General features: G+C 43.7%; 1 protein-coding gene across 1 annotated transcript; it reads left to right on the forward strand.

Moving 5' to 3' along the window:
• Positions 1-31,848: 31,848 nt before the first annotated feature.
• LOC118853395 (MLX interacting protein) lies at positions 31,849-93,172 on the forward strand. Its single transcript, XM_036763445.1, has 17 exons — positions 31,849-32,315; positions 70,724-70,830; positions 71,338-71,423; positions 72,066-72,155; positions 72,710-72,751; positions 73,308-73,479; positions 74,440-74,529; positions 75,120-75,211; positions 76,002-76,638; positions 76,995-77,101; positions 77,328-77,511; positions 86,784-86,908; positions 87,992-88,093; positions 88,206-88,333; positions 88,504-88,627; positions 92,034-92,163; positions 92,363-93,172. Exons 1-17 carry the CDS (start codon positions 31,849-31,851, stop codon positions 92,491-92,493), a joined length of 2,814 nt encoding a protein of 937 aa, XP_036619340.1. The 3' UTR covers positions 92,494-93,172.
• The last annotated feature ends 17,484 nt before the right edge of the window (positions 93,173-110,656 follow it).

The raw sequence follows: 110,656 nt of genomic DNA on the forward strand, positions 1-110,656 counted from the left end.
TGTTAGTCAGTGGTTAATAAACCCCTGTTACACTAAGTGCTGGGGATGAAAAGAAAGGCAGAAGCTACAGTCCCTGCCCTCAGGGAGCCCACAGTCTAAAGAAGACAACAGGCAAAGAACTATGTAAAGACTAGCTATGGTACAGAATAAGTTAGAGATAATAGTGTTACAAACTGGAGATGAATTGGAAATAATGTTACTAATAGGAGATAATCAAAAGAAAGCACTAATCTTTGTTCTGCCTCCTCTAATGCAGTTAGAGACCTTCCCATGTTTTTGTCTTCTTTACTAGACTATAAGCCTGGTGAGGGCAGGAATTGTGACTTTTCTAAATTTTGTATCTCTCCCCAGCGCCTGGTGCAATGCCCTGTACACAGCAGGCATTTAATAAAGAATTGAGTTCAAGTATGGCAAGGATTCATGCATGAGACTTGGTACAAGGGAAGTAACTCAAAGGCATTTGATGAATGAGTATTGAGCACAGACTCAGCCACACATTCCAGCTGCTTCCTGTAGCTTATCTGCCCTAAAATAGAAGCCATTCTTCACTGATCGTGTCTGTCAACAGCCCATTGACCGTGGAAAACCCTCACCACTGTGGGTCCTGACATCCAGCCATCAGGAGCTCGTCACTCCAGGCTCTGCTGTGGCCGGGATCTTCACGTGAACTCCACGGCAGTGACCCAGCACAAGCCCTTGGAATTGCATGTCAGGAAACACGCATTTATTGTTGTTGGTTGTCGAAGAGGGCCATGGCATCAGGAAGATGACGCCATGACCTGGGAGTGAATTGGCTTGAAGCGAGGGAGGGCTAGTACAGTATGGCTGGAGCATGGAGTCTGTGCTACGGGGGTCATCATGCTGGAAGGTCTTAAATGCCAGGTTAAGGAGTTTGCCTTTTTTTCCCCTGAAGTAATAGAAAATCATAAAATCACAGATTTAGAGCTGGAAAGGCACTTAGAAGCTGCTAAGTACAATAGTCCCATTTTCCAGCTGAGGGAAGCTTCACACGGTACCTGCCACATAGTAGGTGTATAATGAAGACTTGTTTCCTACCTCCCCAAAGAGTGTCTGTAAAACAAGTGCTGTTCCCCCTTAAAGTCCTAAGCCAAAAGGGGTAGGAACATTGTCCTAGAATGCCCTAGACCCCCGTATACATGCATTGTATATACCTGTTTGTTGACGCGTTGTCTCTCGGTTTAGACTATGAACTCCTAGAATGTCAGCCAAAAAGAATCAGACACAGGGTAGGCCTACCAGTCAGACTCTATCCTTTTTTGTTTGTTTTTGGTTTTTTGGAGGGCAAGGGCAGGGCCATTAGGGTTAAGTGACTTGCCCAAGGTCACACAGCTAGTAAGTGTGTCAAGTATCTGAGGCCGGATTTAAACTCAGGTCCTCCTGACTCTAGGGCCAGTGTTCTACTCACTGCACCATCTAGCTGCCTACCAGTCAGACTCTTATTACTGGAGATCAGGTAAAGGAAGAGAAATACAAGGTGAACACCCAGATCACATCCTTGGACACTAGGCCTTACTAACCAGCAAAATGAAAGTACGACTCAAAGGCCTGTAGTTTCTCTTGACCTCTGGCTTTTTTTTTTTTTTTAACACTCCCTATACCCCACAGCTAGGTGGCTCAGTGGAAAGAGAGCTTCCTGGAGTCAGGAAGACTTGAGTTCAAATGCAGGCTCAGACATTTACTCTCTCTGTGACCCTGGGCAAGTCACTTCACCCTGTTTGCCTCAGTTTCCTCATCTGTAAAACAAGCTGGAGAAGGAAATGGCAAACCACCCCAGTATGTCTGCCAAGAAGACCCCAAATGGGGTCGGACACGACTGAAAAATGACAGAACAACAGCATTGGTGGTCTTGAAGAGTTCCCCTAGATGACCATTCCTGTTTGTTGTAGAGGGGATTTCTCATTAGGGACAGGGTTGGACCAGATGACCATCATGGTGCAGTGGAAAGAATGCTGAATTTGGAATCAGAAAAAGCAAAAAAGAGAGGAAAGAAACATGCATATATTAATCTCCTACTATGTACCAGGTGCTATGACAAATACAACTAGGATCTCATTTGATCCACAGCAGTCCTGGGAGGTAGGTGTTATTATCATCAACATTTTACAGTTGAGGAGACTAAGGGAGTCAGAGGCTAAGTGACTTGCCCAGGTCACACAGCCAGAAGTGTCTGAGGATGGATTTGAACCCAGTTCTTCCTGTTTCCAGGCCCAGTGCTCTATCCACTGAGGTTGCCTCCCACAGGCCCTGGGTTTGATGCCCGCTTACTTCCTCTATGACGCTAGGCAAGTCCCTTCATTTCTCTGGGCCTCGGTCTCCCCACCTGTGAAATGAGGGGTTTAGAAGAGATCACCTCCAACGTTCTTTCTAGCTCTAAATTGATGATTCCACGTCTCCTGGTCCCCTCCAGATCCAGTGGCAGCCCAAGTCCCAAGCTATTCCTGACTTACAAGGAGCCTCTGGAGGCACTCTTGAGTTCCCTGCTCGGGCTTCTGCCCTCAAATCCCTGAGCTCAGCCCTAGGCTGCTTTGGGCCAGAAGGAGGCTTCTTGGCAGCCAGGATCTGGGTGCCTTTATCTGGGTTTCTCTCTTCCACCAGGTTGTCTGTCGGCGGGTCTGGCTCCAGGCCTAAGAGAGCACTTCTTCCCCAGGCACCGAGCCTAGGGAATTAGTTCACCTGTCACTTTAACTTGGGTGGGTCCAGATTTTAACAGCCTTCTCTTTTTATTCTTCCCCCAAACATACCTCAGGTCTTTATGGGAGGCCCGACTTTTGCCAGACATTGTCTTAAATTCAACCCGTTCATCCCCACCCACTTCAAGGAGAGGGAAGCATTTAATTCATCTCTCCAGGAAAAGAACCATAAACTCCTTGGGGTTGTAAAAACTGCTTCGGTTTCGTCTCTTCAGCTAGAATTCTTTGAGGACGCATTCATTTCGTTTCTGACTTTGCACAATGCCTGGCGCGAAGTAGGCACTTAATGAATCTGCTGCTTAATGAATCTGATCCTTCACCCGCGTCAGAGACCCTGATGAATGCTGTCTGACACCCAACCTTTGCAGGTGAGAGAGGCAGCTTGGCAAAGAGGATAGAACAGAGGCCTTAGAATCAGACAGAGCTGAGTTCAAATTCTGCCTTACATCTTCACTAGCTGTGTGACTACGGCCGAGTCACTTAATTTCTACGGGCCTTAGTTTCTTCTGTAAAAATAAAATAACAACTCCTACTTCACAAGGCAATTTCGAAGATCAAATGAGATAATACAGATAATATTTCTTTAATGCCATACAAATGGAGGCTATGTTTATTGTCATTAATACATATTATACATGTGCAGACACATATATCTGTATGTTGTTGTTCATTCAGTTGTGTCCAGCTCTTCTTGACCCTGTGGACCATACAGTCTGTCTGTGGGGTTTTCTTGGCAAAGACATTGGAGTGGTTTGCCATTTCCTTCTCCAGTGGCTTAAGGCAAAACAAGGGTTAAGTGACTGGCCCAGGGTCACACAGCTCATCATTGACTCTCTCTTAGGCCTTATTTTGCTCATCTGCAAAAACTAGTTGGCTTCAGCTTTAGATCTAAGGTCCCGTGAGCCTTTTGAGTCATGTGGTCTTTCTGGGCCTCAGTTTCTTCACCTATAACACGAAGGGGTTGGACAAGGTGGCCTCTGAGGTCCTTCCAGCTCCAGAGCTATGAACGTAGGCCAGTTGCCCAAGTGGTGATTCCAGGGGTGGAAAAATGGAGGTGACTTCTGACCCAGAATCCTCTGAGGAACTATTGACAGCCAGACTGACTGAGGCAAGACAGCATTATCTTCTTTCTTCTAAGACTGTGATGTTGGTGGGGGAAGAGAGGAACAACAGCCCGACCTCTGCCGACAGCTTCTAGGAGAGCTGATTCCTTTGGGAAGAGGAAATGTATGAATCTAGCCATGAACACAGCTGCCGCTGTTAGGATGACAGATGCTCGATCCTTTATCTAAATGGCCCAGCTCTACCTGAAGCTTTACGACGATAGCCTTTTAATTAGGCTTTCTAGCAATAAGTGTTTACTAAATCATGCCTCGAATTTCTTTGTGAATCACGTGGAATGGAGGAGAAAAGACTGTTAATGGGGAATGAGACACAAGCTCTCCCTTGGCTATACTCGGAAGTTTCCTGGGAATGAGATGGCAGGCAGGTTCAAAGAGATACGTGCCAAAGGCGGGAGGTGTTTATGAAATATTACATGAGAACCATCGGCTTGATGGTCAAAGAATTTGAGCAGCTCTCAGATATATAGATAGATGCAAGAAAACAGGCCCCAAACCCTCAAATCATAATAGACATGCAAATTAAAATAACTGAGACGTCCCTTCATACCAGGTAAATTAACAAAGATGACAATAAATAGGAAATGGTCAATGCGGAATTATTTTTAAGTCAGCAGGAGGTTGTGTTTCTTTTTCTTGGGATCTGAACTGGACCAACTGGGCAGGAATCCAGGAAGCAAATGCAGAGAGGGAAGACTTTCCAGAGATGGGCAAGAGTGCATTTGTCTCTTCTTTTTTTTTTTTCGGCCAAAGAAAAACAAAATTTGTTAAAGATTTGCCATAATGGGTGGTCTTAAGAAATCTCACCATTTGTGATGCTCGTTTTCATAAGCAGGCTAGACTCAGTCTACTGAGCTGGATGCAATCTGGGTGCCTTCATGGAGGCAAGATGGAGCTTATATACAGAAAGACTATAGGAGGCACCGAGGGGGGGGTCAAGTAGTCTGGGGTGACTGGAGGAGGGGTTTAGGGAGGGTCTTGAGGAGGAGTCTAAGGAGGATCTTGATGGCACTGGGGTGACTAGAGATCAAGACTCCAGGAAACAAGAGAAGGGGATTTTTATGGGATCAAGGGTAGGAAGCACTGGACTATAGAAGGCTACTAGGCTAGGTGGAGATCTGGGCCTAGATAATGAAAGGCTTATGGCCTCAGGTGAAGGCCAGATCAAGTGGGAAGATTCAGGGAGAGTTCAGGGGGTTCCCAGAGACTGTACCTCCATCAGAGTGGTATGAAGATCCCCAGAATGGGCCATAGGAGAGAGAGTTCAGTGGGAGGTGACTCAGCAGTGTAGCCTGGAGAGGAATGAAGACATTCTTGTCTTGGGCCTCTTTCTTCACATGGAGGTTCTGGGAAGAGCCAGCAAAGCAGAGGGAGAGGCCCCGGGAGATGAGGCTGCTTCCAGTGTGAGTAGTCCAGGGCTGAAATGAGCCTTCAGGATGAAGAGGTTTTAATGCCGAAGTAGAGGAAGGCCTATGGAGAGGAATCTGGACGAGAGCCCCATGTCACCCAAGTAAATTCCTCAGGCTACGAATATAGTGTTCTTCAGGTGACATAATTTCCTATCTTTTAATTTGTTGTCTAGGAATAAACAATACTCATTGGGAACCAGGAACGTTTTAATTTATAATTTACATTTATTCCTCCTGAATAAATGGGTACATCCCCTGAACAGAGTACAGGAGAAAGTACCTCTCTTTTTTCTTTAAAAAATGATTGCCCTTGCCTGTATAACCTATATCAAACTGCTTGCCTTCTCAGAGATGCGAATGAGGAGGGAGGGAAAGAATTTGGAACTCAAAATTTTAAAAACAAATGTTGAAAATTGTTTTTAGACATAATTAGGGAAAAATAAAATATGAAATAAAATTTTAAAAAGAAAAATAATCAATTATTGCTGTTGAATTTACTGAGTTGTGACTACCAACAAACATTTTACATTCCCGATTCCATTTATAACTGTAACTTGTCCAAAGTTGTAGCAAAGCCGGGGAGAAGGGAAGAGGGGAAGAGACAAGGGTTTAAGGTCTAAGAAGACAATGATGTTACCCATCCTGCACCTTTTTGCTTTGACTCAAACTATCTTGGTAGTTAAACAAAGACGTCTGATGATCTCCAAAAATAAGTATGCAAGAACTTTAGTTATCCGTTAGGGTGAGAGCCTCATCATTTTGACCTTTACAGTTACCAGTGATGACCCTTCGGCAGCAGAAAATGCTTGAAGTTTCAGCATCTCAACTGAATAGGGTCCAGTTCTTTCACTTTAACCTTCCACTGGATACTTTTGTTCCTAGCCATCATTTACAAAAAGGCCTGATAAATCGAATTCACTCTGACATTCTTTGCATCTTAAGTACAGTACCTTAAAATAGAACCATCTTGGATCCTGATGGAGGCATTACAATGTAGACACTAGAAGAAATCCTTGGCTGAAATCCTCAACTGATGAAATTCAATCCACTCTCTGTATTTATGGTTACCTTGTCTTAATGGCATTATATGCAAACCTGTTTTGAACAACCGTTAAGAATTTCCCGGTACCTATGCTTTTATTTTTAAAGCAGTTCACAACGCTAAACTCTGCCATTCTGCCATTGTATAAGCTACAAATGCTTGCTTATTAGCTGAGGGGCAATTTTTAGTACCATGTTTGAAAAATGAATAAAAATCCATATAAAGCAAATATTCAGATAGTTTCCATAGGAACACATCTCTTAGTATGACCCCCATCTCTTAGTCTCTTTCTTAAAACATAGTCTATTCTTAAAACATCTTTCAAAACTCTAGTGGGGCAGGGAGGTGGCATAACGGATAGAGCTCAGTGCCTAGAGTTAGGAAGATCTGAGTTCAAATCTAGTCTCTGACATTTACTAGTTATGTGACCCTTCTGGAGAGAGAAGGTTTAGAGCTATATTTGGAAATTAAAATGATATAAAAGTCAAATAAATTAAGAAAAAAACTTTAAAAAAAAGATTTTAATAGTCATATGAGAGGTGGAATGACCTGGGGCTTGTTAGGACCCTAACTGGGCAGCTAGGTGGCACAGTGGATAGAACACTAGGCCTGGAGTTAGCCCTGAGTTCAAATCTGGCTTCAGACACTTACTAGCTGTGTGACCCTGGGCAAGTCACTTTACCCTGTTTGCCTGAGTTTCCTCATCTGTAAAAGAAGCTGGAGAAGGGAATGGCAAAACCACTCCAGTATGTTTGTCAAGAAAAACCCAAATGGGGTCACGAAGAGTCAGACACGACTGAACAATAACAACACAGCCAGGGATTCTAATTGCAATAGGTTGGGCCAGTGGTAATGGAGGCTTGTTCTAAGCCAGGGATTTGAAACCTGAGGGCCAAGAATTTTTTAAATTTAATCTTTAATTTATGGACTAAAACAAGAATTTCCATAACACAGTATAATAAAAGATGATTGCACATGAAATTGCCATCTATTGTTACTATTCCATAGAATATAATATAATATTAAAGTTATCATGTAAATTTTTTTCTTTTCTTCCTCCTCCCCTCCCCGCTGTAGGGTTGACTACTATTAGACACAAATATATGTGTATATAAACATATATATAAAATCATTGCATACACACTTCTACTTATCGGTTCTTTCTCTGGATGCAGATAGTGTCATCCTTCATATGTCCTTTGTAGCTAATTTGGGTACTTGGTTTTTAAAAATATATTTGATAACAATATTTCAATATAATCCTATGTATTTTATTATTTAATAAATACCTTTATTAAATGCCTTTCTTCAAGAACTTACCCTGAGGAGGGGTCCATAGATGTTTGCCAGACTGACAGAGGAGTCCCTCATACAAGAAAGATTAAAATCTCCTGTTCTGGGGTGATGGTCAGAGAGATCAGATCCCGGGTGCTTATCTATAAACCATCCCTTCACTTTTCCCCCTCTGCTTCAGCTTTCCCTAAAAGGCTCTCTCCTGTTTGCATTCCTTCCTGTGATTTTGCTTCTCTTTCCTACACCAAATGTTGTAAGGGTCTTGGTCTTCTGGAATTACCTCCTCCAACCTCATTCTTCATGGCCCTTCCCACTTTTCCCCTAGGCAGAGAAATCTAGAGCAAGGTAGGACAGTTTGAAGCATTTTACTGTGGCCATTTCCATCTCTTCGCTCTCTCAGTGATACATAGACCCTGGGGTGGGATACTTTGTAAAACGCACAGTGGAAAATGTCTTGGTCTCAGAATCAGATGCAAAGACCTGAGCTGAATCCTGGCTTAGCCCATTACTGCCTTTTTCCTGGGTAAGTCACTTCATGCGTGTTTGGGTTTCCTTCTCTGTAAAGAGCTATAATATCTTTGTTGTACAGGGTGGTTTTTTAGCAAAGTGCTTTGTAAACATTAAGAGTGATGCATCCTCACCTGACAAATATATTGGGGCATCATTTTCTTTAAGCAGGCAGGGTGGTTTAATTAATTTGCTCAATTGACCCCAAAATTAGAGTGTAGGTAGAGTGGGAGGGGCACAGAATTAGCCACTGGAAGAGACCCTTTGGTGAGACTCTGGCTCAAGGGTCTCTGGGCGTCTGTTGCTCACCTGGAAAATGAGGGGCTGGATTTGACGGACTCAGGTCCCTTCCAGCTCTCAATCTGTGATTCTCTGATCCTAAGATCCGGGTTCTATCTGTGTGACTTGATTTCTTAGGCTTCTCGTTTTCTCGTCTGTAAGATGAGAACAGTCATATTAACGCCAGGGGTTGGCATGAGGTTGGAGTGAGACAATGGAGGGCAAGAGCTTTGCAGATTTTTAAAGACTATAAAAGTGTTAGTTGTTCTGCTTGGCCCTGTAGAGAAGTAGAAGCAAGGAAGAACAGTTTGAGAGAGGCACATTCCAGCTTCATGTGAGGAGAAAACTTCCCAAGAGTCCAAGCTGTCCAAGATGTGAAATGGGTGAGTTCCCCATCACTCTGTCTTCCAGCCAAGGCTGAATGACCATATGTCAGGGGTGTTATAGAAGGGCTTCTTGTTCAGGTACAAGTTGGATCACATGGGCTCTGTATATTCCTTCCAACTCTGTATTTTGTGACGTTGTGGCCCCAGATCTACTATTTATTACCTTTGGGGCAAGGGGGAAACAAACATCTCCTGCCTTCTAGGGCATGAGGAGAAACACCATTCCATCATGTCTCCTTCCTGGTCTCCTGCCTTAGGGGGAAGGAGAGTAACACCATTTCTTCAGCTCTCCCAACTTGTCCCTTTACTTGAGCTGCCTCAGGCCCTGAGAAGACTCTATGCTGAGGCCAATTACCCAAGGATGTTGATTACCTGCCTCAACTCATTTCTCAATGGTGAACAAACTCCCACCTGGTAATATCCTCCCCATCCCAGTGATCCTGAACCCTTGGCTGTTATCATACAAACCAGTTCTCCCTCCCTCACTACCCCATCTCTGATTCACATTTCCCTCAATCCAACCCCTTTGATGTCCCACTGTAAAGCTACCCACCCACCCCTTTCACTGTACTCTCTGGAATGCCTGCTCCATAGACAACAAACTTCTTTTTCATCTTAAAACTTTTCCTTTCCCACTCCTTCCTTCTTCTGGCTCTCATAATGACCTGGGGCCCTTCTGATGACACATCCTCTCCGACCTCCCTCTCCAGCACTGGTTGGTTGTACTTTCACTCATTACCCCAACTCACCAATCAAGATGGCAGAGTTGGAATATTCCTTGCTCCCTATTTCCATGTAGGAGGAAAATAGGAACCATAGTTATTTTGCTACATTTTGACAGACTAATCACTCAACCACCAGGTGACCTAACATTAGAAAGTCCTCAACTGATATTGAAGGAGAAATAAAATATAATAAACTATACAAGGACATAGTAATGCAGATAGTCTTGGCCATTGATGTAACAGCTACTAGCTGTCTTTGAATAAGAGACCTTGCAGTTTTGTCTAAAGGGATTTCTTTCACAATTGTAAAAGTACTTGGTTACTTCCTCTTGACTCCTGCCCTTGAGTAGGAAACATTTTCTTAGAATAAATCTTGCCAGCTGTATTCCAAATACTTCCCTTTTCTCCTTTGGCTGATTTTCCTCTTTCTCTACCCTTCTCTCTCCTGTGGGATGCTTTACTTATCTGTCCTAAATTGTCACAAAATTCTGCTGATTGTGTATTCTAAGTAGGACAGAAAGGTTATAAAAATCAAATCTGTACCCTAGGAACTGGCTCTAGTATTCAGTGAGAGGAGTCTCCCTTATAATGTTAATATCTTTGCTTTCCATTTGGCCTCCTATCTTTGACTTACAGTCATCAGACCCTCAATGATGGGTACACCTCTCCCAGGAGATCCCATTCCTCTTGGTCAAGTTGTTGTGAGTGTTCTATCAATCAGCAAGTATTTATCAAGCATCTACTATGTTAGAAAGACCTGAGTTCAAATTTTGACTTAAGACAGTTACTATTTGTGTGACTGGGCAAGTCATTTAACCACTGTATGCCTCAGTTTCCTCCTCTGTAAAATAGGGATAATAATAGCACTTATCTCATAGGAGATCAAATGAGATAATGTCTATAAAGCACTTCCCAAACTCTCTGTATATTATAGATATTAACTCTGTTATTATTACTTCTATTATTATCTATATATTAACTCTATTATTATTACAACTCATAAATTCTAAAGGAACCTTATCCCAACTCTTACTTACAAGTTGGGTTCCCAGAACAACAATAGCTATGTATCCCCTTAGGGTTCTAGGGTTATCCCTGAGGGTTAGGAAATACCTTTCTGATACTAAAGCTCATGAGCCCCCATCAGTGCTCTTCCAACCAAGATCCAGACTTAATTAGCTTTTAGAAAGGGATATTTTCTAAGGCTAAAAACAGTTGGTACAAAAACATTCTCCCAAAATCTGTGGCACACTGTCCCACAAGTACATGTAAATCCAAGGGAAAGTGGGCTCAAGCTTTGAGATCACATGTTGCAAAAGGGTAAGTCAGAGCTCTAGAAATCCTTTTGCTGGGGTCCTTAGGACATTGCACTTAGGTATACTGTGGCTTTTCTGCTGGGCTCTTTGTAGAGCCTTAAATCTGTGTCCTGTCCTCGGCTCCTCATGCAGACGTTGTCTTGGAAACTGCTAGAACGGAGATAGGAGGATGGGGGAGTCCTATGAACTTTGGAAGTTCCCAAAGTCCTCCTTCTTAGAAGGGCAGGGGGTGGAACTGGACTGAGGCCTGAGGCTTTGATCCTGTCCTCTCTTCCTAGGCCCCTAAAGAGATTCCTTCTCAGAGGCTTAGCTAGAACACCCTCCTCTCCACTGCCAAGCACCCTCTGGTTCTAAACTAGCTTCCTCTTTTTATACAGTACACATCTGGTGGTGTCACCAAGATTCCTCAGCCCATCCATACACTCTTCCTATTCAATTCCAAGTGACCTAGACTCTCCCCCTGCCCTCCCCTCTCTTAGTCTAAAGCCTATGATTGATTGAAGGAGATAAGATCTCACCTAGTCAAAGTATCAGGGCTTACTATCACTTACTAAGGAAGTGGGGCGCCTTGCTTCATGTACTTAACCCTTACATTACTTGTATATGCCAGGCACCATGCTAGACACTGGACATGCAAAGACAAAAAACCAGTCAATGATATAGCTCATATTTACATAATGCTGTAAGGTATGCAGGGTGCTCTCAGCAAAACTGTCAGGTAGGTTCTATTTTACAGATGAGGAAACTGAGGCTCAGAGAAGTTGGTAAGAAGACATTGAAGTCTCCCGTTAGGGCTCCTAGGACTGGCACCAATTGGATGAGTCCCTACTCACCAGCTTTCCTGCAGCCTTGGGACTTCTTAGGGTACTTTCAGGGTACTAGGAGCCCTGTCTCCAGGCACTCTGGGGAAATGATAACAGCTAGCGTTTATGTAGCACTTCAAGGTTTCCAGAGCCCAGATCAGGAAATGAAGGCCTAGAAAAGTTAAGAGACTTGCCCAGGGTCACACTAAGTAGGGCGGCCTTCCCGAAGACATGCCTAATAGTCTGCCTACCGCCCCATCTAGTAGCCATAATAACAATTGCAATTTACTTATTTGGAAAGGTTTTGTGAGTGATTTCCTTGGCAGTGGATAAATGCCAATGGGGAAACTCCTGTTCATAATACAGCTGTGCAAATGATCTGTAAATTTTAGTCTTAGAGTAGGGGTAACTCCCAGCTCTTGGAAATCCTCTGGCTGGAGTCCCAGGATGTTCCCTTAGGTGCAATGCACTGTTTCTGTTGGGCTCTTTGTAGAGATTTGAATAGGTTAGCCCTTGAAGGAGCCCTTGGCTCCTTATGCAGAGGTTGTCAAGGAAGCCGCTAGGATGGAGACAGAAGAATGGGAAGGCCTATGAACTTCAGCCTGGGGTCACACGTGCCAGAGACAGGACCCTACGTGCTCTCCCCACTCTGACACCTTGAGCATTTAGTGACATTCGTATAGCCCTTGAAAGTGGGCCAAGGCAGTATGCTCAAATGAGACAATATTTGTAAGGGCTGAGCAGAGTGCCTAACACACAATAGGTACTTAATAATAAATACTTATTCTCTCCCCTTCCTCCTCCATTTGAGCTTCCCCAAAACCCCATAAAACAAGGGTTATTCTCATTGTGGTTTTACAAATAAGGGTCACATTAACCCCAAAGAAGTTGTGACTTCCCCAAGGTCGCACGAACCCAGGTCTTCCAGACACTCTCTGGCACTCTGTCCCACATGTCAGGGAGCCTCTCAAAGAACAGTAACTTGGGAGTCAGGTGACTGACTGGTTCTGGTCTTGACTCTGCTACTCATTCACTGTGTGGCCTTGGGTGGGTCACTTCTCTCTGATCCTCACCTTTCCCATCTTTGAAATAAATGGGCAGGTTGGATTAGATGATCTGTAATGGCTCTTCTAGCTCTGACTTGCTATATAACTGTGGGGAGGCAGTAGCCTATGGCCTCAGTTCTCTTATATGTAAAATGGGAGTAATCACAGTCCTTTAGCACACCAGGAAACTGGACTAGGAGTCCAAAGGTCTGTCTTTGAAGCAGTGGTTGCATAACTGAATGAGTCACTTCACATCTCTGTAGGTTTTAGGATTCGTATCTATAAAATGAAGGGTTTGGCTGAAGATCCACAAGTCATAGTAGTTTTGACTCCAAATCTGGCAACTGATTTTTGCTGGGTGACTTTAAATCGATTTCTTTTCCTCTCTGGGTTTTAGTAGAAACAACCCAAGACTTGATTCCTGGATAAATGCTATACAGATTAAAAAACAAAAACCAGTATCTGACCCAAAGAGGAGAGGAAGAGGAAGAAGGGAGAGGAAACAACTGAGGCACTTCCAGGCCAGGCATTTAATCTGAGCCTCTCCAGAAAGGCAGGAGCTTTCACTTGCCCCATATTACTGCTGGTACTACTGAGGTGCAGAGAGAGATCCTGACTGGATCTAGTTCTTACAAGGAACTGGTGGAAGAGCTGAGAGTAACGCCCAAGTCTCCTGACTGCAGCCTCCTGTCTGGGATGGGGATTATTAGATCAGAGATTTAGGATTAGAGAGGATTTTAACATTAAGCCCTTAAACCCTTACCTATTCACTAGCCTTCTACCTCTTGCTCTGGTACTGTTCTCTCTCTCTCTCTCTCTCTCTCTCTCTCTCTCTCTCTCTCTCTCTCTCTCTCCCCCTCTGTCACTCTTTGTCTCTCTCTCCTCCCTCACTCCTCTCTCTCTCAACCCTCTCCCTCCCTCTCTCTCTGTCTCTCTTCTTCTTTTTCTGTCTCTTCCTCTCCCTTTCTCTCTCTGTTCCTATTTCTTTCTTTGTCTCTATCTCTTTCTGCCCCATCTCTCTCTCTGTCTCTCTGTCCCTCTCTCCTTCCCTCTCCCTCTCTCTTCCTCCTCTTGCTTTCCTTCTCTCTCTCCCCATCTCTCTTCCTTTCCATTTCTCTTTATCCCTATCTCTCTCTTTCTCTGTCCCTATCTCTCTTTCTTTCCTCCTCCTCTCCTTTTCATCTCCTTCTCTCTTCCTCCTCCCCTTTGCCTTCTTCCTCTTCCTCGACTCTTTCTATTTCCTCTCCCCTATCGCTCTCTCTCTTTCTCTGTGTCCCTATCTCTCTCTCCTCCATCTCTCTTCCTATCTCTCTCTCTTCCTCTCTCCTCTCTCTCCTCTCTCTTCTTCCTTTCCCTCTCCCCCTCCCTCTTTCTCCATCTACCCAAGCATCTTCTATTATCTTTCCCTCCTACTAACCCTCCTCATTCAACAATAAAAGGAAAAGGAAACCTTATAACAAACACCGATAGTCCAGCACACCAAATTCCCACACTGACTCCTTCTGCACTGAAGTCCGTCACTTCTCTGGCAGGAGATGGAGGGCCATGTTTCATCTTCACTTCTCTGGACTCGCGGTTTGTCATTGCATCAGTCAGAGTTGTAAAGTCTTTCAAAGTTTTGCTTTCTTTCTTCATAATGTTGTCTTTTTTTACATTATTTTCCTACTTCTGCTCACTTCACTTGCAATCAATTCACAGAAGGTCTTCCCACTTTTCTATAACACCATACATTGCATCATTTTTTATGGCACAATAACATTTTATTCTATTCCTCTACCACAATTTGCTCAGCCATTTCCCTTCAGGTGGGTACCTCCTTAGTTTACAGCTTGGGGCTATGAAAAGAGCAACTATAAATATTTTTATACCTTTTCCTCATTTGTTGATTTTTTGGGGGCACAAGCCTCCTAGTGGCATAGCCAGGTCAAAGGGCACGCAGAGTTGGGCACTGTATTGTAATCAACAGCACTTCTGTGTTTGGAGAGGGGATGTTAACGATTGATTTCCCACATATAGAAAGATAGATAAATCATTTAAGTGCTTACTTGGGCTGGAATCCAGTACCAACAAGCAAGACAGTCTCTACTCAAGGAGTTGGTGTTCTAGTAGGAGAAGGGAAAAGAATCATTTGGCCTGGGCTGCAGGGCTCTGTGCAAAGAATTGGTAATATGAGAAAGAAAGAAAAAAAAAAGAAAGAAAGAAAGAAAGAAGAGAGAGGAAGGAAGGAAGGAAAGGAAGAATCAGATTGGCTAACATGACAAACAGAAAAATGATAAATGTTGGAGAAGATGCAGGAAAACTGGAACACTAATGCATTGTTGGTGGAGTTGTGAACTGATCCAACCATTCTGGAGAGCAATTTGGAACTACAGACAAAAGGCTATAAAATTGTGCATACTCTTTGATCCAGAAATACCACTTCTAGAGCTGTATCCCAAAGAGATCATAAAAAAGGGAAAAGAACCCACATGTACAAAAATATTTAAAGCAGCTCTTTTTGTGGTGGCCAAGAATTAGAAGTTGAGGGGATGCCCATCATTTGGGGAATGGCTGAACAAGTTGTGGTCTATGAATATAATGGAATACTATTGTTCTATAAGAAATGATGAGCAGGCAGATTTCAGAAAAACCTGGAAAGACTTGCATGAATTGATGCTGAGTGAAGTGAGCAGAACCAGGAGAACATTGTACACAGAAATAGCCACGTTGTGTGATGACCAACTTTGATAGACTTAGCTCTTCTCAGCAATACAATGATCTAAGACAATTCCAAAAGACTCATGATGGAAAATACTATCCACATCCAGAGAGAGAACTATGGAGTCTGAATGCAGATTGAAGCAGACTATTTTATCTTATTTTGGTTTTTTCTTTCTTGTGGTTTTTCCCTTTGGTTCTGATTCTTCTTTACAACATGACTAATGTGGAAATATGTTTAATATGATTGTACATGTATAGCCTGTATCAGATTGCAAGCCATCTTGTGAATGTTGAAAACTAAAATTTAATTAATTGATTAAAAGAGAGAGGGAGGGAGGGAGGGAGGAAGGAAGGAAGAGAGAAAGGAAGAAAGAAAGAAACAAAGAAAGAAAGAAAGAAAGAAAGAAAGAAAGAAAGAAAGAAAGAAAAAAAGAAAGAAAGAAAGGAAGAAAGGAAAGAAGGAAGGAAGAGGGAAGGAAGGAAGGAAGGAAGGAAGGAAGGAAGGAAGGAAGGAAGGAAGGAAGGAAGGAAGGAAGAGACAAACTTTCAAAGAGTTTACAATCTAATGAGGGAAGTCAATACAGAAAAGAAACCTGAAGCAGGGTGGGGGGTGGAGGGTGGGGGGCATGTCAAAGGGTAAAGGTGAAGAAGTCAGTCAGAGAAGTCTCAAAGTATTACAGCCAAAAGATAGATGAGGAGATGTCTGAGCTGAGTTCTTTCCTTAGATGGAGTTCCGGAGTTCATGGCCCTGCTCTCCAATCCAAGAGGCAGAGGGCTGTGATGAGGTGGAGGACCAAGGCTGATGAGATTACAGGCTCTGCATTGTCATTTTCAAAGCCAGAAGGACACAAGACATACATCTAAGCTTTGTTTTGAGCAATTTTTATTTTCCTGGAGTTGTCCTCTGAAGTAGGGGCATAATAAACCAGAGAGAATAACAAAAACCTGATCCCCTCTCTTTGGGGTCAGGCCACTTTCCAGAATGAATCTAGGCTCCATGTGAGCCCTGAGCCAGAGGGCCTTGTGGGAAGGCCCTTCGCCCACTGCTGGGGTTCAGGTGATATATCTTTGTATCCCCAGTGCACAGCACAGGCCCTGGCATACAGCAGGCAACACTTAAATGCTTATCGAATCACCTTTGCAACATCTCTCAAATATGCCCCTTTCTCTCCTCTGACACTGTCCCCACCCTAGTGCAGGCCTGTCTTTCACAACTGGATCATCACAATAACCTCTGGTGGGTCTGGTGGCTCAGGGCTCTCCCTACTCTAGTCCAAACTCCATTCAGCCACCAAACCGATTTTCCTAAAACACAGGTCACTCCCCTACTCCATCAACTCCAGGGGCTCCCTATTGCCTCCAGGATCTAATACAAAATGATCAGTTTGGCACTCAAAGCCCTTCCTAACCTGCGCTCTTCCGCCTTTCCAGTCTTCTTACACCTCACTCTCCCATGTGTCCTTTTCAATCCAGTGACACTGGCCATGTGGCTGTTCCACAGAAGACCCTCCATCTCTGGGTGTCTCGCGTGCCAGGAATGCTCTTCCTCCTCTGCTCTGACCACTGACCTCCCCTGCTTCCTTTAAATCCCAACTAGACTCCCACCTCCTCCAGGAAGCCTTTTCCCACCCACCTCAATTCCAGTGCCTTCCCTCTGTTAATCATTTCAGACTTATCCTGTAGATAGCTCACTTTGTATAGATTTGTTTACACTTTGTCTCTCTAATTAAAATGTAAGCTCTTGAAGACAAGGACTGTTTTTTGCCTCTTTTTGTAACCCCAGCATTTCCCACATTGCCTGACACATAGTAGGCACTTAATAAACGTTTATTGAATTGAATTAAGTGAATTAGATTGAACTGAGTGACTTGCCCCCAGTGGATAGAATGCCAGGTCTGGAGTCAGGACTACCTGAGTGCGAATGTGGCCTCAGGTACTTACTAGCTGTGCGATCCTGGGCAAGCCACTTAACCCTGTTTGCCTCAGTTTCCTCATCTGTAAAATGAGCTGGAGATGGAGATGGCAAACCACTGCAGTATCTTTGCCAAGAAAACCCCCAAAAACAGGGTCGGGAAGAGCTGGACACAACAACAACAAATATCCAAAGCCCTATCTGAAGCCTCTCTCTTCACCTCCTACTTGCTCGTTGTCGAGCCGTTTCAGTTGTGTCTGACTCGTCCTGACATCATCTGGGATTTTCCTTGGCAAAGATACTGGAGTGATTTGTCATTTACTTCTCCAGATCATTTTACAGATGTGGAAACTGAAGTAAATGTGACTTGCTCAGGGTCACACAGCTAGTAAGTGTCTGAGACCAGATTTGAACTCAGGTCTTCCTGACTTCAGGGCCAGCACTCTATCCACTGCACCACCTAGCTGCCCCCGTATGTTGTCTTAGCCAGAGATGAAACCTGAAGAAATGGTCGACCTGGGTTCAAATCCCACCTTTGACCTCAAATCCCGCCTATGTGACCTTTGGAAAGTCATTATCACCAACCATCAAGTCATATCATCTGTAAAATGAGGGTGGGGGTTGAACTACGTGTCTTCAGGAGTCCCTTCCAGCTCAAGCCCTATGAGCCTAGGACAAGATGACCTCTCCCGGTCTTCTGGCCAAGGAGCTATGGTCCTGTGAGTTTATGAATAGAGATCCTGTTTGGATTCCCGGCCTAAGAACTAACAATGAGGCCCTGGGAGTAAGGCCACGTGCCTGAAGACCGGCCAGAGTAATTGGGGCTGTAATGTTTTTCAGACAACTTCCCCGAGGTGGCAGCAGCTCTTTAAAGTCACCAGGCTTGTTTATTTGTGAAGGGACCGTGCCAGATGGCTCACACTCCAGAGATGACTTTGAACAGACCCGGGCTTTCAGGACAAAACGTTTCGGGAAGGCCCCTGAAGAGTCTTCCCCCTGACTAAGTGACCGCCTGTCTTTGGTGTTACTTTTATTAGGCCTGGGTAGGCAATGACTCAGTTCTGGGCACACTGAGATGTCCTTGGTAGAGTGATGAAGTCGGGTTTAGAGTTCCATTTCTCTGCCTCTGCTGGGTTCAGTGCAACCTCTTGCCCTCACTCTTAGGCCACCCAGGGCCCTACTCATCCCTAGAACAGTAAAGGGGAGCACAAATGGATAGGGGGTTTGCCCCCAATTTCTAGGGGTTCTTTCACCCCTGAGGCTGGCCCCAGGGACCACAGCCTAGGTGAGACATGCTGCTATTTCCCTTAGACATAGAATTTTTTTTTTTGGAGGCAATCAGGGTTAAGTGACTTGCCCAGGGTCACACAGCTAGTAAGTATCTGAGGTCAGATTTGAACTTAGGTCTTCCTGACTGAGTCTGGAGCCAGTGCTCTACCTACTGCCCTACCTAGCTACCCCCTTGATATAGAAATTGATAATTTTGCCTCTGAAGATTGCCTTCTCCCATACCCTATCCTAGCCCTAGATATCAAGGAAACCACATATCCAGGTACCCTCAGGGGTCCTGGGTCCTGGTTCAGGTTACTGTGATAGCTTTTCCCAAGGAATTTGCACTACTGTTTGGCATAGGGCAGAAAAATTCTGAATAAACCAAGACTTAAGACTTTGAGCTGAAGAACAGGCTGCCTCGGAAGCTATATTAGATCCAGGGTTGGAAGGGTCTCAGAGCCCATAGAGGCCAACAATACCCTCCTTTTACAGATAAGGAACCTGGGAGATGATGTCACTTGCCCAAGGCTACACAGGGAAGGGAAGGAGGAAAGAAACAAGCATGCATGTAGCACCTACTGTGTGCTAGGTACTGTGCTATGTGCTTTTTACAAATATTATCCCATTTGATCTTTATAATAACTTTTCGAGGTAGGTGCTATTATAACCCCCATTTTACAGATGAAGAAACCAAGGCAAACAATCGATAAACATTTATTGAGCACCTACTATGTGCCACACGCTGTTCTAATCACTGCAGATACAAAAAGAGGCAAAAGATGGTTCCTGCCCTCGAGGAGCTTACCATCTAATGAGGAAGACAACATGCAAACAAAAGCAAACTACAGACAGGATAAATAGGAAGTGATTAACAGAGGGAAGGCACAGGAATTAAGAGGGGCTGGGAAGGCTTCCTGTAAAAGTAGGGTTTTTGTTGGGACTTAAAGGAAGCCAGGGAGGGCAGTTGGTTGGTTGGTTGGTTGGCTGTTGTCCTTCCTTCTCAAAGAAGACCAAAATGACATCACTATGCCAGTCAAGTCTCAGTGTGTCCTACTGTGGCTGATCAGACCCATATGAGCTCGGAATGTTCTGCCACAGGTCAGGCACAAATAGTCTGTGTGAACATTCGGGGTGGATACTCTAAATCTGAGTGTCTCATGTTTCTTTTGAAAGCAGAGTGGGGAGAGCATTCTAGACATGAGGGACAGGCAGAGAAAATGCTGGGAGCCAAAAGATGGAGTGTCTTTTTTTTTTCCCCAGAAACATCCAGGAGGCCAATATTGCTGGACCGAAGAGTGTGTATTGTGGAGTAAGGTAAAAGAAGACTAGAAAGGAGAGGGTTGGGTTATGAAGGGCTTTGAAAGCCAAACAGAGCATTTTGTGTTTGATCCTGGAGGCAATAGGATAGCCACTTTGGTGGCTAAATGGAAGACTTGAGTTCAAATTTGGCCTCAGCAACTTACCAGCTGTGTGACCTTGGGCAAGTCACTTAACCTCTGCTTGCCTCAGTTTCGTCATCTGTAAAATGTGGATCATAACAGCAACTACCTCCCAGGGCTGTTGTGAGGATCCAATGAGATAATGATTGTAAAGAGTTTAGCACAGTGCCTGATACCTAGTAAGAGTTGTATTTGTTGTTCAGTCATTTCAGTCGTGTCTGATTCTTTGTGACCCTATTTGGGGTTTTCTTGGCAAAAATTCTGCAGTGGTTTGCCAATTCCTTCTCCAGCTCGTTGTATAGATGAGGAAACTGAGGCCAACAGGGTTAAGTGACTTGCCCAGGATCGCACAGCCAGTAAGTTGCCGAGGACAGATTTGAAATCTGGTCCTCCTGACTCCAGGGCCTGTGCTCTATGTACTGCACCACCGGCCTTAGAAACAGGGCCTATCAGGAAATACAGATTCAGCACCGTATGTCAAATGTTGGAAAGGACTTTTTTGGCCATCAAGCCCGATCCCTTCATTTTGACAGATGGGGAAACTGAGGTCCAACGGGAGTCACTGCAGGGAAGTATCTGGATCAGGAGTTAAATTCGGGTCTTCCTCATTTCAAGTGCACTGTTCTAAGCACTACAACATCCCGATATTGATTGATTGGTTGGTCGACTGATACATACAAAAGATGGAGGGGAAAAAAACCTCAGATCTTATTTTTTTTTTAAAGGGCCAACAGTACAACATCAACAACCACTTACTCGGATGCTGACTTTCCCTTCAATATAAATTTTTTATGAGAATCATTTCCGCACATACTGAGGAGGTCCTCAGTGAAGGTCTAGGTGGAGAATGGGCAGGCTTTTGAAAGCAATATTTCATAATAGGCCATATCTTTACCATCACATGGTTGATGGAAAGATGTACAGAATATAGCATCCCACTAAGCTGATTGTTTGCTAATGATTTAAAAAAAAAAACCCACTTAATTTGGCAGCACAAACCTCTGCCCTAAATGCTGTCTTCCAGCCAGGCATCTTAACATACAAATTATTCATGATTCCTTACAAGCTGTAACAAAATAGAAAGGCTTTTTGGAAGACCCTCTGATCATAAATAACAGGGGAGCCACAAAACAGACCGCCATGTTTATTATCTTTCTCCACTGGATCTTCCTTTAGGCTTCACTGTCTTTCTATGGTCCCACAATTCATTCTCTCCCCTGTCTGTAACCTTGGGAGTATCTTTGACTCTACCCTCTCCCTCAACTTTTATTTCTGGTCAGTCACTAAACTAATCAATTTTATCTGTACAGTATCTCACATCTGTCCCATCCTTCCTTTACTCAGATTTGTAACCTTGGAGCCATCTTTAACCCTTCACTCTCCCTCATCCTCCATGACTAGGTAGTTGGCCTGTTTTGTTGGTTCTGGGCCTGGGGAGTGCTGGAGCCAGACTGAACTGGTTCTTCGGAGTTGGTGGTTAAATTTTCAGTGAGACCATTTACACCTCAGATATCGGGTCTTGATTTATCATTTTATTGATTGTCTATACTTAAGAAAATGATAGAGGATGTAAATTATTTGAAAAAAATAGGCAAAGAAGGAGTCCTACTAAATTCCTTTTGTGATACAAATATGGTGCTGATACCTAAACCAGGGAGAGCAAAAACAGAGAACAATAGACCAATTTTCCTAATGAATATTGATGCAAAAATTTTAAATAAAATACTAGCAAGGAGCAGATACATACACTATGACTGACTCGGTAGGATTTATATTAGGAATGTAGGGCTGGTTCAATATTAGGAAAACTATCAGCATAATTGACTATATCAATAACAAAAACAACAAAATTCCTATGATTATCTCAACAGATGGGGAAAAAGCTTTTTTTCTTTTAAAATAATTAATTAATTTTCAAAAGAATGTATTATCTCTCCTATTACCCCTCCCCCATTGGACAATTAAAATAAAATTAAATGCTCAAAACAAATATTTTAGCCCAGCAAAACAAATTCCCACATTGGCCAGGCCCAAAAATGTATGTAAACTTCTCTTCAGTTTAAGGCTCTAAGCTCTCTGCCAGGTGTTATATTTCCTCTTTAGTTTTCTTGACTCATGTTTTCTCATTGCATTGATCAGAAATCTAAAGATTCAGAAAAAGCTTCTGACAAAATACAACACTCATTCCTGTTAAAAATGCTAGGAAGCATGGGAATAAATGGAGCTTCTCTTAAAATGATAAGTAGTATCTATCTAAAACCAAGAGCAAGAATTATCTGTAATGGGGATAAATTAGAAACCTTCCCAATAACATCAGGAGTGAAGCAAGGCTGTCCATTATTACCACTACTGTTTACTATTGTACTAGAAATGCTAGCTAGAGCAATGAGACAAGAAAAAGAAGTTGAAAGAACAAGAATAGGTAACAAGGAAATAAAACTATTCTTTGAAGAACATGTGATGATATAATTGGAAAACTAGAGAATTGCCTAAAAAACTAGTTGAAATAATGAACAATTTTAGCAAAGTTGCAGGATATAAAATAAACCCACATAAGTCATTAGCATTTCTATATATTACCAATAAAACCCAAAAGGAAGAAATAGAAAATAATTGCAAAAGATATGAAATACTTGGGACTCTACCTACAAAGACAAACACAGGAACTATATGAAAACAATTACAAAACATTTTTCACACAAATGAAGACAGATCTAAACAACTGGAGAAATAGCAATTGCTTATGGGTAGGCCAAGTCAATATAATAAAAATGACAGTTTTACCTAATTTACATATTCAGTACCATACCAATCAAACTACCAAAGTATAATTTTATAAATCTAGAAAAAAGTAATAAAAAAGATTCTGGAAGAACAAAAAGTCATTAACATCAAGGGAATTGATGGCGGGGGGGGGAATGTGAAAGAAGGCAGCCTAGCAGTACCAGATTTCAAACTATATTACAAAGCAGTAATCATCAAAACAATCTAGTACTGGTTAAAGAGTAGTAGATTAGTGGAACAGATCACATATACAATATACAATAGTAAATGACTATAGTAATCTGTTGTTTGATAAACCAAAACCTAAGCTTTGGGACAAGAACTCACTATTTGACAAAAATTGCTGGGAAAACTGGGAAGTGATTTGGCAGAAATTAGGCATAGACCAACATCTCACACCATATACCAAGAAAAGATCAAAATGGGTACATGATTTAGACATAAAAGGTGATATTGTAAGCAAATTAGGGGACCATGGAAATTTTTACCTGTCAGATCTACGTATAAAGGAAGAGTTTGTGACCAAACGAAAGACAGAGAGGATCATGGATGTATGATGGATAATTTTGATATTAAAAAATTTTTGCACAAATAAAACCAATGTAGCCAAAATTAAAACAAAAGCAAAAAATGGGAAAGAATTTTTACAGCAAGTTTCTCTAATAAAGGCTTCATTTCCCAAATATATAGGGATGTGAGTCAAATTTATAAAAATAAGAGCCATTCCCCAATTAAGAAATGGTCAAAGGATATGACCAAGGAGTTTTCAGAAGAAAAAAATCAAAGTTATCTATAGTCATGTGAAAAAATGCTCCAATTTACTGTTGATTAGAGAAGTGAAAATGAAAACAGCTCTGAGGTATTACCTCACACTTATCATATTGACTAACATGACAGAAAAGGAAAATGACAAATGTTGGAGGGGATATGGAAAAGTAAGGATACTAATGCACGGTCAGCAGGGTGGTGAACTGGTCTAACCATTCCAGAGAACAATTTGGAACTATGCCAAAAGGGCTATAAAACTGTGCATACCCTTTGACCCAGCAATACTACCACTGGATCTATATCCCAGAGAGATAAAAAATAAATCAAAATGACCTATATCTGCAAATATGAAGAGTAGCTCCTGTTGTGGTAGCAAAGAATTGGAAATTGAGGGAATGCCCATCAACTGGGGAATGGCTGAACAAGTTGTGGTATATGATTGTAATGGGAATACTATTATGATGTAAGAAACGATGAGGAGGCAGCTAGGTGGTGCAGTGAGTAGAGCATGGGCCCTGGAGTCAGGAGGACCTGAGTTCAAATCTGGCCTCAGACACTTAACACACTAGCTGCGTGACCTTGGGCAAGTCACTTAACCCCAATTGCCCTGCCTTCCCACCTCCAAAAAACAAACAAAAACAAACAAACAAAAATGATGAATAGGTGTACTTCAGAATAACTTGGAAAGAATTATATACACTGAGGAAAAGTGAAGTGTACAGGACCACGAGAACATTGTACACAGTAACAGTGATATTTTATCATGATCAAATGTGAATGACAGGTATTCTCAGCAATACAAATATCCAACACAATCCTGAAGGACTTATGATAAAAAATGGTTATCCACTTCCAGAGAAAGAGAATTAATGGAGTCTGAGCACAGGTTGAAGCATAATTTTTCACACTTTATTTTTCTTGCTTTTTTTTGCAACATGGTTAATATAGAAATATTTGGCATGATTTCACATATATAATTGATATCATATTTCTTGTCTTCTCTGTGAATGGGGAAAAAGTAGGAAGGAGGGAGAAAATTCAGAAGTCAAAATTTTTTAAAAAGAATGTTAAAAATAAATAAAAATTTAAAAAAATAGCCCCCTCCCCCACAAAGAAAGATGGTGATAGGGACATTTTTAATGATATAGATTAAACGTGAAAGTTTGCCATGGCTATGTTTTTGTTTTTGTCCCCTGGAGAACTGGTGGTTAAACATTTACGAGCACATAGGCTGGTTCTACCTTTACAGTCTCTCTCCCACATGTGTGTCCACTTATCTCTGCTCACCTTGATTCATTACTCATCCCTTCTCACCTAATGACGGACTCTTAACAAGTCTTTTTCCTTCTAATCTTTCCCTCCTCCAAACCATTTCCCACATAACTCCCAAATTAACATCTTTAAACTACGAGATTTACCATGTCACAAAAGAGCTCAAAAATCCTTAGTGACTTTATCGCCTCTAGGAGGAGATACAAATTCCTATGGAACTGGAGACAGTGGATGGAGTGCTGGCCTTGGAGTCAGGAAGACATGAGTTCAAATCCAACCTCAGACACTTACTAGCTGGGTGACCCTGGGCAGTTTCCTCAACTGTAAAATGAGGATCATAATAGCACCTACCTCACAGGGCTGTTTCGAGAATCAGGTGAGATTATATTTCTAAAGCACTTAGCACAGTATCTAGGTGCTTAATAAACGCTTCTTTCTTTCTTTACTTCTTATCCCTGGTGCTTCACAAGTGCATCACAGTCTAGCTCCCATCTATCTTTACAGACTGCTTTCTCACATACACTACAGCCATTCCGTTCCCTAACTCTGCCTTTGCACAGGTTAATTACTGCTGCTAAAGGGCCCCTACTCCTGGACTCAACTGAATTGAAGCCAATCACTAGAGCAATATGAAGGGGGACTATTTGAGTGAATTCTAGGAGTTTTAAAATGAGGAGACTTGATCAATTTCTCTCACCTATTTCAATTACTCCATTTAGCCAATCAAAATCTTCTCCAATCAATCAACCATCACTAAGGATTTATTAAGCTCCTACTATATGCCCAGCACTATACTAAGCACTGGAAATAGAAAAACAGATGTAAAACAGTCCCTGACCTCAAGAAGTTTATAGTCTAAAGGGGGGACAACACATGTATATATGTACAAATCTAATACATGTACACTATGTGTATATACATATATAATACATATATGTATATACACATAATCCATACAAAATGAACGTGGGACAGAGAACAAGCCTTTATTAAGCATCGGTTACTCTGTGCCAGCTCTGTGATAATTGCTTTACAAAGATCTCATTTGATCTTCATAGTTCACTAGCAGCTGAGGGGAATCGAGAAATATTTCATCTTAAAGGTGGTATTTGAGCCTTGATCTTGAAGGAAACAAGGGGTTCTGGGAGTATAAAGGAATGTAGATAGGAAATGGGAGTATAACCTGGGCGCCACTTGGGGCCAATCTACTGGAGAAGATGGGAGGGAATGAGAACAAAGATTCATATAGAGGGGACTACCCTTGGTGGGGAGAAGGCCCACTCTTTCATCAGAGAATGAAATAAAGGAAGAAATAAAGGAATTATCAGAGAGCTGGCACAGAGTAACTAATGCTTAATAAAGGCTTATTCTCTGTCCTATATTCATTTTGTATGTTGTGTGTGTATATACATATTTGTATGATATATGTATATGTAGTGTGTACATGTATCAGACATGTACACACACACACACACACACATATATATGTTGTTCCTCCTTTACACTATAAAGGAAGGAAAGTGATGACAAAGGGTTGAGAAGATGAAGACTGGTCCTGTCTCATTTTCCTTTTGATCCTATTTACAATTAATTGATTTTGTTCTATATGTGTTCAAGTCATGGTTTTTTGTCTCTGAACTTAGGTCAGAGGTCAGCTGGCCTGTAATGGGTTTAGTTGAAAAATTCAATTCTTCTTGCCTCAAGGAATTTTGCCAACTTTGGAGAATGTGTGTGAAAGGAAGGGAGATGGGCTTGATATCCTTCAAGGATGTCTGGTTTACTGCCCAAAAGTCTGAGCTGCTATCTCAAATCTGGACTCAAACAATGAACACTTCTAAGTCTCATGAGAGAAGAAGGGGGGTTATTTCTAGCCCCCAACACCAAACTTCCAACCAATCATGTTGTTCCTTCTGCCTCAGCTTTGTAACCAATTATATTACCCTCAGTCCCATGATGTCATTTACCCTGTTGTGTTCTCTGTTCTGTACCCTACAAAACCTATATAAGGGGAATTTTGTATTGCTCGGGATTTTTGGCATTCACAGGTAGCATGCCCATACTAATAAGAGGTATCTGCTTCAGTTTGCCATTTTGTTAAATTCCAATTGTGACAGATTTGTGAAATGAAGACCAAGGAAGAAGAGGGAGCTCTTGGGGAATGGCTTTGATTTTTTTCAATAAGGTGGTAAGCCTAAGGAAGAGGAGAAGATTGGAAGTGGGTGCTGTGAAGAGTGGAATAGAGAATTAGTCAGGGAGGAACAAAAGGGTTGTACCCTGAAAGAAGGTTCTGGATCACTTACAATGATAGTATACTCAGCACGGTTTTGAGATTTCATCTAGCTCAATTCAGCAGTGCATGAGTCAGAGTGGAGGAGCTTCTCAGGGTTCTTGGGGGGAGGCAAGAAGGAGGAAGAGGATGACTGGTCAGAATGATGCCAACATGATATGGAGATAGTTGAAAAGTGGCTCAGAAGCCTGGGAAGTTTATTCATTATAGAGTTAGAGTTCCAGAGGGCACAGTGGAAGGTGCAGGCAGATGGGGAGTAAGACCTTGGTAAAAGGGTTGAGGTGACTGGGGAGGAGACAGTGGTCAGTGGTGGGCTGGGGAGAGTAAGAGAGGATAGGAGTTTGCTGATCTTTGAGGAATGAGTACAGGCAGAGAGTCAACTACCGGCAGAAGCTCTGTTTTTGTTTTTTGTTTTTTTTAATTCTTTTTTCAATAAGTTAATTTACTTATTTTTAGTTTCTGGCATTCACTTCCATAAGTTTTAAATTTTCTCCCCCTCCCTCCCTTCCCCCTCCCCAAGATGGCATGAAATCTGATATAGGCTCTACATATAGTCATGTCGTATAGAAGAATTAGAACGAATGAGAGTAATCATGAGAAAGAAAAATGTAAAACAAAACAAAACAAAAAAAGAATATAGTCTGCTTTGATTTGCATTCAAATTCCATATTTCCTTTTCTGGGTGTGGATGGCATTTTCCATCATGAGTTTTTTGGAATTGTTTTAGGTCATTGCATTGCTGAGAAGGGCCAAGTCTATCAAAATCACTCCGCGAACAATGTGGCTGCTACTGTGTACAATGTTCTCCTGGTTCTGCTCACTTCACTCAGCATCAGTTCATATGTCTCTCTAGGTTTTTCTAAAGTCTGCCTATTCATCATTTCTTATAGCACAATAGTATTCCATTATATTCATATACCACAACTTGTTCAGCCATTCCTCAATTGATGGGTATCTGCTCAATTTCCAATTCTTTCACCACAAAAAGAGCTGCTATAAATATTTTTGTGCATGTAGGTCCTTTTCCCTTTTTTATGATCTCTTTGGGATACAGCCCTAGAAGTGGTATTGCTGGGTCAAAGGGTATGCACATTTTTATAGCCCTTTGGACATAGTTCCAAATTGCTCTCCAGAATAGGTGGATCAGTTCACAACTCCACCAACAATGAATTAGTGTTCCAATTTTTCCACATCTTCTCCAACATTTATCATTTTCCTATTTTGTCATGTTAGCCAATCTGATAGGTGTGATGTGGTAGCTCAGAAAAGTTTTGATTTGCATTTCTCTAATCAATAGCGATTTAGAGCATTTTTTCATATGAGTATAGACAGCTTTAATTTTTTCCTCTGAAAATTGCCTGTTCCTATTCTTTAGCCACTTATCAATTGGGGAATGACTTGTATTCTTGTAAATTTGGCTCAGTTCTCTATATGTTTTAGAAATGAGGCCTTTATCAGAGACATTAGTTGTAAAAATTCTTTTCCAGTTTTCCTGCAGAAGGTCTGTTGACAAAGGCCAATAAGTAGAATGTTCTCTGTCTATTCTCACCTTGCATCTTTCCACTTTTGATGTCTGCGCCCCAGAAAGGCTGCCATGGCCCTCAAGCAGAAGCAGTAGCAGTCCACTGGGTCTGAGTCCAATGGTCTGGCCACTCCAAATAAGTGATCAATGTCCCAACCAGGGAAGTGAAAAAGCAAAATCTCAGGTTTGACTTACACATCCAAATGAGATTTATCAAGAGAGAGTCTGCACAGCCAATAAAAGCCTCAAGAAGGCTAGAGACAGAAGGGGTGATCCAAGATTTCTTTGTTAGGAAGTTCAGTGGGGCTGGTCCCTGGCACCAGTTTGAAGGCTGTATTTTGTCACAATCTTCCCAACAGTCGGACTTACAGTCATAGGTAATTTATTTACCCTGGCCCAGGAGAGAGGAGCTGCTTTTTGGAGGGGGATAGTGATAACATTTCAGTGGTAAGGAAGGTAGTGTGGCTCTGCCTTCATGAAGCCTGGAGAGCAAGATTAATCACTGTGGTGTGTGGGAAACAGCAGAAGACTTTGAGCCTGTGTAGACAGGAGACCTGAGCCCTAGCCCACATCTGCCACTAACTGGTGTGTGACTTTGGGCACACCACTCAACCTCTGGGTCTGAAATTTCTTCATCTGTAGGATGTAAATTCCTAAAGAAGCAGGAACTATCTTACTTTTTTATTTTTAATTTTTTTTAAAAATTCTTATCCTGAAGCATCTATCACAATACCAGGTAGGTAGTAATGATGGGGGTATAGTCTCTGGGAACCCCCTTGAACTCTCCTTGAATCTTCCCACTACATCTGGCTTTTGCCTGAGGCCATAAGCCTTTCCTTATCCCTAGGCCCAAATCTCTACCTAGTTTAGCCCTTCACTATCCAGCTGCTTCCCATCCTTGATCCCATCAAAATCCCGTTCTCTTGTTTCCAGGAGTCTTGATCCCTAGTCACCCCAGTCCCATCAAGATCCTCCTTAGACTTCTCCTCAAGACCCTCCCTAAACCCCTTCTCTAGTCACCCCAGACTACTTGTTGGTGTTTTGGGGTCTCGAGCACCCCTAGAAACACACGGTTCCTTACCCTCAGCATTTTCTTTAACCTCATCAGTAAGGGCTTAATAAAGTTTCTGACCTGGCCAACTCCTGAATGCAAACACCACCTTCTGCCTAATGCCTTTACCAATTCCACTAAAATGTTTCCTTCCCTTTCCAGCTACTTTGTATTTTTTTCAACAAGTAAATGTCAACAAGCACCTACTAGGTGCCCTAGCCAGGTACTATGCTCAATGTCTATTTTTATTCTCTTATTTCCTCTATTTCTATCACCTGTCATTCACCTATATTTCATCTATCTCTGTTTTGTCTCCCTATTTGTATCACTTGCCATCTATCTATAATCTACCTCTGTTCTCTGCACCCTCTGTCTTCCTGTATCTATCAATCTATCTACTTGGTGGGCCACTGGACTGACATGACTCAGGAAGAGAAAGTGAGGCTGGTAACGTTGCACAGCTCTCCTTCACTTAAATCCAATTTACTTGCAAGTCATGGCATCATTTTCCTGATGTCATGGTCCTCTTCAAGAGCCGAAGGACAAACAACCTGTGAGTAGCCTGAGCTGCCCCACTGGGTCCCCAAATGGCCAGTTCCAGTTGGGCAAGTCAGCTTCTCTCCTTCCCCTCCTCTCTCTCTCTCTCTGTCCACATGGAGTATCATGCCCTTACCTGCAAAATGTTGATGACAACATATTTTGGGATTAATGGGCTAAATTTCTTTCTTAAAAATCATGACTTAAACCCAATTCACTCTGGCTCTCGGTTGGCCAACAGTAGGTCCCAGCCCAAGCACCACTCAGAAGGCATTGTTTGGGCCTGGCTGGCTAAGGGGAAATGTAAATAATTGTTTCTGTTTTGGCTAGAAACCCTGAGTGTCTTCCCCTCCCAGACTGATTTTTTTTGTTTGTTTTTTTAAACAAAGGGGGCCATTCCTTGGCTCACTTCTTAATCAGCTTTAATCACAGCCTTCAGTCAAAGAGACATGGGAAAGACTTTAGCTTAAAAAGGCCAAGGTCTCCCACTGCATCCAGGGCCATCTCCAGCCCTTCTGATCAGCTTCTGGCCACTAGACCCAGATGGCTCCATGAGGATGAAGTGAGGCTGGTGACCTTGCACAGCCCTCCTCACTTAAATCCAAAGGCATCAATCACCCTCCTGACGTCATGGTCCTCTTCCAGAAAGAAGGACAAACAACACTCTCTCTACTTATCTATCCATCCATCTCTCATCCCGGACTCCCTATTTCTCTCCAGTCCCTGCTATCCACCCATTCATGAGTCCCCCACCTAGCTCTTACCTCTCTCCCTCTATATCCCTCCATCTCCTCCCCTTCCCCCTCCGTTGGCACGTAACTTTCTGAGCAGGGATTACTTCATTCTTTAGATTAGCACCCCGTGCGCCTAGCACAGCGAGGGGCACAGAGTAGGCGCCTAATAAGTGCTCTCGGAGCCATTGTACGGTGTGCGCTCAGGAGACGTGTCACTTCCCCTCCAGAGCCTGAGCTTCCTCCTCTGCCGAATGTCGGGGTGGGGCCGGACTGGCCATTTATTACATCCCTGGCACCTCGGACATCCCGGGCCGCAGCCGGGCCTCGGGCCTCCAGCCTGGCTTGCCAGCAGTCTGGGGAAAGAAGAGCCTGGGTGCCGCTCCTGGGGTGGGCCTTGCACACAGTAGGCTCTTAAGAAGTGCTCGCACTGGACTGCCTGGCGTGGAGCGCCCATGTCCCGCAGTCCCCGCAGCACAGAAATTGCTCTGGGGCGGGGAGGAGGCGTTGGAGGGGCGGGGACGTCTTGTTCGCCCAGCGAGGGAAGGAGGCCCAGGAGAAGGGGAGGGAAGGAGGTGGGGGGCGGGGCGCCCGAATGTTGTGTTGGTTTGAAAAAAAAGAAAGAAAGAAAAGAAAATTTTCGTCCTCCGTGGCTCTGGGTAAATCGCACACCCGGGGCGCAGGCCTTGCGCCTTTAAGAGCTCGGCCGGGGCCGCTGATTGGCCGCGCCGCGCCGTGACGTAAAAGGAGGCGGGGCTTGATCCGGGCGGTCTGCTTCCCGGCCTCAGGCTCCTCCGGGGGAGCGAGCGGGAGGAGGCGGCGGCTGCTTCGGCGGCTGTTCGAACCTGGCCTCGGCCCGGCTCCGGGCTCCGGCCCCAGCCCCGCACTCGGCCGCAGCCCCGGCCCCGGGGGATGCCCCCGGCAGGCCCGCCCTCATGGCCGCCGACGTCTTCATGTGCTCGCCCCGCCGGCCTCGCGGCGGGACCCGCCCGGTGCTGCTCAAAGCTCCGGCTCCCGACGACGACGACGACGACTCGGACACGGACGAGCCCTCGGCCGCCCCCGCGGGCTCCGGCCACTCGGGCGGCCCGGCCCGGCCGGGCCCCGTCGCCGCCCCCGCCGCCGGCGGGCCGGACGAGGACGAGGACGACGAGGCGGAGGACGACGAGGCAGCGGCCGAGGAGCCCGGGGGGCGACGGCGGGGCCGGCAGCAGATCATCCACAGCGGCCACTTCATGGTGTCGTCCCCGCACCGCGAGCACCCGCCCAAGAAGGGCTATGACTTCGACACGGTCAACAAGCAGACGTGCCAGACGTACAGCTTCGGCAAGACCAGCTCGTGCCACCTGTCCATCGACGCGTCCCTCACCAAGCTCTTCGAGTGCATGACCCTGGCCTACAGGTGGGTGCGGGCGCCGGCCGACCCCTCCCCCCGCGGCGGGCACTGCGGGGCCGCCCCTCCCCCACCCCTCTGCGGGCTCGGTGCGCATCTCCCGGCTGGGGGGCTCTGGGGCATGACACCCCCTCCCAACCCCGTCCCTCCTCTAGAGCCCGCGCCTCGGCCCCCCCACTGCCAGTCCGCTCACCTGCCCACCTACACACACAGACACACCCCTCCTCGCTGGTGGCCCTGAAAGAATGGCCCACTTACACAGTAACTACCGCCCCCCGCCCGCCGGTGAGGAGGACCCCTCGCTCTCATCCACCCTCTCCTCCATCCTCCCCCTCCCCCATACACACAACCAGGTGGGGAAGGACCTGCCTCCTACACACCCACCTTCTCACGTATCAGTCTTGGCGGATGGAGCCCCTTTCTCGGTATCTTATCTCCCTGTCTTTCCAGCTGGTGTCCTCCTCTCCTCCTTGACATCCCCCCCCCTTACAAAGCAGGGTGCTCATTAGTCCATTCACCCCCTCCCAAACAAAAAAGGCACAGTCTCTGTAGCCCATCCCCCCAGCTAGGGCACACATACAGAGGCAGATTGGCCCTGGCCCCGTTCCCCCAAATTGAAAAATCCTAAAGATAAGGATGATCATTTCTTCCCTCTTGGAGACCTACATGTACCTCCTTCTCAGCTGGGGATGATAATAACCACTCACATTTATGTAGCATTTCAAAGTTCACAGTTTCTCTGTATGGTCTGTTTGATCTCAAAACTAACCTGTGAGGTAAGTGCTATAATCCTCATTACAGATAAGGAAACTAGAAGCGCTGAGATATGAAATAGCTAGTAAAGGTCCGAGGCAGTATTTGAACTCTGGTCTTCCAAGCTCCAACACTGTTATTTGCCATGCCACCCAGCTGTCTTGGCACTTAGGAGATGACCCTCCCATAGGGGAAAAGCACAGTTTCTTCCTCCCATGGAGATCAACTACACAGGAGATTGCTGCACTAGTTTCTCCCTCTCCCCTGGAGATCTACCCCCTTCATCCAGCTGGGGAACCTGGGAGGTGATTCCCCCAAACACAGGATGTTCTTTCCTTCTTCTCTACAGATACAGGGTGTCCATACTATCCACACGTTACTAAATATTCTCTTCCCAACCATTCGTTCACTCCTTCCCACCTAAATACCTACCCTTACCCCATGAGAGACTTGGTGGTGATCTCTACATGCATTACATATTGGGGAGGCCCCTGCCCACTCACTCATCTGTCCATTCCTCTCTTTATGGAGACCTATTTCTCTTCCAACCATCCCATCTCTTCCATTCCCCCTCCCATGTGGAAGGTGGGGAACACAATGGGGACTTTACCCTCCTCACCTCCAGCTGGGAACATGATAGCTGACTCTTCCTGCACATACATTCAAGGAGCTCCTCTTCCTACCCATAAATACACTGGAAATGCTCCTTCCTATGGGGAGCCAGAGGGAGACAGGACTGAAGGGATCTGGGCTACCCATTCTGGTTGGAAACACTTCTACCATCCCTCAGCAAGGAAACCCAGGAAATAATACCCTTCGCCCCACAGTAGAATTGCCCTATCTCCCTTCCCTGTCCACTGAGAGTTCTCCCTTCTTTCCTGTGGAGCCAGGGGAAACCAGGCTTAACCTCCTTCCTGCCTTTGAGGGACCTGGAAGAGGGCCCTTCTGCACCTAGTCTGGGAGTTCCCTCAGCCCTCAATCTAGCCTTGGAGATCTGAGAGACCAGGAATGGGAGGAGACCTTGGGAGATATTGCCATCCTTCTCCTCCCTCAGTCCACCAAGGGGAGCTGCCCCTCTCACTTCCCCATGGGCAGTAGGAAGGTTCTCCCCTCCTCCCCTAAGGATCTCTGCAGCCCGGCCTCTGTAGCATGTGGCACGTTGCCAGGCTGCCAAGCAGAGAAGGAGAACCAGGGAGTTGGAGAGCCAGCAGGAACTTGGATAAGTCTCCCTCCATCTCCCTGCTCAGGACACTAGATCTGAAAGAGATAATCGGGTTTCTGATCCTCATGTTACCAACGAGGAAGCTGAGCCTCCCGGAGCTTGTGACTTGCTCATGGCTCAATAAGTGGCAGAAAGCAGGGTTCCCTCCTCTTCTGTAAGAGGAGGATGGATGTGTTTGCAGGGGGTGCTTGTGAAGAAGGGGTTTTGTCAACCTTGAGTACTAGAGAAATGTCTGTTATCATTGTCATGCATAAAACTTAGAGTTAGAATAGACCCCCTAGGGTTTCTTAGCTTTTTTTGTGTGCTGGACCCTTCGGACAGTCTGAAGTCTGGACCCCTTCTCATAATGTTTTTAAATGTATAAAACAAAATATAAGAAATCATAAAGGAAACAAATTATATTGAAAAAAATTGTCAAAATATTTTAAAGATGAATTCACAGACCTTAACATTAAAGAACCCCTGATCTAGGCCTTTTCCCTCAATTTTACTTTGGTGTTGACTAATTAAGTGTAACCCCTCTGGGTCTCAGTTTCTTCTTCTCTGAAATGAAGGGGTTCGATTAGGCTAATTAATTAAGTATTGTGTGTAGTGTGTAGGTGTCGGGAATACTGAGGCAAAAACCAAATACTTCCTGCCCTGAAGGACCTTACAATCTGGGGGATGAGATGGAGGGAAAGGGAGGAGGGGCCGAGGTAATGTATACACGAATAAACATATATACAAAGTATTTTAGGGAGTTGGGAGTCTCAGAAAAGTCCTCTTACTGGAGATAGCTTTGGAGCTTAGCCTGGAAGGAAGGTGAGAGGTCAAAGTTAGGAGGTGTACATTCCAGGCCTGTGCTTGGGATATGGAGAAAGGAGATGGAATGTTGTGTCTGGGGAGTGTGTGTACCTGTCTGGGAGGACAGGCTGGGCCAGGTTGTGAAGGGCTTTAAATGCCAACAAGAGGGATTTGTTGCATGGGAGCCATTGGCATTTTCTTGGGGAGGGCAGTCCTGTCCTTTAGGAAGGTGACAGTTGTGCTGAAGATGGATTGAAGAGAGGCGAACCCAGCTCTGAACTTTGACTTTTATCATAGTAATGCGTCACTTTCCCTTAGCTTACTGAGGGTTTTCCTTGCAGTTCTGTTTTGAGGTGGCTGGTGTAGGTGTGATCGTCTCCATTCTGTAGAGGACTCTGGGCCTGTAGTCAGAGGGCTGAAGGGGTCTAACCGTGGCCACACAGCTGACAACCCTCCAAGCCAGGCCTTTTGGCTATGAGTCCAGTGCTCTTTGCCATTTAGCTGTGTGCTTCAAGTTAACTGGTGCTCCCTGGGCCTGTCAGATGAAGGCATTAGACTAAGTCATCATGCTGCCTCTGATCTTAGAAACCAGCCTCCATCATTTTTGTCGAGAGGAGGAAGCTGAGGGGGAAGGAGGCTTGCTCTAGGGCAAATTCTCCTCACTTGCCATGTCTAAGCCCTGGCTAAGTAGTGAGATGATTCCAGCTGATTCCAGCTCCTCAGCTTCCTTGGCCATAGGCTGTTCCCCACTGGGATCCTGACACCTGCTCCACTCACTTTGGAGACACCCAGGGCATTTGGGGATCTCTTTAGCCCAGCAGGTGGGTTAAGATGTTTAAAGCTGTGAGGGAAAGAGATTGGGCTTCCAGGTTATCACAGCTGGCAGGACCTGCTGGTGACTGATTTGATGTGGAATTTATATCTTCATTGTGGGTAGATGGTGATAGAATGCCATTGACTTCTTATAATTTGGGCTTTCCTACCCTCCTCCAACCCCATTTTGCTCGAGAAATCTTAGGATATTGGAGCAGGAAAAGATCTTAAGGATCAGAGGATTATTTAGAGGTCATCCAGAGAAGGGAAGGAAGACACTTGTCCAAGGGGGACATACTGAGCTGCTGACAATTAGAGACCAGGACTCAGGTCTCCTTACTTCTGGTCCAGTCTTCTGTTCTGTTCTACTTCTGCCAGAAGGCTTACTGGATTTAGACAAAAAGCCCCACCTCTTCCCTGTGGCAGTTACTGGGAACCTTAGATGTGCTTACAGGGAACTGTGGGTACGTGCTTCATGCTAAGGCTGAGCTTTGTGCGTTGGGAGCCACCAGCTGTTGGAGGGGTAGCCTGTCCCTTCTTGGAGCACTGGGAATCTTCGGGCCTGGAGGGATGTTCCACCAGCTTTTAAACACTGGAATGGGGAGCCTTCCAGTTCTGGGGCAGCCATGCCCAACACCATACTTGTAGCCTGATTTCAATGCCAGAAGAATTCCTGAGCCACCTTTCAAGACAAATGCTGAGTCTGGGAAGGGATGGAAGGAATAAAGATCCTTTCCATTCGATCACTGTGCCTGTGTTAAGGATGTGTACCACGTAGCTTCTTCACTTTCTTTGGAAGATCTGCTGGTGCTTAACCCTTCGTGTTTGGAATGAGGATCACTGGTGAGCTGGGCTGGCAGAGGCTGTCTCAGATCTGGTCTGTAAGCAGCATAAGAAAACTCAGCTCAGTCACCTTGACTGGGAGCCTTTCTCCAGGAATAGTGTGTGCTCTAAAGAAAAGAAATTGGAACTTCTTTCTCCTTCTCCTTGGTAAGCTGAGTTGATGCTTCCTAAACAGTTAACTACGAGTTTAGCCTTAATGTATTCAGTCAGATGAAGTTAAAATGTTAGAAACTTGCCTGTGGTTGGCATTGTTCTTCTTTCTGGAAGAAATAATTAAGCTATATGTTCCTCTGAGTTCTGGTAACAACTCCATTTCCTTTAAAAAGAATTTCCTTGGTGACTTATTTGTCACGTGTCTGCCCCTTAGCCCTGACTTCCAACTTCTAAGGCACTGTACTGGCAGTTCCTCCTCTGGTGCTCTGGATTTTCTTATTTTCATCTGTACAGACCTAGGTAGGGGCTTTCTATTTAAAAATAAAAAAAGCAGTGTTGCTGAGGCCCTTTGAACTTGTATGGGGCTGTGGGGGCAGGGGGGGGGGAGGTGGCGGGGAACCAAAGCAACACAGCCCCTCTGGGTTGCAGTATACCTGTCATCATTTGGGGGGAGCCTTTTTTTTTAAGTCACATGTGAAAAGTAACATAGGGAAACTTAATTCCATTATTAGAGACAAGCTCTCATTATTAGATATTATTGAATATTAGCTATATCCATTATTAGAGCAGACACTCTCTGTTCTATCTGTAAAATGAAGGCATTGGATCATAGCCTTAATGTTCCCTGCCAGCTTTACACTTGTGAGCCTGTGATTTACTTTTCTATAAACTTCTGGAAGCATACTGAGGCTTTGCTGATTCAGTAGTGAGAGAAAAGGGCTAAGTTTACCCAAGCTGTTCTACCAGAATAGGGGAAAACCAAAGTTATCCTCTTCCGTGGTGTTTGGTAATCTCAAATATATTTTCTTGAACTGTATTCTTTTCTTAAACTGCTCTTGGAAGCCAGGGTTTAGTGGTGGCAGGCAACCACACACAAACCTAGCAGGCGTGTTGGCCATGCTCTGCTGCTCAAGATGCTCGTATGTATTGCTTCAATAAAGAGGACTATGAGAGATTAGTTGAAATTGATAGTGACTGAAAAGTGGCTTCTTTACATCTAAGATCATTGAATGTGTTCAATGTATGATGCACATTTAATGTCCGTTTGTATTCTTAGAATTTTTTTAAAAACTGTAACTGTTTTTGATACTAGTGTCTATGACAGATAATTCTGCCAAAAAGAAATTTTGAAGAGGCAAAAGTGTTCTCTCATTTGAGTCTTAGTTTTTAACTAATAGGGACCTATTAAAATATCAAGTCCACAGTACAGAAGAAATGCAGATATGAGGATAGACAATTTGAGTTTACTTTAGAAATCTTGTACAGTGGATGGTGTTTCCAAATTTAATAATTGCTCCATGGTTCTGGCAAAATTATAAAGGCATTTGCAAACAAGACGTAGCAAATTTGAAAACAAATTAAAACTTTTAAAAGCAAAAATGTAGAGAGGAAATAGTCCTCCCTTAAATATAACTGACATATAAGTAAAGGGGAAATTTGTTTTTGTGTGTGAAACGTTCTTTCAAGAGTAGCTAGCCATCCAGTATTGTTTAGATTGGAAGAATACTTAGCGATAACCTGTGCTTGTAGTATTGTTACATTCAGAATAAAATTGATTTGCTTTTTTTAATCGGCCTTCTGTTATTTAGTATCATTAATAGTATACATTTTAAAAAATAAAATATATTGTCATTTTAGTCTCAAAGTACAGGTAATTCATGCATTTCTTAGGGCAGTTTTAAGCTTCAATAGCTTCATTATAAGTTGTATTTAAAAACCCATCTAAATAAAATAATAAGAAAAATGAACCCACGAGATGGAGGAGAAAACCCCCAAGGGACTATGAGCAATTGTACCATGTTTGCTAGCCTCTGGATTTTAGGAACTCTACCCCAAAAGCTATATGTGAAATTTATTTTTTAAATCATTTATATTGATACAGTTTTGTGTTTCCCTTAGTCATTTCCAGATATTATCATCCTCCCTTATGCCAAAGACAAACAAAATTGTTAAGCAAAATTTTACCAGAAGGAAGTAAATGAATTTCCTCTTCTCCTTTCCAGGATCAAGATTGGCCATTGCAATTTCTTGGTGTTTGGCCTTGTTACAGTGATTGATGCTGACTTTATTTGTGCTAAAATGAGCCCAGTATATTAAAAAAAGAGAAGTGTGGGTAAAACTTCACATTTGTTTACATACACCTTGGTTTTCTTAACTGTAGAATAAATTCAGCATTTTTATGGACTTGAACAGCAGTGTTCTGCTGTCCTCATTTTAATGGCAAGCCTAATTTAAAAATATTTTCCTGCAGACACTTTACCAATGTTTTATATCAAGAAAAGGGCTTTGCCACTGGAAAAAATGTCAGAGCTCCTTGGCGTCAAGGTTTACTATTATATAGCCCAGGCAAGAAGATTTCAGAAATGGCATCCCCCTACTGCCCGCCCAGCATTTACTTCAGAAATACTTTTTTCTGAAGAAGCTGAGCATAGGTTTTGAAGTAAGTGGGGAGCATTAGGATGACTGCTTTCTTACTTGTCAGTTTCTGTAGTTAGTGGGTAAATTTGTCTTGCCTGTTAAAGATACTCAGCCCAGTTGACTCTGTCTCTGTTTTGCCTTTGCTGGGTTTTGTAGCTACGGATCCCCCTCGTTGTTTCCTTGTGTGAGGCTGGCAGTGGGTTGCACTTCCTTTAACTGGTAATGAGGCCCTTGACTGCAGAATCCGACAGAGGAGTGACCCAAAGACAGTTGGCTGGGCTGTGGCATCTGGCAGAGAAATGAGAATACAGTGGCAGGTTCCTGACCTTAGCTGTTCCATGACAGAGCTGGCTTCCTGAGAATGGCCGACACAGCTAGTGAGGAAGAGGCTTGGCTCCTACGAGAGAATGAAGTTCCGTTGGGATTTGAACCTTGATAACTTCCGATCGAAGATCTCTTTCCTTCTTCAAGGATTTAGGAATCAGTAGTGAATCAGTAGTATTAGAGAGAGAAAGTGCTGATTATAGGGAGGGCTGCCTGGTTTTTCTCTGCACTGATGTTCAGTCTACCTTCAGCTTCCTGTCCCTTGACCTCATTGTTCTCATGTTCCCCCCATCCCCCCAAATTGGTACACTCCGTGCTTTTGGGGCTTGATTTCCTGTTAACTGCTGCTGTTTCTAGATGAGGTTCATGTGTTTATTTGGGGAGGAACTAATTGTAGGAGAATGTTGGCTTTCTGAAAAGTGGCTTTAGCATGCTAGATTTTGTCCATTTGTGAAAAGGCAGAGTCTCTGCCCCGTGCCTAGTACTGATTTCTTAACATTGGTAGGTGAGGTCTGAAGAGTGTATGTGGGTGTGACTTAGCAGTCGCCAAAAGGAAATGGGAAGGAGCAATATCTTACGTTTCATTGTTCAGTGAAACCTTCCTTTTCCTCACCCCAGGGAATAGATGAACTATCTGGTTAGGAGCTCTCTTAAATAAACTAAGTTGGACTCAACTGTAAGAAGCAAGAAGAGAAAAAAAGGAGCCAGTGGCAAGTGGAGCAAATTTCTGCATCTCTGGTCTTTGAATCCAAAGTAGCTCCTAAGCTAATCAATTTCTTTCTCTACATCCCAAGTTCCCCTACATCCCTTTCCCCAACTTAATTTATTGTTCCATTCTGAATGCTAAGCATAGAAGTAACCTTGTAATGGTTACATTGGTGAGTGAGACAGAAAATTAAATAATCTTTTGAAGCGTCAGAAAGTGATTTGCTTGGTCTGAATTCCTGTAGTCAGACAATTGGAACGGGAAAGGAGTTCCTCAGTTTTGGGGAAGGTAATTACTTCAGGTTGGAAGCCCATCATAACTGACCAGCTGTGTAAACCTTGGTCTGTTAATTCTTCATATACTTGGATTTTCCATCTACAAATGGGGCCAAATAATATTTGTCTCACTAAGACTTTTCAACATGATGTCATGTAAGAACTAGATAGGAGGTCAGCAGATAGATGCCAACTTGTCTGCAAAGTAGCAAGCCACTTCAGCCAGCCTCTGTTTTAAAGTTCCCTAATCCTCTATTTTGGATAAGACTGGGTTAAAAGATGTCAAATAGAATCATTATTGGAGGGGGTGTCAACATTTATTGAACTTCAGTAGTAGTTCTATTGGAAAACATTAATCGTGGTTGGTTCTTGCCTTCTTTACACGTAAGTAAAGCTGTGCATGCTTACCACCCGTAAAAATTCCAATAAAATCATGTACAATTTTATTCCCCCCCTTATTTTGAGCATTCTGGTCAAAACTTTTATTGTCTTGTACACTTGATGTGACAGTTAAGGAAGAGAGCTTCATTTCTCTCTATACTTAGAGACAAATCATTTGTAAAGGTTTCCTACTTAACTATGTATTTGAGAAAGGTATAAATCAAGGGAGGAGCGTAGCTTAACCTATTAGGTTTCCATAAGCTCTAATTCTTTAGAAAGCGTGTCTAGGTAGCACATATTAATTGTCAATAACAACAGTAAGAAGTTAGAGACTGTGCCAGATTTAACAGATGGTGTTAAAAAAACTCTGAGTTCTGGAACTGAGCTCCTTCAGATTGTTTAAAGCTATAAGCAAATGACCGTGATGCGTAACAACAGACTGAAGTCACATATGGAGACAGAGTTTAGTGTTTTAATCAGATACAATTTGTAAAAAATTTAATCTGATATACATTGATTAATGTGTAATCACTGTGCAACATAGTAATATAAGTCCTAAACAGATCACATACATGACATCTTACTAATAAATTACATACCGGTTACTTAGAGGCAGGTAGGTGGTGCACTAGATAGTATTGGAGTTGGAGTCAGGAAGACCTGAATTCTATTCTTGCCTCAGACACATTGGCTGTGTGACCTTGGGCAAATCATTTAAACTTTCCTTAACCTCGGTTTCCTTGTCTGTAAAATGGGGATAATAATAGTGCTTGCCTCACAGGGTTGTTGTGAGAATCAAGTGAGATTTCATTTTGTACACACACACACACCCCCACCAGCAACAGTATCACAGACTTTAAGGGATTATATAAATGCTAGCTGTTATTATTAATAATATAATATTAATTATACAATAATTCATCAGTTTTTATGACTTTTGTCAATGAAGGGACAGTTTTCCTTACCTCTGTGAAGATTTTAATATTTTTTCACAAGACTGTGAAAAGACAGGAAGTCAGTTACTTTCCCAACAGTCAGAAGACTGCCCAGACTTGGGGACAGAATTCCCTGGGTGCCTGCCCCTCCCCATGGCTCAGAACTTAGGATGTCCCTTTAACCTGAGAGGCTAAGCCTCTAATCTGACAATCAGTGTTCTATCATCCCTCACTTATTTTCATCTTTGTCTATTGGCAGCTTCTGTACTGCCTCATATGTATCCATGTCTAACCTCCTTGAGAAGGCCATCTACAAGAGGAGTTACCACTTCATCACTCTCCTGTCTACAGTCTGGCTTCTGATGGCATTGTTCAATAGGAATTGCTCCCTTTTCTCAGTACTCATCTTTGTTGATCTCTCTGCAACCTTTGACACCATCAATCTGTCTCGACGGCTGCTTCTCAGTCTCCTTTGTTATATCGTCATCCAGGTCACACTTGATAGCTGATTGTCTCCCCAGGTTCTGTCTTGACCCATTTCTCCTCTCCCTCTATACCTTTTTAGTTGTTGATCTCATCCTGTAAATTCAGTGATCTCCATGCAGATCTATTTATATAATGCTAACCTCTCTCCTGACCTCTCGTCTCATATCTCCAGCTGCCATCTTAAACTCAACATATCCAAACTCATTAACTTTCTCCCTGAACTCTCCTCTCTTTCTGACTTCCTTAATGACTGACTGTTGACTGACAATCCTTAAAACTGATTGGGAGAGAAACACCCAAGTGAAAGAGAGGTTACAGCCCCAGGAGGCAGCCCAGAAAAGAGCAGCTGGAGAGTTCTAAAAGCTGGGCTACCTTAGGGGCTAGGACCTCTTGGTCAGGTTGTGAAAGAAATGGGTAGCACTCCTCTGTTAAATAGAGAAGAACTGTCAGGTGGCCATCTCTTTCAGTGGGAAGATTTCTCATAGAAATCCAAATTATGTACCCATTTAAAAAAATATCACTGAGATCCAGAATCCTAACCCTGCTTTTTCATTGCTGCTATTCCTCATTCATGTGCTTAACAGCAAAGGTTAGAATTACAGAAACCCCGGGCTGCTTACTTAAATTGACTAAAAAGGGCTGTTAGAGAGACAGATGTTATTTAATTCAGTAATTATTTATTGAGTTTCTGTTGCAAGCAAAGATCAGCTTTCTCTCCCTCTCACTTCTCTCTCCCCTACCTTGAGAAAGAAAGAAAAATAAAACCTCTGTTACAAGCATCTGTAGTCAAGCAAAACAAAATTTCTCACTGGACATGTCTAAAAATAAAATGTCTCAATCTGCACTTTGAGCACTCTCTGTGGAGACGTGAGCAGCATGTTTCATCCTGAGTCCACAGGAATTGTGTCTGGTCATCATGCTGGTGAGAGTTCCCAAATTTTCTTTTCGTTTTTAAAATGTGTTTTGCTTTGATCAGCCAAGATTCACCTTCTCATCTTCCAGTACGAGCCTCCACACCCCACTCACCATGTACTCAAGAAAAACAAAATCCATTACAAACATGTATGGTCAATCAAAACAAATTTCCATGTTGGAAATTTCCTAAAAAAAAGATGTCTTGTTCTGCATTCAGAGTCTTTCATCTCTATCAGAAGGTGGATAGCATGTTTCATCATTAATCCTCTGGAATCCTAGTTGGTCATTACACTTAAAAAGAGTTCAACGTAATAGTCTTCTATCACATTTATATATCATAACTTATTCATTCATCCCTCAGTTTATGGGTGCCTCCTCAGATTCCCATTTTTTTGCCACCTCAAAAGGCTCTAAATATTTTTGTATATCCTTAGAATTTTGCTTAGGACTAGATTTATCACTATCTTAGTCTACCCTCCCTCTAATCCTCCATTTCCCCTTTCCCTCCTATATCACAGTTGAGTGAAATATATTTCTGTACCCACCTCTCTATGTATATATTCTTTCTTCTTTTGACCAGTTCAGATGAGAGAATGGTTCAAGTTATCAGCTGCTCCCTCCCACCCCCTCCTTATTTATGTAGATGTCTACTTGTGCACCCTTATAATGTGAGACAATTTTCCCTAACCTTCCTTTCTCGGCCCTTCCCTGCCTCCCCATTGTGTTCCCCTTCCCTTTTCTTTCCATTCTTAAGATCAACATATAACAGAACCACTCCCAAGCCTTGTCTAATAGAACTCCCTCTGTGAACCCTGATGACAACAGGTATTAGAGGAGAATGTAAGCAGTTTGTCCTTATTTAGTTCTCTTTCCTTGTTCATTCGTCTTTATCTTTTTGTATTTCTCTTCATGCCTGTGTTTATAGTTCAGTTTCTTTGCAGCTCCAGTCTTTTTAGCAGGAATGCTTGTTGTTGTTTGGTGATGTCCGACTCTTTGTGACCCCATCTGAGGTTTCCTTGGCAAAGTTACTGGAGTGGTTTACCATTTCCTTCTCCAGCTCATTTTACAGGTAAGGAAACTGAGGCAATCATAGTTAAGTGACCTGCCCAGGGTCCCACACCTAGTGTATGAGACTGGATTTGAACTGAGGTCCTCCTGACTCCAGGTCCAGTACTCTATCCCCTATGCCACCTAGCTGTCCTCAGGAATACTTAGAAGTCTTCTATTTCATTAAAGATCCAATTTTTTTTTTTTGCCTCACAGGATTATACTCAGTTTTGTTGAGTAAGTTATTCTTGGTTGTAAGCCCAGATCCTTGGCCTAGTGAAATAACATATTCCAAGCTCTTTACTCCTTATATGGTGGCTGCTAAATCTTGTGTGATTCTGACTGATTTCTTGGTACTTAAAATCTTTTTCTCTATCTGCTTACAATATTTTTTTTTTGACCTGGAATCTCTGGATTTTGGCTATGATCTTCCTAGGAGTTTTCGTGGCCGGGGCGGGGGGAGGGGGTCCTTTCAGGACATGATTTTTTGGATCCTATTTCCACTCTGCTCTCTGGTTCTAAGAGATCTAGGCAATTTTCTTTTACGATTTCTTGAAATATGATGGTTAAACTTTTTTTTTGTCATGGCATTCAGATATTCCACTGAGTCTTAAATTCCCCTCAATCTGTTTTTCCAGGTTAGTTTTTGCTATCAACTATCTTATATTTTCTTCTATTTTTTCAGCCTTTTGACTTTCTTTTAATATTTCTTACTGCCCCATGGGATCACTGGCTTCTAATTGGTTCATTCACATTTTCGGGGAATTTATTGCTTGGAAAGGTTTTGTGTTTTTCAGTTTTTCAGTTTTCAGTTTTTCAGTTCTTCCATAGTTTTCATTTCTTTTCCAGCTTTTCCCTCTAGCATTCTCATTCCATTTATACAAACATTTTTCACTCTTAACTCTTGCCTCATCACAGCCATGAATTCCAGTTGAGTTTGTACCCAAGTTGCATGTTCTTCTGAGGCATTTTTTATGCCTGCTTCAGAGCCATTCTCTTCTGGGTTTGTTTTTGAGCATCTCTGTCACCATGATAGCTCATTATGGTGGAATTCTTTTTAATTTGTTTTGCCCGTTTTTCCAGCCTACCTCCTGACTTCAGACTTGATGTTAGGGCTGGGTTCTGTAGCACTTCTGAAAGAAAGATCTGGGCTGTTTCCATGGCTGCTTTTTTGGAGTGTTAAAATAGTGTTATTCCAGGAATTCAGTGACAGGCTGGGGACCTGCAAGCTCCCTAATCAGTCTGATTCAGAGCAAAGTCTGGTTGCTTTCCCCCAGTGTGAGTTCTGCGAGTTCCTAATCTGGGTTTGGGTCTGGTTTGGTTCCTTACCTGGGTTAGAGGCTCAGAGCAGCAGAACTGTAGACTTCCTTTGGTCTGTGATTCCTGCCCTTGTTATTCCTCTGCAGGCTGGGTTATATGTTGGAAGTAAGATGTCACTTTGTACTTGAAGTCTGGACCACACTGCTGCTGCTGGCTTCTTAATTTTTTTCTTTTCTCTGTACACAGCCCATGGCCTCCATACCTGGAAGCTACTGACACATGTAGGTACCCTTCTCATTCCACTCTGGATCTGTGACTTGACAAAGCTTCCAGTTGCCACCTGTCCCCATCACAGTGTCCTGTGTGAGTGTGGAGGTGGGGTGGGGAGGGTGCCCTATGAGACCTTCTCTTGCCCTGTTGCCTAGACTCTCCCTGGGTGCTGCATTGCTCTGTGTGTAGCGTGCTTCTGGCCTGTCTCTAATGTCTTGAGACCTCCCTCTGGACAAAGGACTCACTATGACTTTTTCTGGATTTCTCCATCAGAATTCCTACAAAGCCTGGTTATCAGAACCTCTAGCTTGTTTTTGGCGATGTCTTTACATCGTGTTGTGGTAGGGGGCAGGTAGAGCCAAGGATACTCATCTTTAGAAATCATGGTCTCCTTCAGGGGCTCCTCCATGGTACACTGGCAGATGGCTCTTGATTGCTTATGTGCTCAGCTGCTTGCTTTCTGGCTGATAGCTTTCTGTTTGCTTGTCTCTGGGAGTTGTCGCTGGCTGGCTTCCTGGCACAAGGTTGTGTATAGAGTGTTGACGTGATTGCCAGAAGTTGGATAAAGTGTATGAGACAGGTGTAGTATGAAAAGAAATAGTGTAGGAGAGCTTTATTCTCAGGACTTCCCTTAACATAGAATTTCTTATTTCCTGCCAATGTGCAGTTTCTAAACACTCCATCTGAATAGAACCCAAGGAGTGATAACTTTCACTTGGGAGGCCAGCATAGAATCAATCCCTCCAGGGGTGGGGAACCTGCGGCCTCAAGGCCACATGTATCTAGGTCTTTGGGTGTGGCCTTTTGACTGAGTCCAAATTTTACAGAACAAATACTTTTATTAAGGGGATGTGTTCTGTGAAGTTTGGATTCGGTCAAAGAGCCACACTTGAGGACCTAGAGGGCCACATGTAGCCTTGAGGCCACAGATTCCCCCACCCCTGCCCTAGACCTATAAGGGAGCCAGAGTGAGACCTTTCAGAATAATATAGGTCATTGTTGTTCCAAAGGAGACGAGGGAGGTAGTTGGAAAGGCCAACAGCTCAAGCTGACTTCTTTTTGGCAGAAGTCAGTGGAATTGTGGCCTTAAGGAAACATGCCCTGTGAACTGGAGCTCCTGGATGGGCCAGTTTGAGTGCTTTCTCCTTGTGGAGGAGTCAGTTCTGGTTCTCTGACTGAGAAGCAACAGGTCACCTTCTGTGTCACATGGGTGTTTGCTTCAGGGCTGGGTCATGTGTGTCTTGTCTTTTTTTAAATGGATCTCCCAAAGTCACGGGTATATGAGGGGGAGAAATTGGGGGAAGGAGGGCAGAGTTTTCAGATAGGCCTTACTGTGCTGTTGTAACTTTCTCACAAAGGAATCTTTGTTTTGGGACAAAGTGCCGCTTAGGTTGGGTTGGTTTGGCTTTAATCACTCTGGTGCTCTAAAACTGGCTCCTTTAATCTCAGACACTGTTCCTGGAGGTGAGATGGAAAGAGGACTGCTAGTTCCAGGAAAGGGAAAAAAATGCTTACCATTTCCCTTCTTCTCTGTCTTATCTAGCTCAGAGTATGCAGCTCTCCCACCAGTTGAGTGGCCGGCCCAGGTTCATTCTGGACCCTGGCTGGTATGTGGTTATCTTCCTCCCTGATGAGTGCCCGGCGGGTTTTGGATCTCTACTAATCACGCCATTTGCTCATGGCTTCAGTCTCTCTTGGCTCGTGTCTGTCCTGTACTCGAGACCACCTGTTCTGGCACTGGTTCATTTTCTGTCGTCAGTGACAAGGCCGTCACAGCTGAATTCTCCTTGCTGACCTTTCTGGCTTGGTGTCTGCTCTTCTCATATCCATAGTGCTTTATGCTAAGTCCACTTAGTAAGGAGAGAAATAGGCCTTTCTCTGGCATGGCCACTAAGTAACATGAGACTACAAGCAGGGACTGGGGAGACAGATGGTCTGTTTCTTTCTGACGCTGACATTATTTTACCTCACTGTCTCCTTAGGTTTACATTTGTTCCAGGCCTGTTAAATTAGTCAGATCCAACTCTTGTCTTTTCAGCATTGTAGACATAGGGGTGAGCACAATAACCATGTTGCAGGGGCAGAGGATACTTATCCAGGGGGCCCTCCCTCAAATGCAGGAAATTAGTTTCTCTCCAGTTGAGGTTATTAACTGCAAAGGTAATGTTCTAATGAGAAGCCTAGAGGCTGAAAAAATGCTGAGCATGAAATGTTTTTGAAAAAGCATAATTAGTCTCTAGCCCTAGACAGCTAAATTAAAGTGTTTATTCTAGAAGCTGGAGTTGGAAGGGCCTTGAAGAGAGATAAAGCGTAGTTTGCGTGGGTTATTTTGTTCATCAAACAGAAAATGATCTCATGGAGTATTTAGCTACTTACATGGTAAAATTTGAGGAACACCAAAAGGCTTATTTTCCTAGTAAGTAAAATATATTCTTGCTTGTGGTTTGGCTTATTGAGGGCTAGAATTATCTGGGAGTGATAAAATTAAGCCAGTTAATAGACAAAAACATTTTAATAGAATTAATTTATCAGATTAACTGGCCAGTCACCTAGGAGGTTGAGGAAGACGTGAGATAGACAAGGTTTAGCAAATAGGATTCAGGGAGAGTCTTGCAGCATGGATCACTATGTGAAAAAGACTGAGGAGGAGATACAATGGTGGGAGCCCCAGAACAACTAGTGTAACTTAAGGTAGCTGGGAGAAGGAAGATGAAGGGAGATAGTTAGCAGAGACAGACTTTGCCTGCTTCAGGCCGTTGGACCAAGGGCTGGCCGCCTTCTGCACACTGGGCAATAAAAGGAAGAGATACTATAAAAGACCTTTAGAAAGGCCTTGTGTACTTTTCAACTTTCAGATTCTGTGGCCAATAAAAAGTGGTCTCTGAACACCATTTACCTTCCCACTGACAGTAACCATTTATTTGCCACAGAAGCTGAAGGAAGAATGTACTGGGAACAGCCGTATCATATCATTGTCCCAAATGGCATTTAGAGGCCAATCCTAGGTTGCTTCTCTCACATCAACAAATTAAGCTACTAAAGTCCGTATCTGAAGGAAGGTCGGAGACCATTGTTTGAATGCTCACAGCTCAAGTTTTCAGAGTTTAAAGACTACGTTAATTTTTATGAAGCCCCTATTATCAGCAAGTTAGACAAGTGTAGCCCTCCTCTGGGACAAGAGACATGTAGAATGGGGATAGACAGCTATGGTCTGGGTGTGTGTGAGGGGTCATCTCTTCTTACTGGCAAGAGAGAGCAGGAATAAGACAGAGAGAGGTCTGTGTGGTGCCTGCTCCTTATGTTCCCTCAATCAGGAAGACTTCTTTGTGGAGGTGAAATGTCATAGAGACTTGGAAAGGAATGTGGAAATTGTTTGCTTGTTGACTGATTAAAAAAAAAATGAGCTCTTCCTAGAAGGCTGTTTTAAGGCCTCTATGGTTTTCCTCCCTTTCTGTTTGGGCCTTAGAGTGGAACTAATCAGACTGTCTCCTTTAAAAAGACGACAAGTCCAGTAATGTTGAAGATGTTTTCTGTGTTTCATTGACCAGGGTTAAAAAAGAAGGGAAGAAAATCCATCCACGTGGGGTGGTTTGAGGTAAAACAACACCTGTTGTGAGACTTGTCCTGACCCTGCCCTGGGGTGGGAAGGGGGAACATAGAGAGAGTGGCCCATATGCCTTCCTTTGCAAGGCTAAGCCAGAGGATGTGTGTGTTTGTGCTGACTGGTATCATGCCAGGACATTATCTAGGATGTCAGTGATATCTGAAGAGAGGGGGAGGGGAGACAACAAGCCACTAGTGGTCTCCAGAGACAGGAAGTGGCACCTGAGAGTGAGTTCCCTGATGCCCCTCTGTGTTTTGCAAGACCTTGAAGAGCCATTAGACAGAAGCAGCCCTGGACTGTTCCCCTTTCAAATCTTGTACCTGTGCAGGCTGCTTAGCCTGATCCTTCCCTTGACCCCTGTGTCATGTGAATCCCCAGACTGGTTCTTGGATGTGGGCACAGGCCCCATTTCATTTTGCTGGTGTTGAACTTAGATGACCCCTCCCCCGCTTTTTTTTCTTCTTTTCTCCCTTGGCCTTTCCCTTTGCCTTTCCTCAAACTAAACAAGGTTACCGGAAAATTTATGTAGCAAGGTCTCTTTCCCTTCTAATTTAGTATTCCTTCCAATTCCCTTCAAATCTTTGGATTGAAAAGTTCACCTCGGTCAAGATTGGGATACAAAGTAGTGCCAGAAGAATACTAAATTGGTTAGCCCCTTTTAATTCCATTTCCTCTCCAAAAACTTCTCTTTGCTAACTGGTAGCTATCCCACAGGTAAAAGGAAAGTAGCCGGAAAAGCTGGAACTTTGATCAGTGAAACTGTTGATCTGACTCCTTCTCCCTCCTAAGCACATGACTATCTTGGGTCCATTTGTAGTGATAGGAAGGAGCTGCAGTCAGGAACGGTGTTCTCCTGGCAAAAGCCTCTCCTGGTTATGTTCCCAGGCCTTCACCTCATGGGGCAGAAGAGGTGAGGAAGCTAAAGATCTTTAAGCAATCACATCCTCTCCCTACCCCCCACCCCCCCATTTGTCCTGCAGCCTATCATCGGTTGAGGAATTTTTTTCTTCCCTCTCTTCTGGCACCACTTCAGCCCCTCCCTCACTCAAATCAAAGTCAACTGCAAGTCATGTCATCATTTCCCTGATGTCGTGGTCCTCTTCAAGAATGAAGGACAAACACCCCCACTCCAGCAGTGCCAGGGCTGCCCTCTTCCTTCCCTGGGCTTGTCACTTCCCGTCTGCTCCCTGCTTCTCCCTTTTTCGCTTCAGGTGGTATCAAGACAGTCCCTGTTGTTTTCCATTTCTTCCTTCACGCTAAGGTTCCACTCTCTAGCCTAAGTGGTGCTTGATAAGGGTAATTGATGTGAAGTATGCCTGAGTGCCTGTGTATGAAGGGGAAGCTTTTCCTGTGTGCAGCCTTGCTGCAGGAGAGTGTTCCTGGGATTGGAGGGTGCTGGTACTGCTGTGCTTGTGCCACACCCTAAATCTGAAACAACCATCAGGTGTTCTGCCCTGCAGAGAGCCTTGCATGCTTGGAAAGTGAAGGAGAAAGAATTCTTGAAAGATGGGTGCTGTCGCCGGTATTTGTGGGTTTCTGCTGATCCTTGGCATATATTTAAAGAACCAGGTCATTATTTGCTGAATTGGATGTTAATAGAGCCAGGGCCCAAGGGCTTTCGGGACCCCAACCCATTTCTTCCATTTCTTTCCTCTCACTTGACCTGTGGTATGAGCTTGTGTGTGTGTGAGGTCCAGAAGTTCTTCCTTGTGTCTTGCCCCTGAACAGCTCATCTGTAAACCTCTGAGGAGACCCAGAAGAAATCATCAGCATCCCATTCTGTGTGCTTGGGGGAGGGCAGAGGAAAGTAAATGAAGTAGGTGGTCTTTTTTGCAGTTGCTGGCATTTAACAGGGGCATTCGGAAGGCACACTTGAACTCCAAAAACCAGCAAGCCAGATATCTTTCTGATTAGAAATGCTGCTGTTGTACTTGAAGTTAGGTCTTTATTGGGTAGTACACCATGTCTCCATATGCAAATGGTGACCTGGTCTGAGATTCTGTTGATAAGGGGGACTGGATCTGATTTCCCCAGCACAATTTAGGGCTTTGACATCAGAGGAGGCAGGTCTTTCTCCACCCCCAAGCCAGGAGAGACTAGCAGACCTCAGACTAATCCCTGGTCTGTGCTGTTGCTTGGGGAGCCCCAGACTCTTAAGCTGTCTAGATACAAAATCACTTGAACTGATTTTGTATTTCACAGTGGACTCTTCCCATTGCCCCACACGTATTTACATGCCTTTTGTCTTTCAAAGATCAAAAATAATTCATAGAACTCTTACCTTTTACCCCTAAATAGAGGTGATTGACTGTTTCTTTAGAGTTTATCCTCCTGTAGGGTGGTGATTATCTGTTTCCTGTGAATACCTTGTTCAGGGATGGGAAACCTTTGACCTTGAGGCCACACATGTGGCCCTCCAGGTCCTTGAGTGCAGCCCTTTGATTGAATCCAAACTTCCCAGAACAAATCCCCTTAATAAAAGGATATGTTCCGTAAAACTCAAACTCAGTCAAAGGGCTGCCGGTTCCCCACCCCTGGCCCTAGATCAATATATTAAGAATAAAGCCTTTTCACGACGTTGTACTGTTGAGAAAATAAACATGTATTATTTCCTATCACGGTTTTTTGTCACCCAGCTTTCCTTCTAAATTTTCTCTACCTTTGACTTTTCTTCTTTTTTTAAACCAATTGTTTTGGAAAGGCCCTGAGCTGGTTGTGAAAGAGCAAGATTAGATGCCTTGACTTTATTTTTATAGAACTGCAGTAACTTACGCTCTGCTTGCCCATGTATGAAGCTGTAGACACATGCAACTTTCCAGAAAGTGCTCTTGATTCGGGGCTAATAGTGTCATGCAGGAAAGCCTGAGGCTAAAGCTGTGGATGTGATGAGCAAACACAAATTACTTCTCTTTGAGTTATAGCTGTATTTTTGAAAGCTTGATTTCATGTGTATAGAATGGCTCTTTTTGTTGCTTTAACTTCTCCTAACCCTTAGTAAGCGTATGAAAATGAAGCATACATGGTGGTGTCTGCAGATCAGCTGCTTCCCTAGGGGAAAGAATTTGAGTTTTTTTTTTTTAAGTAGAGACCGGACTATCTGAGATTAACTGGTTTGTTTTAGGTTTAATGGGCTAGTTTTATCCCCAGGTTTTCTTACTCTCCCCCCCACCCCCACCCCTTGAAACTTCTCTATTGAAGTGTTCATTAAGAATGAGCCTCTTCTCAGAGTGGAAAGAGGAACTTAATGATTGAGGAGACTTGCAGAAGCAAATGTATGATTGTGGTGCTGGTGCAAGAGAAGTTCAATTGATATGCTGGGGACACAGGGCTTTTCTCTGTAGAGATCGAGTTTGTCATGGGGATTGTACCCTCCTATGCTTTCCTTTTTTTAGGCAGGGGAGGGACATTGGGAGGTGACTAAGAGTAATTTCCAGTAATATCTCCCCTGAGATGGTGATTGCTTGCTCTCTTTTATAAAGAGTATGATTCCTTCTGGAAAACAGGTAACTAGAAACTTCAGTTTGGTGTCCAGGATGGCTATGGGTGAATTATTATAGGTCTCACTGCCCAGTACCCTCTTGTCCCCTTAGGACCTATGCTGGAATTATTCTTTCTATGATGAGTATGTAAGCTATGAGTATATAGCTTCTGTTGTTCAGACAGTACAAACTCCTCGTTTAATGGTTGGCAGATCTGGCGGTTGGAAGTTTATTAGATCTAGCTGCTAACACATCTGCCCTGGGTAAGTTGCACTTACAGTCTCCTTAGTACTTCTTCCTCTGGGAAAAGGATAGGTGTCCGGTGAAAACAAGGATAGTCCCTAAGAAAAATTCTGACATTTAGAAAATGGTTCCGCTCCAGACAATATGACCCGTTATGTACATTGTGCAGTTCTGTGAAAATATCTGAACACTGAACACCACCCACGTGAAAGTTGCTTGCTGCAGAAGGGTCAGTGATGGGCAAAATCAGTTCTTAATCCCATGTGCTTGCACTTTTAGAGGACTTATATGTAAACACTGTTCTAAGAATTTGGGGGGGGATACAGAGGAAGGACCCCTTGTTCCAGCCCTCAAGGCGCTTAAAAAGTTTTTGTGGAGATGACTACCACCTAAGAAATGATCATGTGCTATTTTATGGTATTTTCTGATTCAGTAGGCATTTACTAAATGCCTAATGTGGGCAGGGTACTCTACTAGACCTTGGGGTACCAAGACAAAAATGAAACAACCTCTGTCCTCCAGATATTTATTCTATTCTGCTGGGGGAGGAGAATTGGGGGATTGCTATGTACAGATATAGGTGGTTCAGGGTATAAGGAGTTAAAGGGAAGGGACTGGCAATGGAGAGATGAAAAGATGTTAGGGATTTTTTAGGGAGAAAACACTAAATGCTGGTAGCATCAGGGAAAGTTACTCTGTTTCAGAGGAGGTAGGTAGCCCTTGAGCTGAGCATTGAAGAAAGCGAAAGAATATGAAAGAGGTGAGGAGGGAGTGTCTTCTAGGCACAGGGATGATGAGACATGGCATGTTTTCCAGGACCTAGACTTTAGAGTGAATGTGGAGTTAATGAGGCAGCTAGGTAATGTGTGCGTTAGAGCCCTGGACTTGGAGTCAGGAAGGCTTGAGTTCAAATGTTGCCTCAGGCACTTAACTAGCTATGTTACCCAAAAAAGACAGATTAGAGGGGTGAGAAATTCTAGATTTTGGGGTGATATGTGCCCCTCCCTACCTTTCCAGTCTTCTTATACCTTACTCCCCACCATGAACTCTTCCATCCAGCGAGAAGTAGGATTCAGCGTGGCCTGATGTACTTAGGCAAGGTCTCTTAGAGAAGGCTGGGCTTAAAAATTCTGAAAATTAAGACATTAATAAAATTGAAAGCAAAAAAATTTGAACTGCTAAATGTAGCAGGTTTTTTGTAGAGGAAAAAACATCTTATTTTTTAAAAGAGAAGAAAACCTAATTGTAATAAAAATGAAAAAAAGAAAGCACAACTTTTAAAGAGAAAATAAAAGAAATTGTCAGAAACTGTTTTACCCAATTATATGCTAACAATAATATTTACAAAAATATAAAGTGCTCAGATTAACACAAGAAGAAATATGTTATTTAAATAGCCCACCATCAACAAAACAAATTGGATGACCTACAAATGACTTCCCAAGGAAAGAAGTTCAGGAGCAGATAGACCGCCGGGAGGAGGTACAGTGGGCTGAGCGTAGGGCTTGGATTCAGGAAGTTCTAAAGTAACATCCCAACGCAGGCTGGGATCCTGAGATCCTGGGATCTCTGCCTCAGTTCCCTCATCTGTAAAATGAGGATGAGAGGAGCACCTAGCTCACAAGGTTGGTGTAGGGATCAATGGAAATAATACATGTCGATGCTTTTCAGTCAATCAGTCAACATTTATTAAGTGCTTACTGTGTGCCAGGTATTGTGCTACAAGCACTGGGGATACGGAAAGGCAAAAGGTAATCCCTGCTCTCAAGAAGCTTATAGTCCAACAGGGTAGACAACTTGCAAACAAAGATGTGCAAAGTAAATTACATACAAGATAGATAGGAAGTGATTAACAGAGAGAGGGTACTAAGATTTGGGACTCAAAGCAACCCAAGGAGGTCAGTAGTCAGAGTGGAGCAAGGAAAGCATTCCAAGCATGGGGGACAGCCCGAGAAAATGCCCAAAGCTAAGAGGTGGAGTGTCCTGTTTGTGGAATAGCCAGGAGGGCAGTGTGACTAAATCATTGGATGAAAAGCCATGGTGGGGAGTAAGGTGTAAGAAGACTGGAAAGATAAGGAGGGGCAGGTTATGAAGGGCTTTCAGTGACAGAGTATTTGGTATTTGATCCTGGAACTACTGCAGTTTTATGAGTAGGAGGGTCTGACATGATCATATCTTCACTCTAGGAAAATCACTTTAGTGGCTGAATGGAGTGGGGAGAGTTGAGGCAGGCAGACCCCCCAGCAGGAGTGGGGTGATGAGGGTGGCAGCATCAGAAGGGAGAAGGAGGTATAGTCCGAGAGATGCTGGAAAGATGCAATTGACAGGCTTTGGCAACAGATTGGGGCCCGGGAGGATTATTTACAAGTAAGTTAATAAAAAGAAAGAACATCTAATTCCCTTGTTATACAAATTGCTTTTACAGCAATAGGAAACTACGCCATCCTTCCAGTCTCTTTCAATAATACTTATATGGTCTTGAAACTTTAGCCAAACAGAGGCAAAACAGAGGGTTTCGAAAAGTCCCTAATGAAAAGTAACACACAAATTTTTTAGCAAATGTTTTAGCCGGCTATAGTAGCATAGAAGAAAGATTTTGTACTACTGTTTGTACAAGGAATTCAGGGCTAGTTGTTGTAAGGAAGACTATAAATAAAATAAATCATATTAATACAAATGACAAAAACCATATGGTATCAATAGATGCCGAAAAGCCTTTTGACAGTCCAACACTTGCTCCTGTTAAAAACACTGGAAAACATAGTAATAAATGGACTTTTCCTTAATATAATATATATCTATCTAAAGAGAAAACATATACGATGGAGAAAAATGGAGGGCTTTCCAATAAGATTGGGGTAAAGCAAGGATGCCAGTTATCACGTATTTAACATACTCCTAGAAATGCTGAATGCTATAGTAATAAAAAAAAAGATAGAGGACAAAGAAGAAAGTAATTTATTGCTTTTATGCAGATATGATTTACTTAGAAAAACCTAGAGTCAACCAAAACTTAATTGAAATAACAGTTAGCAAAGTTGCAGGATATAAAATAAATTCACATAAATCACCAGCATTCTTTTATGTCACTAACAAAACCAAACAAAAAGAGAATTCCATTCAAAATAACTTCAGAAGGCATAAAATATTTTGAGTGTTTCTACCATAATATATCCAGGAACATCCAGCTATAAAACAGTGTGTAAATAAAGCCAGATCTAAATAATTGGAGAAATATTAATTGCTCATGGGTAGGTCAAATCAATATAATAAAGTAACAGTACTATCTAAATTAATTTATTTAGTGCTATACTAATCAGTTACTAAGGAATTTGAACTAAAAAGAATTAGAATTAATTAAAACTAATTAGCTAGAATCAGAGCTAGAAAAAAGAAATTGATATGGAGGATCAAAAGGTCAGGAATCTCAAGGGTGATAGTAAAGTGGTAAGAAAGGACATCTGCCAATGCCAGACCTCAAACTGTACTACAAAATACTAATTATTAAAATAATTTGGCACTAGTTAAAAAATAGAGGTAAACAACATAAAAACAAGTGAACACAGTAGCATAGCTTTCAATAAACCTGAAGAGCCCATTCACTTATAGGATAAGTATTCACTGTTTGACAAAAACTTTTGGGGAAAAACAGAAAGCAGTTTGTCAGAAATACAGTATAGAACATTATCTCACACTGTATAGCCAAATGGATATATGATTTAGATATAAAAGGCAGCATCATAAGTAGAGGAGCGTGGGAGACCTTTCAGATTTATGAATAGGGGAATGCAATGGAGAGAATCACAGAAGATAAAATGGAAATTTTGGACTGTATGAAATTGAAGAGTTTTTACTCAAACAGATCTATTACAGTTAAAATTAGAAGGGAGATAGATCACCGGAAGGGAAAATCTCTGCATTCTGATTTCTTTGATTTAGGGCTTGTGTCCAAGATACATAAGGAAGGGATTCAAATTTCTAAGCCTTTGAGCTATTATCTAATAGATAAGTGGTCAAATGATAGAGTAGGCAATTTTCAAAGAAAGTGGAGAACCAAGCTATCAATAAGCATATGAAAAGTGCTTCAGATCTCTAATACTCAGAGAAATGCACATTAAAATAACTTGGAAGTTCTACTTCACACCCACTAGATTGGCAAAGATGACAGAAGAGGAAAATACGTGTTGGAGGGGCTATGGGAAAACACACAACAATGATCCATTGTTGGTGGAGAGTTGATTGGCCCAGCCATTTGGGAAAGAAATATGGAACTTTGCCCAAAGAGTTACTAAAGTGTGCATACTCTTTAACCCAGGTAAATCACTACTAGTCCTACACCTCAGACAGAGAGATCAAAGAAAGAGGGAAAGCACTCATATGTGCAAAAATATTTATAGTTGCTCCTTCCTCAGTAGCCTCAAACTCAAAACTGGGGGGCTGCCCGCCTGTTGGGGATATGACTAAACTAATCTTGGTATATGAATGTAATGGAATATTTCTGTGCGAAAAAAAATGCCGAAATGGGACAGTGTATGATATGAACTGATGTAGCAAAGTGAGGACTAGAACAATTTACACAATGGCAACGTCATAGAGAAAAACAACTTTGAAGTCCAATGAATTCAGTGATAAACTGCAAGCCCAGAAGCCTGAAGATGAGCCATGCCACTCACCTCCTTTCAGAGAAGTCATGGACAGAATGAGTGAGAAGTACATGTTTGGGTGTGGCCAATGTGGAAATTCATTTTTTTGTTTTGTTTTTGTCTAATTAGTGGGGTGGTGGGAGAGAGAGATGATTAATACTTGTAAAAATAAATTTTGAAGAGTTAAAAAAAAAACTTAAGGGACTTGAGCTGAACCTTCAAGGATTGAGGACATTGAAGAAGCTGGCCTGGCTGGTGTGACCCATTTGTTTTGTTAGTAGCAGAAGGTGCTGAATTCCAGAGTCAAGATTTGGGGCTTTACTTGTTGAAGATTTTTTTTTTATAAGTAAGAGAAGGCTTTGGGGAAGGGACCTAGTTTTTGTGTGTCTCCACTCTGAGAATATCCCAACTTCGTTGTCATCATCAAAGTATCTAGTAAATATCTTCCCATACATGGATCAGTAAGCTCTGTCATGGCTCTCCTCCTTTCTCTTTCTATTTCCTCCATTTGTGATCTCAGCTGCCACGAGTTCAATTATCATCTCCCTGCACATGACTCACAAATCTAGGTAGCAAACCAAAAACTCTCCCCTCAAGTTTAGTCTCAAATTACCAGTTGCCTGTTGGATATCACCTGGCCACCTCACTCTGAATAACTAAAATAGAACTCAGGGGGCAGCCAGGTGGTGCAGTGAGTAGAGCACCGGCCCTGAAGCCAGGAAGACCTGAGTTCAAATTTGACCTCAGGCACTTGATACACTTACTAGCTGTGTGATCTTGGGCAAATCACTTAACCCCAAATTGCCCTGCCTTCCCTCCTAAAAAAAAAGAAGAAAAAAAAATAAAATAGAGCTCATTTCTCTCCAAAGCCAATTCTCAGATTTTCCTGTTTCTATTTGTCAATTCACAAGTCCGGTTGATCTTGTCAAATGGCTTCTTTCCATTCACACAGACCTGTCCTTGAGTTCAGGCCCTCATCACCTGTCCCCTCATCAGCTGTGCTAGTTTCCTAATTGATCTCTTAGCTTCTGTTCTTTCCTTTCTTCTACACAATTATCCACTTGATGTTCCTAAAACACAGCTTTTGCCGTGTCACATTTCTACAACTTCCCCTCTAAAAAACTTAGCAGGTCTCGGATGAAAAGATAAAATCCTCACCTTGGCATTTGAAACCCTTCATAATCTGATTCCTAATTTTGTTCCATATTACTCTCCTTGACCCACTCTGGGCCTCAGTCAAACTGGCCTCTTAGCTGGTGTCCCATACACAATATTCCATCTCCTCTCCTTGGCCTCTGATTATGTGGTGCTCCATTTCTGGAGCGCGTAACTCTCTTCACCTCTGACACACTTCCAAAGTGCTCAGGAGCTCCCTCTTTCAAGAGGTCTCTCTGGATCTCTCCATCCTCCTCAATTTTTAATGCTCTCTTGCTGTTGGTTTGTATTGCTTTGTGTATAGTTTGTGTTTGCTTATTCCCCTAAAAAAGGTTTGCTCCTCGAGTATACAGGGACTTTTGTCGTCGTCGTTTTGGTATTCCCAATACCTGTCACAGTGTCCAACACGTAGAATGTCCTTAATAAATGTTTGGAGAATTGACTTGAGCCATGCACTGTCCTCTGAAAACCCAGAATATCGGATTTTGTAGGAAGACTAAGATAGAAACCATTAAATTATAGAAAAGCTGAGAGGAAGGCTGGGGAGGCAAGCTCGTGGTAACACTTGGGCCAGGGTATCTGGAGGGCTTATTTTTATGTGTCTGGTGAGAGTCGAGGGAAAATTTTCATTGGGATGATCTCATCCATAAATCTGGAAGATGCTTTTGGTCTGAGTGCTATAAAGGTATGTTTTGTTGGTTTAATGATTCACGGAATGACTTTTGACTCGGTTGGTTTTTAGCCACTTGAAGCCTTAAGAGCCAAACTTGAAATAATGGGTCTGAGTGCTCTTATACGGTTTTTAAGCTAATTCATCTTAATGCTTTGAGAACTCCAATTAAAACTGGTTTTAAGCTATGAGGGTTTGGGGTTCTAGAGGGCTTCCTTCTTTCTTCCCCAAGTCCGTGGAGGACAGAGGCTCCTTTTAGAAAGTGATCCCTGTAGCTGCAGGAGCTTATTTTTAGGGTGGGGGGTGTGACAGTGTTACTTTATCCTCTGAACATACAGGTGGCTTCAGATTTCTCTGGCCTTTAGTCGCTGTAAGTAGCTCCCTTGCCATGAAGCTACCTAATGATAGTAATAATACCTGGAGTTTATTTAGCATAGCTCTTCAGAGGGTCTCAGAGCTGTGTGCCGCTTAATCACCATCTCTCCTTCCACCAGTCCTGAGAGTCACGCAGTCTGTAGTGAAACTAAGCTGGTGGCGGAGGATGGTTGCAACTTTTTTTTTTAAGGGATCTAACTAGGGTTTCTTAGCAAATTGGCGGAGATCCAGGGGTTAGATTGAAGTGCCCTGCCTCCAGTCACGGATTTGTAAAAAACAGATGATCTTTCAGTTCCACTGCTTTACATGATGTCTGGGACAAATTTGGGTTTGTTTCATATATAAAGCTATTGAAAGGAATATTTGAATGTAGTAATTAGCACCTTTTCATTTCACTTGGAAATCTTTTTCTTCTCCTTTCAGTGCCAACAGCAATAACGGACATCTGATGTAGGCTCACTTCCCCCTCCCCCCAGCTTGTCCAAATTTCCTTTCTGACCCTATAAGTCAGCATGATGTTCTCAGTCAAGAAGAATGAGTACAATTGATAATAATTACTTCAAAATGCACAAAGGCCTTAAGGTAGCAGATTAAATGAGAAATTTGTGTGTACGTGAAAACTTCTTACAGGTGAAGTGTGATTTCTTAAATCCAGATGTATGCACACATTCAAATGAGCCCACCCAAATTATTCATCTTAATATTCTTTCCAAGGTCGTAGTGACTAATGATGCTCTGTTGTGGTTCAGTCATCTCCAACCCCATGGACACTAACTTTGTCCATAGAGAAAATGGAGTAGTTTGTCATTTCTTTCTCCAGTGGATTAAGGCAAACAGAGTAAGTGACTTGCCCAGGGTCACACAGCTAGTAAGTATCTGAGGCTGGATTTGAATTCCAGGCCCAGTACTTTGTCAGCTGTGCTACCTAGATGCCTCAACTAGTGATGCCTTAAAGGCAATAGAAATACAAGAATAATATGTTCATAGAAATTCTGCCCCCCCCCTCCCATTTCACTGTGCATTTTTCATTCTATAGGCGCACTTTCTTTTAGGACTTGGACCAGTGTTAATTATTTGGAAACCCTTCTCCCCACACATAGTTGTGTAAGGAAAGCTGTGGAGGTTCTAGGCCCCAAGGTCTCTTCTAAGAGAGTACTCAAGGTTTGATTAATCACATGGTTTTCTTTGTGGATTATTTGAGAGACCTGCTGGCCCTGTGCTAGAAACAAACACTATTCAAAAGTTATTCTTTAGAGTATCCAATCTATGGCGCATTGTAAGATAGGCTCTGAACAGTAGGATTGTTCTGGTTTTAGCCCAAGGGAATGGAGAGAAACCAGAGTTCCGGGTTCAAGTTTTACCAGCTCTGGTGCTATAATATCTAGGATGTCACCCCTAAACATGGTGTCTTATCCGCCACCTTGCTGCCTATGCCCAACTGTGTTTAGAGCCTAACTGGTGCCACCTACCATGGCCATAAAGTTCAGGAACATGTACCCTTTCTTTCCCTCTTTGCCTGGTTTTCCTTCCTCTGATCATTAAAAACATGCTAGATTTGTGATACCCCTCCCCCTCTCTCTCCAATACAAGTTTAGGCAGATCGGAGAGCAGGAGGGCATGCCTTTGGGGTCAAGCCTCTGAGGTTTTTTTTTTAATAAGGGTGAAGGTTGTTGTCCTACGTCACTGATAATTCAGTGTGGGGAAGGCCTAGTCCAAGTATCAGAGTTTAAAGGATGGAAGAGTGAAACTTAATCAGGCAGGGTACTGCAGAGGAGAGAGAGAGGCATGGGAATGAGAGAGAAGTCAGGAAAAAGCAAGTCAGGAGCTCGACTTGGCACTGGAACATCTTGTGCACAGGAACTCTGTGATTCTATCCCTTTCCTTCTTGCTACAGTCATTTCCCTAGATTTAGCATTTGTGTCTAAAATAGGCTCCAGTTCTTTTACGGCTAGGTAGAACTTTTGTGGAGAGAAGGGATCAAGCTAGCTGACTACCCACATTGGCTGAGGGAGGGAGCCAGGAAGTTCTGATTCTGACTTAATAAGTGGGGAAATGGGGCCTGTCCCATCTGCCAGTCTCTGCCACAGACCTCAGAAGAGAGCTTTGGAGTTCTGACTCTCATTTTGAGGCACTAGACCAACATGCCTGGGACCCAGTAAGGTCCCTTCAAATAAAAGACAAAAGCACTATGTAACTATGTGAGTAGGACTGATTTCATGCGTCTGAAGATAGGACTCAAGTGTGGGTGTGGGAGCAAGGCCTTGAAATGCTGACAGGCCTGCAAGGAGGAGGCGGGCTCTGCCCGTGTGGGCAGGCTGATGCGAGGTGGTTTTGGAGAGGGCCAGAAACACAGGAATGATTCCGTTACGCTTGCCTTCGTTCCCTGGCTTTGGCTGTTCCCCCTCATCCCAGCACTCTTCAATGAACCTTTGTCTTGACCATGGACTGTTAGTCTTGGCTCCCAGCAGCCTGTAGGGACCAGCCCAAATCCTGAAGAAAGGCCAAAGAAGATAAACTAGTCTGGGGCAGAAGGGGGAAGAGCTTGAAGGCTTGGGCGAGTGAGACTGCATGATAGAGGGAAAAAGCACCAGTGTGGAGTCAGGGCCAGGGATTGAATTCTAGCTGGGAGACTGGAGAAGTCATTTAATCCCTCTGGGTCTGTTTCTCCTTTTGCAAAATGAGGAGTTTGGACTAGATGAGCCCTAAAATCAGACTTAGACCTGAAAGAGATGTTAAAGTCATTGAGTCACAGCTGTCCCTTGCAGGTCTAAAAGTAGCCTATTGGGTTTTTTTGAAACTAATTTATTTATTTTTAGTTTTCACCGTTCACTTCCGTGAGATTTGGAGTTCCAAAGTTTCTCCCCATCCGTCTCCGCCTGCCACTCCAAGACAGCGTGCAGTCTGATGCAGGCTCTACATATACATTCCTATTAAACATATTTTCACATTAGTCATGTTGTAAAGAAGAATTAGAACCAATAGGAGAAACCACAAGAAAGAAGAAACAAAAAAAGAGAGAACAGATAGAATGCTTCCATCTGCATTTAGATACCATAGTTCTTTTTCTGGATGGAAGTAGCATTTTCCATTGTGAGTCATTTGGAGTTGTATTAGATCCTTGGGTTGCTAAGCAGAGATAAATCCATCAAAGTTAGTCATCGTACAGTGTTGCTGTTACTGTGTACAGTGTTCTCCTGGTTCTGCTCCCCTCTTTCCAGGTTTTCCTGAAGTCCACCTGCCCATCATTTCTTATGGAACAGTAGTTCTCCATTACATTCATTATACCACAATTTGTTCAGCCACTTTCCAATTGATGGGCATCCCCTCAATTTCCAATTCTTGGCCAAAAAGAGCTGCTGTAAATATTTTCATACATGTATGCCCTTTTCCCATTTTTATGATCTCTTTGGGATACAGCCCTAGTAGTAGTATTGCTGGATCAAAGGGTATGCACAGTTTTATAGCCCTTTGGGCATAGACCCAAATTGCTCTCCAGAGCCAGAGTGGTTGGATCAGTTCACAGCTCCACCAACAATGAATTAGTGTTCCAATTTTCCTACATCTTCTCCAACATTTATTATTTTCCTGTTTTGTCATGTTAAAAGTAGCTCATTGTAAAGGCCCACTTAGCCTGCGGTGGCAAAGGCAGGAGACCATCTAGTAGCAGTTGTCTTCTATGTAGCTCATTTAATTCAACTTTCTTATTGTACAGATGAGAAAACTGAGGCCCAGAGAGGTGGAGCTTTTTGCTCTTTGTAGCTAATAAATGGCAGAGCCAGGATTTGAACCCAGGTCCTTTGACTCCCATTTAAATACTCTTTTCCATTACCTCAGAGCGCCTCATACTTCTCTTCCCCTTCCTGTTTGGGCACCCAGAGAATCAGACTCCAAAGCCATCTGACTCCCTTTCTCTTTAGTTGTCATTGGGTCCTTGTCTGCAGCTGATTGAATCCAGGTACTTACTCCTGGCTTTGTTCTTTTTTTTAAAAATTGTGTCTGCACATCTTACAAATCCTCAATGATTCCCACTTAAATTCTCTGTGATGTACAATCCCAGAAAAATTACTTCCTTAATAACTTTAATTCCCATGTACTGTGGCATCTGAGTCATCTTCTTCACTAGACTAGGGAGTCTGTAAGATACTTAGATCTGCCAATGAAAGCTGAGAGCAAGACTTTTTAGATTGTAGATTTCACAATTTAAGGAGTGAATCAACTTTTTATTACTTGTTGGATGGGAATGGGGTGTCCACTCTACCACAGTGTGAAGATGTTAACTTCATGGAGGAACTTGTGTGCCAGTTGATGACCTTGGGTCCAAGGATGACCTTGGAGGATGAGGGCCAGACTTCACAGCGGGCTTTTGACCAAGCCTTAAGGGGCCAAGAATGTATTGGCCTCATTAGAGAATTGAGCTGAAACAGGAGGGGTAAAGGTGAAGATGTTCCATTGTGAATGAGTGTGAAGTCAGGTTCTGCTGTTCCTTTTGGCCAAAACAGCTCTCTGGAGCTCCTTGGGTGCAGGGCTGGCATTTTCCTTGGCCCTTTAGAAAGCTGGATTGGCTTAGCCAAGCCACTGCTGCTCACTACAGTTGCTCCTGATCTAGAATCTCTCCAAGGTTTGGGGCAGGACAAGACACGAATACTTTTATCAAACTGCTCTGTAATCCTTTCCCTTTTGCTCAGGTTTTATTTCAGTTCTTGGTTTTTATACTGTGCTTCATGTCTCTGTGGCTCCTTAGACCGACTTTAGAGATGGATTCCAGGGGTTAATTCTGAGGCATGGGCACAATGGTGACATCCTGCACAGTGACAGAATTTGAGAATTGGAAGAAACCTCAGCAATCATCTGGACCAACCAGTCCCTGAAAAAGAATTTCCATAGGCTCCCCAATAAATGTTGTCTCCTCCTCCATCTCTGCTTGTGGTCCTTTTTCTAAATATCAGTATGGTTTTCTTTGACACCCTCATTTTCACTGGACTTCTAATCTTCTACCAGGGGAGAACGTATTGTGGAGACTATAAATCTAAAGTAGCTATGTAGATGTGTTGGCAGGTACCTGTTACCACTACACAAAACCTACCATGATTTACCAATGATGAAGTGGGAAGCTTGTACTACCTAATCACAGACCTCATAGGTCACATACTGTCCAGCTTGATTAGCCCAAGGAAGGACCACTTCAGCCTGGGGGCATTTGGGATAAGGGAAGTAATCTGCCTTCTCTGAAATGTAATTTAATCTGCCTTCTTTCAGACTATTCAAGAAAAATGAGGGCCTGCCAGGAGGAGTATTGCCATTTGTTTTATTCTATTTTTGAAAAAACAATCTCTCTTGTCCCCAAACACACAGACAGAGCCATGGTGACAACAAGGGTAGAATTACTCTGCCAACATTGGTGCCGCCTTTAGGCCCATCATCCAAATGTGCCTCAGCTCTTGTCTCAGTGCAGGCCTCTTCTTCTTGGAGGAGACTCAAGCATTCTGATAACCAGGGACATGTTGCTTCCCTCCCTGGTTTGTTATTTTCAACTCTGTCTTTTGATGAGGAGTGCCTGGCTAAGGTTACCTGGCTTGCGTTAAAGAGAAAATGCCTGTTAAGTGGAAGGAACAGGAGGAGAGATAAGACCATTGTGGGGAGGGGGGGGGTTGTTTTAAAAAAATAAAGTGTGTGCATTTTTAGAACTATATGCTATAGATATTTCCTCTTACAGCCCTTCATCTAGTAATAATAGCGGCAGCAGCTAGGATTTAGAAAGTACGTTACCAATATTTCTTTTGATCCTCACAGCAACTCTAGGAGGTAGAGGCTATTATTGTCTCTCTCTCTCTCTCTCTCTCTCTCTCCTCTCTCTCTCTCTCTCTCTCTCTCTCCTCTCTCTCTTTTACAGATAGGGAAACTGAAATAGGCAGAAATCGCTTAGTGTCACACAGCTAGTGAGTTTCCAAGGCCAGATTTACACCAGGTCTTCCTGCCCCCAGACCTAGTCTTTGAGTGTCCTTTATGTGTGGGGCTATGTGCTAGGTGCAGACATGAGCTCTTCTCTGCCCACAGCTCCCTGAAGCCCTTAAGGCAGTTTCACCACCCTTCATTTGGTAGTGACCTTTCTTTGAGATTTCCATAGCATTTTATCAGCATCTCTCTTAGGCCCTTATAATGCACTATTTTGTATTATGGTTATTTGACTGCATCATATCACCCTGCCAAAGTGTAAGCATCACAAGGCCATGCATAGAACTTTAGCTAAACTTTCTATGCCATCTAGTTCACTTAATAAAGGTTTATGGAATTGATTGTGGGTCTCAGGAGGGTTTACTATGGAAGCCCTATGTCTGACAGAAAATGGAAATGAAAGATCTGTTCTTCCCTGATTGATAGAGTAGCCAAGTGAGAATGATACCAGAAGACATCAAATAAAGGCATTAGAGAGAGAAATCAGAAAGTGTTTTTTAAAAAATGGAACCTTTCTGTAATAGTCAAGTCCTATGTAATGAACTCCCTGTACAAATAAAAATCTTAAAGGAGCCAGGTGGTCTGTAATCAGTGATGTGCTGGTAAATGTTTGACAGCCAGCTTATCACACTTTTAAGTTTAATCTGTAAGCGATGGGGTTTGAACCCAAGTCCCCTGACCACAAAGCCAATTCTCTTTTCACTTAACTATATTGCTTCTATAAATGATTACTCTGTGAAGTCCATTGTACTAAATACTGAGTATGGTCATTCATGGATTCAGTGACTGAATAAAACTTAGCATGGCAATAAAAAAGAAAGTTTAATCTGTATTATTAATATGTCTTCATCACTTTCTTTTATGTGTATGTATATATATATATACACTTAATATTTTATTTTTCCCAATTACATGTAAAAACAATTTTTAACATGTTTTTTTAAATTTTGAGTTCCAAATTTTTTTCTTCCCTCCCTCACCTCCCCTGTCATTGAGAAGGCGAGCAATACATATTTCCATCTTAGTCATGTTGTAAAAGAAAACAAAGATAAAAAAACCAAGAAAAATAAAGAAAGTTTAAAAAAGTATGCTTTGATCTGCATTCAAACTCCATCAGTTCTTTTTCTAGGGATGGATAGCATTTTTCATCATAAATCCTTCAGAATTGTCTTGCATCTTTGTATTGCTGAGTGTAGCTGAGTCCTTCACAGTTGAGATCATACAGTATTGCTGTTACTATATACAGTGTTTTCTTGGTTCTGCTTACTTCACTTTGTATCAGTTCGTGTAAGTCTTTTCAGGTTTTTCTGAGAGCATCCTGCTCATCATTTCTTATAGCACAATAGTATTCCATTCCAATCATATACCACAATTTCTTTCACCCCAGTTGATGGGCATTGCTTCAATTTCCAATTCTTTGCCACCACAAAAAGCTGCTTTAAATTTTTTTTTTTACATATAGATCCTTTTCCTTTTTGTTTTTTATCTCTTTGGTATACAGACCTAGTGATGGTATTGCTGGGTCAAGGGGTATATGCATGGTTTTATAGTCCTTTGGGCATAGTTCCAAATTGCTTTCCAGAATGGTTGGATCAGTTCACAACTCCAACAGAGCAATAGTGTCTCAGCTTTCCCATATCTCCTCCATCATTTATCATTTTCCTTTCCTGTTACATTAGCCTATCTGATAGGTATGAGGTGGTACCTCAGAGTTGTTTTAATTTTCATTTCTCTAATCAGTGATTTAGGACATTTTTTCACAGTGACTTGGATAGCTTTGTTTACTTTATCTGAAAATGGCCTGTTCATATCCTTTGACTATTTATCAATTAGAGAATGGCTTTTATTTTTATAAATTTGACCTAGTTCTCTATATATTTGAGTAATGAGGCCTTTATCAGAGAAACTTACTGTAAAAAAATTTTCCCACTTATGGTTACTGTGTTTCCCTCTTATCTTGTTTTACCTCATTTATCCTACTCTCTTTTCACCCCTTCCATCCTCAAAAGTGGTTTGCTTCTGACTACTGCCTTCCTCAGTCTGCTCTCCTTTCTCCTATTCCTTTCTCCTCCTACTTTGCTGTAGGCTAAGAAAGATTTCTATCCAGCTGAATGTGTATATTATTCCCTCTTTGAGCCAGTTCAGATGCGAGTAAGGTTCATGTGCTTCCTTCTACTGCCCTCATCTTCCCCTCCACTGTAAAATCTCTTTCATATGATATAATTTACACCATTCTTCTTCTCCCTTTCTTTTTTTCCCAGTGCATTCCTCTTTCTCACCGCTTAATTTTATTTTTAAAATAATTATCCCATCATATTCAACTCATACCCATGTCTTCTGTTTACATATACTCCTTCTAGCTACCATAATGATGATAAAGTTTTTAAGGATATAAGTATCATTTTCCCATGTAGGAATGTAAACAGTTTAACCTTATTGAATCCTTTGTGATTTTTTCTTTTCTTTTTACCTTTTTGTGTTTCTCTTGGGCCTTGTATTTGAAAATCAAATTTTCTATTCAACTTTGCTCTTCTCATGAGGAATGCTTGAAAGTCCTCAATTTCATTGAATGTCCATTCCCCCCCCCCCCCCGAAGGATTATACTCTCTTTTGCTAGGTAGGTGATTCCTGGTTGTAATCCTAGTCCCTTTGCCCTCCAAAGTGTCATATTCCAAGTCCCCTAATGCTTTAATGTAAAAGCTGCTCTCATGTTATCCTGATTCTGGCTCCACGATATTTGAATTGTTTTCTTTCTGGCTGCTTGCAATATTTCCTCCTTGACCTGTGAGCTCTGGAATTTGGCTATAATATGCCTGAGAGTTTTCATTTTGGTATCTCTTGCAGGAGGTGATCAGTGGGTTCTTTCAGGTTCTAGAATATCAGGGCATTTTTCCTTGATAATTTCTTGAAAGATGATTTTATCGTGGTTTTCATGTAATCCAATAATCCTTAAATTATCTCTTTGATTTGTTTTCCAGGTCCGTTGTTTTTCCAGTGAGATATTTCATATTTTCTTCTATTCATTCTTTTGGCTTTGTTTTATTGTTTTCTTGATGTCTCATGGAATCATTATCTTCCACTTTCCAATTCTAATTTTTAAGGAATTATTTAACCTTTCCTCTGATCTCTACTTCTCATGCCTCTTCAGATTTATCAGGGAGGATAGCCAAGGAGGGACCCAGGCCTTAGGGAGAGAGCAGTCAGATTGGGTGGAAGGGGCCATGCCAATGTCTTTAGTAGTTACAGTTTCTTCCCTTCTTCCCCTTAGACCTGGAGTAACAGCCAGAGTAAGAAATGGCTTCAGCACTTCCTATATACTGTACTTGAGAGGTGGTTTGCATGGGGGTTAAATAATATCTGGAACATTTGACCTAGAAAGACCCTCAACCTACTTAACTACCTCTTTACATTGGAGGGAGTGGAGAGTCTGCTCCAACAGCCTTGTTTCCAGATGAAGACCCTGGATTCTAGAGAGGTGAAGGGATTTCCACACAGTCACACAGAAAGAAATCCAAAAATGAAAACTCCCAGGAATATTACAGCCAAATTCCATAGCTCCCAGATCAAGGAGCCAGAAAGAAGTACTTCAGATATTGTGGAGCCACAGTGAGGATAGCACCTCTGTGCCAGGTACTGTGTTAGGCACTGAGATGTTAAAACAAACAAAGCCATCTCTGCTCTTAAATTCGCATTCTACTCCTAATACAGAAGCTGTTTATCTACATAAATCTGGCATCAGCAGTCCAGTTGTCTGGTACTTTTGAGGTACATTTTTCTGGGGAGAAGGGGCTAAGGGGAGGAGAATAGAGATTCTGAAATAGGGCCTGGCCTTGCTGCTACCAGTCTTTTCCTCTGGATACCAGAGGCAGCTTCTTTCATGAAGTGATGAACGATGGGGCGGGGGGGTGGGGAGGGGAGGTGCTCCTTCTGGGCACCCACAGAGGCAGGAGGAAAGTGTTTTCAGACGTATCTGTGCTTGGAAGCATTTGCTGCCTCCAGTGGTGCCGTCAGGGCCTTGCCATCAGTTGTGTAGTTCTCAGAGACATACTCCTTTCGCTAGTACAGGTAGAAAGTGTCAGACAGTGGTTGGCCTTACCCCTCCTAGTTTCTTCCTCTGGTATATCTCACTTATGTTCTCTTGAGAGGAGGTGGTAATTTTCATATAGGGTCTGCAATAGAAACTGAGTTTTCAAGTGTATTTAATTTTCATCAATAGCTTGTTTTAAGACAAATGCTGGATTGCAGTTTTTTCCTTTCCATGCCCAAGCAGGCATTCTGAATCATTCTGAGTGTGTTTGGAGAAAGGGTGTTCTGGGATCCCATGGGTGCCATTTAACGGATGGTGGCCAGTGAAGAGCTTTTGCTCCTATTTTCTCTTGCCCTTCTCTTCCTCGTGCATCAACCATAAGAAGAAAGATCTGTATTTCCGAGGTGCCACTTGTGGCCTAGAGCTCGGGGAGCTTTCTTTTGAGCCTTGTTCTTCCTTGGCTCATAAGCATAACCCAGGGAAATATCAATGGGCTAAGAAAGCCATGCTTACAGACGTCAGTGGCTGGAGGGACCCAACCATTCGGGCCCTAGGTCTGGGTAGCTTCCAGTAAGGTTCACAGTTCAGGCTGATCCTGGAGGGCATTTGGGGTTGAAGGTATTGGAGGGGTAGTTGTTGTCAGTCCTCTTGTTGACGCCGTTGAGTTTCTGTTTTTGCTTTTCAGTGGGAAATTGGTATCTCCAAAGTGGAAGAACTTCAAAGGGCTAAAGCTGCAATGGAGAGACAAAATCCGGCTCAATAACGCCATCTGGCGGGCGTGGTATATGCAGTGTAAGTGACCTCCAAAGCAGGGGCCTGGGCGTTCCGTTCTGGCAGGTGTCAAATCCCTGCTGGGGACCCTTCATCCAAAATCTCACTGTAGAAAAGAGCCCCTCCTAGGTAATCCCTGGAAACAAGAAAACCAGAGGTAAACTTGCAGTTTCTCTGTTCAGGCATGTATCCATAGGTAAGACCAAGGCAAGAGGGTGAGCCTGAGGATGTAAGGACAGACACTATCTTCTGAGCTGGTACCTAGCTTGTATCCCTGTTGTTCAGCTGACTTTTATTTTGGAGACTAGGGCATAGCAGTGCATTTGTCACCCTGGTGGCTCCTTCCTCTGCCCAGATACTGTGGGTCGGCGCTTCTCCTCTGATCTCTTACTTCTCATACCTCTTCAGGTTTATCAGGGAGGATAGCCAAGGAGGGACCCAGGCCTAAAGGAGAGAGCAGTCAGATTGGGTGGGAGGGGTCACGCTGACGTCTTTGGTAGTTATAGTTTCTTCCCTTCTTCCCCCTAGACCTGGAGAAACGGAAGAATCCTGTGTGCCACTTTGTGACTCCCTTGGATGGCTCTGTGGAAGTGGATGAGCATCGCCGGCCAGAGGTGCCTTGTCGGGAATCTGGGGCTGCAGGGGCTCTCTTCAGTACTAGGCACATGGGGGTCTCTGTACTGATACTTGAGTTTCTTTAGGACCCACATGATTTAAAGAGTTGGAAGGAGTGTTTGCTTGTTCTCCTGTAAGCATTTTGCTAAATCTTCTATGCACTCGCTCCAGTCTTTAAAGCTCTTTCTTTCTGTATAACATGACTAGTGTGAAAATATGTTTAATGAGAATGTATATGTAGAGCCTATATAGGATTACATGCTGTCTTGGGGAGGGGGCAGGAGGAGGGGAGGGAGGCAGTGAAAATTTAAAACTAAGGAAGTGAATGTTGAAAACTAAAAATAAATTTATTTATTTAAAAAAAAAGCTTTTTCTTTCCTTCTGGGCCCCTCTAGTTTTGGCAGGGCCTGAAATAGAAGCACAAAGCCATAATCTTCACCTTTCAACTCTAAGGGCTTCTCTGGCCTGAGAGATTAGGACCTTGTGCATGATGTTGTGAGTGTGAAATATGGCCAGGGGCTGGGTGCTCAGCTTCCCTCTCCTGGCCTTTATAGGATATTGAACATTTTCATTTTTGTCTTAACCCTGCTATAGTTTTTGCCTCTGATATCATCTCCTCCTTTCCCTTCCCCACATTCCAGGCCATCACCACAGAAGGGAAGTACTGGAAACGTCGAATTGAGATTGTGATCAGGGAATATCACAAGTGGAGAACATACTTCAAGAAAAGGGTACCCTATCCTTGGCACCAGAGAGAAGCAGTAGAGGCCATTCTCCCAGGGGCGGGGCTGGATGGTGTCTGTTACTGCTCCCAAGCCCTGTAGTCCATGGACTGGCAGTGAGCTATGGCAGATATTTGCAGGCCCCCAACACTTTTATCAGAATCTTTATACTTACAAACAGATTCTTGCTCATTCCACTTTGTTCCATCTTCTTGCTTTCCGTTACTCCTTGAGCCAGCCATTGAAGAACAGGTCACCAACACATTGAATCGTTACTTTCCCAAAGTGTAGTTTGATTGGGAAAACAAGGCCCTGGCTAAGGAGAGCCAAGTGTGCCGTGCTAAGAGCCCATTTGGGCTAGCACAAGCCAACTGGGCCCCATACTTTTATTCCTCAGTCTCCTTGCCTCTGACATGGGACTAAGACTCCCCAGAGGAAGGTGTGTATCTGGACAGTGACCGAACATCCTACAGACAAAGAAACCATCTCAGTACCAGTGACATAAAAACCCACGCCCCTCCCCCAGAAGGTCTTTGGTAACTCGGGCGTCCCTTTCTCCACAGCTACAGAAGCACAAGGACGAGGACCTGTCCAGCCTGGTCCGGGTGAGTGAACCTCTGGGAAGCAGAATTAAGCCAGTCACTCTTCAAGCCTCCTTTGACCGAGCTCGTTTCTGAGGGAAAAGTGAAAGCCACTTGCTCTCTTTAAAACAGGACCTAGAGAATCAAATTTGCTGGAGGCAGCTAGGTGGCACAGTGGATGAAGCCGGCACTAGGCCTTGGAGGCAGGAAGGCCTGAGTGCAGATTCAGCCTTAGACACTCACTAGTTGTGTGACCCCGGGCATAGAATTTAATCTGTCTGCCTCAGTTTCCTAAACTGTTAAATGGAGGTAGTAACAATACCTGTCTCCCAGGGTTGTGACAGGAATCAGATGACAAAATTCTTATGAAGTGCTTGGCACATAGTAGGTGCTTAATAACTATTTATTGACTGACTTCTAACTTAAAACAACAGGGTCTTTATCAGCAGCTCTTATCTAACACTCCTCAGGTGACCAGATGAGGCTTCTTGATGCCATGTAGTTAAGAATTCAGGTTTATATCTCCTTTCTTTTTTTTTTTTTAACCCTTTTGTTTTCTTTCTGCTTCCTCTGTGAGTAGGATGATGACCTGCTTTTCTGGCATAAGAGTGGGGATGGGTGGGACACCCCAGTCCCCATGGAAGAGGATCCGCTCTTGGACACAGACATGCTCATGTCGGAATTCAGCGACACCCTCTTTTCCACCCTTTCGTCGCATCAGCCGATGGCCTGGCCCAACCCGAGGGAGATAGGTAACTTGAGTCTCTTTGTTCCCCTGGTGGTTGAGGACTTCACTTGTTCCCCTTCAGTCCCAGTCACTTTCTATTCCAAGTTTAGCTTCTCAATTTTGCCTCCCTCCCTCCCCCAGGGTCTCTCTAGGGGTAGGTGCCTACCTCTTTTGAAGTTGGCATTTTGGAGATTGGGCAGTGTTTGGTGCCACTACTAGAGACTGAATAGTGAGCTGGATGGGCAATTAAACTGACCCCCTGCGGCATTTCTGCTGTTCAGTTCAGTCCATCAAGCATTTAGTGAGTTCTGGCTGTGGGCCGGGTACTGTTCGGTGCTGAGAGTACACAGACAAAGATGGAGCAGTCCCTGCCCCCTAAGAAGCTCCCCATTCTACCCAAATGTTGTCTTCTTAAGACCAATATGCTTAGGTATTGATGATTATGTTGTTTTATTTGTTCAGGAGAATCTAAAGCAAATCCTTAGTATATTCTTTGGACCTCATGCCTTCTTTCTGCTAACCTTTTTGGTTAGACACGGGGTGAGAATCAGAAGTTGGGGGATCTGAGCTGTACTGGGCTAAATCTAGCAGGTGTCTGAACTAAGTTCAGTATTGACACGATGAATCCCTGGGATTAGGGTCCCCTCAGGCTGCCTACAGGAGGCCTAGCCAGGCCGGATTGGATCCCGGAGCGGGTCCCAGCTCATTTGTCCATCAGAGAAGGGGGGTAGCCCCTGCACTTCTAGACTAAGTGAGATAAGGAGACCCAAACTTTTCAAAACACCAACAATGCAAAGAGTAACTCATGCTCTAGGGAGAATGAAGCAAACTCTTTTGAAGAAAGCTGTGCAGATTTACTCTGTTGCTTTTTGTGAGGAAGGTGCAAAACCATGGTCAGGTGTGTCCTAGCCTCACTGGTTGTTCCTGTCGTACCATTGCCTGAGCAGCCTAATTCAGCTCCTTTCTCCTCTCTTCCTTCTTGTAGCACATTTGGGAAATGCAGACATGATCCAGCCAGGGCTAATCCCTCTACAACCAAACTTTGACTTCATGGACACATTTGAACCTTTTCAGGGTAAGCACATGGAGCAGAGAAGGGGGCCTGGCCATGCCTCTCTTCATAATTCCCAGAGGAGTCAAACAGGTGGTTAAGTCCAGAGCACTGTAAAAACTGAGGTGACTTTGAGCTGTTCATGAGCAGCAGTGGGTACTCTCTACCATCTTAGTCCTTTCTCAATGGTACTGATGGGGAGGAGACATGTGTCTGGTCTTGGCTGGGCCTTGGCTGCTGTCCTTCCTTGAGCCTCAGCCTTGGTTCTGGCTGTGGACAGTTCTCCATCTGTGCAGCAGAGGGCACTGGTGACAGGCCTAGCCCAGCTGGGGTGTCTCAAAACAAGCCCTTGATCCTTGGACCTGAAGAGCAATTGAACCATAGGGTTGTGAGAGTTGTTCTGAGTGAGCCCTGGTGGGCCGTCAGGGACTGGCTCCATACTAAGAAAGCGGTCCCAGCGGAAGAGTTTCCAGCAAGGGTGAGCAGCTTCTACTTCCTGTTACCACTCCGGGTGAGGGGAGGCCTAGCACTTCTGACCCCAAAGGCACCTGTTTCTCTGTTCAAAGGCTTTCTGGGGGCTTTGGGATTTAAAGGGCCCTGACTTTGTCTTTTAGACCTGTTCTCATCCAGCCGCTCCATCTTTGGCCCTGCACTTGCTGGACCTACTTCTTCACCTGCAGCAGACCCCAGTAGTCCACCAGCACAGGTAGGGCTGTCCGTTTTCAGGGATTTTTCCACAGGCTCATGCCAGGGGCATAGCCATTCTGACTGTGACTTATAAGTAAAGGACTTTTAAATGTTGTAAGGAATTATTGTGAACCTTCCTTTTTGGTCCTGGAATAAGTGTGTGAGGTGGGATGTGGAGTATAATCCAGGTCCAGGTTTAGGGAGTACTTGTGCCTACCCCTGTTTATACCTTTTCATACTTCCCACCCAGCTAGGACATCTTGAATGGCTAAAAGATATGGATTCTGTTATTTCTTTCCCTTGCTTTTGACCAACTAGAAATCACACTCTAGCCCTGGGCAAAGCTTATCCTGGAAGGACAGGGTTGCAAAATCTTTATCACTCATTTCCAGCCTTTGGGAATATGGGACATCTGTAGATCCAGATACATGCCAGTATCCAAGAAGACCCCAGGTGCTGCTGTTGACCTTGATCCTCACATCTTGTAACAGAAGAGGAGGATTTGTGGGAAACTCATAATCTTAAGAGTTTTAAGATCCTCCATAATTGTGGAAGTGTTTTTGCTGTTGAATGTTTTCTCTCCAGGCTCCATTTTGGAGTCCAGCTTCTGTTGGGCACATCTGGGGAAGTTAAGACAAGTGTTACTCCCCTAGATTGGCAGTAATGTATTTGGGTATCTTCACTTTTGTTCTCTCTCTCACAGCAGTTGAATCTTTGGGGTCTCAGTTCAGGTTCTTGGAGCTTACGTTGTATTAGAAGCTGATGAAGAAGAGCTCTTTGACTCTGGTGTTCTCTCTTTTTTTCCTCAGGGGCCCATCCTGTCAGCTGGTACTCTGCCCACTGTGAGCCTCCCTGATAGCCTCATTGTGCCACCAGGGCCAGCCTCCCTAAGCCCCACAGAGAGGCGGAGCTGTGAGCGTGGGCCTCGACTTGGGGGCCCTTTCATCCAGCCCACAGACTTTGGTAGCCCTGAGCCACCACTGAGTGGTCCACAGACTTTCCTCCCAGTATTTCCAGGTTCCCTGCTCTCTCCCACCTCAGCACCACCATCATCTTCACCTGCAATGCCGTTAGTTCCCCCTCCAGGAGCCCCTCTGAGTGCCCAGGCTCCATCTACTTTTCTGCAGTCACAGAAATTTGGAGTTGGCAAGTCATCCTCAGTCATCACCCACACAGCCTCGGCTACACTCACCCATGATGCCTCTGCAGCTACTTTCAGCCAGAGCCGGGGCCTTGTGCTAACTGCACCGCAGCTGGCCCCACCAGGGCCAGCCTGTAGCCTGACAGTGCCTCCAGCAGTTGGGCCGACCCAATCTCGTCTGACTTTTGTCCACCCTAAATCTGTGCCCTTGGCTAGTGGACGGGCCAAGCAACCCCCTAAAATAGTGCCTGCTCCAAAACCTGAGCCTGTGTCCTTGCTGTTAAAGAATGCTTATATCACCCCAGGTAAGTAAAGGAGATAAACTAATGTGGGACCTTCTTGACTCACACGAATGGGTCAAAAAGCCGTATTCTCTTGATCCTTTGTTCTTCCTTTTCCAGTTCTTTGGGTGCGTGTGGTCCTTGTGGGAGCACAGGGTAAAGGCGTAAGATATGCTAGGCGTCCTGGGAGCTATCTTCCTGGGAAGGAATCCCTCAGCTGGGAGATTGGCAGGACTTTGTTTGGTGCCCTTGGTGTGGGCAGTGACTGAAGTGACAGGATGGCTCTTTGGAGTGAGGCTGTCCTGACCTTCTCATGCTGGTTCTTGCTGTTCCTGCTGTGCTCTGAGGGCCTTCAGCCTAATCTCCTCCTTGTTCTTCAGCTGCCTTTTCAGGACAACCCCAAGCAGTGATTGTGACCCCTGGCCCTCTGAAGAGAGAAGGGGTATTGACCTCTACGATGTCCCAGCCCAATGTGGTCATCACCAGGGTGAGAAAGCAGGCTCTCCTCATCATGGGATGCTAGGGAATCCCCTTCCCTCTTGGTCCCCTTGTTACTCCAAAGTATCCTTTTTCCAAGGAAACCTCCCTTCCCGTCCCACTCCAGAGTCGCTAGGTCCCTTGCCATTAGGACTAACCAGTCTTCCCCTCTCTAGCATGCAGCTGTCAGCAGGCAGCAAACTGGTCTGAAGACTGCCATTCCACTATTGTCACAGGCTCCTGGTGTCACCGAGTTCCATAGTGGCATCCTGGTTGCTGCAGACCTTGGCCATGCTACTAGTAGCCAGCCATCCCCAGCCTCCCGGCTCTTCTCCCCAAGTACTGTGCAAGAGTCCTTGGTGAAGGGCGAGCAGATCTCACTGCATGGAAGCGGTTCCCAGATTGCCTCTCCATCTTCCAGTGAGTGTTTAATTTGGGGGGGAGCAGACACCTGAAATTATGGGTAAAGAGAAATAAAAAAATGAAATACGAGAAAAAAGCTTTTTATTTCTCTAGTTTGACAATGTCCAACACTTCTTTGTAAGTTTAGATGAGATATAGTTCTCCCCCTCATAGAGTTTAGTCACGATACACAGTAATACTTAATACAGCAGTACATGATAAATGCCTTCTGGAGATATGAAAGTACTTGGTGAAGTCCAAGGGGTTGGGGTAGAGGAAGTGGTAAACTGCCAAGGGGTAGGAAGAGTCATAGCTCTGGTATCGAACTTCACCATCCTTCTTTGTAGAGGGGGAGGGGGCATTTGAGCGAGGCTTTGGTGAAGTAGGACGTTCCAGGCCTAGGGGACAAGGATCAGAAACGGCGTAGAGGTGGAAAAGTACAGAGCTGGCCAAGGCACAGAATGCTTGGCACAGTTCACATACCGTGGTACAGCAGAAAACCTCTGTGACCTTGGGCACATCACTTACCTTCCCTGTTTGTGAAGTAGGGGAGTGGACTGGATGTTCTCTGAGCTCCTGACCAGCTCGAGATCTTTGATCTTAAGGCAGTAAAGTAAGACTGGAAAAGCGGGGGGTGAGGTAGGGGGGTGGGGGGGGTGGATCGTACAGGGCTTTCAGTGCCTGGCAAGTGAGTGGGAAAGGAGCCATTGGCCATTTCTGAGCAGAGGCCTACTGACCAGCTCTAAGAAGAAGAATGATTAGTGGCTCCCTTCTGGCCTTTCCCTTCTTCTCATCCGTTACTCCCCACCACATAGTCTTCAGTCCAGTGTCACTGACCTGTTTGCTGGTCCATAAACTAGACACTTCATCTGTGGTTGTTTCCCAGGCCTAGAATGCTTCCCTTACTTCCTTCAAAGATTGGCTAAAATCCCACCTTTCCCAACCGCTCTAAACTCTGTTAATTATTTCCTAGTTTTCCTATTGTTGTCTCCCCCTATGAGATTGTAAGCTCCTTGAGGGCAGGGACTGTCTTTTGCCTCATTTTGTATCCCCAGCATTTATAGCACAGTGTGGAGCATAGTAGGCGCTTAATAGATGATGATTGATTGACTGACTGTCTGGAGAGAGGAAGAAGCTTTCTTTCAGGAGGCTGTTGTCCAGCCTGAACATCAATTTCCTCTACAGCATACTGGCCATGATTGTATAGCTTTGGCCTCAAGAGCTCTGTAGTACCTCCTGAAGCAGCCTGAATCCGGTTTTGGACACCTTGAATTGTCAGGAAGTTGTTCATTACACCAAGCCTAAATCTGATGCTTGGCAATTCCCAACTAGATGCATATCGTTCTGCCTTCTGGGGTCAAGCAGAGTGAATCTGAGCTATGGAACAGTTTCTCTTCAAACACTCAGAAGATTGCTATCTTGTTCACTCACATCTTTTTTTTTTTTCCAAGTTACACATTTCCAGTTCTTGCCACAGATCCTTAGATAGCGTGATCTTCTGAACCTTCACTATCTTGTCAGCCGCCTTCTAAGCCAGGCGTTCTTAACCCTTTTTGTGTCATGTACCCCTCTCGATCACAGGAAGCCTATATTCCCTGTTCAGAATAATGTTCTATTAGACAAAACGCTGATCTTTACAGTTCAAATAAAAGAGCAGTTGGCTCTTTCCTTTCCTAGAAACAAAAGATGAAGTCTTTCCTACAAGAAGCCCTGAGGGGTATAGATTTGTGTTTCAGCTAAAGCAAGTGGTGAAGACACTTAGGTTCTGAACTGAAACACCAAAGAAGACCATTTCCATACATACAGGTGGAGCAGTGTAAACTGTGAATCTCTACTCCATACATCTCACGCTTTCTTTTTTTAAAGAATAGAATGAATTCTGCACATTGCTTTCAGATTGTCCTACTTGTCTGTTCCTCCCTGCCCAACAACCTTTTGTTTTCTTTTATACATTTGGAAAATGTTACACTGTCCCCTCTTTTGGCCTTAGTGTTGCTAAGCTTTCTTTCTTTAACGTACTTCTCCCCTTACACACACACACACACACACACACACACACGCCTAGATAAAGAAAAAATTGTTTGTAACAAATAAACATGGTCAAAACAGATCCTTATAATGGCCTTGTCCAAAAATGTACCTCCTGGACCTTGCGTTCATCTCAGGAGGCAGATAACTTACTTCATGGAAGCACATTCCATCACCTTTGTGTACCAGTTTGTTCAGCCATCTAAGAGGCGGTCCGAGGCACCCTGTACATTCTAGTTCTTTTCTCTCACCCCCTCCCCAACTTTTCAGGATCAGGAAATTTGTTTTGCTTTCAATTGTTTGCTCCTTGCTATTACTCTCCTTCTTCCCCTCCCTGCCCCCAGTCTCAGCTCATTTCCCTGTTGAGCTAGATCTGTGTCTAAACCAAATTGTTTGGATGTTTCAGATGAGAGTGAAGTTCCTCTGACCACCCCCTCACTCCTTTCACCCCTTACTTCATGTTTGGGTGTTCCTCTTGCATCTGCAGTTATGAGAAACAGCATGTTCTACCCCCTTCCTCCTACTTTCCAACCCACCCCCAAGACTTAACTCCCCTGATACCCTGTGCAGAAGTGAAGGTTACAAGGGTTCCTCCTCCGCCATTATGTTAGCTCTGTGTCAGCGCACAGCTGGGTGCTTCCCCTGTAAGTTCACCTGTCCAGGGATCTCGGGATGTCTCAGCGCTCCTGGTCAGTGCAGATCTTTCCATCAGACATGCTCCAAAAACCTCCTCTCTTAACAGTCTCTTACCCTTAGAATCGAGCTACCTGAAGGGTAATCATTTTCATCTTTTGATTTTGTTTCGCCATTTCTTGCTGTCTTGTTGCACCAGTTTGTTTGACCCATTCTTGTTTTCAGTGAGTACCTTTTTTGGGTAAGGTTCACCCCCCACCCCCCACCAAGCTGTTGTTCTCCTGTTTTTTCCCTCCAGAGCTTTCATCTCTTCATCTCTCACTTTGCTCCTTCAAGGTTCATGCCGCCCTTGTGAAACATTCATTTTCCCTTTGACTCTGCTTACAATTGTCAGAGTTACTGTCTTCTTTTGGAGGACCTTCAGATTTGTAATGACTTTCTCTGTTTGTCAGTCTTCTCTTTGATTTCTTTCTCTCTTCAGCCTTAGTTCTTTTATTGGGGCTTTGTGCCAGGGCCAGGCTCTGCTTCCTGTGAGACTTAGAAGGGTGGGAGGATTGGCCTGGACTGGTCTCATCCTGAGTTCTGATTCTGACTTCTACCTATTGTGCTGAGAGTCTCCTGGATCTTTGCAGTTCAGAGCTCTCAATCTTCAGAACCCTCCTTGGCATCTCAGGAGAGAAGAGTGAGGTCTTCAGAGCCCCTGTGCCTCATTCCTACAAGCCTGAGAGCTGCAGAACTGTGCTTGTTGCTGGTTACTGCCTGAAACGTCAGAGGGCCCTGCTCTGGTCTTCAGACCATCCTGGGGTTTTCTCACAGAAACTCTCCATTCTTGCTGCCTCTTGACCCAAAGCCTTGCAGTTGACACATGTTTTGTCTCTGTCATACCAGCCCTGGATTTGCTGTAGGGACCCCATTTCCTATTTGTTTAGGAGTCGGCTGCCGGCTGACTTCTTGTGCAGTTTAGAGGTGGAAGAAATCATTTACTGTAGTTTCTCGTTGGATTTCTTGATCACGATTTGGTCTGGTGAGAACTTCAGGCTTTTGTGGGAGGAGATACGTTGGAACTGGGTGGCCTTCTTTCCATCCAGCTCAGAATACATATTCTGACAAACATGTCTATGTGGTTTTTTTCTCTAGTTCTTAAGAATCTTCCAGGACTCAAGAAAAGGAGCCATATGTACACAAATATTGATAGTTCTTTTTGTTTTAGTGAAGAACTAGAAACTAAAGAGATGTGCATCAGTTGGGGACTGGCTTGTAAACGTAACGGAACGCTATTATGCCCTAAGAAATGATGAAGGGGTCAGTGTCATTGAAACTTGAGAAGACTGGTCTAAACTGGTGCAGAATGGAGCAAGCAGAGCAGTGGTAACAATCGTGTAAAAACAAACCATCTGGAAGGAGCATTGATCAGTGCAGTGACTGACCGTGAGTCCAGAGCGCCGATGATGCCGTGGAGGAGATGGGCAATGATTGCAACAGCAGCGGCTGACATTTACCGTGTGCCGGGCGCTGCACTGAGCACGTCATCGCTTTTAATCTCATCCTGGGAGGTGGGGCGCTCTTACTGTCTTTGTTTTACAGATGAGGAAACTGAGGCAAACAGGTGAAGTGACTTGTCCAAGGTCATAGGACTAGTAAGTATCTGAGGCTGTATTTCAACTCAGGGCTTCTGACTTCAGACCCAGCATACAGACTGACACACAGGTGTTTGAAACGTGGCTAATGTGGGAATTTGTTTTATTTGACTATACTTATTTGTTATAAAGGTTTTGTATTTTTTTCCCCTCTTGGTGGTGGGGGGAGGGTGGGGCTTAGAGAAGATTGATTTTTGTAATAATGACACAGACCCTCCCAAATGGTATCCCCCAGGCCAAGCCTTTTGCTTTCCTTTTTCCTTCCTTTCCTCCATTTTGCGTTTAGTTTTTTCCTTTGCTTCAGGTTCATCCCAACAGTACTGTTATAAGAGCATAGTCTTAGAACTAGAAAGAACTTCAAAGACTAACGCCCTCATTTTACAGATGAGAAAGCTGAAGCCTGGGCTGCTGGAGCGACTTCTGTGGCCACCCAGGTAGTGAGCATCAGAGACAGAATTTGAACCCAGTTCCTCCACCTTCAGAGCCTGTGCTCTTTCCCCTATCCCTGATGGTGGCGGAAAGCTGAGGTGTCACACTCGCTGAGGGAAGTGTTTTAAGAAATAAATTTTTAAAAATACATTGTAGATAATGTTAATTTGCGGTGGTTTTCTAAGTTGCTTTGCTGTGGCCTGTGGGGATCCATTTCTATTTGAGTTTGACCCTGCTGCTCGTAACTCCTTTTTTCTTCTTTTACTATCCCCCTCCACTTGTGAATCATCATCTTGATCTCTGATCAGTCTGCTTTCTTTTTGACTTCTCCAGATGGCTACCACAGTTGCTATCTCTTTAAACTCTTCCATTACAGCACCATCATTTGTTGTAAGTATCTTTTTCAAGCACACGGAGTCCTTTGGTCCTTCCTTTTTCTCTTTCCTGCACACACAGTCAGTCTTTTCTGACTCTGAAGGCATTTTGTCACTTTCACTGGAAACTCCCAGCTGCTGACTGAACCCGCAGAGACTGAAAGGTGTCTTGGCATGTCACCCTGCTTGCCTCTCTCAGTGGGGCCTAAGATTGCATTGGCATTTTGGCTGCTGTGTCACACTCTTAACTCAGGGATCCTGTGGGCCGCTAAAACCCCCAGGTCTTTTAGACGAACTCCATCTACCCGTGTCCCTCCTTCATTTTCTATTAGTAAAATTATTTTTGTAAGTCTTAAGACTTGGTGCCTGTTAAATTCCATCTTAAACTTAGCCTCTGTTCTAGTCTGTTGAGAAGCTTTAAAGTCCTGATTATGTCACCCAATTAATGCTGTCTCCTGCTTTTGTGCCATCTACAAGTTTGATCAACATGTAACTTAGATGTTCTTCCCTAGGTAGAGGGGATTTTTTTTATTTTAAATTTTCTTTTTTATTGTGAACTGAATCATCAACAGACATGTGCATTTCAGTACAAAAACAAATTAAGATGACTATATGTGAAACCATGAACTTGCTGCATATGATTTGTAGATTTTTTTTAAAGTGCATATTAAATCCTAACACAAATGTCAGAAGGCCAAGGACAGATTAATAGGAAAACTCACTAGGGACCTGCTTCCACGATGTCATCAAATTTTCTGTTCTTACCTCACTTTTATCTCCAAATATGTCCCTTTGCCTGCCTCTATCCAGGGAGCTATCCCTTGTAACAAAAATATTAAACCGTTAGTGATTGTACTTGGGGTCTGTCCAGTCAACCAGCTCATATTTCACCCAGTTGTACAATTTTCTATCCCATGTCTCTATCATCTTAACAAGAGCATCATAGACTTTGTAATCTAGGTAAACCGATTTACAAAACTGACCTTGATCAATCAGTTTAGTAACCCTGTCAGAAAAGGAAATGAGAGGCTGCCAGAATCTGCTCTTAAAGTTGTCTTCTCGGGATCACAAGGACATACTTGTGTAGCTGCTAACTACCTTTCTCTTTTTAATATCGTATATCCTAGAATGTTACCAGAAATTGAAGTCAGCACTCTCACTGGCCCGTAGTTTTCAGACTCTGCTCTCTTACCTTCTTTGAAACTGGGACATTTGCCATTCCTTAGTCCCTGCCCTGCTCCTTGCATAGCGTTTCATTGCTGTGGAATGTCGTTTGCCTGGACTAACCAAGAACAGCTTGGTGTTCTGTTCTTCTCTCTCTTTGTACTGGGTTTCAGTTTCCAGTCATGTTCCATCCTTTCTGGTCCAAAAGCCATTCTCCTCAATGGATAAAACAGAAGTATTGACTCTTTCTGCCTTCTCTATGTTGTGTGTTATCGTCCCATCAGTCTCTTTAGGCAGGTCCTTCCTTCCTTATCAAAATTGTTTTACTTTCAGAATTTCATTCTTCATACCTTCCCATGCCTTACTCACCTGGCTTCCTCTGAAAGGGGTTAGGCTGTGGAATCCTACTTACTTTTTCCCTGAGCCTCTCAAAGTCTCTTCTTTCAAAGACTGTTGAAGAATGCTACCCCCTCACGGTCAGAAGGCAATGGACTTAATATACAAAATGAGACACACAATTTTTGGATATGGCCAATGTGGAAATTTGTTTTGCTTAACTATTCTTGCATGATACAGTTGTTTTATATTTCTTTTTCTTTTTTTGTTGGGGAGAGGTGGGTGAGAAGGAGAAAAAAATAATTGCTTGATAATTGAAAAAAATTTTTCGTAAAGGTCTGTTCTTTCACAGTGTATTCCTGGCTTTCCTCTCCTCTGTCACAAATTTCAGGATGGAGTGTCATATCTCCTTAAGGTTCCCATCACTTCACCTCAGCATTTAGTTAGTTCGCCTCGATGGTAATGATCAGGTCCAGAATAGCCGCCCCGCCTTAGTCATTCCTCCATTTTTTTAAGGTTGACATTTTCAAGACAGGCCTTTGGCAGAAAAAGAGCCCTTCACCAGGGGTCCAGATAATTCCATCATCATCATGATTCTCTCACTCCTGTTTTAAGCTTGTCATCATTTCCACAAACTCATCGATTTGTCTATTTCCTCTTTCTGTCCAGGTGGTTTCCACTGTGCCCTGATGACAGCATCACTGCTGTTAATGACTTTCTTTATCTTCACTTAAACAGTCTCCACCAAGCTTCCGCCCTTTGGTTCCTGGCTTTCCTCACATGAGTGTATCTTTTTAATATACAATGTTACTGCCTCTCTTTTTACCTATCCTTTTTTATTTGAATAAGGTCTACCCTTCCAGAGCCATGTTGTAATAATGGGTCCTATCCCAGCAATTTTCCATGATATCCGTGAGGTCAGACTTGTTGCCTAATGTTAAAATCTCTAGTGCCCCATGTTTGTGTATTTTATACGTATAACTGAGGCCATGTGTTTTGTGGTCTACTGTCAGCTTCTGCGTACCTTTATTGTTCTTGCTTCCTACGTTGTAGCTACTCTCTATGGAATTTAGCTTAGTGGACGTATTGCGTGCGTGAGTGCATACATAAAAGTTCTTTTCTCCCTCATTCTTTTTCAGTTTAAAGCTCTCTTAACTGATTTGCCAAGCTCCGGGAAAATACGTGGAGTTTTTTGTTTGTTTGTTTTTTCCCAGCCTTGGCACACTGTATCACTGACCAAGAGTTCAATTCCTTGTATTTGTGTTTGTCCCTAATGGGACTTTTAGATTAGTGAAATGTCAAGCTGATAAGATCAAATTGTAGAAAGTTCTCAAGGTTGTAAGAATGGGGCAAGAATGTTACATGTGGATTTCATCGTGGACAAATATAAATTAATGCATTAAAGGAAGAAATATCTACACTCAAAATGATAAGTTCTGAGTGCTCAGCAATATGCTAGAAAAGGATCTAGGAAGCCTAGCTTATTCCTAAAGACAAAAACTTATTACCTCCTGACCAAAAGTGGTACATAAATGTTAGCTATTATTTGGATGTCCATACTCCTGTCTAAGGTAGAGTTCAGATGGAATATCTGTTACCTTGGCAGCCTTTTTGGATTGGCATGAGGGCGGGCCTTATTCTGGGCCCATTGGAAATCATTTTTTCATCAAGCAGGACTCCACACATTTGTATTTTTCAGTCTCTGTTTGAAGGAAGGGATGGTCTTGACAGAATTGATAGAATTGACAGATTTTGTGGCATTAAGGTTAATGTAAATGTTTGATTTACTTGGAGGCTTAGAAAGCTTTATGGTGGTGGGTGGAGAGCCCTTCCATCTACTGTTTGCTGAACTATTTGGGTTCTATTTCTTTTCTTTTTTTTTCTCATGAGACAGTCTAGCATTTTTTTTTAATTTAAACTTAATATTTTATGTTTTCCTCAATTACATGTAAAAACAATTTTTAACATTCATTTTAAAAAATTTTGAGTTCCAAATTCTCTCTTCCCTTCCCCCCTCATTGAGAAGGCACACAGTTTGATATAGGTTATACATACGTATTCATACAAAACACATTTCCATGTTTATCATGTTATGAAAGAAGACACAGACAAAAAAAACCATAAGAAAAATAAAGGAAAGAAAAAGTATGCTTCAGTTTGCATTCAGACTCCATCAGTTCTTTCACTGGAGATAGATAGCATTTTTCATCGTAAGTTCTTCAGAATTGTTCTTGGATCATTGTATGGGTGAGAATAACTAAGTCATCCCAAGTTGGTCATCGTCTAATATTGCTGTTAACATATACAACGTTCTCCTAGTTCTGCTCATTTTACTTTGCATTGGTTCATCTGAGAGTATCCTGCTTGTCATTTCTTACAGCACAATAGTGTCCCATCACAATTGTATACAGCAACTCGTTCAGTCATTCCTCAATTGATGGACATCCCCCTCAATTTCCAATTCTTTGCCACCAGAAAAATAGCTGCTATAGATGTTTTTGTATATATAGGTGCTTTCCTTTTTGTTTTTTATCTCTTTGGGATACTGACCTAGTGGTGGTATTGCTTGGTCAAAGATTATGCATGGTTTTATTGTATTTTGGGCATAGTTCCAAAATTGCTCTACAGAATGGTTGGGTCAGTATGTTGGGTTCCGTTTCTAAGAGGAGTTTGTATTCTTCCTTTTCAGGCCGAGACTGTCCGAATTCTGGTCAGGCCTCTCCTTGCGCATCAGAACAAAGTCCCAGTCCTCAGTCTCCCCAGAACTGCTCAGGGAAATCCACTACAGACCCCCCAAATGTGGCTGCATTCAAGGTATCTCATTCTCTGGTTTGGGGTCCCTTTGGAGATGGTAGAAGGGACAGGGCAGCTAGGAACCTGGAGGCACCTCTGTGCCCTGAATCCACACTGTAGGGCTGGACTAGAGAGGAGACCTGGAACAACTGCAAATCTTGAGAGCTAAAACATCCTAGCTTCCCTGTGTCATTCTCTTTCTAATGGAACCGGCTCTTTCATCTGTCGGACTGCTGAATGGACTTCTACCAACTGCTATTTAGAAGGTTCTCCAGTACACATTTACTGGTGGGGATGGGCAGGCCTGACTGTCACTCCCACTCTCTAAGCCTTGGTGGCTCCAGAGACGGATGGGAAATCCTCCTTTTGGCTTTTAAAGCTCTTCATGACCAGTCCCTTCTTCTTATGCTTGATTCCACTCCACATACTCTACAGCCTACCAGCACTGGCCGCCTTGCTGTTCTTACATTTAACACTCCATCTGGCTCTGTCTGATGCTTGGAATGTTCTTCTCACCTTTGCCTCCTGGCTTCCTTCAAGACTCCATGCAAGAGCCTTTCTCAGTTCCCCCATCCGTCAGTGCCTTCACTCCAGCTTTGCCTCCCATCCACTTTGTACGTAATCATTCCTGTTATCTCGCGTTTAAGAGTGTGAACTCCTTAAGAGTCAGGGCCCTGTTGTTGCCTTTCTTTGCATTCACAATGCTTTAGGACAGTACCTGGCACATAGTGAACAATTAATAAATGCCTGTCGATTGAGGCTTTAGAACTGCCCTGTTTTATGAGAAGGTGGCATTTGCTGAGGATTGTATCTTTTGGTAAGAGTCAGAGAAGAGTTATACACCAACCAATTCTGGTCTGTTCCATTCTGTTGCGGTGTTTATAAAATGTTTCCTAATGACTTCAGTGGGTTGGATTTTTTCCTAATTTTCCTCCCAAATGCAATATTATTACCAGCCAAGGACTTGGAGGAGGCTTTGGGTAACACATGTCACCAACTTCTATGTAGGGTTGATCACATTAAAATATGAGGCAGTAAGTACAAGTTATAGCCCCAAAGGGGGCCTGGGGTGGCCGGATGTGACGCATTTGCTTCCTCACCCAGAGCCGGAGGATGAAGCACATTTCAGCTGAACAGAAGAGACGGTTCAACATTAAGATTGGCTTTGGAACCTTAAACAGTTTGATCTCCAACAACTGCAAGCTGGTAAGTTGACTGAGAGTATAGGGGTGGCTCTTGGAAGTGTGGACAGAAGGGAGCTTTTCACCCTTCCCTCTGTCACTGGGCTTGCTATGAGGCTGACTTTTCCCCTTTGTAGACCAGCCATGCCATCACCCTGCAGAAGACTGTAGAGTACATTGCCAAGCTTCAGCAGGAGAGGAGCCAGATGCAGGAGGAAGCACGGCGCCTTCGGGAGGAGATTGAGGAGCTCAACACCACCATCATGTGAGACGCCAGGCTTGGTGGGGCCAAAGACTGTTTCCCTTCAGGATCTCGAGGATTGGAAAGTGGGAATTCCATTTGTGGTCTTTTTTGTCCCCATCACCTGGGAGGGTGCCTGAACTGAGGGGTCCTACTCAGAATTATTCATCATATTTCTGACCTTGTCATTTCAGCTCCTGTCAGCAGCAGCTCCCTGCCACAGGAGTCCCCATCACTCGCCGTCAGTGTGATCATATGCGGGATATGTTTGACAATTATGTAAAAAGTCGGACCCTACAGAATTGGAAGTTCTGGATTGTATCTTTTGCTTTCATCCTGGGCCCAATCAGAATCTACTAGGGCAGGGGAAATCACAGAAAAATGACGCTTCATTTCTTCAGAAGCATCCCCAAGAATTGTTCGTTGTCATTGAGCTTATCAAGATAATTAAGTCAGACTGTCCCCATCTGACAGAGTATAGAGGCCAGGCCTGGGATTTGGTGAGATGGTCCTTGGGTTCCTTGTTCCAGTGATGGGGGTCAGTCTGAAGTCATTGCTTTTGAAGGCTGCTGACCCTCATGTGGCTCAGCTCAGAGGATCATAGTACTGAGAGTTCAGAGGGTCCATCTGGTCTAACTCCATCATTTTTGAGGTGCATGCGCTTGATAGCAGCAGCAAGGGGAGGTGCCTGGGTCCACAGGCAGCACACTGCTCTGGGAAGGTGGGCTAATTTCGTGGGCTGTTTTGGCCCTTGAAACATAAACCCTGTGCCAGTCATCATTCCCCAGCTTAGAGCCCACAAGGCTTGGCTCGGGAGGTGGGGGCCAGGCTATAGGGAGATGACTGGGAATCACAAACGGCATTGTGGGGCCACCAAATATGTCCAGGGCCGCTTGGGTTCTGCCTCCAAAGAAGACATCTGCAGAACTAGTAGGGAGCTGCTTTATCAGTGGTTTGGATGCTGATACCCGGAGGTGATAGGCCTCCAGAGTCGCTTAATCAGTACCAATCTTTATGGTGGCAAGTTAAACACATAAGGCAATTTGAAAGAACAGATAAACACTGACTTTCATTTCACTGCTTCAGTTCATTTTGGTTTATTCGTGGGGCACCATGTATTGTTCTTTTAGTCATCAAGCGAACAAAATGAGTCAGTATTCTCTTTAGTAAAACTGCTTAATTGCGGTGCACACGCTACACACCTAACTTTCTACATTTATTTAGACTACGTATGTACGTTGGAAAAAACAACTCTCCCCTCAGAGAACCTACAGAATTAGTTACACAGTTGCAGATATAAGGGCCACATATATATGTTGTGTCAGAAATAAAAGTCCTGTTGTTTGGCAGGTGTCCTTATAAGTTTTAACTACCCTGTCTCAATTCAAGCCAATAAATACATATTTATGTATAGTGCCTAATTAAAAAAAAAGATAGGTGATACAATCCCTACCCTCAAGTTTATATCAAATGGAAGATGATATGACCTGTATTCTAATAGGTATCATTCAAGTAGAATGTCAAAGAATCAATCCAGATTAAGTGCTTGGGGTAAATTTGAGGTAGGAAAGATTTGTTTTAAGGCAGGCACATCCAGGAAATACTGTTGCCGCTGTTGGAGGTAGTGAGTCCCCCCTCATTGGAAGCCTTTAAGCAGAGCCTGTCAAAAATTTATTACACACCTACTGTGTGCCAGGCACCATGCCAAGTACTGGGGATACGCAAAGGCAAGGCAGAAAACAGTTCCTGCTCTCAAGCAGCTCACCATGTCATGGAGGAGACAGTATGTAAACAGTTGAGCATAAGCTATAGAGTCACTGAGGCTGTCATGGGGATTCTTGTTCTGGTGTAGATTGGACATGGCTGCTGAGACATGGCATACTCTTCTAATTTTAAAATTTTGTCATTGAGCAGGCAGCTCCTTGGTATTTTTGAGCAAGGTCATGACATTGTCATGAAGCTTTCTTTGGCAACTGTGTTAACGATGGATTCTAGGGAGAAAGGCTAGAGAGGCCCATTAGAAGGCTGTTCCAGGAGATCATGGGAAGACGATGAGTATCTGAACTATGGGGCCAGTGGCATCATGAATGAGGAGAAAACGACCCAGGATGAAGAGCCTAGAGAACCTAGCAGTTAAAATGTCAGTAGGCATCTAGGTAGAGGTAGAGCCATTGTGTGGAGATAAAGGACTGGAGTTGAGGGAAGAGATTGAGAATAGATATATGAATTTGAATGTCACAGAGAGCTCATAATCAGTTCCATAGCAATGAATTAAGTGATAATGGAAAGAGCATTGAAAAAAAAGAGAAAGCCCCAGGAGAAGAGCTTTCAAGGATATTTAGATTTAGGGCACAGGACAAAGATGACCAGTGAAGGGAGACTAAGGATTTGTGCTTAGGCAGGAGGAGAACCAGGTGAGAGAGCGGTATCTTAGAAAACCAAGGGAAGAGAGAGTACTCAAAAGGAGGGAATGGTCAACATTCAGATGCAGTAGGAAAGTCAGGAACAACGAGTGAGTGGCAAATAAGAGGAGTCTAGTGACCTTCTAGAAAGCAATTTCAGTAGAGTTTGAAGCGGTATTGCACGGGGTGGAGGATTAACTCAAGGTGTAAAGCAGAGGGTTGTAATGGCAATTTAGATTTGAAGAGCCCATTAATAGGCCATGTGACCTGCTTATGTCACAGGAAACCTAAGTCACATGTGGTAGGAGGAGCTTGCTGAGAGGAAAGGAAGTTGTGTCTCAAGAAATGCTGAGAGCAGTTACAGCATGTTATGACAGAGCTGAGGAAAAGAGAGTCGACCTGTGATAGCTGTGGTGTGATGGCTGTGATTGTGGGAAGGCCCCAGCAGGGGTGGGGGAGAAGTTCTAGGATGGGGAGGCTCCATGCTATGATAATATGTATTGAATTATTTGCTGCTGTGATGGATTGGGCAGATGGCTTATGGTATCTGGTTCTCTGATGTCTGAATAAATGGTTTACTTCTACCTTCTATGTGGAGAGTTTCATATATTTTGCAATACAGAACCACATAGGCATTTTGACAGTTATCATTCATTTCGTGATTATTGCCTTGCTGATACACGGGTATAGCAGACTCTAGAAATATAGCATTTTAAGAGGGAGAGGAGAAGGGACGATGGCTTGGAAGAAGGGCAGGATCAAGGGAAGGAGTTTTGTTTTAGGTAAAGGAAGACTTGAGCATTTTGTAGCCAGTGGGCAAACATTTCTTATTATTTTGTTTGTGCCAAGAACTGCCCTGCATTAATTCAGTGGCTTCTGCCCATCAGTTACAGAATCTAAGATGCTTAGAAACCAAACGGAGAAAGGCATTTGGTCAAGCGTTGGCTTTGTTTACAAAGAAGGCATTGTGGCACAGTGCAATGAGCCTTGAGCTACAAACGCTGCACTTGGAGCTGGGGGCCCTGAGTTCAAATCCCTTTTCTTTAAGTCATTTCATCTCTCTAATCTCGATTTTTTTCATCTTTAAAATGAGGGGCTCAAAACTAGATGAGCTCTAAGGTCCCTTCTAGTTCTAGGTGTGTGACCTGCTGATCCCAAACCCAAGTTCTCTCTAACCCTCTCTTGCATAGTGTTGGCTGCCGTTCCAGGAGCGGTCAGTAATGGATTAGAGGGAAACATGCCAGGAGTTGGGAGGAAGTGCCATAGATGATCCCTTAAGCCTTACTCGTTCTCATTTTTCCCTTAACCCATGTGCTGGGCAGTTCAGCATCATCATCAAACCATTGTTTGAGTCATTCAAGGGCATGGTGTCAACCACCAACTTGCATGAGCTCCATCAGAGTGCTCTCTCCTGGCTGGACCAGCACTGCTCCCTCCCTGTTCTCAGGCCAAGTGAGTGTGTGGGCTTGGTTTATGCTCAAGAGAATGGAGAGTCCAGGTGTTCCATGTCCCCTGACCCCAGCCTGGGCGGGAAGGGTTTCTAGGATAGGTATAGGTAAAGAGAGAAGTGCCTGGGGGGAAAAGGTGAGTGTTGTGTCACTGAGCTAGCTAATTCCGTGCCTCCTCCTTGTGGTCCTCTCTTCTCTCTTAGTGGTTTTGCTCACCCTCCGCCAGCTGAGCACGACAACCTCCATCCTCACGGACCCATCTCGGTTACCAGAGCAAGCATCTGAAGCCGTCACCAGAATTGGCAAGAGGACAGGGGAGTCCCAGCAGCTTTGAGCACATGGTCTCCACGTTAGCTCAGGGATCCCTCCCTGTGTCAAGGGTACCTGGCTCCAGAGCCGGCATCCTTGGCTTCTCCCAAAGCCTAGCTTCTTTCGTCCTTTAGGACTTCCCTCTGATAAAGACATGAAGTTTCAGCAGAAATACCCAGCTCAGGTTTGTAGCAGGTGCGGGTCCTGCCAACAGCAATAGCCCATCTGCTGAAACACAGCGTGATTGGGTTCCTTTGCTTAATGACCTCAAATGTCAGCCTCCCTGGGATTCAGACAGTGAGAGCTGGCCCAGAAAAAGGGAAATGTCTGTTCTTGATCAACCTTGGCCTTGCTACTGACCCTGCTTCACTCCAGACCAGCTTCTCTGGAAGGCTGATGGCTCCTGCAGGAGCTGAGGAGTGGAATGAAGGGGTTGCTCTGTCCTTCAGTTGATTAACATCTTAAGCACCCGCCCCAATTTGCAGACATGGGGCTTGGTTTTTCTCTCTTCTTACTTTGTTTATGGTGTTAAGGAAGGCTTCTCTTCTCTGACTTCACCTCTCCTGATGTAGCATTTGAAGATGTCTGCCTGTGCACCATCAAGGCAGTGACTTTGACATGCATCTGTAGCTTGTAAATACACTTAAGTTCTGTGCAGGTGGATGCTGCTGCAGGGCACCTGTTTTTACTGCATGGTGTAGGCTGCTGGCAGGGAGGGAGGGAGGGCCTTCTCAGAGAGCTCTCAGTCTGCCTCAAGGACCCAGTCATTCTTGGGGACATGTATATACAAGACATGAAATGCTGCTGCACCAGTCTGGAAAACGGTGGGAGACGTAGCATGCCATAGAGTGACTTATATGGCATCACAGACATGAGAATAAAGTCCTGGGACTCGAGACCCAGACCCCCTCAGCCCTCACCTGGCAGCCAGAGCCAGTGCTCCCTCCCTGGGCTTCAGAGCTATACTCACTAAAGGGATCGAGAGCATTCTATGAAAGTTTGTTTCCATAAGAAGCCACTGTTCTTAAGTATAGCATTTGAAAAGCCAGGTTATGTATTACTGCAGTTGTCTTCATTCTCAGCCTAACCTCTATCCAGGATTCATCTTCTAAAAGCTCTAAATCCTAGATTTTCGGACCAAAGAAATTCTTGTGAGTAAAGTCTGAGGAAAGGGAACCTGTGTAGTCTGCTACTCAGGTGACTGAGGTTGTGGGAACTAGGAATTCTCATACTGGGTAGTCCTTTAGAGGCGTCTCTATTGGCCTCATGGATCAGGAGATAATTCTGAGTACCTGAGCTGAGTGGTGGCGAGGACCTGGCAGAGGAAGGTCAAAGGTACTTTTCCTTATCCATTAATAATGAACTATCTCGGTTACTTAACATGTATGTTCGGTCCCATATGGAGGAATTGGCTCATTTGCAAGTGAATCAGCCCAGGTTGTTAGATTGGATCTTGTAGAGTACAGAGAAAAGCCTTCATTAGACTGAAAGGATCGGAAGTGCGTCAGGTGCAGAAGCTTGCTTCCCAGATGGTCACCCCTCATCTAGGCAGCTTCCACATGGCCACTGTGGGTTTGGAGGTACCTCTGTCAGCGTCAAAGAGCTTTACTCTAGCTTTCTCGATGGGGTCCCTGCTACTCCCTCGTTCTCCTAGAAAAGTGGAAATAAAAATGAATTTCACAGCCCCTGGGAAAGTGCCCCATTGTTCCACTTTTTAAAAATATGCCAGAGCCTCTTGGCTATAATTCTCTCAGGAAGGTGGTAGGGAAGTCGCTGCTTCCTGTCCATGCTTGGTAGGCAGCGAGCATTCCTTGTGTGACTGCTCTGGGCAGAGCTCATCTCCAACAGGATCTGGGTGATCTAAGCCCCTTCTCTCATCCACATTTCCCTTGGAATATAGGCAGAATTGAGAGTACATGATATTTCCACCATTTTGGGGCCTGGTTTGCATAGAAAGTGGTCTGTTGTTTCTCCAACAAATGGGCCCCCCCACTCCCAGCCTAGGAGGGAGCCCTCTTTGGGCTTGCTGCCTGATTGGGAAGCTGTAGAGTGGATCACAGCACCTGCACGAGGTCCTTAGGGAGTTATCTTCTCCCCGCCCCCATGAGTCTGGAATCCAGGAAGGTGGAGGGAGCTTTGAGGGAGAGAGGCGAATGGGGGACTTTCCTGAAGGTGAATTCTGTTCCCAGAGGAGCTGAGGCCCAGCATGCTGAAAGAAGGCTTGCCCCTCAGACCGTAGTGGGAGAAGAGAGGTGCTTCTCCCCCAAGAACTTGAATTCAGGTCAGCAGTAGATCATAAGGGAATCCGGCCACCCACTTTGCAGATTTTGTTGTGCCCTTGGAGTAGGCACAGAAGGGAAGTTTGAGCTGCCCCTTGGAAGTTTTCACTGGCAAACGTACAGGTCACAGGACCAGACCCCCTGTGCCTCACAGCCTTGTGCTAGTTGCCCAGAGTGAAAAGGAACACTTCTTGGGCATCGGGGCAGCAGGAAGCAAGTGGTGAAAAGGATCATCCTTGGCTTTTGTCTCTGTGGCCGATCCTGCTCTGGCTGGAGCCCTTCTACTGCTATGCAGCCCCAGGAGCGCTCCAGAAGTGGCGGGGAGAGAAGGGATGGGGGGAGACTTTCAGCCTTCTCAGAATGTGAAATTGACATCCTGCTTTTCTGACCTGCCATTCCCTTCTGCTAAATCAGTGTTTTTGAAATATTTAAGGCAGTAAGTAGGTTAGGTTAGACTTCATGAAGTATACGTATATGTGAATACTCACAAATTGTGTAATGAGGTGCATGTTTCATTGTTTACCCACTTAAATTCATTTATCCTGGTGCTCATACCTGGGCCTTCACAGGGCATGGGCCCAGAAGTATTCCTCTTTGTAGGTCATGTCTGGTTGGGCCTGAATTTGTCTTCCCTTGCCCACTTGCTGGGCAGGGAAGGCTTGAGAAGTTCTAGAGTTTTGATCTGCTTCAGAGCGAGATTGGGGAGAATGGGGGGTTATTTTAGCCAGCTGCCCAGGAAAATGGGTGGAAAGCAACTCTGACCTTTTAGCTGGGATTTGTTTACACTCTTCCCCTTTCTTTCCCCCTCTTCCTAAAGAAACAGCTGAGTCTTCTGAGGGAAAAAAAAACCAGCTCAGAAAACTCCCCTCTGCCACACAAATCTCAGAAAGTGCTTTTCTAACGCCGTCTCTTTGATCAGCATTATCAGTTCTTGTTTCATGATGAGCATCGGAAGTGTGAAGCAGGCGCCCAGTGGGGTTTTCTGAGCATTCTGATTTCTGCGCACTCCCTCCCACCACCCTCTCCCAATACAACCCCCTCCCACATCCCTTCCACATGGGTTTACATAATCTGAATGATGTTTGGTTGCCTTCATCATGCTGCAGGATGGTGACTGGGTTCCTGTTTTCCACAGCACGAATAAATGTTCATGAGAAGAAAATTTCCCTGATAGCCAATGGATAGAGAGGAGTGTAAGAAAATAAGCCAGGCTTGAGAAAAAATGCCCCAGGTTGCCACATATGCCTAATACTTACTAGAACCTGAGCTGGGATGTAGTGGATTGTTACTCTGGACTGGGAGGGCTCTGGCTCCTTCCACCCCCTCACTACCCTTGAGACCACATCCGTCTTCTCCCTTCTAAGGCCAGTGATGTAGCTGCTTCTGGATGCCCTTTAGAAGTAGTGTCCGTAATCCAGGGCTGCAGCAAGACTGGTCTCATGTCTCCTACCAGCTGGCATAGCAAAGGAGTACTGGCGACTTTCCCCAGATACCCAACACTTGTAGATGGGCTCCAGAAAGAAACTGGCCTAAACATTGTCATGAAATCTTCCCTTGTTCTCTGATGGTACCAGTTTAGCCCTGTTGTTTCTTCCTGGAGTCTCCTGCTCTGGAAAGTTGGTGGTCTCCCTACTTACTGATGATGCCCTGGGGGGAAGTAGGGAGGGTAGGAATTGCTAGGGAGCTTAAGGGGGCTGTGGTAATTATGGTAACAGAAAGCATCCTGCTCTCCTAAGGCTGACAACTTGGGTGGTCCTGGCTCTTTACCTCCAGGCCTTTCCTACCTTCTTCCCTAAGGGGCAGGGCTCAAACCAGGGTGGAGATAATAAGAAACACACTTCAAGGATTCCAGACTTCTGTTTAATCTCCTGTCTTGGGCGTTCCCTTGATCCAGCGAGACTTCTTCCATACGACTAAAGCCCAGCTCTGTGTCTAGGTAGTAAAAAAGACAGATTGAGTTTGCACCGATGTTTGTAGACTTGTTCCCTTGTCCGCCAAATTCTGAGTAGGCTATGTGACGCTTGTTAAACTGTCGGACGACTTCTGGTCTTTCTGATCTCAGTTCTTTAATATCTCATTTGCCACCAAGACAAGCGGATTCAAAAACACCAGTGTGAATGTATGCCCACAGGCAAAAACGAGGGCAATGCCAATTACCTACCTCTCTTTGGGTGGTATCCTCCCAATGGCATGACATTGGGGTGCTCAGAGTCCCAGACATTTCCTAAAAAGCTCTTTGTTCCTTTGTGTGTACAGAGAAATTCCTGCAGCTCTCCTGCAGGGAGAGCTCCTTTCTCTAGGGGCCCTCCAGCAAGGCTGTGGGCAGTAGCAGTCTATGTAATGATCCAGTACTTTAGAAGAGGAGCTCCAGGGCCTTCACCTCCGAGATCTCATTTTGTCCTTGTAGTAACCCTGTAAGACACAGCAAGTGTTATCCCCATTTTACAGATGAGGGAACAAAAGCTTGTTTGGGAAGGTGAAGGATCTTCACTGTGAAATTGGTTCGTAATTCCAGTTAATTGGGGGAGGTTTTTACCTTATCCCAAAGGATGGAAGAGGAAATCTGCTGTGTATTTGAAGTATTGAATAAGCCATGTGGCCCATGGGAAGTCTGTTAAGGTCCTATGCCCCTGGTATTTAGGCCTCTTCAGTGCTGGCCAGTGGCGGGGGAAGGATTAGGGGAGAGGGTAAACTCAGACCCTGGAGGGGCCTGCCTCTAACTCTTTACCAAATGGAACTTTTGCTGGTGCATATGAAAATCAACTTGAGGGAAAAAGGGAAAATTTTGTCTTGAATGTTTTCTTTCTCGTTTTTATGTACTTTACCTAAATGGGAATTTATTTTTGTGTCACCCTCACCTCTCTTTATGGTCACCATACAACAACATTTTAGTTCCCTCATTGCAACTTTCTGTTGGATCAGTGAATCTGAGATCAGTGAGAAATTTTGAAATATTCTTCTCTGGGTTTTTTCTATTTAAGTGGAGGTTAGGATGTCTCTAGAAGAAAGAGATTTAAGGGGTTTAGGAGAAGCTGGAGTTTTAAATATTTCGATATTAAGACTATAGCCCTAGAGCTGAAAAGGACCTCAGAGGCCTTCAAGTCCAGCCTCACTTTATATTTGGGGAAACTGAGGCCCAGGGAACTTCATCACACAGTAAGTGCCAGGCCCGGAATCTGAACCTGGGTCATCTCTACCAATAGTTTGCGTTCAACTAATAAACCAGGATGAACAAACAGCTCTCAGCAGTGACACGGGTTCCTGGCCTGGGGTAGTGATTCCAGAGCCTTGAGGGTCAGGCTCCCGGGACCTCCCCCAATGGATGATGATTTTTTTTTTTACATTTCTGAATCTTTCTTCAACAAAAGGAAAGCTGAACTGAGTGGCTTTTACTGTAGCACCACAGTGTGATGCGCTGTCACTTTCCTGGTTTTAGTTTGTTGCATAAATGGTTTTATTGTGAGTTCTGCTCATTATTTGTTTCAGGGTTCATTTCAGTAAACAAATTTGTCTTAGGATAGAATCTCAGAAAATAGAAGCCTTTATGTCTTTTTTGTCTTTATGTGGAAGGCAGTCCCACTGCGCCATACATCACGCCCTCCATTGTTCTGCTATCCAAAAGCACATTTCCACCAGCTGTATTCAACACTACAATGCATTTTTTTTTATATATTTGCAGCCAAAACAATAAAAACTTATTTTTTGGAAGAGCCTGTGCTGTGGGGTGTGTCTTTTAAATTCAAATAGGAAGGCATGCTAGAATGAATGGGAAAAAACTCTCCTTCAGCAGTAGGGTGGGGGAGGGAAGAATAAAGATACCCAGTTACTGAGAGAGGCAATGACCCGCTTGTGAAGAAGCCCCCTGGATTCCACTGAAAGACCTGACCAAGGACCGCTACCAACAGGCTGCCACTCCTGTGCCTTGATGATAACAAGGAGGTTAGCATTTATGTAGCACCTTAGGGTTTGCGAAACACTTTACATTTATCATCTCCTTCAGGCCTCACAACAATCAATTGAAATACATTGTATCGATAAGAAAGATGAGTGAGAAAGGGTCGTGACTTGCCCATACAGCTAGGAATCTCAGGCAGGATTTGAACTGAGGTCTTCCTGACTCCAGTCAAATGTCCTATCCACTATGCCACCTCGCCACCACCGAGGATGCTCCATGCCAGAAAAGGCAGAAAGGATATCCCGGTGCCAGGAGAGGCCAACAGCCCAGGCTCCCACCACTTGACCCCAGATTTGAGCACCTTTCAATTTTGTTGTTCTGTCAAGAGGCAATGCTTTTGGGAATGGTCCTTGTTAAGTGACTCCTGGGCCATGGCATGGGCTGCCTTTGGTGACTGCTCACGTGACACTGGAGGGGGACCTAAAATGGCTGGGAAGACCACCCTTGCAGACATGCCTGGAATTTAGAGCAATTTTGGTTAATTTCTATGTTTAAAGTAGAGGTGCTTTTATCATCCTTGTGGGGCCCTTGGTGTTCGGAGATGCTGTCTCAAAGCAGGGAGGCACGGTTCCCAGAATACCTTCTGCAGCTTCATCCCACACAATGCTGAGATGATCCCCAGTAGCAGGAGGCCTCTTCTGGGGCCACCCCGGTCCTGTGACCAGACAGCTTGCTCCTCTCAGATCCAAATCTGTTGACTAAAAATGCTAGGTTGACATAGGCCCCTTGTCTGATCAAACCGACTCATCTTACTTCAAGGGAAAACATGTTTGTCTTAAGTGGAAAAAGTATTCACTTGTTACACAAAGTAAAATTTTAGCTTTTATCACCAGAGAGAATGATGACTCCTTTGGGTGCCCCTTTCTGCTCTTGGGTTCGTTTTGGTAATGAGCCAAATTTGGGGGTCATTTAGAAGGATACTCAGAGAGCTTGGATAAGTTGGGAGAGAGAGTAGAGCCCTGGGATGGGGCAGAGGAGGAATTTAAAATAATGTGGTCTTCAGAGAGAGGGACAGGATAAACCCAGACTGATGAGCAAGGGCAGAGAGGCTATAGAGACAGTAGTCTTTCTGAACAAAATTTCTAAAATTGAAAGGAGAAGAGATGCAATCAGTTATTCTGTAAGTAGGCACCTCTGCAGTGAAGGCCATATCCTATTTACCTTTGAATCGAGGTATGTATAGAACCCTGCCGTGAGCGGGCACTAAAGCACCAATGGATTGTGATTCTGACAATGAATCAAATCAAGAAGCATTAAATGTTTATAATGTACCTACAAATATAAGCAGAAAGTTCCTGCCCTCAAGGAACTTAGGTTCTGATCGGAGAAGGTGTTTCAACAATCTGGATAGCAGCTGCTGTGGGGGGGTGTAAAACCAACAACAACCAGCCCACAGAACTGCAAGCCCAGGTTCTTTTCATCTGCTTTGCTAAGGAAAGCAATGTTAAAGGGTTAACAATCTCAATTTAATCCAGCATACAAACATAATTCACTTAGTTCAGGGGAAAAAGCCAGCACCCTGAACTTCAGAGCAAATACAGATTACAAACATACATTATAAACAGACCAAATACAATTCATAGTCACCAAGAGAACCATCAACATCTTGAGTTCAACCGGAAGGCCCTTCTCGGCCCTGCCTCTAGGAGTGAGAGCCTTAAGCAAATAGCTCTGTCTTCTCTTTTTATGCACTCTTTAGCCGGCATCAAACATCATTTGAGCAACCAGAACTTAAGCTCTTACTATTGGCTCTGGAGTTAGCACCTCCCCCTAGGACCTTGAGGGCTTCATGCCCACATTGACTTAGCACCTAATAGCTAGGGGTTTGGGGCCTACTTGGGAGCAAAGAAAAAATCAGACCTCCCTTCATTGGCCCCACCAGGAGCCCCACCTTAGTTACCAATTCACACCCACATAGGCTTAGCACCTAATAGATAGGGGTTTGCACCTGGGGCTTAGCACCTAGTAAAACTCAATCAAAGACAATCATTTTAAAACAGTAAGAAAGTCCCGAATTAATTGATATTAGGGAAGGCAACATATAAAAGGAAGCTGGGGGGAGGGGGGAGAGGGTACCTGGATGAGGGCATGGTGGCGATTGTCTGGAAAGTGAGGAATAGAGCCAACCTCAGCACTGCCCTCAAATGGAGGGTCTGGGAAGAACTGACCAATAAGAGGAAGGGGCTGTAGGAATGGAGTGTATTTCCAGATGGAGGAGGCCACAGGGTAAGAGTAAATTTTCAGTGCTGAATGAATGCAAACGCATTCATTAGGTATTATCTATGTGCTAGACTCTGTACTTGGACACAAAAGCAGGCAAGTGAGACAGTCCTTCCCTCAAAGAGCTTAGAATCCAGTAGGGAAAGACAACATGTAAAGGGAAGTTAGAGTTCAAAAGGGTGAAGGGGAAGGGTAATGCTTGGGGTAACATGGCTCAGAGATGTCAGAGAAGTGACGTAGTGGACCTGGGATCAGGCAGGACAAGGTGCCGCCAATCATAGCCCAGGGTCTCTGGGATGGGAGTCTTGAGTTCCAGTGGGAAGACCAAGAGGTGGATGGAATGCGAGCAGCAGGGCTAGGAGAGCACAACATGGTGGCCTTTGGATTGGACAAGAAGTAATGAATGCAGATAGAAATCCATCTCCACCTACCTATCCCATGGGACTCTTGTCCATTTGCTACCAGAAATCAGCCAATCAATAAACATTTATGAAGCTCTTGGTGCCAGGCACTGTGCTAATCCCTCAGGATACAAAAGAGGCCAAAAGACAGTTCCTGCCCTTGAGGAGCTTACAATCTAGTAGAGGAAACAACATGAAAACATATTTGAAACAAGCTATATAGGGGATAAATAGGAAATAAATAACAGAGAATTGAGAAAGGTTGGGAACAGCTTCCTGTAGGAGGTGGAATTTTAGTTGGGACTTAAAGGAAGCCAGGAAGGTCATTAGTTGGAGAAGGATGGGATTTTGCCAGAGGGTTCACCCAGTGTGCCGGGGGCACATATATCTCAGTTTCTTATGAAAGAAGCTCTCAGCCTATGCACCCATCAGCCCTTGCCTTCCACTTGGTGACCAGCCCCTATCAAATATTTCTCTGTTGACATCTCCATCTTCTCACGTTCTTTGAAATTTCCTCATTTGTCCTATATTGCCACAATGTGAGGAGAAAGTGTGAGAGACCTCTGGCACATAGCTGATTTAAGAGAAACCATGAACAAGAATCATAAAGGATGGGCACACGTGGACGGGTTGTCATCTGCAGAGTTAGCTAGGGTTAGAGGAAACACCTGAAATGATCACAGAGCCATCTGGGAGCAGCTTGGCCACACCTACCCTGAGCCATGCTAATCGTTTTCAATTTTTCAGACGTATGTTTCATGTCTCAAAATCATTGGTATTTAATAAATGTTTGCTAAATGAATGGTTAATTCTCCAAGGTTGGATCATAGGCCTTCTCTACATTCTGAGTAACCTTATTAACTCCCATGAATTTAGCTGCCATCTTTGTACTAACAATTACTGCACACACACACACACACACACACACACATCAGATAGATAGATGCACATGTACATACATATCTGTTAATGAATGTTAAATGAAAAGTGTATTTCTATGACCTTTTCATTCATGGTAGATTTTTTAAATGGAAGACCTTAATAAGTCCATGTTTAGTTTTTAAATTAGCTCAAATTTACATAGGCCAGGCTATACATGTAAAAGAGATTATTTCTTTTTTTAAAGTGGCAGGTATTTCTTATCATTATTACTCGGTCCCTCCCCAGTCCTCACACACATACACTGATTTTTACACATACACAAGTTTTTGAAAAATTAAAAAACAAACCCCTCAATGCATATCTACGTAGTCTGGCAAAACCAGATTCCTAAATTAGCCGTATCCAAAAATGTCTATCTCTTTCTAAGTTCATCACCTGTGGCAGGGTAAATGTTTCAAGTTCATTCTTTTGAACTTACGGTTTGCCATTGCATTAATCAGAGTTCTAAAGTCTCTCAAAGTTCTTTTTCTCTATAACATTTTGTGGTTTTTCAGTCATTCCTACTCTTCACGACCCCATTTGGAGTTTTCTTGGCAAAAATCCTGGAGTGATTTGCCATTTCCTTCTCCAGTTAATTTTACAGATGAGGAAACTAAGGCCAACAGAGTTAAGTGACTTGCCCTGGGTCACACAACTAGTTAGTGTCTGAGGCTGGATTTGAACTCAGGTCTTCCAGATTCCAGACCCAGCATTCCATCCACTGCACCACCTCGTTGCCTAGCTGTAATGTTGTTATCATTGTATAAAGTGTTCTAGCTCTGCTCATTTCACCCATAAAGGTCTTCCCAGTTTCCCCTGAAATTTTCCATTTCATCATTTCTCATGGTATAATTATATCCCATTGCATTTATATACATCTATAAACACAATTTGTTTAGCTGTTCCCCAGTTAGCAGCTAACCTCTTGGTTTCCAATTTTTTGGCTACCAGGAAAAAAAGCCACTATAAATATTTTTGGACGTAGAGATCCTTTTCATCTTTCTTTCATTTCTTTGGAGATGTGGGCCTCCTAGTGGCATCGGTGAGTCAAAGGGTTTCTGGGCATAGCTCCGAAGTGCTTTCCATAATGCCTGAACCACTTCACAACTCCACCAACCATGCGTGAGTGTATCTTATTTCCCCACAGTCCCTACAACATTTGTCATTTTCCTCTTTTGTCACTGTTGCAAAGCCAATAGATGTGAAATGGAACTTCAATCTCAATTTCCCCAACTATTCATGATTTAGAGCATGTTTTCATATAATTGTTGATAATTTAGATTTCTTCCTTTGAAAACTACCTTTGACTGTCTATTGGAGAACAACTCAATCTTATAAATCTAAATCAGTTATTTATATATCTTGGGAATGAAACTTTTAGCAGACAAACTTATTGCAAAGATTTTTCCCCCAGTTATCTGATTCCCTTCTAATTTTTACTACATTAAGTTTGTGAAAAATATTTTAAATTTTAAGTAGTCAAAATTGCCCATTTTATCTTGTCTGATATTCCCTATTTATTTAATCATGAACTGTTTTGCTTCCATAGATCCAAAAGGTAATATCTTCCTTGCTCCTCTAATTTGTTTATGCTATGGCTTTTATATCTAGGTCCTGTATCCATTTGGAACTTTATCTTTGTGTGTGGTATGAAGGGTTAGTCTAAACCTGATTTCTGCCAGACTACTATTCAATTTTCCCAGAATTTCTTTCAGATAATGAGTCTCTCCCTCAGTAACTAGGATCCTGGGGTTCATCAGATAGTGTACTACTGTGTTTGTCTGCTTCTGTGTAATGTATACTTAATCTGTTCCACTAATCGACCTCCTTTTTTTTTTTAACCAGCATCAAATCATCTTAACAATCACTGCTTTATAGTGCAGTTTGCGATCTGGTTCTGATAAAAACAATTCAGTTTAAAAAGCATTTATTAAAACTACCACCCATTGTGTGTAAGATGGTATAGATGCAAAGATTAAATTATGCTCCCTGCCTTCAAGTTCTTTTGGGGTGATACTGTTGAAGATTTGTGAGTAGAGCAATCAGAAGCGATCAGACCTGTTCTTTAGGAATATTGCTTCAGCAGCTGTGTGAGATGCTTGTAAAATAAAAATAAACCTTTCTCTCATATAAATGAACTATATTTTAAATATTTGTTGCATTTCTTGAGTAGTTTGGCTGTGTTTTGCATTTAACCTTAACCAAAAAATAAAAGCTTTCTTTGTAAGTAACCAAATTAAAATGCTTTTTATTTCTATTCAGCCCTCAACTTCCTCTCCCCTTCTCTTCCTCCCCCAGCTCCCCTCCAATGACCCTTGACCCTCATAGTATAGGGGCTAGACTCTAGGGGCTTGGACTAAATGCATACTTGATCCCAGCATATGCTATGAAAGTTTAAAACTCCAACAAACCAACCTTCTTTTGATTGCTGTCTGTCTTTGGGGTAAGCTAAGTGCATCCCCCCAAAAATACCCCCATTGAGAATCCATATCAACCACCTACCCAAATTATTCAAGGATACACATCTATCCTCCCACCTTTGTTCCGTTTCAGACCTCCTGGAAGCCTCTGTTGAGCACCATGTAAACCACAAAGGAAAGCAGAAGGCCCTGCCTGCCCTCTGAGAGTTTCTGAACCGAGGAGTCAGCTATGTGGGTCTGGGTTTGTTGCTCTCCCTGAGGAGACAAATGTGATGATCTTAACGTGAGGTGACTGGCTCTTTTGGGAATGAATGGATACACTCTCCAGGCTGATGGAGAGAAAGGCTGTGGTAGGGGCATAGGGGATTCTGAGGGCCCTAGAGAATTCCAAAGAAGAGGAGGACATCAGGAGAATGAGATATGAGGAGAAAAGGACATGAGAAGCATCGTGGGAAACACTAGAGGATCCAGGAACAAGGCAGCCTCTTGAGTTGTGTGGCATGGAGACATATATAACTGACAGCAGATATTTCTTGATGTGGTTTGGGATGAGAAGGCAGTCCTGATTCCTAGCCACATTTAGCTTTAGTCTCAATTCTACCACTAATCAGTCACTATGTGACCTTGGGCAGAGTCACTTTGTCTTGGATCTATCTCTCTGAAGCGGTTTCCTCTTCTACAAAATGGTTGGGTTGAACCAGGACATCTCTAAGGCACTGTCCAGCCCCAAACTGGTCTATTTTAATAGGCTTTTGAAGAAAATTAGAAAAACTCAAGGGAACAAAGTTTTGCAGGAATGGAAGAATTTGGAAGTTTAAATGGAAAAGAGTGCAAATGGGGATGAAGTCCTGATCTCATTTGGGAGAGGGAATCGGGCTTTCCCCTTAGGTGGTCTTACTGTCCCATTTCTCACCCATCCCTCCTCCCTCAGTCCTGGAAGCAGCGGCTGGCTAAGATTTCCATTGACTCATAGTGCCATTCCCAGAATATCTCCATTCAGAACAAACTGCACATGTGTCAAAAGTCATAATTTATTAAATATACCCAGAGGGCTCTGCAAAGATTTTCATCGCCATCTGATAAGTAATATATAAAATATATAAATAAAAGTACAGCAAATAAAATAAATATCAATAAATTAAAAGGAACGTTTCATCCATGTTGTGAGACACACAGTGGGACGGGGATAGTGATTCCACTGATAAAGAGAATTCCCACATAAGGAAACTCCCCCTCACATAGTAGGTACATATATGGAAATACAAGTTGGTTAATGATAATAATAATTAATAATAATAATATCTGGAATTTGTATAGCACTTTAAGGTTTACAAAGCACTTTTTCTCAGTGGATCGGCTCAATAACTCCGGGGAGGTGGGAACTATTATTATCCCCAATTTACAAACGAAGAACTGGGCTCAGAGAGGTGAATGAATAAAAGCCCATAGTCACATAGCTAGTAAAAGTCAGAGAAGGGATTTGACCTTTCTGGGTTCCAAGTCCATTGTCTCTCTACATTCAAATTCATTATCTTGGTGGCTTTATATAAATAAAGATTAATAACAATATAATAAAAGCATTTACATTAAAAAACCCTAATCTAGAAACCTAGTTCTCCACCCCTTAAGAGGAGGCTGTCAGATAGTTCATTATAACTTAATGAGGTCACCATGCTGTTTTTTATATTTCCACAGGGAAAATGTGATTTCATTGATAGAATTCCTACCAACACCTGACCTTAGAAGGCTGCCTAGAACATTAAAAGGGATATGGCTCAGACCAATGAACAGCCAACATGTGTCAAAGGCAGGATTTGAAAGCAGGTCTTCCTGGTTCCAAGGCCAGCCTCCAGCCACTATGCCGCAGCCACCTCCAATAGTGTAAAAACTTTAAAGTCCTCTAGAAGTGCGAATTTTTTTTATGATTCTTTGTGCCTCGTCTGTCAGGGTGTCAGGCATTTCTAAGGGCGTTGAAAGTGCCTTGCAAACATGCCTTCCCCTCATCAGACCTTAATTCTTCCCCTGTAAAGTGATAGGCTTACAGAGATGAGTCATAAAAAAAGAGAACCGTTTTAAGGTATTCAAAACAAAAAGTTTCTTCTTAAAGAGGGTCTTAGGCTCATCCACAGAAAGGGGAGTTGTGTCTGTCCCAGGCAAGCACCCTTGGAGAGTTTTTAGATTACCAATGGCATAAGTGATATTGTCTATGAATGTTTTGTCAAAGTTCATTTCGAAATTCTTTATCTTTCCCAGTGCATCCAGAAACTCACTGGTGTAAACCCGGATCGCTGAAAGATTTAGCTGAGGTCCACAGGTTACTTGATCGATTACATTATGCAAGGAATCTTCCTGTTTGAACTAGGAGGTGAGAAAAAGGGGATCACGGTCAGTCAACAAGCATTTATTAAGTGCCTACTATGCGCTACATGCTGGGGATACAAAGAAAGGCAAACACACTCCTGGCCTTCTAGGAGCTTATGTTCTAACTTCACTCTTCATCATTATCATCAAAGGCGTTTATTAAGCAACTATATAATGATTTCACTGGTATAGAGAACTCCCGGATGAGGAAATTCCCTTGACTAAATGCCCAATAATTATATTGGGTCATTTTGGGCAGCCTTTGATTCATATAGCTCCTACTATGTGTCTGCTAAGTTCTTTTTACAATTGTCATCTCTTTCGATCCCCATGATAACTCTCTGAGGTGGTATAGGGGAGTGAGCACTGGACCAGAAGACCTGAGTTCAAATCCAGCCTCAAATATTTACTCGCTAGGTGACACTGTGCAAGTCAGCTTTTTCAACTGTAAAAAGGGGATAATAATAGCATTCTCTGCTCAGAGTTGTCATGAGGATCAAATGAGATGATAGCATTTGTAAAAAGAGCTTGGGTCCTGGCGCATAGTAGGTGCTATAGGAATCATAGGTTGCCCAGAATTACATATGTATATTTGCTATTTGGTTAAGGGAATTTCTCATCCTAGAGTCCTCTATACCAGTGAAATCACTATATTAAATAGAAATATAGGGACAGTCCCTCTCCCTATATTTTGGATTGACTTCTCTGTGGACATGCCATCCTTGGCCCATGTGCCTCCCTCTAGCACCCAGTCCTCCAGTAGAATGTAAGCTTCTCGAGGACAAGGACTAGCTTATTTTGCCTCTGTGTCCTCAACACCTAGTTCAATTCCCAGCAAAAAGTTAATGCTCAGGGGTGGCTAGGTGGCATAGTGGGTAGAGCACTGGACCTGGAGTCTGGAAGACTCATCTTTCTGAGTTCAAATCTGACTTCAGACACTGTGTGACCCTGGGTGAGTCACTCAACCCTGTTTGCCTCAGTTTCCTCATCTGTAAGAGGAGCTGAAGAAGGAAATTGCAAACCAGTCCAGTAGCTTTGCCTAGAAAACCCCACATGGAGTCAGGAAGAATGGAGACCATCCAACAACAGCAACGAAAATTGATGCTCCAATAAATGTTTGAACGAGTGAATGAAAGCCCTGTCATACCACATCCTGTCTTTGGCTCATCAACCCTAGTCATTAGATCATAATTTAGAGCTGGATGACTCTTAGAGAGATTAGCCACTCTGGCTGCTTTACTTCAGAAAGGAGGAAGCTGAGGCCCAGAGAGAAGTGACTTAGCCAAGGTCACACAGGCAAGTAAGCAGCAGAGCTCGGGTTTGAACTCAGATCCCCTGACTAAATTCAGGGCTTTCCCCACAGGTCTGTGCAGCCTCGCTTGGTCTGGGAAGAGTCAGCCTCCTCTGGTGAGTGAAATACGTACTTGCGAACAAGGTTTGAGAAAGGGAGGTCAAGAGACACTTACATAGAACTCATAAAGCTCGTTAGCAGTGACCCGTAATTCCACAATTGTTTCATTCAAAAACGATTCGGTGGGTACGGGGCTCTCCTGCGAGGGAGCCCAGCTTATGATGAAACAGAGAAGCAACAGGGAAAAATGCGCAGCTCCTAAGGAGAGAATCGACACATCCTGATCAGCGTATCATTCCAAGATCTCATCTCCAGTTCTGCCCCGGGACCCCACCCCCACCCCTACCCCACCCCACCCCACAGTCAGTCAGTCTGTGCAATGAGTGAGAAGAGGAAAGCTCATGTTCCTATTGTAAGAAGTACCTTCCTAAGCCTTAATTCCCTCATCTGTGAAGTTACTGGTGAAGTTAGAGTACTATGTTACTGTGGTAATGTTGTAGTACTTACTATGTTACTACGGTAATATTATAATACTATGTTATTATAGTAATATAATATTACCATAGTAATATGTAACATCACTATGGTAATATATATTAATATGTGTATATATAATATTACTATATCCTCATAGAGTTATTGCAAAAATTAAATGAGATTAATTTAGGAGCAGGCGCTTCACGAGCCTTGACATACTACATAAATGCTAGCTCCTGTTGTTATACACTTATAGGTCTTTCAAAATGGAAGGTCACACAGCGGGTAGGAGCCCCATTGGCTCTCGAGTCTGAGGACTGAGTTCAGCTCTCTGCCTCTTGATGCTAACTAACAACCTGTGTGACCTTGGGCAAGTTATTTCATTTTCCTGGGCCTCAGTTTCCTCATTTGTAAAATGAGGGGTTTGGATCAGCTAGCCTCTGAAATCCCCTTCAGTTATAGATCTGTGATCCTAAGTGTCAAAGCTTAGATTTGAACCCCGGTCTCTTCTGACTCTGAGTCCTACTTTCTATTTTAGCAAGCTTTCCTAGAGCAAGTACTATTACCTCCATTTCACAAATGGGGAAGCTGAGGCTCAGAGAGGTCAAGAGACTCTCCTGGAGTCACACAGTTGGTGACTGTTGGAAACAGAATGCAAACCCAAATAACTCATGAGTCTGAGACTCAGACCACTGACCACAGTTTCCCTATCATCCCACTGCCTTTTCTGATGGCATCTCTGCCCTTCAGGAGCTCATTAGAAAGACAAAATGAAGGATTTCCCAGATTGCCCCAGAGCCAGTAAACTGCCAAGGAGGTGTGATACAATGGAAAGACCATTGGATTTGGAAGTCAAAGAACCTGGGTCCACATTCTGAATCCTAGCTCTGCCCTAGACAAATCACTCAACCGTTCTTGACCTTGTTTTGAGAAAGAGAGAGAGAGAGAGAGAGAGAGAGAGAGAGAGAGGGAGGAAGAGAGAAGAAGAAGAAGAAGAAGAAGAAGAAGAAGAAGAAGAAGAAGAAGAAGAAGAAGAAGAAGGAGGAAGAGGAAGAGGAGGAGGAGGAGGAGGAGGAGGAGGAGGAGGAGGAGGAGGAGGAGGAGAAAGAGAAGGAGGAGAAGAAAGAGAAGGAGAAGGAGAAGGAGAAGGGAAGGAAGGAAAGAAGGAAGGAAAGAAGGAAGGAAGGAAGGAAGGAAGGAAGGAAGGGAGGGAGGGAGGAAGGAAGGAAGGAAGGAAGGAAGGAAGGAAGGAAGGAAGGAAGGAAGGAAGGGAGGGAGGGAGGAAGGAAGGAAGGAAGGAAGAAAAAGAAAGAAAGAGAAAGAAAGAAAAAGAAAGGAAGGAAGGAAGAAGGAAAGGAAGGAAGAAAGAAAGAATTAAATTGGATGACCCTTTTCAGCCTCTAAACCTGTGATCCTATGAAGACTCTCTGGATCCCAGTTCTGCCTCTAACTTGTTTTACGCAGAGAAAATCACTCTTCCTCTCTAGGCTTCTTTTCTCATCTGTAAACCAAGGATAGGAGGTGAGAGTAGAATGCAAACCAGACTATGTCTCTAAGGTCCCTTCCAACTCTTAACATTCTCTGTTTTGTGATCTGACAGTCAAGGATTCTAAACCCCTAGAGTGTCATACAAACAGGTTGACTCTTAGAGAAAGTCCATACCTGGATGCCGGTCCATAGCAGCGAGAGATTTCTACGACTTCTTCAGAGTCGCTTCTTGAAGCAAATGTGTTAGCCATGGTTCTGAGATGGTATATAAAGGGTCCATTGGAGGCAGAGGGTGGGAAAGAGGTGGGGTGGTAA

This window comes from Trichosurus vulpecula, chromosome 1 (genome assembly GCF_011100635.1).
Source record: "Trichosurus vulpecula isolate mTriVul1 chromosome 1, mTriVul1.pri, whole genome shotgun sequence".
Taxonomy (NCBI): Eukaryota; Metazoa; Chordata; class Mammalia; order Diprotodontia; family Phalangeridae; genus Trichosurus; species Trichosurus vulpecula.

What these genes read in the sequence shown, in the direction of transcription:
- LOC118853395 (XM_036763445.1), top strand. Translation starts at nt 31,849, where the DNA reads ATGGCCGCCGACGTCTTCATGTGCTCGCCCCGCCGGCCTCGCGGCGGG. An exon ending in TGCATGACCCTGGCCTACAG is followed by an intron (nt 32,316 to 70,723) that starts GTGGGTGCGGGC and finishes TTTGCTTTTCAG; the next exon opens with TGGGAAATTGGTATCTCCAA. An exon ending in GAACATACTTCAAGAAAAGG is followed by an intron (nt 72,156 to 72,709) that starts GTACCCTATCCT and finishes CTTTCTCCACAG; the next exon opens with CTACAGAAGCACAAGGACGA.